Source organism: Aythya fuligula, chromosome 22, assembly GCF_009819795.1.
Source record: "Aythya fuligula isolate bAytFul2 chromosome 22, bAytFul2.pri, whole genome shotgun sequence".
Taxonomy (NCBI): Eukaryota; Metazoa; Chordata; class Aves; order Anseriformes; family Anatidae; genus Aythya; species Aythya fuligula.
In genome coordinates this window covers 3,896,410-4,036,900 of record NC_045580.1, presented here as the reverse complement: position 1 = coordinate 4,036,900, position 140,491 = coordinate 3,896,410, and the positions used below count along the sequence as shown (strand labels likewise).

At 53.8% G+C, this 140,491-nt stretch overlaps 1 protein-coding gene across 4 annotated transcripts; it reads left to right on the top strand.

Moving 5' to 3' along the window:
• The first annotated feature begins 50,731 nt into the window (after positions 1 to 50,731).
• Positions 50,732 to 134,052, top strand: NECTIN1 (nectin cell adhesion molecule 1). 4 transcript variants are annotated; one of them, XR_004254140.1, is made up of 11 exons: positions 50,732 to 51,039; positions 88,109 to 88,459; positions 89,106 to 89,408; positions 89,761 to 89,878; positions 92,892 to 93,043; positions 117,426 to 117,573; positions 118,824 to 118,911; positions 119,279 to 119,389; positions 123,709 to 123,893; positions 125,657 to 125,701; positions 130,288 to 130,338. XR_004254140.1 is itself a non-coding variant. In XM_032201846.1 (10 exons), exons 1-9 carry the CDS (start codon positions 50,958 to 50,960, stop codon positions 123,847 to 123,849), a joined length of 1,494 nt encoding a protein of 497 aa, XP_032057737.1. In that variant the 5' UTR covers positions 50,732 to 50,957; the 3' UTR covers positions 123,850 to 123,893; positions 130,288 to 130,344. The 4 variants fall into 4 exon arrangements, 3 of the variants coding, with proteins under 3 accessions (XP_032057737.1, XP_032057734.1, XP_032057736.1); XM_032201846.1 differs by lacking the exon at positions 125,657 to 125,701 and having other exon boundaries at positions 130,288 to 130,344; XM_032201843.1 differs by lacking the exons at positions 123,709 to 123,893; positions 125,657 to 125,701 and having other exon boundaries at positions 130,288 to 134,052.
• Positions 134,053 to 140,491: the final 6,439 nt, after the last annotated feature.

Below are 140,491 nucleotides of genomic sequence, written 5' to 3'. Positions count from 1 at the left end.
CGCTCGGGGCAGGGATCCCTTTGGGAGCCACGCATGGGGACCCTGGGGAAGATGCTCCTGGTTTGTGTGAACTCAGAGAGAAGGAAACTGCAGCTGGAAAAACCTCACCTACATTTCCCCTACAACAGGGCAAGGAGCAGAGGATTTTGGTGAAAGCTGATCGTCATCCCAAGAGGATCACTGGCACTGCCAGGCTGAGCCAAGCAGCTCAGGGACATGCCCTGCTGCCACCAGACCTGGTGGTTGGCTTGGGCAAGGACCTGAGCATAGCTGGAGGTGCTCAGACCTCCTCAGCTAATCACCTGAGCATTTATTAAACAGCTCTCTGAAATTAGTGAAGAGCAAGATGCTTCAAACTCCTGCCTGGTTTTAAATATCAAGATGCCATTAGCTGGGCTCATCTCCTTCCAGGAAGCAAACAGGGAACGGTGGCGGCTCCTGGGCTCTCAGCATCCACTCTCAGCTCCCTTTGCTCCACATTACACAAGGATTCAGCCACCTAGGCCTTGCTAGAGAAGGACGCCTTCCAGCTGCTCTATTTCTTGTGCTTTTCACCCCAAAGCAAGCTGCACACTACCAATAGCCAAGACACAACTAGCTTCTGGCTGCTCTAGGTGTCCCGGTGCAAGTCAGAGCACAGCAGCAGGCACGGACTGAACCACAAAGCTGAGCATCTCGAGCCCAGGGCGATTTCCCCCTGAAGGCTGACTCCTTCCCTGGCACTGACAGCATCTTCCAGGAAGGATGCAGAGGAGAAGGACACGGCCCTGGTGGTACAACCCCGCAGCCCTTCCTGAGGGAAGCCCACTCGAACAAGCTGCTCCCGCTGCAGCTCAGCCTTTCCTGCCGCCTCGTTATCTGCTATCTCCTTGTTGTGTTTCACTGCTCTCTGATGGAAACAACAACAATAAAACAGAACCTGAGGATGGAAGCGAGCAAAAGAAGGGGAGGGGGAAGGGAGGGATGGAAACGTGACATTCATCTCTTCCCCCCCCACTTCAGAAGATGCCTGACAATTCTGTTGCTGAGTAAATGGCAGTTGTATTCAGGGAGATAATTGAATCCCTGTCAATTAAGCAGAAAAATCAGATCAAACCTACAATAAGATCCCTGTAAAAAAAAAAAAAATAGAAAAGGATAAGAGGAAGAGACAATGAAAGCAAACAACTTGTACAGTGTGGTCCAAAGCACTGCGGGCCCGAATTATCCCAAGACTGATGTATCCTGCTGTGGGAGAGGGCAGACGTGAACCTTCTGGAGCAGGAACGCTGCCATCCATCTCCCACAGCTTGGGATCAGTGCTGTGGTCCCACGGACTGCATGCACCTCCCATCCCCCAGCTGGCTCGGGACATGAGCAAACCCCGACCTGTCCCCATCCCTCACCTCTCAGAGCCCAAAATGCCCGTAGTGCTGAACTGGAAAATTCCACCCTATAATCCTGCTGAGAAACTCACAAGCAAAATTCCCACTGTCTTTGCCAAGCAGGATGTTTGTTCCCATCCCAAACATTGACCGCACTGGATAACCCTGAGTCAGCACCAACACTTCCACATCTCTGTCTTTTCTCACTTTTTTCCTTCTTTCGCTCCTCTACAGAGAAATCCACCTCTTTCACTCTCTGCCTTTACTTTACCTGTGCTTTTTTTTCCTTCCTCAATTTCCATCCCATTTCCCTGAGTTCAATTTAAGCCGAATTGCTTTCCTGGTGCCACTGAAACACAAGGATTGCAAAAGCCATTTAGAAACGGGTGCAAGACATTACATAAAAAAATATTTAAGGAAGGAATTCACCAGTAAATGGAATCGATATATTCCACATGAAACATTACCGGGAACAGGAAAACAACAAAGGAGCGAAGTCAAACCCTTGTTAAGTGCACCACAACTACTCAAAATGCAGAGCTGGTAACGTGGTAGCACACAACCAGCAGCATCCCCGTTCCTGCTGCTGTGCTCGCCCCAGCTGCTGAGCCCTGGCTGCAGCACAGCCCTGCACAAAGCGATGATCTCTTGCTGTTTCGGGGATGCTGGGCTGAGGGAGCCCGAGCTGTTTCCTCTGGATCCCTTCTCTCCGCACTGCTGCCAGCGCAGCCGTAGATCACCGGCTCTGGCACTTCCCAGCCGCATTTCGGATGCGGCAGGCAGGCGCTGAGGATGGGGAGAAGGAATTTACATAGTGATTCTACACCCAGAGGGGGAATAAATCCACAGCCGGTTTTGGAAGGCGATCCTGCAGCAGAGCTGGCTCCACACTTGCCTATCTTTGTCTGAGCCCTCTCTGTGATTAATTCAGATGCCCACAGACACTGGTGGCACGGAGGACTCACTCACAAGAGCAAGCAAATCCCTGCTGGACCCTGGGAACTGTGCTGTGCTACTCCCCTGACACATTCATGAGCATTTCCCTCCTCAAACCCAGCTTAACAGCAGCCTTTCCACCTTATCACACTGTCAGCAGGCAAACCTTCACCTGGGGCAGTTTGGAGTCCCCCTGAAGGGAGCAGAGCTCTGTGGGAAACACGGGGACACTCAGACCTGCTCCCCACAGACCAAGGTGTGGTTTCAAACCCTAAAAAGCTCCTAAAGCCAGGCTCAAAGGTAAGTGTGCAGACATTTTCAGAATATACAAGCAATCCGGAGCTCAGACTAGTTGGCAGTGATCACAGTGGCTTCTCTGGGATGGAATTAAGAGGGCCAGAGCCCTACCAGCACAGCTGGGCACATCACATCTTCCTAGTCCCCTTCTGCTCCCCCACAGCTCTGCACCCCAAGCAGCACAGCACCCAGCACCACTCATGGGCCCTCCTGGATCCATTTTCTTCCCAGCCCAGGGGCAGCCTTGCTCTGAGAGGTGAGACAAAATTCCTGGGTTTTGCTTCTCCCAGCTGCTGCCGAATTACCAGCTCGTGTTCCTGCCAGCTCCCAGCTGCCCCAGGAATCCCAGCACAGACAAAACACTCTCACCTCTCCGGGAAGAAATTAAGTTTTCTCTGAGGAAGTAATCAGGCAGTGTGTTCCACTTACTGCGGAGATTAAGAGGCCTCTGCTAATAGCCTGCTTCCTATAGCAGAGTGTGTCGGTGCTGCCTCCCTGTCTCAAGCAGCTCCCAACACCTCTGGGGCTGCTGCACCCTGCACACCTCTTAGTTTCCTTCATTTTCAGATCCCTTGAAACACCTGCACCTGGATTTCCTTCCTCTCCTCCTCTTGTGCACCCTAAAACACTCCCAGGGACAAGTGATAACCCCATTGAGGGGATAAAGCTGGGAGATTGTTCTTTGCACATCCCCTTTTAGCCATTTTCTCACCATATTCAAGCCAATTTGTTTCAACATAATGGGGTTGTAAACTCCCCAGTGACCGTGTTACTACCAAGCATGGGTTGTATCAAGCATTTCTATCAAGCCGTGGACACGGCTCTACCCTCTGTAGGTGCATTTTGAGAGTTTCAGGGTAACATTAGCAGAAACTAACAGCAGACTGTCAGCCTTAAAACATCCCAAGCATCTCCACAGACTCCATGACCTGGAAATTAAATTAATTTTTAAGTGGGAACCGAACTCTTCAGGGGTGCCTTTTGAGCCTGTGACCCCTTGAGTGCCCTGGGTCCAGTAAAGGCACAACCTCCAGTCCAGGAAAAGCCCCATCCATGAGGAAGCCCAACCTGAAGTGGCACTGATGCATCACAAGAGTGGGAAGAGCATCGAGCATAAGAGCTTGCAGAGATTTGCCAAAACACCACCCCAGGCACCCCCTCAATTTGTTTCCAGCCAGACCTCCAAGCTTTATTGTAAATTACCTCTTGCCAAAGGCAGCCCGGTGCTTACAGACAGGGATTTCAGGACAGCATTCCCTCCCATGGGGAAACGAGAGCACCGCAAACCATAATCACTTCTGGATATATAATGGACTAATCAATATTATAGGGATAGTTATCTCCTCCAGCTCGTGTGTCCTTAACAGCAGATAAAATGCTTATAAAAATAGCTTCCCGTTCGGTGTATGCTGACTGCTTACTTCCAAAGCACAATTCCTCAGGGCTCTCGTTCTGTGGGACTCGTTACCCGCAAAGCTTTGGGCATTAACAGATCTGGTGGACCTCACACGGCCTCTGATGATGGAATGTGGCTTTTGTCTGCACTTTTCTACGGCTTTGTTTCTTATTGTTAGCCCCCTGGAAGCCTCCTAATCAAAATGGATTTTGTAGCATAACGCGAAAAAAAGCGTGCCCTGGAAAGGCCTCAAATGAAATTATGGGCGATGCTCTCTGTTTAAACAGCATTTTCACGGCTGCTTTTACCAGACTGATTTCTCTGGCTAGGCACCACAACACACTGCTCTGAGAGGGAAAGATCACAGACCCAATTCCCCAGCACCAGGTAAAGCCTCTCCAGCAGTCCAAGCTTTCTCAAGGCTGACTGTCCTCCCTTCTTCTCCCCAAAACCCTCATCCCTGGCTCCCAATTTTCTCCTGCACCAGTTCACATCCACCCACTGTTTTGGTTAAGGGACTGTAGAAGCAGAGCATGTGGCAATGGAAGTGCTGAATGGTCTCTGTACCCTGCACGGAGCGTATTCAGATCAACATGTAAATTATAGCCCTGCCTGCCTCTCTTGCTTTGTCCTCAAATGGGCTAAAGAGCACCCAGCAGATGTTCTGGTGCCCATCCAACACCGCAGTAAAAGGTTGCTGAAGGAGGGATAATTGAAGAGAAGTGTCAGTGAGGAGGAAAACAGAGATGGATAGCAGCTAAGGAAGAAAAGCCCTCCTTGAGCGTGAAGGACCGTGCTTTCCTTTGAAGCAGCTCAGTGAGAAGCACTCCGTGCCTGCAGGGCAGCAATTTGGGAGAAGGCTGGAACAATCCGACTGTTTTATTACCACTACCACACAGCTCTGAGAACCCTCCCAATACTCACAGAAGGGAATACTGGAGGGAAAAGACTCTAACCCTGAAGGATAGGCAGCAGGACTGGACAGACACTTGCACTGCCCCTTCCTCCACTTACAATTAGGGACTGCAGCCCAGAAACAGCATCTCCACGAGGCAGGGCCACTTTCTGCATGGGAAGGGACAAAGCCATTTTGGGTTTATGTGACGAGGTTTTGGTGACACTGGAGCTGCAGGGGCCCAGACAGGGTTAAGCCATGGTCCCACAGAGGCAGGATGCTCGCAGAGAGCAGGGCACACCAGCACCTTAGGTGCCCCTGCTACCACGCACAGAGCCAGCAAGGAGCCTGCTGCCCACTTTTTCCAAAAGCCTTTCCTTTCTGCTCATCACAGAGCCTGAAATAATTCCCCCATGCTATAATGCAAACGTTTACAAGGGCCTGCACGCATTATTTTCTGGTTTGTGGCCCCAGAGGAGTAAGATCTTGCATTTTCTGTATAAACGAGGGCCAAGGTCTCCCTTCCCTCCCACCAGCCTCCAAGACAGATCGCTCCTAGCCAGCCGTGCCGCAGGAGGTACCCACAATTTTTCAAGCACTGTCTGTCAAGAGCACTTAGATGAAAGGCCAAAGCAGCGAGTTGCCTTAACTCCAGTGGAGAGACAGCTGCATATCAGCCCATTACTGCCATGATCTGAGATTTGTTTACTGTCTGGGCCATAGACAAGCAGAACAACTTGTAGCAATGAAAGCGCCTTGGTGCTCCAGCACAGAGCTCTGTAATTTACCAGCTATGTTCATCTCTTCCTCCAGCAGGGAAGCCAGAGACAAAGGTAATCGCTCCAGACAGCATGCTGTGAGCTAGTCTGAATGCCTAAGAAAACAGAACGAGCTGGAAGATGGTTTCCTCTTCTCCCATCACCAAACCACGAACATCCTAGCAAGGCCTGCCACTCAGGAAAGGAGGCAGAGGCAATCTGAGTCCCAGGAGGCAGGGCAGGGTTAGGTGGTCGTCCCGTGAAGCCGGAGGATTTCTCAGGCCCCACGCATGGTCGATAACTTCTGCAGAGCCACCAATTCTAAGAACCAAACCAGAAGAAAACAAGACTCACAGGTGATTTAAAATATCTTGAAATCCACCAAAAAAAATTTCCTTCTAAAATGGAAGTGTACCCAGTGCACTCCCCTGCAACCCCCAAGTGAAAAGCAGCCTCTCCAGAGATTAAGTTAATACTCAGGAACTAAAACAGAGGATGAATGCTACCACCGAGGCATTCATCAGGAGAAATCCCTGCTGAGAGCACCTCCATCAAGCCCATCTGGTCTCAGACCACTCGCTGGAGATGGGAGCTCCTGCTCTGAGCCAAAGCTCTGATCTCAGCAAACGGCAGAGCTCTGCCCTCTGATGTTATCACCTGCCTTTCATTTCCACATCAGCTTTCATTTAGCTGCTTTAGAACACCTGGTACCCCACTAACTAATTGAAGATCATTTTGAATCCTGAACATTATCAACTGAATTATGTTTATCACCTATTTTTTTCTCTCCAGTCCTTGAAATCCCTGGCCTGTTTAATTAGCAGACCTTCAGCAAGAGCCTTTTAAAGGCACTTGAGCTTACAATTCCTGTTGAAATCAGATAACCACATCTCTGCAATGTGGCCTCAAACCTTACATTTCAGAGACAAAACAGAGAAGTTCTCCAGCAAGGAAATTGCTGCAGTACCAAAGAACCCCAAACAGAGACGAGGTCCTTGTTACCCGAGCAAGTAATCTAAGTCTAGGCAACAAAATGAGGCAATTAGAGATAACGACCCAGCATTTATCCTTCTCACTGAGGCTCATGGAAATGAGCAGCATTTTGTTGTAGGTATATTCAGCTTTTGGGGGTGGGGAGGGACAGGAAAGGGATTGGATTATTTCCCAGTTAGTTTTCCCCTTAAGTACCGAAAGGAGTTCTTCAGTGCAGACAAGTGATAAAGCAAGCAGATACTGAAGGAAAAGCAGTGAACAAAAGCATCTTTTACCCATCCTGCCTCAAAAGTTTGGATGCTGGCCTTCAAGATGCTTCTGTTGCCCCTGCAGGTTCAGCTGAGCCCAGATCCTGCACCCCAAGCATGGTACGGGGCAATCTGTCCCTAACCAGGATTGTCACACAAGGAAAAGGAGACCAGAAAGGATGACAAATATTGAATTTTCCCCATGAACTCCATAAACTAAATGGCATTACACAGAGGTGTTTTTAGCTCATGGATCCATAAGGTTTTGCTTTTCTTTCCGTTGCAAATTTATATGTACCAGCATAACTTGTAGCAATCTGGAGGGAATAAGACTTCTCGGGGATATTTTGCAACTTCCACTTACGCTCAGTCTGTCTTTATATTCACTGTCATCTAAACTGTGAATATATTATTTTTTCCCCAACTTTCCAATTTTATCATCTACCATCAGTGTCATTTATGTGCAATACTGCCTAGATGGGAGCCGAGGATTTTTATTTATTTATTTCTCATTCAGTAACTTCACCTTAATGTGTTATAATACAAAACATAACAGCCCTTACTGGCTCGGATAGGAAAGTTAATATTTCATTTTCTGTGTTTTATGTCCTGATGGCTTCCTACTAACATCAGAGGTAATTCTCACATATTTCACCAGGAAATGTAATGGGGTGGAAAGACATTCCCTAGCTCTGCAATCGCTGCTCTAGCTGAGACAGATGGAATAGGGACTTGCAGAAATGCATTGGTGGTGTCTATTCTGGACAGACTCTGGGCAATTTATATAAGTTACTAATACGTTTGTCAGGGAGACATCAGACATTTTCTTTCTTTTGTTTGTTCTCCCCACAAATTGGAGAAAAAGAATGGACGCATTTGCCGAGATGCAATCTTTAAGTTAGTGGTGTGGAAAATTGCATTGATACTTCCTGAGCAAAATGATCAACTTTATTGAACAGCAGCAAGAGCTGAACATTTGCATGAGGCTTTTAAAAAGAAATCTTCATCTCCTCTCTATGACAAGTGAAACAGGAAGTAGAGCAATTTTATCTGGATGTACTCCAAGGCACAAGGGCTTAATTGGAGACCAATTTATTTTTGGGACAGAAGAAAACCTATTGATCAAGGGCTACATCGAAATAAGAGATGTAAAATTGGAGACAAATTGAGCTGAATGTGCTTTGAAGAAGGAAATTTGACGGCTTACAGCGCTGGAGCATGTAGCATGGTCCTTTCAGCCTGAAGATGCCAGGTCGAATAACTCACTTTCAAGACCTGACAAGGTGTGAGCAATTCAAACAGCTTGGGCCATCTCTTATTTTCATGTCAGGCTGCAGGTTGTCCCCCTACAGCCACCAATATCTCTGGTACGTGCAATTCCAACTTCATCAAGAAAAATAAATGGAATCCGGAAAGTGAATCAAATAACGCGGTCCCACAAAGCCCAGGGAAACCAGGCTAGGAGAAATGGAACTATTTTTATTGCCAATATCATTTCTTCACTACTAACAGAAAAAGACCTCATCCCCATCATAATCTTCGCTTCCCAGGTCAAGTCCAAACAGGGTCCTTCTAAATAACAGCAGTGAAACCCATCACTTGGTCTTCTGCACATGGAGAACAGGTGTATATTTATTTCATGTTAGGACCTAAAAGGGTTTCCAGAGAGATTTCTGCCCTGTCCACTCTCCATCGAGGCATATTGCTGTTCAAGTTATTTACAAACAGCCCTGCCTTCCACATCTACAAGCTTTTAACCCTGTTGCCTGGATGGTTTAGGATCTCATCAATGCTGGCAGACCTCCTTTGCCCTTAATTTTTGGATTTCATAACAAAACTCCTGAATCACTCCAGACCACCTTTTTCTGGGTTACAGGTAGATTATCCCCCCCAAGTCCCACGTTCTCACTCACAATCCTAAAAAATCACATGGACTCACTCACATCCATACCCAAAAGCTTACTTTCCTGCCTTGAACATCAGAAATCTTTTGTGGATGCACACACGAGTCTGTCCACACTTCAAATAGTTTCGCCGTCAGGTATCTGAAGATTGTCGCCCTGATTTCCAGAAGCCCTGGGACTCTGCGAGCCTCACATTCCCCATTAGATCTCATGTCTGGAACATTGTGGTAAGCGATAAGTTTATTTAAAGGAAAAAAAGTAAAAGCACATAGAAAGCCACAGCAGTCCCAGGACTTTCATTACGATTCAAAGGAAGAACTCCCTGCAACTGCTGTCAGCAGCGTGGCTGGCATTCTGAGCGAGCCTCCAGCACCAGTTAAAAAGAAGCTCTACCAAAGAGGAGGGGGGGGGGGGACATAAATAATCCAGCGGTCACAGCTCACACCAATCGGCTGAGCTTTGTGCTTCCCAGCTCCCTGCCTCAGATCAGAAGCAGCCACATCACACGCTGACATGAAAGCTGCTGCTAGGGTCCTTCCGAGCTTGAAAGACCTGGTCTTGCATTTCCTACTCCATCCCCTTCTTTACCCCTGCTCCTCACTTGCGCTCCAAGCCCCTCCCTTGCTCACGGATTTAATTGTTCATAAAGTGAGGCTCTATGGACTCCCGTTAATCTCTTCCACTCTTCCCAGTTGAGGTGAGTGACAAAGCCACAGCAAAGCATGCAGTGCTGATCAAAGTATCGATCGGCAAAAGATCAGAAGTATTAGGATCACAAGTGCCCCTAGCATTTGCCATCCTAAACTGGAAGTCGGTGCCAGTCGGTCCCACTGCACCCCTAGGACCCAAGCTGCAGGGATGCTTTGCTCTGCCTGCAGGGATGCAGGCACGATGCTCAGCACCAGGGCATGTGCAGCACAAGGGGTTTAATGCTGGCAGCCTGGCCCTCTGGTAAAGGGGCTGCCAAGGAGATTAGTGAAGCAAAGAAATCCTCAGGGCTCATAATTCTGCTCTGGGGATTGGGATAATGGCATTTGCCAAAAGAAGAGGATAAGCCAAGAAACCTTGCTCTGTAACACGCCCTTTGTGCAAGTCTCAAGCAATAGACTCATGCACAGCACCAAAGCAAGCTGCTCTGCTTTCCATCACCCAAATTTCTTGACAAATTCAGCTTATTCTTCACACTCTGATCAGGTTATGTCCCCTTTTTACACATTTGGGCTTGAGGATTTAGAGGTGTGAAAGAGGGAAGGCTGCATTCAGCCCCAGCTAACAGACAACCCCAGCTGTGCTTTAGGGCAGTGACCAGCAAGACCCATCTGCAGGAGCTGTGGAGGGAAGGAGACTGCCTTGTAAAGTCAGGAACACAAACTTATAGTCATGTTTTAGCCTGAAGCAGCAGGATGAGGAATTTTCAGGCAGCTATTTTTGACACTAAGGATGCTATAATCTCTTGCCCTCTGTGCTGGCTTTGTGCCTGTTCTGTTCCCTAAGGAGATTTTTAAAGGTAAAGTTATAAAACAGGGAGAAAAGGGAAAAAGAAACATGGTTTCGGGTCCCAAGTTAGCATCCAGAAGTATGTGGTGGCCTAAAAACCTCCTATTAGTATCAGCGATGAGCAGAGGCCGAGAGCCCACATCCCACCTGGGAACAACCTGCATGTTTTGGGTGCTGAGGCACCAGCAAGGACTTTCAGGCCAGTATCTCAGGAGGCACACGTGCATCTTCAGTCTGCACACAGAGGGCAACAACCCAAGGATGCAATGTCTCCAGCTTCAGGGGAACAACTCCAGCACTACGCTGCTCTGAGGAGCACCAGTCCCAGCCCCCTGGTCCCCAGTGGGCCACAAATACAGAGCTGGGTGTCCACATCTAATCTGCTCAGCACAAGCATATTCCCATAGAATGGGGTCCTTCCAGTGCAGCACCCATGGGATCCTTGGGAGGTGGAGGTTTGTGGCACCCTTCTTGCAGAGGAGCTCCCCTCACCCCCAGGCAGCATCCCCTGCTTGCTTCTGCCCACAAAACACTCAGAATCCACACACGAAGGCCAGCAGGGCTGAACACGAAGCATGTCAACATTTAGCTTTTAAATCTGGGGCTGCAGGGCTCTTTCAAGAGAGATATTCCCTTGCAAGGCACCAGCTTTGAGATGAAACCCACCAGAGACAAGAACACGTGAACCTGCAGAGCCTTTGCATGGCAAATCCCCCTTTTGCCAGACACTGCCTGTGTTCTTGTCTTCAAAGCAACTTCAATTCCCTGTATTGTCATCAAGTAGAGGAAAACCCTCAAACCCAGGGGCATGTGAATTCACATCAGTGACTTCATTTCTGCAGTCTCTCAGCTCAGATTGTTGCCTACGGGGCTGAGCCCAGGTCTCTGTGCATGTGTGCAGTTTCACCTCATCACTGCTGAAAAACAGCAAGGTTTTCACATGTTTTAATGAAAATTCATTGTGTTGGCCAGCTACACATTCCATTTCTCCTTGCTTCAGAGGTCAGGAGAGTCCACAGATGACACCTTCATCCCAAGGGCACTGCAAATCCTTACCACCAAGCCTCTTTGGGAAAAAGCCAGCTGTGGGGGCACAGCTAGAGAGTTTGAAAGGGATGCCCATGCTCCCAGGACATAGATGGATAGAGAAGCATACACCTGGAATGAAGCATATCCACAAAGCCACCCTGCCAAGGGACACTGCAAAAGGAGTGCTCTCATTTTGTAGACACTACCCTGGTCTGTTTGTTCTTCCCCTCTCAGGACAGCACGATTTCTGCACTTCCCAGGATGTCTCAGTAGTTTTCTGCAGCCTGATGAATTTTGCATTGGAGTTTGAAGATGGGAGACATGAGCTGAATATGCTACCAAATCGGAGCTGATTCCCATTTCAATTCTCCAGGAACACATAAGTGAATGTTTCATTTAATCATCCCATATCCTCCAAGGACTCTGCCTCTCACTGCCGTCTGAGGGCTCCTGTGCATACAAACACACCTTGAGCAGGAAAGCCACCTTCGGTGAAAGCACACAGGTAAACACATGCCCGAGTACCTCTCCTACCACAAAGACACCACTGCATGCGTACAGCACACAGAGCCAGGTTCAAAGCAGCCCAAAGAGCAGCAAGAGCCCCTGGGGGCTGCTGTCACATCTGCACGGGCAGAGCTGCAGCCCCCAGGGCCCTACCCCAGGAAAACAGCTCCGGCAGCACACAGCTTGATGAAGAAGAGCCCAGCCCTGCAGGGAGCTGTCTGGGTACAAAAACTCTCAGTGCTCAGGCTCTGCTGTTCCTCGTTCAGAAAGGAGAGAGGAAAAAAACACAAACCCATGCCAGAGAAGAAGCCAAGTGAATTGCCTGTTAGCATTCGGAGCACAGGACCTACACTGCTCACCTGGAACCCAGACCAGGCTGTGCAGGGTGGAGGAAACATCCTGCTGAAGTGTTTTGTAAACTTAGCCAAGCAAGGATTTGCTTTGTATACAGAAGGAAATGAGACAGATGTCCTACAGGAAGGTTTGTGGCAAGGACAGGATTTTATCTTAATGTAGCTCTCACCAACAGCATCAAGCGAGGGGCCTCTCAGCCCCTCTGCTCCGATAGATTTGTGGCATCTGGCAAGACAAGGCAGAGGCACAGCTTTTATCAATATTTGACACAAAATCCTGTTTTCTAAAAGTCACCAGCTCCTCTCTGGGAATGCAGGGAAGCAACACTTAGCCAGCCAACTCCATCTCACCGCATTAGATGATTCTTCAAGGGTGCAGAGAAGTTCCCTCAAGCAGGCAGGCTCCAAGCCACTGTTCAAAACCAATTCTTCAGGCTTCAACTGCCTGAAAACAAGCCTGGAAAAGCTGCGATGCAGCAAGAACATAAACATTCACATCACTGAATCCCAGGCACTGCAGCCCGGTGTTTCCAGCCCTCCTCAGTGGCCAGGGAAGAAAAACTCTCCCTGGGTGATTTACAAAACCTGTCAATATGGCCAAAGATGGACCAGAAATGAGAGCTATAAAGGAAATAGGGGAGATTGGGAGCTGAAATTGGAGAGCTTGAAGAGGGAAGTGAAGGACCTCAAGCCTGATGAGGCTAAATCCATAAATCCAGGCTCCCAACATAGGGTTCTTAACACTGGCAGCCCATGGTCTCAGGACACGGCATGAACCAGTGCCCATGGCTGTGCTATTGGGGTCAGAGCTGCTCCCAACCCTACAGATCTGTGGGGCCTTTGCTGCTGGACACCCTGACATCAGGACACTCATACTGGTGCCAGTGCCACCACCGAGCTGGTTGGAGGAGCATGGTGGTGGGGAAGCACCAGAACGTGGCACAGCTTGGCGAAGTAACCTCAGTTCTTCCCCTCCTAGCAGTTTCAGTTCAAGTCTGTCTCCTTGAGAGAGCAGGCTGTGAAGCAAAGGTTTTTCCTTCCTTCTTTCATCCATTCCAAATGTCAAGCAAATTGAGGCCAGCTCTGAAGGGCTAAAAAAACAGGCCTCTTGCAGCTCTGGAGTGCTGACTTGCATCACTTCGGGGATCTTAGCTCCTTGTTTTGTAAATAAGTCGAGGGCAGCTGGAATAATATACCTGTCAAACAGCAGCGAGCCTCCAATTTCCCCTGACAGCACCAGCTCACATGTGCTGCCTTTTCCAAGAGCCTGCCAGAAGGAATCAATTCTTTAAACATGTCGACGTACAAACACGCCCTGTTGCTTCAGTAGCTTCTGGCCATTGACCACAGACTTGAGAGAAGCCTCACCTCCAGTTTTGGCTCCTCATTTCGGTGTCGTGCCAGATTTGGATCCAGCCCTCTGCTGTGAGGTTCACTCAGGCAGTGCAGGTGAGACGTGCAGGTGGGCTGCCCAGCACTTTGCTTTATGACCCCATTTTCAGCTCAGGACTCACCACAAGCTCAGTTCATCTAAAGCTTTCCATGCCAGGGGCCTGTATCTTCCATTAATTCTTTTGGGGAAGTTGCTTTTGGAATAAGTTTGCTGTTTTTAGAAAAATGGGTTATTTTAGAGGGGGAAAAACACGTTTTACCTAAAGAAAAAAAAAAAAGCAACGCTTTGGCTCAATCTTTACACTGGTCTCTGTACTAATAGAAAAATCATTAGAAAACTGGAAATCACTGAAGAAAAATAATTAAAGAATAAATAGATATAGTGGCTGTGCAAATAGAAACTCATTAAAGTTCACAAAGCACTCTGATATTTTGAGAACTGCGCTATGGCGAAGCTCTCGTGGAAATTCAGTGTTGTGTAGTCAGAGCAAGGATTAGAGACTGCATCATAAATAATGCATACAGACAGACAGCTTGTGATGAGACCAAAAAAAATAAGAGTAGCCCTGCAGTTACCACCAACAGCTTTCGTGCATGGGAAGAGCCACGGGTCGTGCAGAGCAAGTCAGAGGTGCTTGAAGATAGAGGGATAAGCAGGGAGAGCTGAAGTTATTTAAAGCAACCTCTATTTGATGTTTTCAGCCTTGATGTTCTTCTCAGAGAAAAATCAAGTACAATGTTATACAGCTTGTGTTTATGTGCTCCAACTGCTGTCCAGGGCCCCCAAAGGACACTACAAACCTTCATCAGCAAGGCTGAACCCCATGCACCTGCAGGTGGAGAGGAATCAAGAGATCCCATTCAAGGATGGAGAAACTCAATCTCGGGAGAAAAAACACTTGCTTAAGGTCAAAAGATGCCTGTGATAAAAGCAGAAACAGAAGAGGTGGCATGGCTCGATATTTGGGACACTTCTTTGGTGCTATAAACTGGAACAAGTCTCTGCACGCCTGCAAAGCAAAGGCAGCAGGCTCCTGATCTCGCTCCCAGGGCCGGCAGTTCCCTGCACGAAGCCGTCTCTCACTGCAGACACCACACCGATGCCAAGAAGTGACACAGCAGCAGCAGAGCATTTGACACAGAATTAAGCTAGCAAAGCACCTGGGCATCGAGATCACACACCACCTGTGCTCCTGGTTACTGTGGGGCTCTGCACCAAGCAGCTCTGCCCCTTACACCGCAGAGTAAGGCAGTGGAGGAAGCACAGCAGCAACAGTGCAAAGGCACAGAGATCTCGAATTGAGTCCTCTATTCAAAGAGGAAACAAGGCACTTCTGATTGTCAGGCCAGTAAGTGATAGCAAGGGTGAATTCAATGTCTTAATTGCAGGCTTACCATGCTGTGCTGGGTCAGACCCACGCTCCCTCACATCAGCACCCAGAAAGCAGGGGAGAAGAGAGCAGAGCAAACACACCCAAGTCTTCCTTTATCACTGCTCTGAGCACTGATTCATCAGTCCATAATCCTAAGGGTAATTGCATTAAAATTATTAAGACTCACACTAAGACCTGGACCATTGAGCATAAGCTTCGGCAAATTATTTTTACTTCTCCACAAGTCAGTGCACGATCATCTCATTTGCCACGCCGAAGGAGCAGAATTTCACAGCTCTGCGGGGAGCTTTCACCACGTTCCCCCCACCCAAGGGCAACCCCTTTGCTGCTTGAGCTAGCAGAACGGCTGCTGGCAGCAGAAGGCTGTTCCCCCCACCCGGAGCAGGGGCTGCACCAGGCATTTACAGCTTCATTAGGTGTCAGGGCCTGCAGACAAACAGCTCCAAAAGGCAGAAATATCATCGCCAGGGACACGGCAGCCGGAGCCTGGGAACATCAGCCAAAGCACTGACCAAATGTTTCCCGCTCCGTGTCAGGAAACAAACGCAAATGTTGACAAATAAAACACAAGAGCTGGGCTGGGCAGGAGATCCTTCAATATTTCCCTGTGTCTGGCTGGTGCTTTCAAACACGGACACACGCAGAAGCTTCCTGCTGTGCCCAGAGCTGGGAACAGGCCCAGAGCCCACGGAAGGTGCCAGCCCCTCCAGCAGGCACTTGCCTGTCACCATTCCCAAGCAGGATCTCTGCAGTCACACACAGATCATCCCAGACCCTAAAACCTCCCTTTCCACAGGCAGCACTTGCACTGCTCTTCTTGCAATCCCTACCATGTGGATGAACTGACCAGAAGCAGCAGGTCCTGTGTGCAGAACGCCCCCACACGCTGTGGGGAACTTTGAGGGCTCCATCCAGACATCTCCCCTCAGCAGGTGCAGTTAGGATCTACCTACAGGGACAAGCTGAGCTGTCTTTTTTTTTTTTTTTTTTAATGCTCCAAAGCTTATCTTTCCAGCCCTGGGGCTTCTCATTTTTCAGATGATCACCACTCATCTACCCCAGACACCTTCCATTTTGATGGAAAACTCATTGATGAGTTTTTCTTTTTTTTAGGATTTTATCACTCCAGGGACCTCTTGTTGCTGATCATTGGCAGGGAGGAAGAAGGATCTGAAAGTTAAAGGACAAGACCAGGACCAGATCTGCATTTGAGCAAGTTATCCAGGAGCCTTAGACACTGAACCAAGAGGAGCAGGTGCTTGTAGGGAGCATTGCATCCACCTACATCCCAAAACAGACACCTGGACTTTGAGAACCTGCCTTATCTGCTCCTCTTTCCCTTCACCACAACAATGCAGCAGATAAACAGCTGTAGCCATAGGTTTGCCTTCCTCAGTGCAGCATAAGCAAGATTAATCTCAGAAGCATCTGTTTCTGGCAATGGGGCCCTGCAAACAAGGGCTCCTCCACTCCTCTCCTTCCATGCTACAGCTGTGCAGACCTGAGGGGGAAGGATTTAGATGGCACTGTCTAGCAAGGCCTTCTAATGAGCCTGGTTTTGGCTGCGAGCACAGCAACACATTTGCAGAACCGCTACACCACCCTGAGATGCCATCTGACTCCGTTTAGGGACGTCTGCTGCCGAGCTCCCCTTTTGTAGAGCTCCGTGAAAACAATCACAAGTGGGAGGACCGCAAGGAAAACGTTCTTGTGAGCGAGCCTGGGTTGTGAGTCAGGCTGGGACAGCACACGAAGGGAGAAAATGGGCAACAGCTCGTCCTCCCCAGAGCTGGCTACATTTCAGCATTAGAGAACAGCTTGTGAAGCACGGGGAGCAGCTGAAGATTTCGAGCACGTACCATTCGCCATAGCCAAAGAGAAGCAGCACCATGAATAGGCCTTTGTGAACATGAGGACCAGACCTGGGAGAAGGTGTTGGCAAGGTGTTTGCCTCCAGTGGTCAGCTTTCCTTTTGATGGGGAAGGAACTCAGCCCTTCTGGTACGCAGATGCTTTGGTGTTTTATCAGGAGCCACCCAATCTGTCCCCAGCTGAGCCCCAGACTTGCAGCAATCCAACACCTGAAGCCTGTCCTCTGCTAAATGTGGCTGAAACAGGCTAATGGTGCAGAAGTTATGAGAAGCATGTACACAGACACCACTTATGCAAGCCTCATTTCTTTAAGAAACCAGGCTAAAAAAAGGCAATGAAATCTGCACCACCTTCCACATGCTCCAAGGTTAAAGGACCCTTTATTTTAAGCACCGCAAAAGCTTGCTCAGGTTCTTTCCTGAAAGCTTGAGTAGGTTCAGCACCAGAACTGCTGCTGTCCTCTCACAGCCGACCCCATCTCCAGGAGGAAGCTGTCTGAGCAGTGACTGATGGAGAAACCACTTCATCACGCCTCCCAGAGGACATCACGACAGCAGGTTTTCATTCCAGAATAAAAAAAACACTCCAAAGTAATTAGCATCCTTCCAAAGTGAAGTAATTATGCTACAGCAAAGTCACTTCTGTTCCAGAAGAGTGTCCATGCAGGCAGCTCTTCTGGAAGGCTTCCGGCTGAACAGCTTATTCGGCAGCAGCAATTCCCATCAGTTCCCCAAACGACAATGATCTCTCACTTCCCCTCCTACAGGGAGGAAACCAGATTAGGAAAGCTGGTGCTCTTCAGGAGACATTTCAACTAATTTGACAGATCTACCAGTTTACGGGAAACAATTTTGGTGTGTGTGTGAGTTTTATAATCACTGGCAGATAATTAGAGAAGTATCAAGTTCTTTCCCTGCCCTCAAGGAGATGGCAACAGGAGCTCAGCTATGTGTTGGCCATCCAAGCATCCACGGGGCAGAGCTTTTATGGACTCCAACCATGCACGGAGCATTGGGAGCGTGCATTTTATTACACACCAGAGAGTCCAACGTAAATCACAAGCCTGGAGGAAAGCTGGCTGCATTACTCACAGCTCCTGGAACCACTTGTCCAACAATAAAAGGGACATGAAAGACAATATTTGAATCCATAAGTGCAGTAGCCACAGGCAAAGCATCGTGTCCAGCCCCAGGATCAGAGCACTGAGCATCTCCACTGCCAGCAGCGATGCTGGGCTGCTTGCAGCCCTGCAAGATTTGGGAGAACATTTCCAGCCCTGCCTGCTCGCCAGACTCCAAGTTGTGAAGGCAGAAGGGTTAACTGAGCCCAAAACGGCCTGGGCTGATTTTGCTGTGGGCTGGCGTGTGCTTTAAGTGCACCCATCTATCTTTGGCGCTCCTTAGCATATTTGCTCAGCTTATTTGCATACACAAATATAAACTGTGCTCTCCAAAAATTGCTCAGAGTCTGGAGCAAATTAAACACTCAAGCTGAGGAGAGTGGGAGGAAGGCAGTGAAAGAAAACTGTAGCTACACCATGCTCGGGGCCTGTGGCTGACATGGCTTAAAGCAAAGAGGCCTTGCAAACATCGAGTACAAGGGGAAAACATTGAGAACATGACAGGGAAGTCATGCTGCTGTAAGAGAAGAGATGCATGAGTGGTTTATTCCTGCATATTTTCGCGGCTAATATGGAAACTGAATCTGTCTGCGGTGATAGCAATTCTATTTAACCAGAGGAAAACAGTAGTAGAGGAAGATCAAGGCAGAGAACTGATCCAGAGCTTCTTGGGATGAGGGATGCAACTGATCTCCATGCCTTTAGCTGAGCACGGAGTGGCCAGGGGAATTAATTGCTCTGCAGACACCAACTCCAGCCCACATGGGCAGATACCAACACCCAGTTTTGTCTAAACAGAAACTTTTTACATCGAAAAAAAAAAAAAAAAAAAACAGATGGGGAAAAGGCAACCCATGCTGGCTGCCCACCCCCTGGCAGAGCAAGGTGCTCTGGTGCAGCTGAGCAGCTGGTTTGGGGCTCAGCAACACACGAAAAAAAAAAAAAAAAAAAAAAAAAACAGGCTCTCAGACCTTTTAGCACAGGGCTGTAAATATCTGTGATTTTTCCCAGCCCGGAGAGCCACGGGAAGCAAGTTGCTTAGTCAAATTCTGGCGGGCAAAAGCTCACATCGAGCTCCATATCAACAGCTCGCACATTGAGCTCACCCAGGAGACAGGATGGGAGGCTTAAACGCAACCTCAAAGAAAGGTCAAACGAAATAGGTTTGCTCAGCCCAGATAAGAGTTTTCTGAACTGGGGATATAATAACAGACCTCTGATATGTAAAAGGTTGGTCTGAAAAGGGAGGTGAGCAATTATCCTTTAGGCCACTAGAGGCAGAACAGAAGAGAATAAGGTGAATTTGCAAGGGAGGAAATAGGAAAAAAAAAGGCAAATTTAGGTTTGTTGGTTGGATAAACTTCCTAGTGCTGAGGGTAAATAAGTACAGAAACAGACTGTTCAGGCAGGGGGCTGAGAGATGTCAGAGGATGATTTTAAGAACATCTGCCAGGGTTGGTGCCATCTAGTCGGTTGTGCAGGGGGTAGGGGATGGATTGGAAGTCCCACCAACCCCGTATTTCTAAGATTATTCTCTGTATGAAAAACAGAAGAAACAAAGAAATGAGTGTTCTGCAAAGAATGAACCAAGAAGGACAAATTGAGGGTTTTGTCCACATATGAAGGAACACACGATGTGAAATCCAGCACATGGTCCCCAAAAGCAGGGGCTGTGCCTGGTGTCACAAAGCAAAGTCCCTCCAGCAGTTCCCATTTAGAGTGAAAAAGAGAAACACCTCCCTTCCTGCCCTCACTGCCCATGTCCAGACAATCCTTGGGCACATGAGCAAGAGCCACCAGAGTCCAGAGGAGTTTCAGTGTCCCACCTACTGTCCAATCTGTAGCTGGGACCAACTCCCGATGCCCCAAAGCAGAAGCACAGAAGTTAGAGACTTCTAAGAGAAGCTTCTTTAGAGTAAAAAAGCATTTCAGGTCTATTCTAGACTGACTGATTTATCCTATGGGGACAGGGCAATGCTGGAATACATCTATACTAGCACTGTATGCTCAAGGGAAAAGGGTAGAAAACATTATGGAGGCTCTTTGCCAACCTTTTTGCCCCTCACTCCCTCAGCACTTGAGCTCCCAGGTAGAAATCATGCAGGGTAAGAGAGGCAGGAAGGGATGCAAAGGGACCTACCATGCTGGAATCAGCCCAAACTCAAACTACCTCTTTTTTTTCCCCCCCTCCAACCATTGCAGATAAATTAGGTCTGCCTCAAAATATCTTTCAGGAAGATGTTGTGTGGAAAAAGTCCCTGTCTGCCCTTTACAAAGGTCAAAGCTCTTCTAACCAAGCCCTCCCAGACACTTGATCAAATCAAGTGGACCCAAAACCAACTCTGGAACAGACCCAGGCCCAGCCTCCACCTCCAATCAATGAGTTTTTCATTTGGGAGATCTCAGCCCACATTCCTAAGCAGGACAAGCTTCATCAATGACAGCAGAGCTGGCACCACAGCAGGAAGACAACCCAGGATTTCCATGGCTCTATTAATTCTTGGCCTTATTTTATATCTCCCCCTTAGCCATGTAGCCCAGGCCTGAAGTAACATCCCCACCAGTTTCTGATGCTCCCTGCAACCTCAGCACCAGGAAATCTGTCTCCATCTGCCAAAGTGTGAACCACAAACCAAGATTTTGTTCCTGGATTTACAACTTCTGACTCTACGTGTCTGACTGCAGATGGCTGTGACCTCCAAACGCACTTGCGAGCACTTCTGAACTTGGGAACATTTTGAACTCAATTAAAACCTGGTTCCTGCAGTCAGATGCTTGGTGTAAGTTAATCAATGGTAATTCTAACAGGAGTTTCTCACCAACATGGATTTTTCCCTCAAATTTTGAATTTTCACCATGCCCAAAGTTGCCTGTAAAAGAACCAAGGCAAAAACATTGACTTGCCTGGGGGAACTTGGGTATACTCAGTGACAAAGACGGGAAAGGATCCAAACAGTTCATCGCTGCTTGCCTTTGATCTGCCACGCTTCTTGCAATGCCAAGGAGCATCTTGGGCACATTTCTGAAGGAATTAGTGAGGAATCCTGCAGCTGAAGTTCCCAGTGAATAGCAGAGCTGCACACAAAGGATTCTCAAACATTTACAGAAGAGCAGAGTGAGGAATCCTCTTTGTTCTGGGCATGTAACATTAGAGAACCTGTCAGCTCTCATTTCACTTGATGACTTGGATAAATCTCTGTCTTTGTCTTTCTGCTTCTCTTTCTTTTATTGTTTTTCCAAGAAACAGTTGACATGAAAAATGAGAAACAAGAATTGCACTGTCAGTTAGAAACACATACATGTAATGAATTGTAAACTGGTTGACCCTTCCTGGGTATTGATTCTGCTTTTTAACCAGGAGGGGGACCATGGACTGGTTTGCAGACGCTAATGAAAAACTACCAAATAAAAACCAAACCCACAATTTTCATATTTTAATCTTAGGCTTGTCACAGGGCTGGCTGGAGCACTATAACACAACATAATTCTCACCAAAAAAAGGCTTCTCTAAAGTACCCCTTTCTGTCTGAACGAGAAACTTGCCAGTTTTCATTTATCAGTTTTAATCATGAAGAAAATGTAAATAATTGAGACCATAGGCAAAAGCAGGGCTCTAAAAAGAAAGCTCAAAATATTTTGCTTTCTGGGATTTCTATCTCCCATCAAAACCTTAAAAGATGCTCATGAAATATTTTCACCAACTGAAAAAGCATTTTTATGAAAAAGCATATTTCCTGAAAAAATTTGCATTTCTCAAACAGCTGCAATAAATCCTCATCTCACAGGGATGCTGTGAGAGGGATGCTAAGCTTTAAACAGTTTTAGAAATGGATCTTCAGCTGGCATAAATCAGCCTAGTTCCATTGAAACAACAGACTCGAGGCTCAGATGAGCAGGATGCAACTCCAGAGCAGCTCTCCCAATTTACACCAGGTGAGTATTTGTCCCCTTAACATCCCCCCCAAGCAGAAACAAGAGCAGCCATTACAACACATTCCTAACTTAAAGCAATGAACATTTTTAATCACCCCAGCCAAACGCCTGGGTAAAGCTGCGGCTGCTCCCACTTAAAGCCTTAAGCGCATTCATCAGCATCACAGCTACTATTGTGCATTGCAAATGACCGGGACCAGGTAACAAAGCATTCCTCTAACTTCCCCTGTCATATGATGTATGTTGTTTGCATTACAGAGAGCAGCACCGGGTTGATTGACTGCATGCAGTAACACAGACTAAAGGACAGGTGCTTAAAACAGACTTGCAAATGAGAGCAGAAACACCAAGTGCACTCCCAATACACATATACATTCAGCAGATATTTCCCTCCACCCCACCCAGGCCGGCAAAAATATATTATTATTTTTTTTTAGCGAATCCTGGAAACAATGAGCCTTCAATCTTGGCTACCAGCACCCATGGAAAGGGTAGGTAACTCAGGAAAGTATTCAGCCTGCTGCTTTTAATCACACCACTGCCTGCATTAGCTACATGTGCTGCTTTTTTCCCCCTCTCGTTCTTTGCAAAGATGGCTTGTAAATAACTTTTTCCAATCTCTCTTCAATCAACATCACCCGGGGTGTCTGGAGCTATCAGACACCACAGCATTGCTCTGCAGCCCAGCAAGCAGGCTGAACTACCGGACCCAGGGGAACATCTACTCAGACAAATGCAGGTGCCTGGAGATGCAGAGGGCTACCTGCCAACCCACTTTTGGCCACCAAATCCAGGGGTGCCTTTCCTAAGCCTTGCAGAAAGCGATTGCAAATGGCCTCACACTGAGACAAAGTTCCAGTTTTTAGCAAAACCATCCTGGCTTCAGAGCTAGATGGGGGTTTTCACAGGGGACCAGAACCCCTGCCCAATTTCTGCCCTACACTCAGACCCAGGGGAGCTGCAGGAGCACGAAGTGCTAATGGAGATCTCTGGTACAGGCACCCTTAGAGGCCAGCAGGTGCAAAGGAGCAAGACACTGGGATGTGGGAAAAAAAATTAGCAAAGCCACAAGGTTAAATGCCCTCAGCACATACTGAAACACCCCTGCCATGTTTTACATCTCATAAAAGCCATTTATTTGTTCCCTGCCCCATGCAGCCCTGCAGCATCCCTAAACAGGACCCTGAGCTGTGCTGGGGTGCACAGGCAGTGCCTGGCCTTATGGAGGGGCAGAGGGACAGACTGCAAGCTCAAAGCCAACAGATGGGCATTTCTGGATGAATTTTTAGCTGTTCCCCTTGATACTATTTATAGCAAATCAAGACCTCCTGAGGCACAACCTTGGTAAACTTCCACTCATCTGCCACTACGGAGTGAGGAAAAAAAAAAAAGCAAAGGGAGGGATTTGGGGCTAGGCTGCACAGTCATCAGAGCTTCTTCCAGCATTTTGTCCTTCCCTTGTTATAGCCCCTGGATACACAGAGCAAGAAAAAAAAAAAAAAAAGAAAAAGAAAAAAAACACTCAAGAAACAACCACAGAGAGAAAAGTGCTGCATCGACATTTCTGGGCCAGATCAGGAGGCAGAGATGGAAATGAATTCCTGTGCAGCTGCTGTCTCATTGACAGATATCACTGCTCTTTAAAACACACTTATCTCACTGACAGATCTGCTGCACTTCTCCACTGCCTGCCCTAGCACTCCAGGCTGCAGGGAGGCGCATGAGACAGAAAAATAGAAGCAACAGAAACTTTTCCTACCTTATCCACGCAGCTGGGAGGTGGAGGGAGGCAGAGCTGAGCAGATCCAGGAGCCAGGCTGCCCCTACAGCCACTGGGAGATGTAACCACAAAATAAAAACAACCAAAAGCCTGAGCCCAAGTGGGACAGGAGGCAGCAGACAGCCCTGTAGCTGCCATACAAAAAGTTAAGGAAGGGCTGAGCTGCTCCATAAATACCCTCCCTGCACAGTGCCCCCAGGTGCTGCCTGTGAAGCCCCAGGGCCTTGCTGGAAACACCTGGGCAAAAAGCTCTGCAGCACATAGATCTCAGGTGGAAGGGAGCAAATTGGGGTGATTTTTAGTAGATTGAAGAAACGAGGCGTGAATAGGGGAGAAGTAATTTTCCCCAGAAGTCTAAGGAGAAAAGTTCATTGTCCCCATTAACTGAGCCAGCTGCGTGCCTAAGCCAGGCTGACACCACCCTCACCTGCTTCGTGGTGAAATGATTTTGTTGTCTGTGTTTCTGGTGCTTTGTTGTTTCTCCCACAGGAGAGGGGACAGCATACAATAGTAAAATTCTGACAGATTTCTCCGTTTTAGGGCTGGGGAGAAACAGTTCCTAGGAGTCTCCACTGAAGGAAAAGCTACAGCTTGAGTCCTTTAGGCATTGAAGAAGCTCTCCAAAAGCTCATTTCTAGAATTAGAAGTCCACAGGTTCCCCTGCTGCAAGGACTTACTTTGTAATGCATTTAGGTTTGCAACATGGATAAGGTTTCTTTGCTCTCATTCCTTGCTTGGATGGGTGGAAAAGAACCCCCCATGTCAAGCTGGTTCTCAAATGTCCCCAGGGAATAGCTGCAAGTATTATCAAAATTGCACTGTGATGTAAACGATGATTGAGCATTTGAAATTTTCCACCTATTAATACTCATTGAAAAGACTTGAAATTATTTAATTCCAACAAAACTACCTGGGAAAATATTGTCTTACAGCGTAAGGGTTTTCCTTACACTGTCTTGTACTGGCTGAATTCCTGAACCACAGCTGAAAGACTGGCACCTGGAGCTAAGCCTCAAATGAGTTTGAGTTATTGCCCACCTCTTGATCAAGTTTTGGAAGAGAAGAAAAGAAGAGCCGCAAGGTCTAAATAATATTCATAGTGATGGGGGTAGCAAGGGAAATGCTTTATGCTGATCACATGGAAATAAAACAAAACAACAACACAAAAATAAAATAAAATAAAATAAAATAAAATAAAATAAAATAAAATAAAATAAAATAAAATAAAATAAAGAAACACAACAAAGCCTGAACAAAAAAGTGAATTTATTAAAATGGTCAAAAAGAGTTTATTTTAAAATCAATTTGTATTGAACCTCCATAACAAAGAAATCATAAACTCCTTCCAGTGTAATGAACTCGAATTGACCTCAGCCACTCATCCCGAAAGCTGTGGAGCCAGCAGTCAGTGCAGCCAGCCCCTCACCTGCTTCATCCGCGCACCGCTCGATTCATAAAAGCTGTAGCTGTGTAATTTAGAACACAGGCTCTCCAATCCAGAAATAAAACGGCCTCTAAGCAATCAAATTCAGCAACCACTAAGCTAGTCCATTCCCCATTCTAAGTACATCAGCGGTTTCAAACATAGCGACTGTTTTATCTGAAAAGCAGTAAATGGCATAAATCTAATGCTCAGTAAAATACTTTCGGAGTGAGGATGCTGCACTATCAATTTGCAGAGTCTACCAACTAGTATCTAAGAAATCTCTCACCAGCCTTGTTGTCTGTGGACATTACAATCAGCTGATCTATGCTGGATCCAAACTAAAATCAAAACCCGCTCTAAAACCTAATGTCTGGCTTAGATAACAAAATGCATCAGCCTGGGTGAGCACTTTTCCATTTTTTTTCCCTTTCTTTCATTCCTTCCCCTCCCTCTGTTGCTGAATCCTTAGAATTTTCTCCTGGAATTGCAGATCCTGATATAGCAAACACAAGTCTCCTGCCAACTGGTTTGTTTTCACCAAACAATTGGGGATAGTCAGTGGGTTGCCTGGAGCCCGTGGACTGCAGCTTGAAAGCCAGCACTGATGTGCTGCTACACAACATAGGACGAGGCAAAACATCTCCTGGTGCATCTGCTGACCTGCCAGTCCCATGCAAGTGCTCAGAGGAGAACAAAGCTCCTTGCTCAGCAATAAACAGCGCTGCTGGATTAGGAATAAAAGATCAAAAGAGAAATTTCTTCTTGTGGCCAGTGAGTCAGGAGCCTTTTCAAAATGGTGCCGGGACCTGCAGCACTTTAAAAACATGACACCAGATTTAAGACATCCAGCTGGCATAAAAAAAAGAAGTATCGTTGTGAACCATGAGCTAACAAAGCATTAGCTGGCTGGGGAGGCTCAGTGCAACACAGCTCTCCCGTAACAAATGCGTCGCAAGCTGTGATGGAGCCTTTTCTCTGGGCTGAGCAATCAGCCTGCCCCTGGCCTCTATGGGCTCTCTGGTGGCTATTGCCACTGCTGTGCTCACTCTTCAGCTCTCCTTTTAGCTGTGGAAGTAATGTTGGGCTCATTCTTCCAGCTGGCAAACCCCATCAGAACTTGGACCTGCTGAAATCAGGCAGCGGGGTCAGGCTGATGAAGGGCAGGGCTGGCAGGCAGGCAGGGACACGGAGCTGGGCTAAAAACGCTGCTGAGTTTGACTGCAGTAAGGAACAAATAAAACACTTAATAGTTATCTGTATGCATTCCTATAAAAAAGGATTATCCCCCCTTACATCCAAGAAAGCCTTTACAAAGCAAGCTGGCCGGACTGAAAGCCTGAAGCCTGTTCGGCTGCGGAGCACCCCAGGGCTGGGGGAGGACCACGTCGATACCAATTACGAGTGAAGGGATAGAGCTCTGTCCTGTCAGCACTTTTAGGTGTGCAATTAGTCTCCCTAACTGTCTCGTGGACAGGTGAGGCTGCCTGCTGCCGGCAGCGATGGGAGAGGGATGCTGTGTGCATCACGAAATGGCTTGGGGTGCCAGCGGGCATCAGCTCCTTGGGAAAGTGCTGCAGCAGGGGAAAAGTGGAGAAAAGAAATTGGAGTTGCTCTTCCCCTTGCCCTGTGGCTTCCCACACCGACTGCAGTCACTCCAAGCTCTTTGGAGGCTTGGCTCAAGGGAGGGCCATCGGAAAGGGAATCACAAGAAGGAGCAGCACGCCGTGAGCTGTCGTCATGTGTGTAGGGGAGCATCATGCATCGGGCTGGTTTGCAGGTGAAAATGCACAGCCAGCCCCTCAGGGTGTGCATGTGTGTGCAGAGACCGCAGCTGGATTCTGAAAATAAATTAAATAAATAAACGGAAAAGCAAAATCAGTCGAACGCGGAGAGGAAGGGCATCTTTATCCACCTGCTGCCAGGATGATGTTTCTTTCTTTGGGCAATGATGGGAGGCTTTGGATCTGATGCCAGCACAGGGCACGTGGCTCATGTGTGCCCCTTGCTCCCGGGTGGGGGTCCCATGGGTACCGCCGAGCCTTGCCTTGCCCTGCAGGGGTGCATGGCAGCATGTTGATGCTCAAGCGAGGGCTTTGCAGAGGTCTCCAGAAAAACAGGGGTTTATTGTCACTGGGAGGTTTCACCAAATCATCAACAAAACACTGAGTGCAGAAAAATACTGGAAACAATCCACCCACGTGGCCAGAACAAGAGTTTAGGTCATGATAAATCTGTATTTCTCCCAGACATCTGCCAGACTTGGCCAGCGTTGCTTTGCAGGAAGTTCCTAAGGGTGTCAGTGAAAGCAGAAATGAAGGAAACAGCTTGAAACTAAATACCAGGCTTTTCTTCTCCTCCTTCCACCTAGCCCAACCATCACAGGTCCACCAGCTTTGACCAGACCCTGGCCAAAGCCTTGAGGAGTGGTTCTCAAAGGCCTGCAGCCAGCTGGATGAGAGCTGGGCATCTCCAGGGCCAGGCTCAGGAAGAACTTGTTGGAGATGCTGGTTTTGTTTTCCCATGTCTCAGGTACTGGAACGCAACCGGCATGCTTGGACAGATGGGATTTTCCGAAGCTTGTGGGAATTTCCTTCCTCGGAGACATTTCTCTCGCTGTGAGAGTCAGGGGAACGAGGCCAGTGGGACCAGAAGTTATTACCGGAGCGAAGCAGCCAGACAGCAGGTTGCACACACCTTGCCTCCCCAGGGAGGCGGGCTGACATCGAAAAAGAAGCAACCGACAGCACAACGCTCTCCCTACAAGCCCGTCTTTATTTTTAGAGCCGCGAACCAAAGAACATTTTGTCTCCCAACCAGATCAGAACGTCTGGAAGTGTCCGGGGGGCAGCTCCGCTCCTTTTTTTCTATCTTTTCTTGTACAAGCAAAGAGCAGGGGCAGGGAAGGGAGCCGTGGTGACACAGCCCGGTGCTGCTATCGCTGTTATCAGCCCCGGCGAGCTTCCTGGGAGCGTGCCTGGAAGGATGGAGAGGCGTGCGAGGCAGAAAAAAAGGCTTCATTTAGAAATGCATTTCATTTACATTTTTATAACAAAACTTCAAAGTTCTGATTGATCATAAGGGCTTCACTTAGTACAAAGAGCAGAATGATTAAAGCTCACATAAGCAATGATTGTGAGCCAGAAGTGAAGTCATTCTCCCTTCCTGATGGAGGTATGTTTATCCTGCAAGGGTTTACACCTTCTCCCCGAGTCAGAAAAAAGCTTCCCGGCAGGCTGTATTTATATTGAAACCACATGTGTGCAGGCAGGGTCTCCAAGACTAAGGAGAGGAGATGCAGCCTCACTCCCAACTGTGTGTTTAATAAACCACGCCGCGAGCAGAAAGCGCAGGAGAAGCTGTGAAGGCAAAGCTCCCAGCCCTGTGCGTGCTACGAGAGAGGCCAAAGGGTGCCGAGCCAAAGGGTGCCGAGCCAAAGGGTGCTGAGCCAAAGGGTGCCGAGCCAAAGGGCGCAGGGGCAGTGGGTGCAGGGGCAGTGGGTGCAGGCAGGCGCTGCCCATGGGTGCTGTGTGGTTCTGTGCCTCCTGGGGACCTCAGCCCTGGTCTGATGGAGCCAAGGAAACCCCACGGTCCCTGCAGGGCTTTCCTCGTGGAAAAGGAGCAAAGCAGCAGCCCGCAGGGCTGTGGGCAGAGCCCTGGGTCCTGCTGTGGCTCAGAGCCCCCAGCTGTACGACAGCAGCAATAACAGCCCTGCCCGCTCGGCTCTGCCTCTCTGCTGGCTGCCTGGGCACCCTGAGCTTCGGAATGGGATTTAGGCTAAAAACGCCAACGGGGTAAGGTTCAGCCACGTCCTGGGGTAGGTCCACCACAATATTGGGGTCATAAAAATACCAGTTTTCACTGCTCTCGGCATGGAGCAGCAGGCAGACACCGTTTGAGGTGGTCCCCATCCAAATTTGCACGCTCTTGCTCAGAAATCTTGGAAGCAAAAAAAAAAAAAAAAAAAAATCCCACTAAAACCCATCCCATTATAAGGAAAAAGGATCAAATGCTGGATAACGGCTCTGCTCAGATGGTTTAGAGAACTGCTTCAGAAACACCCCAAATGGCACAGCGAAGGGCTGCAGACCAAGTCCAGCTCGCCTTGGGAAGCTCTGGAGCGGCACCGGGTACAGGCAGGCAGCAGCTCTGCACTGCGGCACCGTTTGGAGAGCCCAAAAGCTGCCCAGACTTGCAGAGCAGAGTTTTAAACCAGTGGGTTGAAAAAAATGAGGAGCATTGTATGTATGAGAAAGGAGATGGTGTTGTTAAATAAGTTTGGAGTTTTCGGATAAACCTTCTTTTCCTTGGGAAATGGTCATTTTAGCAAGAAACCTCTTCTCTGCCCCAGCTTGGAAACTGTAACCCAACCTGACCTGAAATAATAAGGGGTGAAAGGACTGACAGCCTACAAGTCGGGACCCCAGAGAGGAAAATGTGGGCTTACAAGCATCCTTGAGATTTTCAGCCTGCATCAGGCAGAGCAGGAGTTAAACCATCCCATACAGATACCATTTTAATATGCGGGGAACAGCTTAAATCTGTTCAGAAGCAGGCAGCAATATCGACTGCCTTCATTGTTGTGATAGCGGAGTGGAAGCAGCCTCAGAATTGGAGGCAATCCTGAATTACTGATCCCACTTAAAAATCTTTGCTTGCTCCCAATGCCTCTCCCTTAAACAGCAGCTGAAGGACGAGCAGTCGGAGACCTGAATGATTTTGAAATTGCCCAGATTTTTATTTTATTTTTTTTATCTTTGTGCTTCCTGAACATAAGCCACATCTTGATTTAGAGTGTATCAGATCTTGAATTATATATATTTCTTTTTTGATTGAGAATACTCTTGTGGTGAAAGGAGCCCGGCGCGTTTTATTTGTGATGCCATGGCTGGGTTTAAGATTGGCCAAACACGGTGATATATGCCTGGTTTGTTCTCCTCAGAGCATTTTTCCGGCTCTTTAGCGGGAGGTTTATGGCTTTTTTGTGCAATATGCATTCGGCAGCCTGCGTGTTGTGTTTTTTTTTTAAATAATAAATACAATGTTTTCAAGAATAAAACCTCAGCCCCAGCTAGCAGCACGCACCCGCGTACCCGTGTCGGTGCCAGAGGCCGTGAGCCCTTCCCGGTGGTGGCACCAGGAGCGAGGCCACAGCTGCACGGGGTCCTCAGCTGGCTCCAGCAGCTGCTCCTGGCTCGCAGGGAGCTTGGCAGCTCCATTCCCTTTACAGCTCACCCCAGCACCGTGGCATCGTGCATGGGAATGGGGGAGCCCTGCTTTCCCCCGAGCCCTGGTGCCGTGCTCTGACAGCAGCATCCCTCTGGACCCATCCCCACGGCTCCGTGGGTCACCAGCCCGGCCGTGGCAATCAGCTGGGCACATCTCAGGGCCGATTTGGATCCATCAGAGCTTTCCCCGAGCTCTGAGCTAACACATTCCTCGCCCATTTCTGGTGTCAGCTAGAATTCCCGTTGCCAAAGCAGGAAAGGGCTTAACCCCCTGTAATACCCCAGGCAGGACACAGCCCCGTGATGAGAGCAGCGTGTTCAGCTCACCTGGGTCTCTGCTGCCCAGGAGCTGGTGATGGATCCAGGAGGGCACAGGTATTAAAGCCCTTCTTGCTGCCTAGCACAGCGATAACCCTGCCATCAGGAGTGGGGTTGCCAACACCAAACCTGCAGGTTTGCCTTTACTGCAGTGTCTCCTTACTAATTTTTTATTATTTTTTTTTTTCGTGGAATAGCAAAGACAAATACAGGACGCTGTAGAAAGTGAGAGCCGAGAGCTACGGAGAGGCCATGGCCAACGAACAGAACTAATGGATCACTTTTTAATAATAATGCTTACACTCCGATAGGTTTGCAGCTTCAAAGCGCTGTGCAAATGGTAGCTAATTAATCCGCGCCGAATCCCAGCCAGGTATTACTGGAGCCTTCCTTCCTCGCACATCGCGCAGACGACTGCAGCCGCTAATTGTCCCCACAGTCACAGTGGGGGAATGCGGAGATTGCTGAGATAGGAGGAAGCAGGTTCGTGCTGCTGTGAACCCCACCACACACAAAATGAGAGGTTTAGGCCCTGGGGAGCAGCACTGGAGCTAACGATTCATCATCTTCCAGCCATCCCGAGGGCTACTGTTGTTATTACCCTAATTTGCACGGGGAGGAGAGAAAGGAGCATCGGGAGATGAAGTGCCCAGGTGGGGACTGGGCGGAGGAGGAAGGTTAGCAGCAGCCACGGGGCTCGTCCCTATATCAGGGAGCAGCAGCAGGGCTGGGAGAGGGGCTGCATCTCCCTGTCACCCCTCAGGGGCTCATCCCTCGCTGAGCATCCCGAGCAGACACAGCCACGGCATCTCCATCACACCTAGAAGCTCCCAGCTCATCCCCGGCTGCTCTTCAGGACCATCCCATCCCTGTTCCATCTTCAGCCAGGAACCACCACGGGCTCTCCTGCATCGTCAGGGATTTCTGCACACCTTTCCCATTTTCCATGCCCTTTGTGCCCGTTCAGCCGGGGTGACAGCACAAGCAGCTGATCTCCTGGCCCGCCGGGCACCTCGCCATCAGCAGCTCAGCACAGGGGAAGGGAACAGAATAATTTCTGTTCTTTGTCACCAGCCCTCACGCCCAGATCACAGCGCTGAATGGGATCAATGAGAATGTGCTGCTGCACTTCCTTAATGCTTTATTACAGGCACCAGGGTCCTGCTAAACAGCATAATAAAATATCGATAAATAGACTGGTTGCTGTAAGGGCTCCTTCTGCTTCTGCAATTTCTCCACCTCACGCATGACTTCTGCAGCTCGGTGTGTTGCAGCTTGGCCAGAGGGGTTTCTGGCACGCGGGGAGGGATGGGGATGGATGCACGGACTGGCAGCAGCACAGGGCTGCCGGCTTTCGGAGACCAGCACAGCACCAGAGGAGCTCTGAAGCCCGCTGAAATTGTTCTGCTCTCAGCTTCCCACAAAACACCAAACCCCAAAATCGTCCATGAAGAGGCAAGAGTGATTCTCCTCGCTTAATAATGATTCTGGTGGAAAAAGAATGTAGTGATTTTTTTCTTCCAGTTTTTAAAGCGTGACTTCAGGGACTGCTGCTATGAAGAGATGTTTCATTGCACAGGTAGCTAATGCACGTACAGGAGTAGTGGAAAAAAAATATAAAAAGGCTACACAAAGCTGAATTGTTGTGATAAAGCTCAGACAGAAATGGGTTTTGATGATTGATGAAAACCACCAGGATTTTCATTCTGGAAAAATAAAAAATAAAAAATAAAAAAGCTTTGACCTTCCCCCCGAGCTGGAAATCCTCTACCCAGCCTGTTCTTCTGACCTGCCTCATTTTTGATATAATCTCATCTTCAGTGCCCCTGCCTACAATATCTCAGCAAAGTTCCTCTGCGGAGAGGCAGCTGGGGCTGTGCAGCAGGGCGGTGTGACACACGCTGCCTTTTTATTACCAGCCAGCAGCCTGCCCGAGCCCCTGCTTATCCCGGGCTCCGTGCAGCCTGGCTCTGAATCTGCGGCAGCCTGTGCCTGGAAATCTCTGCTGACCGAGGTCTGTCCCGCAGCTTCCCCCAGGGGCTTTGGCGAAGCACCTGATAAAGATGTCTTCGGCATGTCTGACATGGAGCTATCACGCTGTTTACAAGAGATCTGTCACAGACAAGTGCCTTCTGCACAGAAGCCGTTTTCTCCCTAGGCAGAGAGCAGAGGACGTCCTAAATTAGCTCCCGAGGATGGAGATGTTCCAACACACCCAGGCACAAACGAAGCCGTGCTTCGAGCTGCATGGAGCTGTGCCCTGTCGTGAGCCTGGCTTACGACTTGTGCGCTCGCTCCCGTTTCTGATTTTCCTTCTTTCCTCGGCTTCCTGATCTCGCAGCTTATCCAAGAAGTTCAGCTGGAGAGAAGGTGAAGTCGGGAGAGGAGGGGCAGGTGATGGAGAAGCTGAGGAATGCCTGCTGGGAACGCTTTGGAAATCGCCCAGAAGAAGTAGGAATACATCACTTAATGGGAAACGAAGCCAGGAGCCCTGCTCCCCTGCTGCTGCAGCCTGCTCCTCCTCTCAGACATGTGGCAAAACCCAGGAGTGCACATTACAGGAGATGCTGTTGTGCCAACAGGTCTGCGGGCAGCATCCAGGGACCCTGGGCATCCAAGCGCTTGTCTAACCACCAACCAGACCTTCACTTCTGCCTGCAGCCACACAGGAGCAGAAATCAGCAGAAATCCTCCCCAGTCCTCCATCCACCAGCTGGGGTCTCCGTGGCTCCTCTTCCCTCTCCGTCACGGTGCAGGGGAGCAGAGCGAGGTGCCTGGGTGCGTGCAGCGGGGTGGCAAGGGGTTCGTTTCCCTCCTCATCATTTCAGCCTCCCGTAAATTCAATGCCTGTGACGTCGGGAAATCACAGAGTAAGGAGGGGAAGGCAAACAGCAGCACGCGAGGGGAATGGGAACGCAGCCGGGAAGCCGGGGCCATCGCTCACGCCAGGGGGCTGCCCAGCTCAGCCAGGAGGGCCAGGTCGGGGTGCTGCAGGGGTGGAGGTGCCCGTGATGGTTTCCCCACTTCAAAAGGGGCAGCATCGGCCTCTGGGCTCACCTCGCAGGGGCAGCATCGTGCAGACAGAGCTGGGAAGCATCCCCATGGAGGCTGACTCAGCTGCGCGGACACTGGGGCTCAGTGGCGGATACCTTGCAGCTCCAGCAGGCTCTTAGCAGCCAGGCTTCATCAGCTCTGCCTTTCTGCACAGAAGCTGACATTCCCCTCGTTTTCCCAGCCCTGTTTTCCCCAGGGGAATAGGATTTCCTGCACGTTTGACACCCGTGGTACAGAGCTGGTGCACAGCTGTGCAGATGACAGTGGATGGTTCACAGCAGCGGGTTTTGGACACCCCAAAACTGCCCTGCGGATTGCACCACCTGAAATCCCCTCCATGGCAAGGGGCTGCAGATATTCACAGGGATGAAGAACGAGGCATTTGTGGCCTGACACTTACGGGAGGTCCCCAAAGAGTCTGGGAGATGCTGAGAGCTCTGTCCCTGTGCACTGAAATCACAGCTGGGCCCACCCCGCAGACCCAAACCACCAGCTTTTGTGCAGCCCTTCCCTCTGCGTGGCAAAAGCTGTTCCCCCTCCATCAATAAAGTGCCAGCGAGGTAGCTGGCGACAGGTTTCTCCCCTCTCCTCCTGCTCCTGTAAAAAATCTTCACCCCATCCACAGAGCCTTGGTGCAGGAGTCGCGGGCAGGCACAGACATTTCTATTTGCAGCCACCCCAGCGCCTGCGCTTCACCCGCTTGCTGATAAAATGCTCCTCGCCACACAAACAAGGAGAAGCCTCTGAAATAATCCGCCCGCCTTCTACCTCCGAACCACGCTTGACTTCTGACAGGCAGCTCGGGAAAGTTCCTAATGATGTCCCCTGGACACTTCAGAGGCGACCCGCCCCGGAGCGGGATTTGATGGCTCAGCGAGCGGATGGCCTCGTTTGTACCGCCGAGCCAGCTCGAGCCTCATCAGCTGGGCTTGACCTAGTTTCTCCCTCGCATAGGTCAATAACAACACAGCAAACAGAGCTAATCAGACACTGACGATGCACAGTTAATCTGGGCTGTTCCAGGCTCCCAGGAACACGGCAAACCCTGCTGTCATGGAGAAGAGGAAAATAAATCTTTCCCTAAAAAGTCAAAGGGAGCTGTACAAAGAACATGCTGCAGATAATGCACGAGCTTTGCTATTCTTTCTTTTTCTTTTTTTTTTTTTTTTTTTTTTTCTGCTTGCTTCCTTTTTGGTCTGCCAGCATCTGGAGGATGCTGCATGGCTCTCCCTCCCCAGACAGCAGCGAGGGTTGGTCCCGTACAGCCAGGGCTAGAAGCGATCACCAAAAGGGCATGAAATCAGACCAAAATAAATAAATAAATAAATAAATAAATTGCGCAGCTGGCTCTGGAGTGTCCAAATAAATCCTGGGTAAATGCCAGGCTGCCTGAGTCACCGGCTCTGCGGGACAAGGACGGCTTCTTCCAAGCTGCCTGCGCGGTGCGGGAGCAGCGGCCGCACTCCGGGCACAGCCGTGGGGACAGGGTGGGTGGGAGCCTGGGGGGCACACAGGGAGCAGACACAGGGGACATGCACGCCACAGAAGGCACCCTGAGAAGCAGGCACCTTCAGCTGGGGACCCATATGGGCATCCAGGGCCATCCTGACCCGCTGCTCGGCTCACACGGGGCGTGTTGGGGACCCGCAGACAAACACGTCTGCAGATGGGGCTGCGGGGAGCTGCGATGCCTTCCAGCTACGCACATGCCATCCCTCCCCAGCCCATCATCCCTCCCCAGCCCATCATGCCACATAGATGTGATGTCTGCGTTCAGGTGCTGGCATAAACATCTCCAGGGCAGGATGCGTGGATGTAGCACCCACGTACGGAGGCGGTGCGCAGGGACCCGGCTGTTTTCTGTGCTCATATGGCTGTTGTGTCCCCCTGTTGTCCAGCAGCCCTTTGCCTCCCAAAAGCAGCCCCTAAAGGTACTCCATCCCATTGCCCTGCCCGGATTCATGCCCAGCCTTGCCCATGCCTTCTTCCTCATGCCAAGGATGTCCTGCCTCAAATTAAGGCACTCAGGGCTGGGAAAAGCTTAATGAAGGCCTCCCACATCCCCTGCACACCCCGCTCAGCAGCTGGAGAGAGTTTGGGGCTGCTTGGGTCGGGGCTGAGGTTGGGAGCATCCACTCCCCTAGGACAGCTAAGAGCCACTTTCTCCCCTGATGGATGTGTGCACGGCCACTGTGCTTTGCCCCCCAGCCCCTGCTGCAGAGGTGTCAAGGTCACCCACTCCTGCACTCAAGAGTGGATAAAAAATGAGGATAAAAGCTGGCTCTGGCTTGCCAGCAGGGCTGAGCTCCCCACTTCTAGATGGGGCCACGGTGCTCTGGCTGGCCTTGAGCCACCCTGGGAAGAGCATCAGTCCCTGCGGGTGCTGAGCTCCCACTGCTCTCCTTCTGACCTGGTGTGGGTATTTTGGCACTAGGAGGCAGGTTTCCCCCTGCAGCACAGGGAAAATGCAGCTCCAGGGCCTCGGCTTCGGCTTTCTGCTTCTGGGCGCACTGACAGCAGGAACTCAGAAGGGCCTGACACTTTGAGAGCCTCGCTCCTCAGGGAGGGAGTTGTGCAACCCCAGCTGCTTGCAGTGACAATTTTGGAGGAAGCCAGGCTGTTATTGAAAAGTTATTCCAAAGATTACAGCACCTAATGTTAGCTTGGAAGGGAAGCTCCACCAGCAAGGTCGAGCTCCCAGGCTGGCCTCCTTGCTCTGATGCAAAAGCAAGTGGGAAATGCGGACACACAAAATAAAAAATAGAGCAGTGTTTAAGGACTAAGGTTTCTGGATTTATTTCTTTTTTTTTTTTTTTTTTTTCTACCATTCCAGAGAAGAACCAGCACTCGCAGAGCGAAGCCATCTTCCTCCCTGCCGGCCCTCACCACGTCCCACTCCGCCGCGCTGTCCCCGCGTCTCTGGTGCCGGAGCATCAGCATAATGCGATGTGACACCTTCCCCCACACTTTGTTATAAATATCATGTGTCGCTGTAACTGTGTCTGACACCCCCTCGGGGGCATTTTCTCCTGCTCCCAGCCAAGATGTGGGCACGTGCAGATCCCCCAGCCTGCGCTGTCCCTGCTGGCACGGGGCTGCCCTCCGTCCCCGCGCCTTCCCCACCGACAGCGGTGTGGAAACCAGTGGCACTGGGACGGGTTGTGCGGGGTGAGCCAGTCCTCTGTGCTCAGCCTGGCTCTCCAAGAAATAACGCTGCAACACCACGGGGCTCTCCCTTTCTCCTCCCACCAGATGGATGCCAACGCAAGGGACTTTTATTCCCCAAAGCCTGCGATTTATCTGAATATCTCACCACCAAGCCTCACCGCTGCCCTGCCACGGGGACATGGACAGCAGAGGTGCTGTTCCCATACAAGCCAAGGGCAAAAACAAGTGTGAAACCTTGTAGGAGCTTGCTACGAGGACAAAAAATATTCCTGTAAATAGTGGGGATGCCCTGCAAGTGCCACATCATGGCCTTGTTGTCCTGCTCCCACATGAGCGTGTCCTTTCCTAAGCTCACCAGCTCCCAGCTGTAGACATCCAGGAGCACGTCCCTGTCTCACCACTCCACTCTCTTTTTGGCTCTGCTCTCCTCATCTTCCAGGCTCAGCCTGCCCAGCCTCGGGGACCTGCTGTGGTCCTGCTGGGAGCTGTGTCCGTCCATCCCAAAGGGAGCCATGAATCTGGCCTCGCGCCGCAACTGCTGCCCCACAAGATAAATCACGGGGACGGGAGCCCTTAGCGGCTCCTTCTCCATTTATCACAACCCTGACCCCTGTTCCTCCGAGCTCTGCACATGCCAGGAGGGCTGGCAGGCTCCGGAGGGTGGCAGCTTGTCTGGGAGGAGGAGGCAGCCACCGCCACCCAAACACACATGTGGTCCCCGTCGGGTCCCCGCTCCTGCCCGCAGGAGGAGGCCAGCAGATGCCCTGCATGTGGCAGGGAGCTGAGGAGCTGCTGAGGCTGTGCCAGCTTCCAGATCCACAATATGCAGCCGGGACGGGGCACTGGAGGCAGCTGCCTCCCCTGGAGGGGTGCCGGGAGCCGAGGTCACGTCCAGCAGCCGCTGCCCAAGACGCAGCGCAAGGCTTTTCCCCGTGCCAGGACAGCTGCTGCCTCGCCATTCCACCTCTTGGGCAACTCTTTGCAGCAGATGCAGTGCAATTACCAGCACTGATGTAAGTGCAATTACTGCTCGAGCTGCTTGAGAAATGATGGTTATTTTTCAGAGGAAGGTTGGGAAGGAAACCGTCTCTTCTTGCGTCTCAGGAAATTTTGACTTTCCACTGGCTTCTTTTTCTCTCGAAGGAGAAGCAGGAGAAGGACGCTTTTCTTATAACTGTTGGTGCAAAAACATACTACAGAAACACAAGATTTAAAAAAAAAAATAGAAAGTGGGAAGATATTTATCAACGGAAAAGGGATTGTTTTATGTATTTTGCTTTATTTGACTAAATCTGTAACAACAAATTTTTACTTTTTAGTTCCCAGGGTACTTATATTTTTGTGCAAGGAGTTTGGCTTGATAAAAAATCAGCCAGCTCTATGTCCAGTTACACCCAGCATTCAGAGATGTCCCTGCCCACAGCAGCAAGGCTGAGGAGGCTGTGCTGGTCCTGGAGCAGGAAAAGCAAATTTCCTCCCCTCCGTTTGACAGGCTGAGCACCAGGTGCTGGGAGGGAAAGGCAAGAGGCGGTTCCGAAACAGCAGAGAGGACAGATGAAAGAGCTGCAGGTAGGTGCTTGGCTCCCAGGTGTGGGGCTGGGGCGAGCACAAAGCGTTTGGAAGTGCTCTGAAGTTGTGTCTGAGCGGCTCCCCGGGCTGATGTGCCAAGGAGCTTCCGATCGCCGTTCAAAAGCTTCCCTTCTCCCCGCTGCCGCTCGCTCCCTTTGTAATGGGTGGCTGTTTCTAATTATCTGTAAATGTTAAATGTTCCCTAATTCAATCAGAACAACTTGTTCACAGATGGCAAACCCTTCATCTGCTCGGCTTTCAACTCAGGCTCTGACTCGAGAGCCATTGATCCCCTCCTTCCCGGAGAGCAGAGGAGAGGCTGCCTTCAGACGTGCCAGGGGTGCGAGAGAGGAGGGCTGCAGCTCCTGGGGGCTGGCCAGGGGGCTGCCCGATCCCCCCACACCTCCTGTGCCCCCCTCTGCTCCTCAGATCCTGCATTTTGTGTTGTGTTGCCTGCTGGTGCACGGCACGTGTTGACATGGTGTGTCCGTGTTTCCCCTTGCTCCTCTCCAGACGTGGTTAGGGCACAAAGCTGCTGCTTACCACCCAGAAATACCTCTAGCAGTGACCCAAAATCAGGAATCTCCAGCCATGCCACTAAAATCTGCAATTGATACTATTCAAGCCATGTGGAAAAACGCAAGGGGAAGGTGAGGTTTTCTCGTTAAATCTGCTGGAAACTCCCTTTCGTGCCCACTCCCAGAGATTTCTTGCAGCACCACGTCTTCCCCTCAGACCCAGGAGAGGGCCCTGCCTCTGATCAACCGGTGACTCACCGAGGTGCTTCACGAGCGAGGCGAGCTATTTCTGCACATGGAAGGGGAGAAAAATAGTCCTGCTCGTCACCGGGAGGGTGGGCAGGATGAGACCCAGGCCACCCCCGGGCTGATGCCGCGTGGGCTGCGCCCCCGGCTCCGCAGCGCCGCACGAGCTCCCCGCGGCAGGGAGCTGTGGGGGAGACTCTTACGTCTCAGAGGAAGGGCTCCACGCCAGGATGGGAATAGAAGAGCTGGAATTATCCTCCTCGCCTCGCCTCGCAAGGCTAGGTGTGGGTCTCCGTCAGCCCGTGCCGATGGATCAGGGCGGTGAGCATCTGCCGAGGGTTTGCTCACGTATCCCCATCGCACCTGCAGGTCCCAACCTGCTCTTTGCAATCCCCACCTCTCCTTCCTTTACATCGTAGCCAAAATCTAATCGCTTCCAGATCAGGCAAGCGTGTTTCCTGGAAGATCTCTTTATTCAGAAATCTCTCTCCAAATCCTGGCACAAAACCCCAATCCTTCGAGACCCCAAAACCCTTTCCAGGACATTCCTAAAACCTGAAGCATCACCTCCACTTCCTCCTGCTCTTCGCTGCCTGACTCTGCAAAAACACCTTCGGCTGAAAGACTCTGCTCAGGGAGGGGAAATGTGCTGTTGTTCAGGACACGAGCAGATGCACAGCTAAGAGCCAGCCACCCATGAGAGACTCCCGGCACAGCGAGAGCTGCAGAATCACGGCTCCGTGTCCTCCGACAGCTCACCGAGGAGCAGCAAAGCCATTAACGCGCACGTCGCACTCGCTGGAGCAATCCTTGGGCAGAGGCTTCGTGCAGAGCCCCACTGGGCAGAGTGCTCCGCTGCTCAGGAGCAGTGATTAGGGAGGGCTTGCTAATGAAGCAGATTTTAGTGACTAAAGGCGAGTGGAGAGAGAAGAGAGAGGGAGCGGGCTCTTCATCAGGCGGCACGACGTGGGCTCGCTGCAGCTCCTCTTCGGTGGATGTAAAACAATTCAGCTCGCCCAGCTTTTATCAGCCCAGGATCTGACCCACGGGACGTGCGTGTTTTTGGAGGGCAGAGCACCAAGCACGCCGTAATCACACTGCTCAGCGCCGGCCGCAGATCTCAAAGCATTTTGCAGCCGCCCGGAGCTGTAAAAGCTTCGCTCCCGTCTCCAAGCTCGCCTTTTTCCACATGCTCCCTGAGGGCTCAGCTGCTCCAAATCAGGGTGATCCCCTCGGGGCATGGAGAGGGGGTGAAGGGTCCCTGCGTGGCGGCCCTGCTGCTCTGATCTTGCCGGGCCATCGCCCCTGTGCTGACAGCCAGCAGGATGGGACCAATTTGCGCAGCCTGGGGCCCCGCTCCCAGCTCAGGGTGCGTGGTTTGCCCTGCGTGGGAGATGAGAGGGCAAAGCAGCGTGCTAAAGGGACCCTGAGTGGCTTTACCCATGCACGGATGGTGTGCACGGGGGGGTTGCACGCCAGCTCCTCACACAACATCCCCAAATGCAGAAAAACATATTTTTTGTTCCTTTCCTCCCTCCTTCAATTCATCGCCCCTCGCCCCCCACCTCCATACCTTTCCTCCCAAGTGCCCAAGGCCACAGGATGATTCCCATCCCGCAGCAGGCTGCCAAATACCCAGGGATGAGCTTTTTTCCCCCGTGATGTGACTCCCCCAGGCCAGGCACCCCTGGAGCTGTGACCCCAACCCTTGCACAGGTTCGGCAGCAGGTCGGGGCTCCTGTGTCCGTGCAGAGAGCCCACAGGGGAAAGGGGGAGCTGGAGGTGACCACACTTTCCAGAGGACCCAGGAACCTTCTCCATGGTTTTCTGGTGGATTTCTGTTAGAGCCGACCTTTATTCTTGGTTATTACCCATAGTGTGAGCGCTCCTAGCTCTGCTCTCCCTCCCCACGCCGACCCCTTTGTGACAGGGGGAGCTCAGGTTGGATGGAGACGGGTTTGGGGAGACAGCCCCTTCCCAGAGGGGAACTGGGGAGGGAGGGAAGGAAGGCCCCCCATGCTGCTGGGTGCTGTGCAAGCATGAAAGCGAGAGGTAGAGAGATTGTAATCGGATCTTCCACAGGCTTCCCACATGTCCTTCAGGCACAAGTCGCTCCGTTTGGCAAAACCTTCCAAATCTCTGCAGTTAGCAGTGAAAATGAGGCATTTTTCCAGCCTGCTCCTCTTCACCAGGCAGTGCTCCGCACCCACCCAGCCCTGCTCATCCCGAGGATAGCACCCACTTGGCCGAGCCCCTTCCCACTCAGCCCTCCCCCACCAGGCATTGATTTCCCATATTGACGGGACGGCCCCAGCCATTAACGAGTTCATTTTCCATCACTTAGCTGCAGATGGATTCCCTCAGGAGCCCCAGGGTCACCAAAGTTTCATTAACAGCCACTGCAAAAGTATTTAAATACGCTTAAAGAATGACTCAACAAACGGAGTGAGTCCATAGAGCCGCTCCTCTCGGGTTACCTCAAAAGATAACAGCAACCTTTGGTGCCCACAGGACAAAGAGCCCTTAGCAGCTTGTCCCTGCTGTTGTCCACCTCCCAACACATCACCTTTGAAGAGGTCCAGCTTCCCAAAATCCTCCAGATGGAAACCATCTATTGAGACCATCTATTTATTCTCTTATCCAGGCTCTGGCTGAGCACCTTCCAGCCACCGATGGCTTTTGGCCTCCAAATTTTCCTGTTAGTCACTTTGGCTGGTGGTAAACTGAGGCAGGGACTGGTGAAGGCTCAGCCCCAGCTCAGGATTTAGGTGCTCGGAGGCAGAAGAAATGTCACAGACAGGTGCTGGTGGCTCTGCTGCAAAGTGATTTCTCGTCCCAACCATCCATATCAGGGCAAAAAAATGACACCCAAGCCCTAACTGGCCTTGAACACCACCCAGAAGATTACACAGGAAAATATGTGTCAGAAATGCAGGCTGAGCTGAGGAGTTATTTCTGCTGCTGAAACATCTCTGCCTCCTTCCCACAGACCCGTAGGAGACACGTTGGATTTTACTACCACGAAGCTCCACGTAGGTGCTGGCTTAGCTGTCACTCCGCGAGGGGGGTTGGAAGGCAGCAGCATTGCCAAACCCCCTCCAAAAAAACCCGGCCGGGGAAAATTCAGCCCCGCAGACAGCTTCCACTGCGAGCTCATTTGTGTCGAGAGCTCCAACTACACACTCGAAAATTTGCAAACAAAAATGTAATGTGACATTTTTCTCCCTGCTCGGGAAGGGATGACTCACGGAGCTGGGCTGCAGCTCTCGCTGGGCGCCCAGGGTGTCGCAGCGCTGGGAAGGATGCTCGCTATGGTCCCCAGTTATCCCTGAGCACTGGGAGGAATGGGTCTGCAAATAAACCTCTGGGGAGCTCAGCACGAGGATGGTGACCCCCTGCCTCCAGCATCTGCAGCAGGAAGGAGCTAAAGGTGGAGGAGGAAGGGTGCTCCTTCCAGAGCCAGAGACTGAAGGAAACTGGCCCACGAGGAGTGGTTTGTCCTGGGAGGGGGAGCAGGAATGTCACCTCACTGTCCCCACCTCTGTGACTCTGGGATGATGGAAACGTTTCCCTGGAACCTCTCCAAATTCCCACCACAAACTGCAGCAAAATTCCCCCAAATAGACATCAGCCAACCCCGCTTTGGCATTTCCAAAACTGGCTGCCAGGGGGATTTGTCCAGGTTCTCAGAAGCCCTCTTTGCCTTCCCTGGATGGTGGCAGGGCACGCACAAGGGACCTCCCCGGCACGCACAGCCCGGCAGCAGCCTCCCCCTGCTCACCGAGGGGAGAATCATTAATGCCGACAAGGTAAACTCAGGCTGTATTATTCATATCTCTATTTATCAAGTATTTATGCTGACAACCTAGAGGGCGATAAATCAGCATCACCGGGATGTGTTGATTCCTGCGGCCGATGGCGATGCTGACAAGGCTGATGCCTGCCTCGCTGGGCGGAGGGGGGCAGAGGCTGGGTTGTGACAGCTGGGGACGAACGGAGGCAGAGGGTGCTCTTTGCTGGCTGTGCCTCAGAAGCAAATGGCAGGGGCTGAATGGGGAAGAAGAACTGTTTCCCACTCGGATGGTGATTTTAATAAAGCTGGCACCCTGCTCACCACCCAGGAATGGGCCTTGGGCTGTCCCCGGGGTCCCACCACAGCAGCAGGACACGGGGGGCTCCGTGACACAGCTCCGTGACCAGCTGGGGCTGCTCCGTGTTCATAGCAGCGACTGTGCTAAACTCAGCTCACACCACAGATTCCCATTCCCAGGCTGGATTCACCCCAAAATTTGCTGAAATTGATGCATTGGAGCTGCTCCAGTGGCACATCTGGATGGGAGGACATGGTCTGCTCTGACCCCAGCAGTTCCCGTGGGGACAGGGGAGTCACCCTGCTGATGGCAACGTGCCCTCCAGGCTCCCTGCGCTGGCTGTAGGGGCATTACTCCATGTCCTAGCATCAAATTTATGCTCTCATGCTATTGACCTAAGGGTCTGCAAATGAGACAGGCCCACACACCTCTTGCCTGCTTGCCCTGTGATCCGGAGACCAGGTCCCAGCAGAGCTTACTCACGGAGAGAAGCCAATTTGTCCGGCTACTGGAAGCAAAGGGCTTGCTTCCACTTGGAAGTCTACAGCAAAACCCGATCCTGGTTCAGATCCGAAGTCAGTGAATGTCCAGCGCAGAAGAAATCTCTGTGGCTTTTCCCTCCTGGCTGAGCAGTGCAGCTTCTAAACCCTCTGCCAGACGCTGTTCTGGGTACCGGGTTGGGACTCTGTGTCCTGCCTTCCCCGCCACGCACGGGCATGGCCAAGGCTCTCAGGAAGGCAGAGCTGTGGTGCTGTTCAATAATGCATGCTATTTTCTAATACTGCAGCTGCTGGGGCTCGTGCATGCTGTGAGCAAGCTGCACCAGGGCTGGAGTGTGCATCGGTTCAGATTTTGGAGCTGAGAGATGAGCCTGGAGGAGAGGAGAGGCAAATTCCCTTGCTGGACCTCGTTAACAATGCCTGCAACACACGTCCTTTGAAATATTCCTGCTGGTTCTGTTGTATATTTCCCCTTTGTGTTTTCTTTCCCTGTGCCATGGCATCTCCGTGAATGTCACCTTCCACCTTCTGCCCAGCACCTCTGTGCAGGGCCATGTGCGTGCACGATCCCAAGGGGACACAGTCCCAAGGACAACCCTGAGCGCACGCAGGATCCCAAGCACATGCACAGTTCAGAGTGCACATGATGCCAAGCACATGCATGATGCCAAACACATGCACAAACCCCAGCACAAGCACAATCCCAAGCTCATGCACAATCCCAAACTCATGTGTGATCCCAAGCACATGCATGATGCCGACTGCATGCGCCATCCAAGCCCACGCACAATCCCAAACCCACGCACAATCCCAAACCCACACACGACCCCACACACACGCACGATGCCCAGCACACACCAGGTGCCCATGGGGGATCCCGGCGCCCCTTTCCGTGCCCTCCTTGCTGCCGGCTCCTCTACCAGCACCCCCGGTCCCCGGCCCCGCCGCCCTTCCCATGGCCCCAGGGGCGCACGGGGGCGCACGGGGGCGCAGGGCCGGATCCTGCCCGGGCTGCGGCCGCCTCGGTGGGGCAGCGGCGGCGGCCCCGCTGACACTAGGTGGTGCTCGGCGGTTGTGCTTGGTGCTCTGCCCGCCCTATTTCCTCGTAAGGTGCCGGCCCGGCTGCAGCTGCGCCCCTGGTCCTGCAGCTGGAAGCCGGGAGGCACCGCCAGGGCGCTCGGGGGAGGGCTGCTCGCCCTTTTCCTGACCTGTCCACGGATGGAGGCTCCGTCCCTTCCTCTGCCTAGCTCAGAGGGGAGCCAAAGCTAAAGGCGCCTCCCAGCAGGATGCTCGCTGGCGATGGGACAGGATGCCCAGAAGAAAAGAGCTGACCAAATTGCCGCATGGTGCAGTTGTTTTGCACAAGGCGTGGATGCTGCCTGCAGCAGCGTCTCGCCCTCCAGCCCAAACCCAGCTCCAGTTTGGGGCTGTAGGGTTGGGAGAAACCCAGAAGCTGTGGCTGGGCATTTCCAGGGGCATTTGCACTGAAACCCACAGCAGAACCCCCACTGCTTTCTGCAGAGTTGGGGTTCCTAACCTCCATGGGCTTCTTTTCTCCATGTATAATGAGGATTATGGTGTAATTCCTGCCTCACAAGGGGGTGCTGTGGGGATCGAGAGGGTTAAGGCACTCAGATTCACTGCAGCAAGGCCATTATAAACCCTTCAATGGCAGGGGACAGAAAAAGAAAAAGGAAAAAAAAAAGAAAAGAAAAGAAACAAACACTGCTGTTTGCAAACTGCTTAGAACTTGCATCGGCTTCCATTAACTGGAAGGCAATTTTCTTGCCAGTTCGGATTTAATTTCATCTCCAACTGCTGGCACTACCCAGAGAACGGCAGGACGGGAGAAACCATCGGCCCTGAATTGCCTTCCAAAAGGATGGGGCTTTCAGACCTGCAGGGGTGCCTGTGCTCTGTGCGGTGTGTATGTGAGCGCATGTTGGTGTGTTCGTGTAAGCATGTGGGAGGCTGTATCAGGAGAGCTCAGAAGTGAAGCCAAGCAGAGAATCAGCTCTGGAAGCCCTTTGCACCTCTGATCCCTCATTGTTGACTGCGCCGCAGACACATTATGTGTGTTTACAGATGAAAAAGCAAAAATAAAACTGACGCTGGCTTTAAAATTCTGTTCAGCACAGCCTTCTGCACTGATTCAAAATGTTTATAAACACAGGAGTTAATGTAATCAGCACTGCAGCAAATACACACCAGGTACACGGTGGAGACAGGAGTGTCAAATGCGCTCCCAGCGCAGAATGACAGGCCTCTGCTGGGGGCTCTTCATCAGACAAAAGCAGCTGAAAAAAAAATAAAAAAAAAAAACAACACTGAGGAATGTTTTAAAGAGCAATTTCTCCCTCCCCTTCTTCCCTCCTTCCAATCCCCTCTGGTAATCGTAATTGTAAAAAAAAATAATATAAGGTACCCGTTCCCACTGAGCCTTTCAAGTCGCAGCGCGTGTGCGCGCAGGGAGCCCCTGGAAAGCGGCCACTGCTCGGGGTGGGTGCGGGGACACAGCCCCACGTCAGTGGGGAACTGGTGTGGAAGGGGTCTAGGGGGACATTTCATACTGGGGGGGCATTTCATACTGGGGGGACTTTTTATTCCAGGGTGACATTTCATTCCTGGGTGACATTTCACTCTGGGGTGACATTTCTCCTCCATGGCAGGGCGGCGGAGAGGCAGCGCTCCCCTGGGGGCTATCCATCAGCCCAGCCCCATTGTTCCCAGCTGCTGCTGGTCCCGGAGCAGATAGGAGCTGCTTCTACAAAGCTTTGGCCAAGCTGTTGTGCCCTGACTCCAACCCAGCACTCTGCTCAGCCCCGGGGAGCGATGTCTATCTCCTGGCAAGGGAAGACCCCATCCGAAGGGGTTGTGTCGCTGCTGACCCCACACCGAGCCCAGCCTGCGCCCTGCACATTTTCAGGAAGCCTGTGCTCGACCATGTCAGCCAGTGGGCAGGATTTGGGGAGGTGCACACAGAATGTCCTATTACAGCAGGTTGCTGCAGAGACGTTACCTCACATGTCAGCATCAGCAGAAAACTCTCGCGCTGGCTGAACAGCCAAAATGCTGGGTGAACAAAACAGTGCTCGCTACAAGCAAGCCTTTTTTTTTTTTTTTTTAATTCAGCCAAATGTTGTTTCATGCTGTAATTGCAATTTTCAAGAACTATATTAGCATGACAATTTATATAAGTGCCGGCCAAGTTACTATACCACTTCTAGTATCTGTGCCTAAAGCAGATTTCACAGGGGGGTATAGGAAGGGGCTTGTACAACTTTGGGGGCTCTGTTTGGATGGCCAGCTGCCATCTAAAATGAGATTTTTGCCATCCCCGGATACCAGAAAGGGGTAAATAGCACTTTTGTACAGCACTGGGAATGATTTTCCTTGGAAAAGAGGGGGATTCAGCCCAGCCCAGCCCTTCGGACTACCTGAAGCACAGTCAGTGTGCTGGGTTGTATTTTTCTCTTTGTCTGTAGTAGAATATATTTATAGATTCATGAAAGGGATTTCTGAGCCTCAGAGCCATGCCTGTGCTGATGCATTAGGAGCGGAAAGGACGGGCAACCCTTGCGGCTCCTGCCCTATTATTATTGCAGGCATAAAAAGTATTCAGGGCTCCTGCTCCCACCTCTCTGGCTTGGGACGAGCTTCAGAAACCCACTGCTGGGAGGGTTACAAGCAAGGGAGAAAGAAAAACCGGCTGATACAGCAAAGCAGAAGGCAGCCCCATTAGCCCCTCGCAGGCCATGCACACAGAGACCTCCCCAAATCAAAAAAATAAGTATGATGCAATTAAATATGTTACACATTATGATCTTCCTCCCTTAGAAATAACAAAAAACTGCCAAACCAAAGCATTCTGCTCCTGCCTTTCCTGCTCATGCAGAAGTCCCCTTGGGCTTCACGGAAATTTTGGACTCACAAAAAGCTGCAGAACAGGGGCCCCATGGCACTGTGTAATAAATCTTAGAAGTTAACAGCCAGAACTGTGCCAAATGTGATGGGTTTTGCTTTGTGCAGGGTCCTGAAAATAATACATTCTGGCTCAGTAAGTTAGGCCTGATGCACCAAGGCTAATGGCCCGCTGCTGCTGCTGCTGCTGGCGGATTTACATTTTTGTCTCCTCTGTTCGAAGGCTGTGATTTGGGAGGCCAAGGCCCAAGGCTCTATCAAATCTCCCCGTGTCCCTGAAGGGAAATCCTAATTGTGCCCTAAATCCAGCACTCAAGAGTCACCTTCCTTCGATCGCCTTCCTTCCTTCGAACTTGGTGCATCCGCCACGGCTCTCCTGAGCCACTGCAAGCCCCCAGGAGCAGTGCTCCCCTTCCCAGCCCAGATTTGGGTGGTTTCGGTGTCAGGAACCAACTCAGGATGTCTTTTTGGGGGTGTGCAGGAGGCTTAAAGCAATGTGCTGAGCTCCGGCCTGCCCCCAGCATCTCAGGTGCTGGTGGCAATGCCAGAAAGGAGATGGGAGAGCATCGTGCTGGGAACAACGGGAGGTGGACGTGGGGGACCTGGGGACAGTGGGAGACCTGCCCAGGGTGATTTCTGAGTGAAGCCATATTTAAAATGAAGTTGGGAAAAGAAATGATGAGAACCCATGGATCAAGGGTGAAACTGAGCCAGATAAAACACGAGGGCTGGAAAACCAAGGGCTGAAACTACTGCTGAAGGGAGCCGGGGGCTCTCCAGAGCTTCCCTGCCCACGAGGGCAGGGGTTGTGCTCCTGCAGCTGTGTGCAGGAGGCAGCAGGCACGGGGGCAGCAGCCTCTGCTCGGCACGCAGGACCTCCAGAGGAATCCCACTGGCCCTAAAGAACCGTGTATCTTATTGACTAAACCTCATTACTACGTAATAACTTTTGTTATTTTAGACCAAACCTCGCATCCGGCTAATCCGCTTTGTTCCAGAGCTGCCCATCCTTCCCCTGAACGGGAATTAACTTCGGAGGGAATTAAAAGGAGGAGGAGACTGCTGGAGGGGTCCTTCGAGGTGTCTTTTTATAGCTGCTGGCTGCCCCCCCCCCACCTCTGCTTCCCTTCTCCTTGATGTGTGGTATCCCTCCCCACTGCTTCTGTCCTTTTTTTGCTCGCCAGGCATTGATTTGTTCCCGCGTTGTTCTAATGGAGCTTGCAATCAACAGGACTTCTGTTGGCGGTTGTTGTCCTTGCCGTTCACATCTTTGTTTGGGGCTCAGCATCCTCGGCGAGGCCCGGGTGGCTCCGTTTGCAGGCTGAACACCTCCTGAGCAAGGGAGCCACGAAGGCTGCAGCCGTGCCCACGAAACAAGGGCTGCTACGAGGCGGAGGAGCAGAGCCTCCCTCCTCCTGCGTTTCAGCCCTTGTGCTGCTTGGGAAGCCCTTCCCTTCTCGAGGCATGCAGAGCGTGGCCAGAACAGGCTCCTTCCTCCATGAAAACGCTGTAGGTTGGGATTCACACACACAAAAAAAAAATAAAAAATAGATATATTGGTGAGTGTGGCTGCAGATCCCACACGCCGGCCGCACGCAGCTCCCGCAGGGTTTGTGTAAGGTGCGTTTACCCGCTGCGTGCCAGCACCGCCGGGGAAATTCGGGGGGGCGAGCCTCCAGACCCCCCAAAACCGGGGGAGAGCCCCCAAAAACCTGGCTGACGAAGCAGCGGAGATGAGCAGGGGACACCTTGGAGAGGCGCCCAGCCTCCATCCTTCCCCCGGCTTTGGGGAACAAAAGGCGGCGGCGAGGAGGCTGCAGAGGAGCCGGGGAGGCACGGAGCGAGGCCGGGGCTCGCCCACAACCTCGGCTCTCCCCGAGCGAGCCCCGGGGCTCCCGAAAGGGATGCTGCGGAGCAGGCAAAGAGTTAACGCGGCTCCCTCCTCCCCGCCGCTCCGCACTGACATCACGGAGGAGAGGGCGAGCGCCGCCGCCTCCGCCCCGCCCGGGAGCGCGCGTGTGAGTGTGAGCGCGGCGCAGCCAGCGGCCGGCCGTGCCCTGCCCGCCCGGGCACAGCCCCTGCCCGGCCATGGAGCTCCGACACCGGCTCGCCCCGGCCCCGGCCCCGGCTCCGACCCCGGTCCCGGCCCCCTGAGCGCCGCCGCCGGGCTCCCGGCGCCCCCCCCCCCCCCGCCGCCCCGTACCCCGAGCGGAGGCAGCGGCCGGGGGCTGCTCCCAGCCCAGCCCCGCCGCCGGAGCCACGGCACGGCCCAGGGCTGCTCCCTGCTTCTCTTCGGCTGCTTTACAACACCGATTTTTTTTTTTTTTTGAAAGCTTTTCGGTCTTTTTATTTTTTTTTTTTTTGGAAGGTTTTTGCCTTTTTTTGAAAAGGTTTTTGCTCTTTTTTGAACCTTTTCCCTCTTATTTTTTACCTTCTCCCTCTTATTTTTAACCTTTCCCCTCTTATTTTTAACCTTCCCCCTCTTATTTTTAACCTTTCCCCTCTTATCTTTAACCCTTTCCCTCTAATTTTTTACCTTTTCCCTTTTATTTTTAACCTTTTCCCTCTTATTTTTTACCTTTTTCCTCTTTCCTTAAACCTTTCCCTCTTCTTTTAACCTTTTTCTTCTTTTTTTTTTCTAACCTTCTCCCTCTTTTTTCTAACCTTTTCCCTCTTTTTTAACCCTTTTTGCTTCTTTTAACCTCTTTCAACCCTTTTCCTTTTTTAACCTTTTCCTTTAACCCTTTTCCTTTTCTAACCCTTTTATTTTTTCCCCTTTCTCTTTTAACCTTTCTCCTTTTTCCTTTAACCTTTTCCCCTCATTTCAACCCTTTTTTTTTTTTTTTTTACCTTTCAACCTTTCTCCTTTTTCCTTTCCCCTTTTCCTTTTTTTTTTTTTCTCCTTCCTCTTTTCACCCTTTTTTTTTCCCCATCCTTTTTTTCTCTTTTTTTTTTTTTTTTTTTTTTTGGGTGGATTTCCCCTCCCCTCCCAACCAGCCTCCCCGGCGGACATCCCCGCTCCCCTCCGAGCCCCGGGGGACCCCGCGGATGTGCCAAGCTCCCCGGTCCCCCCCCTGCCTCCTGCCTGCTCTCCAGCCGCCCCTATTACCTCTTCACCCTCCCGCACCTCCATTTTTCCCTTTTTTTTAATTTTTTTTTTTTTTTAAGCAGCACCGCGGGCGGGGAGGGCTAAAGGGGGGGGGGCCAGCGACGCTGCCAGACCGCCCCTTGCCCATTTCTCGGAAGGAACTCTCATGGCTTCACAGCTGCACACAAGTTGCCCTGCATCTTGGTGGACTATCGGAGTTTGCATCCTGGCGGCCGCGCTCTCCCCAGGTGAGCCGCTGCCGGCCGGACCCCCCCCCGGATCCGGGTCGGGGTTTTTCGGGATGGGGGCAACCCCCCCGTGGGGCTTTTGGGGTGTTTGGGGGGGGTGGAGGGTGCTGGGGAGGACGGGAGAGGCTTTTTGGGGTGCGCCTTTGGAGAGGGTGTGGGTGCATCTGGCCGGGGGTGGGAGGGGGGTCGTGGCCGGATCCCCCCCAACCCCCCCGGTGTGGGGAGGAACAAGGCGATGGTTTGTTTGGGAACCGAGGCGGTTTTGTTTGCTTTTTGGGGCTGGAGCAAACGGCTGGCGAGGCGCAGCAGCCGGGCTGCCCCGGGGAAGGGAGCCACGAGGCTGGGTGCTGAGCCCAGATGCTTCGGGAGGAGGCAGCGAGGTTTCAGCCACCCCCCCCCAAAAAAAAAAAAAAAAAAAATGCCCCCTCCCTCCTCATGCACGCTTCCCACGGGCCCTTTTGGCAGCTCCCAGGTCTCCGAGCTTCTTCCCCTGCTTGCTTTGTGCTCGGCGAGCCTGCTTGGGGTTGTTGGGAAGGAGATGGGCAAGGATTTGGGTTGTGTCCCCCCACCCAGGGCTCGGTGCTGCCCTGGGCTCCAGCCCGGCTCTCGGCAGTGGGTGGGTGACCCCCCTGCATAACGTGCCCGTGGAGGGGGGGGGGGTTTGTTCTGCTGGTTCACGCCACCCTGGAGGGCTGTGGAAACGTTCCCATGGCAGGGCGAGCAGCACTTTGGGTTTGCAGGGCTTGTGAATGAGCTGGGAGGTGAAAGCAGGACGCTGGTTTGCTTTTTGGAGGCAATCTGGGGGTGGCTGGGTCTGGAGAGGGGGCAGCGGGCGCGTGTGCCACCCCCGGGCAGGGCGAGGGGCAGCCTGCGTCTGCAGAAGTTGTGGCATTGCCTCTGTTCCTCCTCTTTTGGGGCTAGAGGAGCGGCCAGGCTGGCTGGGCTGGGAGCTGGAAGCAGGGTGGGAGCCAAAGCTCTGGCCACGGGGGCAAACGCCAGGGCCTGGGGGCTGTGGGTGCTGGCAGAGCTGGAGGTGGCATCACCCCGGGCACGGGAGGTGGGCAGAGCGCAGCGCCCAGGGGGGGTCCGGCTAAAATGGGTAAAGGCAGGGGTGAAACAGGGGCTGGCTGGGCGAGAAACCAGGAGGATGGGGGAGAGGGGAGAGGGGAGCGAAGAGAAATCCGGGCTGGGTAATGCCTCTGTGCTGCCAGGACAAAGGGATCTGCTGTGCATTGCAAAAAGGGGTGATGGAAGGGACAGCCTGGGGCTCCCTGCCTGCTCTGTGCTGCAGGCAGGTGCCTGGCTGAGCTCCGGAGGAGGCTCAAAACTTTCCGTGCAGTTCCTCCCGGGGGCTTGCCTCCCTCCTGCCCCTCCACCAGGCAGCCCCACGCACAAAACCCTCCCCACGGCCCTGGGAAAGGCGCTGGGGCTGCAGTGACGCGGCGGTGACGGTGCCAGGTTAGCCAGAGGGGGGTTTATCCTCCCCCAAATCCCTGCAGGAATTGCTTCCACCAAGGAGAGACACCGGCAGCGCTCGGGGGCAAGCCTGGCATTTCACCTTGCCCTGCCACAGGAGATTTCTTCTCCCCATTTCTTCTATTTCTGGCTGGCGTTGGGGCTGCGCTGCCAGCACTCGGCCAACCTCGTCTCCTGCCACTCCGTGGTAGCCTGGCAGTTTGTCCTGCCCTGTCCTGCTGACAGCTCCGCCGGAGCGAGCCAGCACTGGGTGCACCCAGCAAAGCGAAGGGCACGGGCAGGAAAAATCCCCCCCCGACCCCATCCGTCGGGATCACGGGGTGCCCTGCAGCCTGCGTGGGCGCCGCTCTCGGCCGGACCAGTTTGGGGGTGGCTGCAGCACATTTGTGAATCTGCCTGGTGCTCGCTGTGCCTTCCTTCACTCAGCCCTCCCCTTCATTCGGGGGCTTCTGCGGGCGCATCCCGGAGCTGCAGGGGGGGGAGCAGCACGTTGGGGTGCTGGGTGCTGCACAAAGCCACCCCGTACTCGTGGCCCTTGCTGGAATTAGGGTCTGAAAGGCACGCCGAGGCAGGTTTGGCAGCGTGTTGTGCCGCAAGAAGCTGGGGGGATGTGTATATATATATATATATATAACAAGCCATATGTGAGCGCCGAACGCAGACGGGCTTGCTCATCGAGGAGAAGGGGAGAGGGTAACTTAGGATTCTCTGCTACAAGTCAATTAGTGGCTGTGGACTTTTTTTTGGGAAATGCTGCTTGGTGCCTAGCACCGGAAGGATGGGAGGAAGGCAGGAGGCACCACGGGCTTTCTGGAAAGCCTTTTGTGCCCGTCTGATCAATGCCATTTGATTTTGTTCCCATCCATGCACACTGCTTCCCCTTTCTGCCAGCGTTGCCCTTCTTGCTGACAAGGAAATAGGATTTGCCCGCTGTAGCAGCTGTAAGGAGCCCCTGTAAAAACCTGCTTTACAAATCATCCTTAATGCAGTCGTCTCAGTCATCCAAAAAGGGTTCAGAGCGGGGTTCCTGCAGCCTTCCATGCCCGTCTGCCTGCCTGCCTGCTTGGGACCCCTCACCAGGTCCCACCTGGCTGTGGGATCGGGGTGGCAAGGTGTTAGAGCAAACAGGGGCCGTGGTAAAGCCGTAGGGTGCTGGGGAGGGAAGATCCCCGCCAGCTGATTGTCAGAGGCTGCCAACACTTGTGGTTGGATTTCTGCTTTGCAAGCTGCAACAATCTGCCCGTGTATCCCCGCGTGATGCTCGGTGCAGCTCGGGGTGCAGCCACGAGGAGCACAGGCCCTGTTTTTGTCCCCTCTGGCTGGGGACAAATTCCTGCCTGCCACCACCAGCCACCTCTCGGGCTCAGGCAGGGCCCTGCGAGTCTTTCTCTGCGAAGTGCTTTGAGATCCCCAGCGGGGGAGAGCCAACCCATCCCCTTTAATGTCCCAAAACAGCTTCCAGAAGGCCAAAAGTCGCCGAAGTTTTGCTCAGCCTTTGCTTGGTTCGTTTTTATATTTTCCTGTCCTCCTGAAACTCTGAAAAAACACCACCAGGCCGTGTCAGGCAGCGAGGCAGTGCCCTTGGCTGATGTTTCCTCATTAAACCCAGCTCGCTGCAGTGGAACCGACCCAGCGAGTCCTCACCCGGCGTGAATCGGCGAGCGAGGCGCCGGGAGCCAGCCGAGCCCCCGAGCAGCCAGGGCATGGCTGGGATTTGTGCTCCTCGCTCCCTCTTCCAGCAGTATTAATCACTTTTTGACGAATTTTTAGACCCGTTTGCAAAGGGTTGTGCAAAGCAGGGGCATCGCCACGTCGTGGCTAGCGCCGGGCAGGTGCTTGCAGCCAGCTGGTGGCCGACGAGGTGCCGGTGGTGGCGATGCCGGGCGCATCCCTCCTCGCATCGCATCGCATCGCATCGCATCGCCCCTCCTCTGGGCTGCAGCTGGGGCTGGCCACGACGCTGAGTTGCAGGGAGGCACCCAAAGGATCCTCTGGGCACCTCGCACGCCTCAGCTGAATCACGGAGATGGAACCAGAAGAGCCTGTTGGTGTGACCTGCTTCCCACGGCCGTGCGTCCACGGCCACCCCGCGCCCTCTGCTCGGGCCGCTAAGGCTGGGGACAGCGGGGACAGCCCATCCCAAATTGGCCACGGCAGCCACAAAGCCAGGGGAAGGCTCTTTCCCAGCGGCAGCACCCCGGGGTGCTGCACAGCACTGCCATCCCCGGGGGGAGATGGGGGCAGCACCCGGGAAAAGGACTTTGGGGAAGAGCAGAAGGCTGCAGGGAGGAGCTGCTCGGTCCTCGGGGCCTGTGAGAAGAGGTTTGCGTCTCACAACAGCATTGCTGAAGGTTGTGGTGGCTCTTGGTGTCGTTTTCAGAAGCCAGCAAGGTGCAGCGGTGCGAAAAGCGAGACAGGGACACAGGGGCTGCCACCCCCGGAGATGTTGCCTTCAAAACCACGCCATAAACTGAGGGCAGCGCCGATGCAGGGCGAGCTGGTGCCGCCAGCTGCTGGAGCTGGGACCCAGTTTGCACGTGAGACACCTCCGGTGTTAATTACCACAGCCTCCCCAGCCCAGCACAGAGAATTCAGAGCTCTGCGCCGAACCCAGAGCGATGTTGCAGGTGAACGTTTGTTGAAGTAAAGCACGAAGCCTCGTGTGAAATGTTCCTCTGCTTTCCCTCCGCCTGCTGTCGAGCTGCAGGCACCCTCCTGGCCTTTCGGTTTCCTCGGCTCCCAGGGGAGGTTCAGCCCAGGTGAAGGTGACGCACGGAGCATCCAAAGCAGCCTGGCTCCACGGGGAATCCGTGACAGAGGAGGAACTCCTGCCCGAGCTGCCCAAATGCAGAAGTGCTGGCCACGAGAGGAAGGACAATTCTGCCTGATCTGCAAGTTAAACCCCCGGGCAGGCAGACAGGCACCTCTCTGGCCTTTCAGCGTGCCCCTGTGCCGGGTTTCAAGTCCTCCATTCCCACCCTGTGTCACGCACTAACAGGAGGGAAGTGAAAGCTGCAGGTTCAGGGGTTGTCGTTGCCAGCACCGAGTCACGTTAATGCCCTCTGCTGCCATTTCTGCCTCCACGGGCACCCGAGGGGTTTAAGGCACTGCTGTCCATTTGCTGTTTCTCCCCGTCCCCGGGGCTGGTAACAGCATTTGCTCAGGCTGGCGTGGTAAAATCTGCAGCAGCTCTCGGCTCTGCAGCAGTCCCGAGGCAGATGAGCAGCAGCTGCTGGTGTGAGAGGGGGAGCACGAGCTGCAGTCCCTGCTCTGTGCCCATCCCAGGCTGCTCGTGCCCCACATGGCACGAGTTTTGGGGAGCCTGGCCAGCGTCTCTGGTCCCTTTGGCTTCTCCGTGGCGTGCTGGGGCTGGACCCAACCTGCTGCTGAACCTTCTCATCTCCATTCCCCTGCTCTGGAAGGGAAGGGGCTGAAGGAGGTGACCGAAAACCACTGCCCAGGGCTGGCCGGGTGCCTTCCCGACTGCAGGAGGTGGCAAAGTGGCTCCGTCTGCTCCCAACCGTGCAGGAATGTGAGGGACAGGCCCTCAAATCACATCACTGCCTTGCAGCAGCAGCAGGTACCAGATGGGCCACCTGGCTCGGAGACAGAAGGTGCTCCCAAGCTTGGTTAGCCACGAGATCTCTGCCTCCATCTCTCTTCTCAGCACTTCTCTCCCTACCTGGGAAACCCCCGTGATCGGACCGAGCTCCAGCCTGGTTTTCCTTTCCCATGGAAGATTCCTTCCTCTTCCCGTGCTGGAGGGAGGCAGGAGCAGGACAGAGGGGCCATGCAGCAAAGGCACAACTATGTGCGAGGCACAGGGCTGGCACGGCCACCTGAGAGCAAAGCCAGCCTTGTCGGGGGGTCTGTGGCCACGTCACGCAGACACGGCTGTCATTTCTTATGGAATAAGATACCCCTGGACCAAGGGGTGTGCTGGTTGGGAAGGGTTTTTGGGAAGAGAGACAGCCCGAGGAGGAGGTCTGGGGGCTGAGCTGTGGCTAAGGACTCGATGCTAGCACGTAGAAGAGGCTGACAGGACTCGAGAGGCCAAGCAGAGCCCTTTGATGAGGGGATGTTGTGCCGAGTGTCCTAGCAAAGCCGGGGTTACACCCCGTCCCTGATGGGCAGAAGTCATAGAGCAGGGGAGAGTTTAATACGATGAGCGGGGATTACTGGAGGCAAACACGGAGCTGGCTAGGTGAGGAGAAAGGTCGGCATCTCCGTCACCGTATTCTCACGGTTTCTGTGCCGAGCAGCTCAATATTTCACCGTGGTGCTGCCTGCATGAGGCACGGCGGCACTCGGGGCAGGGGCGAACAGCGAGGGCGGAATGAACCCTGCCCGTCCTTGACCAGCCCACACAAACTGCCCGAGCTCAGAGTCCGGGGCTGGCTGAGCTATCAGCGCCCCGTGGCGTCACAGCTTGCCCCTAGCCCAAACCAAACTGAGACCCCTTGTAGCCCAGCCCTGAGTCACCTCCCCACCAGAGCCCTTGTGCTGATGCTCTGCGTAGAAGTCTGTTCAGGGGCTGGAAGTGCACCCCAGGAAAAAATTCTCCCCTGCTCCAGGGAGCTCCCAGCACGCAGGCTCCTGCCCGTGTCGCCTACTCGAAGCCTGTGCCACTTGGGGCTGTCGTGGTTTGGCGGAGCGCAGCGGGGACGGCGGCACCAGCTGCTCGTGCTGGGGCTGCCCGTGCTCTTCCCATCATCGGCACGGGGTTTCGGCACCGACCGGCTTCTCGGGGACGCGGGGGGGAAGCGAGGCTGTGCCCATGTATAGGCATTTTGGAAAGGGCCGTGTCGCACGGCAGCCTCCCTGCCATCTCCTAATTCGGATCAGCTGCCGCCGTTTCCACGGGATACGGGACCCCTCTGGGCTCTGCTGGCAGTGCTGCTGGGTGCTGCAGTCTGTGGTGTCCCCCCCGCTGGACACGCTCAGCATCTCACTCGGGAGGGCTGAGCTCACGTTCTTGGATTTTGGGGCTGAGAGCTGGGGGTTAGGGGCTGAACGGGGTGGTCGCAGCACAGCCCGGGGGGGCAAAACCTGCAGGACACCGACCGGCACGGCTTCAAAGCCAAGCGCGCCGCTCCTTGTGTCAGAGTGCACATGGTTTCTTACGAAAGCCTGGAGAAAAAGCTCCTGGCTTTTCCCTTCGAGGCCAGGCTTATGAAAAGCACTCGTGCACCAACACGTGAACCGACACGCAAGCGCCGCGCCACTTCTGCTCCGGTGCTCGCCCCAGCGCGGGCACGTCCAGCCCGCGGGCAGCACTCCGGGCACCCCGTGCTGCTTTTCCCCTGGGTCCCGGGGGTATTCAGCAGAGGGGACGTGCTGCCACGGCTCAGGACACCTTCAGCATGGCCCAGCTCAGCTCCTGCTGCAGGGGGACGTGAGGCCCAGGCAGCAGCATCGCCCTGCTGCAGGCAGGGACAGCCTCTGGATATCCACTGCGTGCTGAAAGGGGACCTGCACGAGGCCTGGAGCTCTCTGGTGCAAGTTTGGTGCAGATTTTTTCTGGTGATGGGTCTGAGCTTGCCAAACCTACCTCAGCGGGAACCCAGGGACGGGGCAAGGCTTAGTGGGATCTCCTTGCAGAGGGATGATTGCAGCGCGCTGTGATCTCGAGAGGCGGCTTGTTTGGGGATTTGCTTGGTGCTCTGATGTCTGATGGGTGTGTTCGTGTATCCCTTTGATACAGGCGGAATGGGATCCTCCTGGGAGGATGGCAGCAGTCCTGGAAGGAGGTGGGAGGGATGGGAAGGAGAGAGGCTTGCGCAGAGCACAGCTCGTAAAAAGGGGAATGCTGTCAGAGCCTGAGGACCCGGGGGCAATTAGGGGCAGAGTTACGCAGAAGGAGTGCTGCAGCGGTTGCAGAGGATGGGGATGCTCCAGCAGGGTCTGGTTTATCCTCAGGAACCCAGAGAGCAAGGCTGAGGACTTTGCATCTCCCCCTGTGGCCGTGCAGGGCTGCTTCACCTGCGCTCTGTCAGTGGGGTTTCCTAGACGGCTGCCCGAAAGGGACCTGGCCTCGCTCCCCGCTCTGTGCAGGGACAGAAGCATTAACCAGCAGGGACATTAAATTATCAGAAATTAAAACGGGCATGGTGATTCAGAGCAGGGTGCCTCCTGCATTCCCCTGCCCCAGAGCCCAGGTGGCCTTGCCATGCAGCAGGGCTGGGACATGCTGCTAGAGGGGGGGAAAAACCACGCGGGGCTGTGCCGGCTCCAGGGCCATGTCCTTCACTCGACATCCAGCAGCAGGTCCCTGATCTCATCCCCGCTGCGTCTGGTTACAGGCTCGGGCTCCCAGCCCAGTAATCCTGGCTGCAGATCCCGGCGGGGTGCCGTGTCACCTCCTCTCCCCGGGACCTTGTCCCAGGCGCAAGCAGGGGCAGCGCCGGAGTCACCCCCAGGATTCAGGGGAGCTGCTCTGCCTTTGGGACTGGTCCAGCTGGGAGATGCACCAGCAAGCTGCCAGTGGGAGAGCCTTTATCCCCCGACCCCGCAGCCCTGCTGGGAATTCGACTTTGCAGCTTACAAGGGCAGGATGGGGATAGGAACGCATTCTCTGGGGCTGATTTTTCCACTTATCACTCTCTAGAAAGTCTAATCTTTCTTTTTTCCTTGGCATGGCAGGAACAGACTTTCAAAAATGTATCCTGATTTTTAAATACTCTTTTCGCCTGTGGTGTAAATACTAAGATGTGTTTTTTGTTGTTTTTTTTTTTTTCTCTCCCCTCTCTCCTGGAGTTTAAAAATATCGCTAGCCTGGGGAGGTGCATCTTCCAGCGAGATTTATAGCGGCTGCTCTCAAGTGATGTGGAAAATGAGCCTCCCTCTGCCCCATCCAGCCTGGCACCTTCCAAGAATTTATTTCCTTTATTTGCGTGAGCCTAGGAATACTTAGAGCCTGCATCTCCACCCAAGCACTCTAATTATTGAAGTTTTGTTTATGGCCAGGCTCTGGGGAGGCGAGTAGGTCCGGGCTGCCAATACCTGCCTCGTCTGGATAACCAGATGTTATGCTGTTGGGCCTGTGTGTAGCAGAGCATCATGCCAGAGCCATAGATAAACTCTCTCTAGGGCTGCTTTTGCCTCAAAATCTGCTCCCAAACGGCCTTGAGCCCCGTGGGACTGGCTGTGCACGGGGCAGGGTGGCAGCTGGGCGGGCGCGGGGTTTGTCCGCACGCGGCCTCTCCTCCAGACAGAGCGCAGCCGGGTGAAGTCTCCTCGTGGTGCCGGGGAACAAAAGCTGCTCGGAAGGGGGAGGAAGGAAGGAGGGGGAGTTTCCCTCTTGCTCTTCAAGGCGACCCGGCAAGGTCGGAGCGAGGCCCGCTGTGAAGATGCTGCCTCAGCCGTGCCCTGGCTGCGGCTAAGGGGAGGACTCCAGCTCGCAGCTCTGCTGCTATCGATCCCAGGCCTTTCACAGGCTCTAAATTCACCTCAGAACTACGAGGCTAAAGTCATTCTCTTTGGATACGTGGCTATTTTGCATCCTTGCAGGCCCATGGTGCTTGCTGGCAGCGGGTGGACCCGCTGCCTCACGCCGGCTTACACCAGGCGTGAATCAGCTTTTACTTCAAGGGAAAGCTTGGCCTGGAGGTGATGGCAAAGGCAGGCTGAGCTCAGGAGGGCTGGCAGCGTTTCTTGGCTTTGCCACAAGCTCCCTGGAATATCCTTGGCCAGCTCCTTTCTCCTCCGTGTGCCTTGCCTTGTCCGGAGCTGCTGCTGGCTGTCCTCGTCTCCTACCCCACATCAGGGCGCCTCGCCATGCCCACATGCCTCCCTTCAAGCTGGAGATCATCTAAAAGGCACGGGGGAAGGCGACTCCCCTTTCTTCTGCCATTTTCCTCAGCCTGCCGAGATCGCACAGCTCCCTGCCCGGGGATTTTAGAAGACAATTAGACTTGAGAGTGGTTTTGCACAATTTGCACCAACGCTCTGCCAGGGTTTCTGAGTGCGCGCTGCGTGGGTTGGAGCCGTGGAGGTGGGAGGACGCGGTCCATTGCCTTCCCTGCCTGCTTTCATTCAAAGGCCTTCTGATTTCCACCCCACTAACGTTGCATTTGGGTCACTTCTGGCTTGCAGTCATTACCTGGGGGGGTGTTTTGGTGGTAGGTGAGGGGTGCAGAGATGCTCGGTGCAAAAGCAAGGGAGCAGCGGGCTGAGCCCCAGCCTCCTGCTGCAGCCCCCCCTGCCCCAGCTGGCAGTGCTCCATACCTGGTGAGTTATTACAAAAGCCTTGTCGGGACAGAATGGAAAGTTTAAAGTTCAATAATTGTTAATTATTACCCGTGCTTCCCGTGAGACCTGCTGGAAGAAGAAGCAAACCCTCACATGCCTCTGTGCTGCAGAGGTGTTTTGTGGGCCATTTGTCTCTGTCCTGGCCACGCCGAGGCCTTCCTCGCTGCCTTCTTCTGCCTCCAGTGGGATTAATAAAGAGCTGCTGGAGAGCTTCTTATCTCCGAGCCGAATAATGTTTGTAATACGGGGAGGGGAGGCAGCTTTGATCCAGGAAGAGAGCAGGGAGGGAAAAAAAAAAAAAAAAAAAAAAAAAAAAGGGCTATTGGGGCAGGGGGTGCGGGGCAGGCTGGGCTGTGCTGCTGCGTGGGAAGCTGGCACGGCTCTGCTGCTGTGCTGAACCTGTTCTGCAGAGACGAGCTGTGGGTTTTAGGGCTTGCCGGGCTGGGGAAGAAAGGGCTGGAGCAGCTCCAGGGCCGGCACGCCAGCCCTGTGCTCCGCTCCGCTGGGGGCTGTGGCTGTGCGATTCCCTCTTGCAGCCCAGCCCGGTGAGAGGGCCGGGAGCCCGCTGGCCGTGGGAGGCTGGGTTTGGCTCTTTGTTGGTAAAGGCGTGGGTTCTGGTGGCGGAGGAACCCAAACACCTGGGGTTTGTACCCATTTCTGTCGCTGCCCCCCCCCCCCCCCCCAAGCTGGCTGGGGCGAAGCGCTGTGCCTGCTTGGAGACCTGCTCTCATCACCGAGCACGTTCGGGGTGCCACAACCCACAGCCTCCCGAGGGGTCTGACCCCGAGCAGAAACCCAAAATCCCAGGGCGGGGGGATGGAGCTGGGGGTGCTGCGGACGCCCCCATCCGAGCCTGGAGGCTGCCGAGCGCCTCCCGCTCCCTCCTCCCGGCCGCATCCAGGCTGGCAGCAGCAGGAGCCCGGAGGCGAAGGGCCACACCTGAGAGGCAGGACGGGCTCCGGCTCTTCTCACGGGTGTGGGTTGGGAGCCGGTTGGGCCAGGCCGGGCCCCCCCTCGAGGCCAGGAGCCCCGTTCCCGTGCCAGGGCTGCGGGAAAGGCAGCGGCGTGGCACAGGGAGGAGCGTTTGGCCCCCGTGCATCCTCCCCGTGCGCCAGGGGGACGTGCTGCACATCTTCCCACACGTAGTCTGTGATTTTGGGGTATTTCCAGGAAGGTCTGGGTGTTTAGTGGCTCCAAAGTCCCGTGCCACAGCCCCATGTAATCCCCAGGGGGATTAGCAGCCCGGTTTTATCGTCACCCATCCCAGTCTGAACCCCTCTGGGAGACCCAGCAGCAGCTGAGCCCTGCGCCCTCCCGCTCTGTGATCCCCCCAACCGAGGTTTGGGGAGGGCAGGGGGATGCTCCACGGGCCTGGCAGCACCCAGCTCGCCCCATAGGATGGGGAGTCCATGGGTGATGGGTCCCAGAGGGTTCCTGCCCCTCGGGAGGGGAGCACACAGGTCCCCCCGTGGGCACGTCCCTGTCCCCGAGGCGTGCGGCCGCGGCCCCGCATCGCTCCCCCTGGGGTGGGCTCCGGCCGCCCAGGACCATCTGTTCATTTTCGGCCCGTTGCCGTGGCGACGGGGAGGCTTTGAGCTGGGGTTTCACCAGCAGCAGCGGTTGGGGGAACGCCGGGAAAATAACGCAGGCGGGGAGAAGTCTTCCTTTTCCTGGGCGGAAATGGAGGGGAGAGGGAGGGATCCAGCCACGGAGCCTGCGTCCCGGCCCCTGCCTCCCCCCGATGCTCCCATCCTGCTCCCAACCCCAAGACGCACGATATCAGCGTGCACCCAGCCAGGGAGCACCCGTTTTGTCCCCATTGTCCCCTCCAAGCCGTGGCAATGTCCCTGTCCCACCACTTTCTACCCACGGTGGCTCCCCAGGCTGCAGCCACCACTGCGGTTCCAAGCCAGGGGACGTCCCCAGCGTCTGCTCGCGCTCAGCTCTGGCAATGGGAGCAAAATTTAGGGTTCCTGCGTGCCAGGCTGCGTTGGGGCCCCTCCTCTCGCCATGCAAAGCCTGCGGTCGCAGGGGAACACGTCTGCAGGTGGGCAAGTGCTGGCAAGCGGGCTGCGAGCTGCGCCCCGTGCTGCCTGCTCTGCCCCAGCACCGGAGGCAAAAGCAAGCTGGAGGAGGCTGGGGAGAGTTTGGCCGTAGGGTTTTACACACAGGGTCGCTGCTCAGAGCGAGCTGCCCCTGGTTTTTTGCATTAAATAAGTTCAGGGCAGAGAGTGAGGCTGGTCTGCCCCTGTCTGTACATGGGTGCATGTATCCGCGCATGGCTGCGTCTAATTCGAGTGGAAATGGCTTTTAAAAAGCAAAAGAAAGAGGAAGCAACAAATAACTATCTGCTTGTAGATGGCAAGATCCGGGCTAACGTGTGACAGACAAAAATGAAGCGAACGCAAAGTGACAGATTGACAGAGAGACAGACATGTTTGCGCGCCGCTTCAGCATCCTTGTGGAAACAGGAGATAATTCGGGTTGCGGAGGACCTCGTCAGGTCGCCTGCCTACCTGCCGAAGCAGACGGCTGTGCTAAATGCCTTTTTTTGAACCAAATTCCCGTGGGAGAGGCCAGCGCAGGGCCGTGCATGGGATCGGCAGGCAGGAGCCTGTTTTTTGGTGCCCACGAGCCAGGCGGGGGGCAGCAGGCATCGAGGAAGCTCGCCCTCCCCGCCTGGGTGCGATGCTGGCTGGAAAGGCAGCCGGGGCTGCTCGATGATGAGGCTTTTTGTTTGTTTTTACTAAATCTAGGGAAACGGGATCGATTAAGTGAGTTATCGCTGTGTACCTTGCGCTGGAGGCCCGCCGTGCTGGCAGCGGTCCCTGCTGGGGGATTTTCTCTGGCTTTAAGGTTTCCACTGGACGTGTCCCTGGACCTGTCTGCACCCGGGGCAGGAGGGGGCACTTGGGGCCAGAGCCGAGCCTGCGGCCCTAAATACAACCCCAGTGGCCCAGCGATTGCTGTGGGAAGCAGAGAACCAGCCCCGTGGCCCTTAGGAACACGGAGCTGGCATAAAGTCACCTTCCTCCCTCCTCTCGTGTCCCAGATCCGAGTGCAGCAGGGCTGAATGTCACCTGCTCCCCTGGGACTCGCGATTTACAAGCGCTCATCCTGCGCCTTGTTTGCAGAGCAAATGCCCTTTTCCTGCTGGCTCTGCCCTCCCCGCGGCGGGGAATCAGCATCTTCTGGGCTCGAAGCTTCTCCCAGATTTATGAGCTTGCTCTTCACCTTGAGAGTACGGCTTCCTCGCCCCGAGACGGGTCTGAAACCCAAAACACCGCTTGCTGACTTAAGCAAACACCATTGATCCCCCAGGAAGTCAAATTTCTTCCTTTTTGTCTATTTTAGGACGCGAGTTGTTGAGGTTCTGTTGTTGGCCTTTCCGGGTTTCTCTTTTCCTCTGCTGTCAGAGAGTCCCAAAATATTCTGAGCAAAATCAATACGATGTGAAGAGAACTCTTTGGTAACACTGAGAGGTGGGACGTCGCCTCCTTGCCAGAGACCAAAAGGAAAAGAAAAAACATGAAAAAAAAACCTCCTCCCGGCTCCCTCTCCCCTTGAAAAGCAGCATTCGTTAATTGGCTTTTAATCTGGGGGAGAGGAGAGCCGTTTGCATTGAATTGGTAATAGGGGATAATATCCTACCCCGAGTGATGGGTTATTTGATCTCTGGGCATCAGAAACCCGAGCGTATGGCTGGGAAACCGGGGGCAGGGACGCCAGGAGCACGGCTGCTTTTTGATTTCTGATCACAATTAGAAATAAAACGGGGAACAATCACCTGTCCTCTTGCTCCAGGGCATCGGGTGACACTAGGAAGCCCGGGGAAAAGCCTTCAAAGCATGGCACGGGGCGCACGGGTGGTGTTAGCATCCCCCAGCCACGGGTGGCACGGGGCGAGCTGGGGCTGCGGGCACAGCCTGGCTGTGAGCCCGGGGAGGCTGCAGGAGGAGCACAAAATGGGCAGTGCTGGCCTGGGGGCTCTGCCTTTGCCTCCCACCCACGTCCCACACTTGTGTCCCTGCTGTCCCTGCTCAAAGCTGAGCGATGCAGGAAGGTGTCTGCGTGGCTTCCTGCGGCTGCAGGCTCTGGGTGCTGGCTGAGCACCGCTCAGCGTGGTCCCACCACCCCACTCTCACCTCATTTTACATCCCCAAACATCATTTCCAAGCCACGGCCACCACCCTCCTTCGCCGAGGGAACAAAAGGGCTGAACCAAGCGGCAGCACCTCACCCTCCCGGAGCCGTGCGAGCTCTCCAGGCTCTGCAGCGGGGTCTGGAGGGGAGAGCATTGACGTGAGCAGCCCTGGATGGGGCTGTCGGTGGCTCGGCCCCGTGTTCCCAGCAGAGATCCCCCCCAGCAGCAGCGCTGCGCCCAGTGACACGTGCTCTGAAATGCCTCCTGGCTGCGCGCTGACTCAGGAGCGCATGGGAGGCTCGCTGGGGACGACACCATTCCTTCCCGGCTGGCTCCGTTTGGTTTTGCTTCTCGCTGCAGCTGCCTTCGGAGCAATAAATAGCTGTGGATCCTGCTTATGGTCTGCGCGGAGCGGTTAATATTTAATCGGAGGGCTGGAGCTGGATTCGGTTGGTCGGCGAAACACGAAAATCACTTTTTCTGGTTTTAGAGCTAGGCAGCTAGGGCCAGCCGTTCCGAAAAGCTCAGGGTCAGCTTTTAATTGATCGGTGGTTCTCAGCTTGCAGCGTGCTGCTCGGTGACAGGTTTCCCAAACACCTCGGGTCCCAGCGAACCACCTTACCAAACGCCAGAGCAGCTGAAATGCCTGGCACCCAGCGAGGAGTATTATTTATAGAAGTGCTGTGTCCCTTCTCCTGCTCCTCCTCGGGGTTTTCCTGCAGGTCTGCTCGCATGGTTGGATGCAGGTGGGAGGGAGAGGACCTGGCTTTCCCAGCGAGCCTTCCCTCTGGCTCTGGTGGCGTTAGGCAGCCAGGCTTTGCGCAGCCATTAGTGCAGAAACCCTGCCGCAGGCTCCTGGGGGAGAAAAGCTGAGCTTTGATTCCCCCATTTGCAATTCTGGCCACCGACAGAAACGCTTTGCAGCGGGCACCTCTGGTTGGAAGCATCCTGGGCCCCGCAGCCAGACCATCTGGGTCGTTGCTTTACCATTCCCCACAAAAAGCCACCTTCGGGCCAAGGTCAGCCCACAGAAGAGGCACGCAGGTTTTTGGGGGGCCCGTTGCCAAGCTGGAAGGTGGCAGCTGAAGCATTCAGAGGCGAGCATCCAGCAGCTCTCCTTGTCCCCAGCCCGGAGCCTGAGGCGGTGCCGCGGGCAGGATACCACCCAGCAGCCCGGCTGCAGCATCCTGCCCCTCCCGGGCCCCGGGGAGCTTCTCTTCTCCTCTTCTCCCTTCTTTTGGAGAGGCGCTGGCACGCTAACCTTCAAACCTTGCTGCTCACCTCCAGCTACAGCCTCTTTCCAGGGAGACGGGGGCGAACCCTGCCCGTGCTGGGAGCCGCCAGACCCCACAGCTCGCGCCCAGCTGCTGGCTCCTTGCGCCCCTGCGCAGCGCCCACGCGGGCTCCCGCTCGCTCCCCTTGGCAGCATTTCCACCCTGACTCGGGCTCGCTTTAGGAATTTGGCAATCCGTGGAGATCTCCAGGACGTTTTGCAACGCGAGGCCTCTGGATTACCATCCCCTGGGAATAAGCAGCGGGACGGCCGGGGCTTTACCCAGCTGCTGTTTGCCTCGTGTAGGAGGGCACGGTTTGTTTGCGAGAGGCACCGAGCGCCGGCACGTCAGCTCTGCTTCCTGCTGATGGGAACATCGGTGCCTGCGAAAAAACAGTGCCTGGATTAGGTCAGGGAGGCCAGCAGCCCACCCGCAGGGGTCAGAGCCTTGTCAGGTCTTGTTTCTGCAGGAGCAGGGCGCTGGGTGCCGGCCGTGCCGGTGGGTGCAGAGCTGGAGCTGGGGCTGCAGCACGGCGCTGGACCAAGGGCAGCAGCTGCTGGGGGTGGCTGGAAGAAGAGGGAATGCCGGGGATGGGAATGCAGTGCTGGGTTTGGGGTTTTTTCACCACTGGTAGAGGCAGCGGGTGCCTGCTTCCTACCATCGTTAGGCTGGGACGAGCCCACCGTGCCACGCTCTGGTATCATCGCCCTGGGGTCTCCTTGAGCTGTTGTTCAGGCCATAAAAGAAGCAGTGAATGCACCTGAAAAATGCATTTTCAGAACGCGCTTTCTGAAGCCAAGAGAAGACCCGCACCCTTTACAGCCCCACCAAATCGCTGCCTCGTCCCCTTGACTGGACAAAGCATGGAAATGCTGCAGCTTAGGGCAGATTTTATGGTTTTCCCTAAATATTGCTGGTGTCCTGGGTGCCAGATCCATTAGAGATGTCAGAGGAGGAGCAGGGAAAATCCTGTACGGGTTCTGGAGGCCGTGTGGGACAGGTCTGCTCCCGTCTGCCACCTCGCACAGCCCCATCCATCGGCGTGCAGGGCAGGATCCGTCCCCATCCCCTGCACAGGCACGAGGGGAGGCGAGGGTTGCAGGGAGGGCTCAGCTCTCCCTCATCCCCTCATCCTTTGTTCTGGGCAGAGCTGCTGAGGTTTGGGGATGGAGATCAGGGAGCAAACAGCACAAAATCTGTCCGTTAGCACCGTACGGCGCTGATTTTTGGTTGCAGCAACCATTCTGTTCAGAACTCCGGCTTCGTAGGACTCAATGAAAAATAAAACTGAGGGAGCAGGAGTGGTGCTGGAGCCCAGCGACGCTCCTCGGCCGTGAAAGTTGCCTCTCTCCAAGCCTGGATTTTCACTTCAATTTGCCACAGGCGGCGGGATCTGACTCGGAGCGCTCATTAGCATAGAAATGCTGTTGGTTGCTCTGCATTCCTGGCCCCATCGCTTTGTTCCTGCTCATGGCAGGAGCCCAGATGATAAAACCAACCCCCCGCCCGGCCCCCCCTTCCCCTGGCTCTGCTGAGCCCCCTCCCTGTGCTCAGGGATGCTCGGGGTGGGGAGAGGGGACAGATCCCTGGGGATGGGGATGGGAAATGGGGATGGGGTGAGAGAGGAGAATAGGGATGGGGATGGGGATGGGAAATGAGGAAGGGGCTGAGAAAGAGGATGGGGATGGGGATGGGGGGTGCAGATGGGGATGGGGATGAGGAAAGAGGATGGAGATGAGGACAGGGATGGGAATGGGGGTGGGAACAGGGCTTGGGGCCAACTGCCGTGACCTCCTGCAGTGTGACACCGCTGACCGAGGCGGGAGGGAGCTCGGTGCCTGGTTCCCCTGGCGGATTAGCCAGCAGACAGCAGACATCTGCGGGGAGTGGGGCAGGGGGCAGGGCTGCCGTCTTTTGTTGTTGCTTTTCCGCTGCATGTGGCCAGAATATAGGTCGCCGCCTGCACAATGGCTTCGTGCTGTATTTGGGGGGGGTTGCCTCTGCTTTCCCCAAGCAACGAGGGAGGAAAAGCTTGGCTTTGCCCTGGGTCTGAGCCAGGTGAACGTCCCGGTGCCCAGGATGTGCCCCCGCTCTTATTCCCGATCTGGGCGCGTATTTTGGGGCAAGAATCCTCACTTTGCCTCTTTTTGCCAGCAAGAAACGGCGAGCGAGGCTGGGAAGTGTGGGGCTGTGAGGTAGGGTGTGTGCCTCCGGGAAGGAAAGGAGCTGATGGACCACGGGGGGATGTTTGGGAGCCTCCCCTTCCTGCTCCTCCTGAGCCTTTGCCGAGGTGGGGAGCAGCATCAGGCTGGGGGTCACAAATTTCCTCCCCTAAAGCCAACACAGCTGGCTCAGCGCTGCCTCCACCTGCGGAGGGGCCGAGCATCGTTTTACAAAGGCTGGACTGAGCACGGGGCCGAAGGCTTCATCTTTTAGAGATGAGTCGGGAACGTGATCCGCACGCAGGGTCGGTTTTCAGAGAGGGGCAGCTTGCAAAGGGAGAAGGGAAAAGCCCAGAGCTTGGCTTAGAAATCGGGGTAGGAAGTCACCTCTGCAAAAAATGCAGAGTTTTACACAGAGAGGGCAGGGTTTCTTCTCCTCTCACCTTTCTGCCCCTGCGACCTCAGGAGCATTTCCCTGGGTTGGTGGCATCTCCTGGAGATGCTCAGGAGCTCTGCGTTGTGGAAGATGGGCCCTTTCGTGAAGCCTTTCGATCGCCCCTCGTGCCTTCCCCCATTTCTTGGTGGTGTTTGTGTGACAGGAAGGGAAAACACAGGGATGGGAAATTAAATCTGGAGGATAGATGAGAGATTTATTAATTTATGAATATGGCAGGACTAATTAATGTCTCTCCAAGATTCATCTCCTTGCCTGGGCTCCCGCATGCCAGTGACTCAGTCCCAGGAGTCACATTAAAGTGATGGAGAGGCTGAGAGGAGCTTCATGAGGGGAATGAAGAGCAAAGCACGCAGCCTGGGCAGGCCGGGCATGATGGCAGAGAAATCTGTGGCTAAGTTAGAGCAGGAGGAACCAGGCAGGAGCTGAGCCATCGCCTCCCTTTCGGCTTCTTGTGCCCACCGGGGGTGATGTGGGGCAGGGGAGAGCCCAAACCCAGTGGGCTGGTGTCCACAGCCCAGGAGGATGTGTGTCTGTTCATCTAAAGGAGCTGTTTTATCCAAAAGCTGAAGTCCCCGGGTGCTTCTGGCAGCGGCTGACGTGGATTTCTAGCTGCTGGAAGGCCTCGCTCTCCTTTCACTTCTGCTCCTGTTAATGTGCGATTTAATGTGAGGGTGGGCAGAGCCCTGCAGCCCCTCGGGATGCCAAAACATGCTGATGAATCCCTTGGCTCCAGCCCCTGGCGTTACCAATGAAAAAGCCATTTGTCCTCAGCGCACAGCCCCTTCAGAAACGCTCGGTTCATTTTCTTCTCCATCACCTTCAGCGCGGCGAGGCCCGGGACTCCATTTAAAACCTATTTGAACAGTGGCTCAAAGGCCCCACCGCGTCTTGGTGAGGTTCTGCAGGCCGTGCATCTCGCCGGCGACTTTACCGCATCCCCTGCAGACCTTTCGCTCCGTTTCCACTTCATGAAAAAGCGAAGGCAATGGGCTGGGATCAGTTTTCAAACCACCTCGCCGTGTACTGCGAGGGGCCTTGGGCCTGATCCTTCCTCAGCAGGCAGCAGCAAACAAAGGCAGCCGGGCTCTTTGAAGAGCCGTGGCTCGAAAAGCCTCTGGTGGTGCTTTTTGTTGCTGGGCATCTTCGCCTTCGTGTTTGTGATGTTTCGAGGCGCTGTCAGCAGGGGAGGGCTGCTGCAGCGGGATGGGGTCAAGGGAGCATCCTCAGCTCCCTGCTGCCACCATTTTGGTGTGTGACCGGCCGGTGGGCAGCAGGGCTCGCTCCCTGGGTCACCCTACAAGCATCCCTCATCCCAACGGGGTGTGTGGGCTTGGCAAAGCGTCCGTATGGGATGCAAAACAAGGCAGACTGTAGGACTGTAGCAGACTGTAGGACTGGAGACCGACTTCTGGCTTTGGCCCTAGCTCCTGCCCTGCAGCACGAGGGAGGGCTGCGATGCTGAACGTGCTTTTTTTTCCTCCAGAGCAGTGGCTAAAAGCCCTCTGGGCTGGCCACCGTCCGCACCAGGAAGCCCCGGCCCCGCTCTGCCCCGCGCCGCCGAGCTGCGTCTCCGGGAAGGTTTCTCATTTCTGGGCTGGGTTTTTCTTTTGGCTGCTTTGTTTACAGGGGAATAAATGACACAATCAGGCGGCCTGATCTTCCGCGCTGGGAGGGAGGAGAGGATTGATGCAGATCTTCACTGCTGCTGCAATCAGCTTAGCCGTTCCCAGGGTCAGGGGCTGCCGGGATCGGCCGTGGCAGGGAGACAGAGACCCTGCTCTGCCTGCAGGGAGGGCAGCAGGGCTGTAACCAGATCCCTTTCCCACTTCTCCAGCCCTTTTTTTTTCTCCCTGCAGCAGTGCCACGCTTTCTGAAGCCCAGCACGGTGGTCAGGCACCAGCCAGCCTGCACCTTCCTCCTATTTTCTATCCGCCGTGCGTCGCGCTGGCTTGCTCCTGGGTTGCACCCCTTCCCCTGCAGCTCCTGGCCCTCTGTCCCAGCCTGGATTTCACGTCTGATATCCCTGCTGGCTCGGATTTGCTGGGGTGAAGCAGGGAGAGCAGCCAGCACCTGAACGCACACCTGCCGAGCTGCTGCGGTAGCCACAGCCCAGTGCGGGATGGAGAGGGTGGAGAGGGAGCGAGCGTGGGAGAAAAGGGCCTGTGTACGAAATATTCCAAGTGGGGAAAATTGGCATGTTTGCTAATGCTGCAAAGAAGGAGGCTGCCTTTTCTCAGGCCCTGGGGTGGATACGTAGGCAATAAAGGAGAAAAAAACCACTAGGAGCGAGAGCCGCCAAGCTGACAGCCCCAGCAAGCTGAAACCTGCCTGGTGAGGAGGCTGCTCCGGAGCGGGAAGGGGCAGGTTCCCTGTCCCAACCAGCTCTGCACGGCCCTTTCTCATGGAAATGGGGCCCAGGGTTTCCAGGAAGAGCTGGCCTTTCGGTCCTTTTAAGCTCTACCCCCTGCCCTCAGCCTTCAGGCTGCTCCGAGCCCGTGACCCCAGCGTGTGCCCAGGGGGAAATGTGAGCCCAGCTCCACAGCTCCCCTCTGCAGGTCTCAGCTCCCCGAGCTCGCCCGGGGCCCAGCTGGAGCCACGCTGGGGCTAATTTGCAGTTGGTGCCGCACCGGGCTCCTTCCAGCACCGTGCCAGGGCTTTGCCCTCGTGCTCAGCTGCGGAGAGCCCGGCACTGAAGGAATCAGAGAGGAAAGCTTTTTGGGGCATCCTGCTTTGGCAGCTGGATGTCTCCCCTGCAGAGGACTGTCACAGCCCTGCACAGCACCGTGCCCCCAGGCGCCGCCAGTCCCTGCTCTGGTTCCCATGCCACGCTTGCAGCTCTCCTTGGTTCTTGCGCCAGAGCTGCTGAGCATAGCCTGGCCTCACTCCCTGAGGCTGGAGCAGGAAGGACAGCGGTTCCCTGCCCTAAACCATCCCTTGGCATTCAGCTAGGAGCTGGGACACGCTCTTTGTCCAGCCAGCACGGCCACCCACACCTCCACCTGCTTCGCGCTGCCCCATGTCTTTGCTGGCCCTTGGTCCCCACACCACGGGGGCTGGCTCCGTGGCCCTCCTCGCTGATATTTCTGACTGAAGCTGCATTTCTGGGGCAAGTCGGAGCAGGCAGCCCGGTTTCTGGTCGGACTGGCTCTGTTTGTGCTCTGGGAGAGACGGGGCCGTTGGCTGCCGGCCCCGCTGGGGAGCGGAGTCGCACGGTTGGGGCTGGGGAGAGGGGGACGTGCCGCAGCTTGCTGCCCGCTGCTCCCCCTCTCCCCGCTTCCCTCCCAGGGGTTTGAACTTTGGAGGTGTCTTCCTGCAGAAAAGGGCGTGAAACGGTGCCAGAGGGAAGCAGGGACGGAAAAAAAGGAGAACGGCTGAGGCAGGTGGTTCTGTCTTAGGGGCAGAAACATGCTGGAGGTTGAGCCTGTTGGAGATGGAGGGGTTGGGGTGGTCAGCCACCCCCAGGAGCTCCAGACTTCCCTTTTTCCTCTTCCCTTACCTCCATTCAGCCCTTTTCCACCTGATTTTCCAAGCCTTTTCCCGTGCCTCCCCTCTCTCCCATCCTTTTGTCTCGTTTCGCCCCCTCCCCGTGTGTCTGTAAGATGCCTCTGCCCAGACACAACAGACGCTGAAGGGCAAGACTGGAGCTCCTCTAGATGCAATCTCCATTTTGCTCAAGGATCATTAATTACCCTGATGATTAAATACAATTAAAGATCCGTAAGACCTTTCTGATATCAGAGCCATTAGCAAGGGCAGCTTTTAGGAACCTTCTCCTAAAACAAAAGGAGGAGATAGACCAGTAAATCAGGGAATCCCAATTAAAATCCAAGCTTAGCTCATTAACCTAATTACGCATTGTGTCGCGCTCCACCGAGGGGGCAGCGGGGGCAGGCTGCCCCTGGTGGGCTGTCTCTGCCCGGTGGCTGTTGCCTCTTTGCAAAAATGGCCTTGGAGGGGGGATTTCTGCACAAATCAGAGAAACGAGTGCCAGGCCCTAAAAGCTGGTGCAACGCTGCGTGCGCCCCCTCTCCCCCTAAATGTCCTTTTTGCTCCCACCCTCCTCTGCACCCCCTGTCTCTGGTGGTGTCCCCAGTGCTGGGGCTGGATCTCCACCACCTAATTCTCCCTCTGGGGACAGCAGATGGCACGGGGGCCTCCCCTTCCCCTGTCCCCAGGCCGTGCCGGCGATGCGACGTCTCCAGCAGCTGAGCTCTGGGGCTGAGATCCCGCTCCCAGCACCTGTCCCCCCTAGGAGCTCCTGCTGGTTATAGGATCGGGAAGGGGGTGCACGTGCTGCCCGGGGACCACGGCTGTCCCACGGGGCGAGGGAAGAAGGGAAGAGGGCCCCGCCGGATCCCGGTGACTCATGGATTTCGGCGTTTTCCACACCAAAGCGTGAGCGCTGGATCCCGCGGTGTGCAGCTGCATCCCGCGTGCCTCGCTGCCTACGTGTTTGTGCTCAGAGGGCCGGGAGGAGGAGGCAGGCCCCAGCACGTCCTGCCCAGAACCAGCCCAAGTTGGAAAAGCAAGTCGGAGCTCGAAGGGGTCAGGGTGCGGCTCCCCGCGTGGCAGGGAAGGAGGAAAGGGAGCGTGCTGGAGCCCCCGAGTCCCGTGGGACCAGGCTGGGGCTTTCCTGCAAGCGTGGAGAGAGAAAGGAAAAGAGGCAGGGAGCCCGCAGCAGCTCCTCGGGGAGCTCTGCGTGGGGTCCGAGCAGCTGGAGGAGGGGGGGAAGAGGTTTACCCCGTAACATCCCCATCAGCTGCTCCGCGGGGTGCTTGGGGAAGGGGCGCAGGGAGAGCAGAGAGGGGAGCCGGGCGTCTGCAACCCCTGGGATGGAAACACAGCCTGCCGAGCAGCCTGCCACGTGGGGGTTATTTGAGCTGCTGATGGGGAACGCTGCCACGGCCCCGTGTGGCTTCCTGTGGCCGGGGTGACTCAGCTGCAGGGAAATGCCCCTTGCCCAGCGCTGCCTCCCTTGGGAAAAATCCTTCCCTGCCCTCTGCCCGCAGAGAAACGCACCCAAACACGTTTGTCTTTCACTTGGGTGTGCTGCGGGCTTGTCAGGGAGATTTCAGGGATCCAGGGGGGGTGCAGGAGCCACGGGGAGCTGCTGGGGGTTGGGATGGGGACGGATGGGATCAGATAGGCACGGGGAGCCCCGAGGGGCGAGCAGCCTGAGGGTGGCTGAGATGGGATCTGAGCTGTGTGGGGCAGATCCGGAGCTCTGCGCAGTGGTTTGAGATCGCAGCCTTTCCTTTTTTATTTGGTCTGAGCAGGCACTGAAGGGGCATTTCCCTGGGGTGCCTTCTCCAGCTCGCAACCCCTTGTCTTGGCTCCGTCCCCTGGGCCGCCTGCAGCAGAAATCCGGGGCAGAAATTGGGATTTCAGCAGCGAGGGAAGCTTGACCGAGGGGTTCCCCTGGCACAGCTCAGTCCCGTGCTCTGTTTCAGCCCCGCTGAGCCGTGGTGAGGGTGTTTGTCCTGGCAGCAGGCTGCTCGGAGCGAGAGCAGCTGGGCAAAACCTTGCACACCCGGTGCCAGCCAGAGCGGGGACTGCAGAGGCGGCCAGGAGGCAGAAAGGTGACCAGAACCCTTTGAACCTCCAGCAAACAACAAACAGCAGACAGGTTGGGAAGTTCAGGATGCGTCTGGCTTTTTTTTTTTTCCTTATTAATTTGTCCTTGCTTTGTTTAGAAAAAAAAAAAAAAATCCCGCTCTTCATAAGCTGCGTGGCAGTTTTTGGGGTTTCTGTGCTAGCCATGGCATGTGCTGTGTCTGCCCTACCAGTGGCCCTTTCTGGGATGACACACTGCTGATCTGAAACTCTTAAGGCTTGGAGAAGTGGGGTCTGCCTCTCTGCAGTGCTACGAATGGAAAAAGACAGCTTCAGACCCTGCTGAAGGCACAGGGCTTGGGGCTTTGCATTTGTCCTGGGCCACAGGCATTGCCCCAAAGCAAACAGAGGACCCCAGGTGCAGGAAGGAGGTTATCCCCAGTGCCATAAAGCTGTGGTCCTGCTCTTGCAGAAGAATTTAATCTAGCCGGAGATCAGCAGGCAGCCTGCTTGAGCCATCCCAGCCCGCTGGGACAGCAGGGCTTGCTGTATGCACTGCCCAGGCTTTGGCTGGGGCTCTGCTTCCAGGTAATTAAAACGGCTTAACCCTGCAGCCCAAACAGCTGCTGGCACAGAGCGTGCCTCCGTGCCCAAGGGACCCTTAGCTCATCGTCTGGTGCACAGCACCCGTCAGCTGCAGGGCAAGTCTAGAGGATGCAGGGATTGCGTGGAACAGCGAGGGAGGGAGGGCAGAAACTCAAACACCTTTTTTTTCTTTTTTTTTCCTGGAATAAGGGCAATGGAAGGAAAGAGAATATGAAAAAAAAAAAAAAGGGGGGGAAAAAAGTCCTAGCTAGAAGGATGTGGAAGAGCCAAAGATTTTCAGGTCCTGCGATGGGAGCGTGGAGTCTATTTCTCAGTTACGCCGAGTGCATCTGGAGTATTCCCAGAGCAAACAGTGCAATTACTTCAGATTCACACCGCGCCAGTGAGCTGTCAGCCCGAGGTTCAGGCTCCCACAGGGCCCTGTGCAGGCTTGCATCTAAGCTCTTACACTTCCCTGTGGGACGTGGAAGCTCTTGGAGGCCAGGCCAGGCTCACCTTCCCGAGGCCAGCTGTAAACTTCCTCTCGGGCTTCCTGCTGCTGCCCCGTCGAGTCCTTGGCTGTCCAACATCCACAGCCCAAAGCCCAGCCCTTGCCTTGGTGCTTGCTGAGCTCCTGTAGCCCCCGGGGGTGAAGGCAGCCTCGGGGATGACACTGGTTTGGCCCTTTAGATTGCCTTCAGCCCCACAAGTGGCAATTATTTCTGCATGGCACCGTGAGGGCTGGCATCCCTTCCCTCCCAGCTCACCTCCTTCCGAGGCTGTGCAAACAAACCTCTGCTGCCAGGCACAGCCCCTGAGACTCCCACCCGTCACTGCAGTGACCCTTTGAACTCCCTGACACACACTAATAGGAGTTAATGACATTTATCTCTAGGCTTATCTTCCTCTCCCACTGCCTCTCCCACTGCAGTATCTGGGTACCGGACTGCCGGGAACTGGTGGTGGCACCCAGATGACATTAGCTCTCTGACCCTGATGGGAGAATTACAGTTCAGAGACATTAAGAAACCTTCTTTGATCTCTTTTCCCTGGTTTCTTTTCTATTATTTTTTTTAATGTTTCATTTGCATCCATTCAGTACCCATCTGGTTATTTCTGGAAGCCTTCCTGCGCTACTATTCTGGTCATTTTTTACAAGGTTGGAGATGGGACTTTTTGTCCTCTTTTTTTCTCTCGGCTATTTATATCCTTCCATCTGTCTTTTTAGGTATTCAGGCATCCAGCTGTGTTCTATCTATCACCTTGGAGATAGCAACAAGTGAGGATGTTTCTTAGCAGCTGTTAGCTCCAGCAGTGGCTGCTCTCAAGCAGGGGTGGCCAACGAGGGACACCCGAGCAGCTTGTGAGCATTTCAAGCCCAGCTGCCGTGCCCAGAGGTTGGGAAGCCCCAAGGGGAGCCCTGGGCAGGCTCATCCCCTTCTGGGGAGCACTGGGAGCCCAGGTTTAGGTTGTGTTATAGGGATTCATTCCCTCCTTGCCCCCCTCAGCTGTGTGGTGGCCATCTGGTGGTCCTCAGCTATCATGGGACCTGGCATGGGGGGTCAGGGAAATCCATCACAGCGGTGCTGCCCTCACTCAGACCAGGATTTTTTATTATTATTATTATTATTTCATTTACCTCCCACCAGGAGAGCTGGATGACACTTTTGGGGTAAAGTTTATCTTTAAGAAATGTAGGATTTTCTGCAGGAACTGTGTCCGTGTTGTCACGTCTGCTAAAAACATGTACTGGTCTGCTTTGTGTTTGAAGGGGACGAGATGCAGGAGGTGCCTTGTCCTTGGGTATAAGAGCTGTTGGGAAGGTGAGCTCTGGAGGTGACTGGATCAGGTTGGCATCTGGGGATGTTGGGCATTTCAGCCTGAGCTTTGTTTCTGCCTCGAAACAAATGGACGTACAAGAATTTCTGCAGAAATGAAATTTCTGAAGAAAACATGGGTCTGCTGTAATCCAAAGTGTCTCATGGCGTTACAACCAAAGCATTTCATTCTGGTTGCAGTTCTGGTCAGTGCTTTGCCATACACCATTTAAAAGGAATGAGAGTCCAGAAGAAGTTGCCCTAAAATAAATACAGGCCTTCAAAAAGAAAAAAAGAACAGAAAACTTGTTTTAGAGTGGGAAACTCTAACGCCACAAAAAAAGGAAACATTCTGTTCCAAGGTTAGCACAAACCAATCTCAACCTTATCAAAAGGCTTTTTAGTTTTTGACTTTAGTTCTGTCAAAATCAGCACGTTCCACTGGATAGTTTTGGCTTGGACCAAGTGGCACTTCCCATCAGAAAAACATGCTGCGCTGGAAAATTTTCCACTAGCTCTAGTTTCTCTTTTTCACATGCTTCCCATTTCTGTGGCCTCTTAGTCCCTGGTCCCTGCTGGGACCCAGCACCCGGCCATCCCCTGGGAGCAGCTGCCCTTGGGGTTTTGTAGGGTGGGCGATCCACCAGAGCTCTGCCACCCTCGCCTGTTTCTGCATGAGAAGGACACAGGGAGCCCAGTGCTGCTGTAGTCTGAACAGGAGTCAATGAAGGAACTCTGAACAGCGATGAAATACGCCAATTAGGGCCGACAGAGCTATTTAACCCCCGGTCCCTGGGCTTAGTTTCTCCAGAGTGAGGCTGGGAATGGGATGTGTACTCTCAGCTTGCCCTGTCTTGTCGACTGTTAATGTATCTTTATGGGGAAGTGATTGCTTTTTGGTTCTGGCTTGTCTCTATCATAAATTTAGACATTAGGAACACTTAGGTTTAGAGGAAATATGTGAATCACGCACGCCATCAAGATTCAAGCCTTGTAGCTACCCACAGCTCCTGTCGCTGTGATCCCCAGATTAGGGGGGAAAAAAAAGTGAGGCTGAGCCTCCTCTGTGCTGGGAGAGGCCCCAAAAATCAGCCAGAAAACCAGCATTGACTTGGTGTTGGTACCTGTTGAGGCATCACCCATCAGGGTCGGGGTGATGTGCAGCTGAGATGCTCCAGGATGTGCATGGAGGGACATCTCTGCTCCGGGGCCACGAGAGCCCTGGTGTCACTGGGTTTCATGCAGGGATATCTCTGCTTTGGGGCCACAGGAGCCCCAGTGTCACTGAGTTTCATGCAGGGACATCTCTGCTTTGGGGCCCCAGGAGCCCCGGTGAGTCACGGAGCACACAGCATGTGGAGCCACCTCCAAGTGACTCGATTTAGCAGCAAGTTCCCTGAATGCTCCGTCACAGCTCACTTCCTCCCCGGGGCTACCTGGAAGCACAAAGCCACCTTGTCTGAGGAGGGGGTGGATAATGAGGGCAGGAAAAGTCCCGTGTTTCACTTCGCGGGGGTTTTCTGGCTTCTCCCATTGCACTGCAATCACTGACCCCTGCTCCTCCGGCCTTGCCCTGTGCTCTGGGCTGAACACTGCCTCCCCAAGCCCTCGCTGGCTGGTATGAGTGGATGTAGCAGTGTTGGTCCCACTTATCTACCTCTCCCAAAAAGCAAATCCCAAAAAAGTGGCAGGAGGAGGCAGGGAGCGTGACCCCTCATGGGGGGCCTCCCGCCAGCTCTGACCCTCGCTGCTCTCACCAGGGCTGCCTCTGATGGGTGGTCCTGGCCCTTGTTTACAGCCCCACGTCTCTGAAACTCAGCAGGCTCCCCCAAAACCCACCTGTGAGACCCTTCTGAGGCTCAGCAGCCACTCCTGCATCCTCCTGGAGGGAGGCTGCGATGTAGGCCGCGACCTTAACAGCAGCCCTCATAGCCTCGGTGCCTCTCATCATTTCTGGCACGTTAACACAAAATGTCATGGATTTGTTCATTGCCAGGAAGAACTCGAGCCGTATTTCGGGAATTTTAGCGTAGCTGTTAAGATGAATAATGCTTAGGGTCTCTTCCAGGCTCTGGCAGCAGAGCTTTCCCACTTCATCTGTCCGTGCCTCAGTTTCCCCAGCCGTAAAAGTGAAGGTGACCTGAGGTCTGCACGAGCTGTAGGTGGGGCAGGGAGGTGAGAGTTGTCACCAGAATATTCAGAGGCCCACAGCAAGCCAAAGCCATTGAGGTGAGGCTGCCAATGATTACCTGGGTGGCCTTGGGCACATTTCTTTGTCATTCAGCACCTCTGATTTCCCCATCCCTGAAAGCAGGGGGTAATAATACTTACCTGCCTCTCAGGTGCTGGAGGATTAATTAGGTACTCTCTGAAAAGCCTTTTGAAGATGCAAGGCTGTCCATAAATATGCAAAATTATTCCTACAGGTGGGGCGGGGGGGTAGGACTGAAACGTGGTGTCACAGTGCTGTGGAGATCATAAATCTGGGAAAAGGAGGAATCTGTAAACTTGTTTCCTTGTGCAGGGACTTTGTGATAAGAAGTCCGAGCAGCAGCAGCCTGGCAGTCAGGCTGGGCACTGGGTTTTTGGTTTACATGTACACACTGTTCTTCACAGCCCGCTGTTCATGGGCAGGAGTCCTCAAACAACCCAAACAGTTGGGAGGTCTCTTCCACTTTCCTGCAGAAAGATCTCTAGGGCAAGAGAAAATGCATTATAAGAAAAAATACAGGCAGGCAGGCAGTGAAGGGTGCCTGTCCTGGGCATCTGGGCGTGCCATGCTTGTGTTCATGCTGCTTGCAAAGGTTTCTTGACAGCTCTGACGGGTTGTGAGCCACCAGAACTTATATCCCATTTGTCTGGTCACAAAAAAGAAATGAACTGCTTCTGTCTGTGGACAAATTATACTAGCAAAGAGCATGGCATTCCCACGTGCCATTGTAGAAAATATTTCTCTTTAACGTTAGGAGCTGGTGAAATATCCAGCAATACGTTATATCCCCAAAGGATAATGGGAGGAAAGACAAGAGGAAAGCGAGACCACAAGTCAGAAAGCTGTGCCTGGTTAGCAAGCCTTTAAACTACAGGAAAGCAAAGAGGAGTTTTGATCTCCTCCGCAGAAATTCCAGGCCCGGTCACCACCAGCATGGTTTGGCAGGGCTTTTTTTCACCATGCCTTGGCCAGGGGAGCGGAGGGTTTGTGCGTGCTGTAATTCCCTGCGACCCGGCACCTCCCCTGCCGATAGAAGAGGTTTGGTTCGAGTCAGGACACAGGGAACCGGGGCCGAGGCTGGTGGGGGCAGCCAAAATGGGGCTGCCAGCCACTAACCCCTGCGCTGGAGTCACACCTGAGTCAGCAGAGTTTCGGCTTTGTCGCGTTCCCATTGTGGAGGCGAGTGAGTCACCAGCGGGGCCGGGTTTCTTGCTCTGAGCTGGCAGCCCGGGGAGGGAAGGATTTCGTGCTCTCTCCTTCTGTGCCGTCAAGTTTATTTTTATTCTTTTCTTCTTTTTTTTTATTATTGAATCTCTTCAGACTCAAGTTCCTCCATTTCGGAAATGAGACTCTCTATGGGTTGCTATCTTGATCCCCTCTTCACAGCTCTTCATTAAATCCCTCCTCCTCGGCACCTGGAGAGCTCTAATAGGGAGAATATTTAGCCTCGGACCGGGGCTCTTTGAGCAACATCTGAGGTACTGCAGAAAACCAAGGAAGAGGCAAGGCAGAGAAAATACTCATGCACATTTTAGGGGCTCAGTCCATCGTGATAAGGTGTCATGACCTTCAGTCTCAGCTGAACTGGCTTTCCCCTACTCAAGGCTTCAGCTTCTTTCCCCTCCCCTGTACTCACTTTTCTGGCTGTGTCATTCTTTTCTGCCCTTGCTTCCCCCCCCAAGCTCCAAGTAGACATATTAGACATTGTCTCTGAGTCTGGTCCTCTTTCTCAGGCCATCAGACGTGCCCAGGATCAATTTTCCCTCTTGCTTAGAGGTCAGAGTTGGTAAGCAAGAGGAGCTCAGGTTATATCTTGCTGACAGACAAGGGATGACTCTTGGGATGAAGGTCTTTGAGGTGTTGTTTTTTGCCCACCCTTGCCTCTTCCTGCCCCCTGCCTGCTTTTCCTAGCACCGACTTGTGACCCTGGACGCATCCACTTGGTGCCTGTCCAGAGGAAGAGGAAAGTGAGGTGAAGATGGTGGAGAGACACAAGAGGGGTGCAAAAATTTGTAAGGCTCAAATAGAGAGAGGACAAATCAAGGAAAGGAGCCTTGTGGACCAAATGAGAGGCTCCTCAGTGATGGGGACAGGTGGGGGGCAGGAGGGTGATGCGCCTCAGCTGCGGGGTGTCCCATGAGGCCATGAGGGGAGGAGAAGGACCGGACAGGTATGAGCAAGAGCACACAGTGGGAAAAGAGCTGAGGGAAGGAGCTGGAGCGGAGTCCAGCCCCAAAAAGCCCGGAGGGACGGGCTGCTCGGCCGGGAGCTGGTGCACGCCAGGCAGCGGCGAGGGGCAGCGGCTGCTCAGGTGTGTGGGAACCGGCCGAGGGATTAGCTGACGTGCTGGCGAGGCGGGGCGGGCAGCAGGGGCTGGCTTCTCCGCCGTGACTGAGGAGCCTTTGTGCTTTGTTGCTGAGCACGGGATTTGGCGGCTTTATTGCAGGAAGGCCTTTCCCAGCGCTGCGTCAGCACTTGCAGCCAGAGCCCTTGCTCTGCCAGCCTCCCCGCTGCTGCCACGGGGCATGTTCCCCTCCCCTGGTCTCGGGGGCGAAGCAAAGCAGCTGTGTGAAAGTCGGGGAAGGTACGGCAAGGAGCGAAAGCCGGGAGCAAAGCAGGCATGGTTGTTGCCTTCCCACTCCTCCTGGGTGCAGCCCTGGTGGGGAAGTAGGAGGCCGGCTGCAGCTGGGGCTGTTTGCAAGGGGGAAGCACGGGCAGCAGGAACTGGGGTGCAGCCCCGCTCCTCGCCGCTGTTTGATCTGTTTGGTCTCACCCCGGCGTCTGCTTTTCTTTCATCTCTCTGTATGGAGAACACCCAGGACAAGCGTGGCTTTGGTCTTGGTTGGGGCCTTTGTGAAGGCTCGATTGAGGCTTCCCAAACCGTAACAGAGAATGCGGGGAGCATCGGGGGATCAGACCCCCTGGGAAAGACCTTTCATCCAAGGGGATCCCTAGGCTGCTTTGTGCTCTCATTATCCAAAGAGGAAAAACTGCATGGGCAGCAGAAGGCAACGCTGCTTTATCCCAAAGGCATCTCCGCTGTCCCGTCCCAGCAGACAGTCACTGAAGGGCTGGCAAGAGAGCTCACCCAGTGCGAGCCTCAAACACCGCTGCTGTCACTGCTGTGTGCTGGCTCTGGACGTGAACCCAGGGTACAAGGCCCCACAAGCCAGCAACAAGCCTGTTCCTTTTTTTTTTTTTTTCCTTCTTTTTTTTATTTTTCTTTTTTTTTTCACAAGGTACTTGGGTGAGAGCCAGGTGGGCCATTGTGCACGCTGCCATCTCCTGTCAGCTCCTATAAAGCTCCCAGCTCACGGCTGGGGGCAAGGGATGCTCAGGCTCACAGTTCCTCTCGGCGTGCCCCTACCCCATCTGTTATCTCAGGCCTTTCCCTTGCAGCTGGGTCACCTGGAGCTGCAATCTTCCCACTTCTCCTTTCTGAGGCCCCATCCTGCTGTGCTGGGCAGGCAGCCTTCCCCTCCTAACCCCTTTGGTGCACGTAAGAGGGGGCTGAGCTGGATGGAGACCTGCAGGGGAGGTGTGCTGCTGCAGGAAACTTGGGCAGAGAGACATCTCCAGCTTTGTAATGAGCTCCAAGCCATCTACAAAGCAGGCAAGGCGAGCTCTGTCCTCTTCTGGAAGAGCAGCAGGGTATACTGAATATGCCTGGCAACCCATACCAGGTCTCCCTGGCAAGAGGGAAGGTTTTTAACCCCAACATCATGGCCCAGCGCCAGCTCAAGCCTTTGCTTCCTGCCACCTGAAATTCCCCTGCTGGGCTTTAGGATCTTGCTTTCCCATTTCCCACCCTGCCTAACACACCTGTGGTGTTCCTTTGGGCTTTTGGATGCTGGGTGCATGCTGCCCTGTGTGCTGCATCTCAGCCCTTGATCTCCGCTTAAAAACAGGGGGGACTTGAAATAGGAATTCAGGAATATCAGGAGAAAAATAAACGACTACCAACAGCTGGAAAGTTTCAAGTTCAAGTTTCATCCCATTTGTACCATCATGAGGGGCTTGTGGACATCCTGAAGTGTCTCTGAGGTGTGCAAGCCCCTGTTTCGGGCAGCATCCCTCATACCGAGGTGCAGGGCAAGGGGCCAGCTCGAAGCCAGGTGCTTGCTGCAGGGTCTTTTGTAGGTGGCAGCACGAGGCATCGCCTTGTCCTTGTGGGAGGTCCAGCTGCTGTGACCTTCTCCACATCCCCTTCAGTTCTCAGTGATGCCAAGTCTATTAGGATGGATCCTCTGACATTTGCATCAGCCATGATATTGCCACACCAAAGGGCGGCTCATCACACCGCTGCCAAGGGCTGTTTCAATGCCCTCGGGGTGAGATGAGTATCAGGGAACAGGAGAGCGAGAAATCAGCGAGAGGCTCAGCGGAGGCAAGGTTGTGCAAAGCAGAGTGGAGTTCACATGGTGCTTAACAAAGAGGCATTGATTGGAGGCTGGCTGTTGTGACAGAGCTCGCTAATGCCTGGAGATCAGTTCCAGAGCTTTCTATACGAGGGAGCAGGAACCAGGTCTTGCAAGTGTGGGAGCATCCACGTAACAGCACCTCCTGGGCTCTTCGGAGAAAGGTTTCAAGGTTCAGGAGCCACCAGCTGCCTTGGCTGAGTCAGCCACCTCTGCTCATGGTGGCGTTACGTGCAGCTGGGTGGAGTGGAGGTGGAGAGAGATGATGCCCTGATGGCAGCTAGTGGCCTTGAAACCTTTGTGTCCTCACCAGGCTGAGCACTTATTGCTTATTGATCATGGCAGGACTCCACTGGCGCTTTTCACATGGCTTTTATCCTGCTTTTCTCCTCTCTCTGCCTCTTGGCCTTTGCATCTTAGCACCAGGCAGCAGCTGGGCGCTGGTCCCCTTTCGGCGCTGAAAGGATTCTGCAAAGCCCTCAAGAGTCAGCAGGTTCCTTGGTTCTTTCTCAGGATCCAGCCACCGAAGGGAGCACCACCACCTCACGCAGGGCGCCCAGACCTTCGCTCCCAGCCCCCTGCCTGTGCCGCAGGGCACCCGAGCTCTGCACGGAGCCCCCAAGGCCTTGCATGACCTAGTGAATATCTGGGCTCGGGATCGTGGGGAAAGGCAGCAACGCAAACCACTTCAGAAGCCAGGGTGGAGGAGTAGGATCCCAGAGGTCTCCACTAATGAGGTCTTGGCACCAACATGTCTTTGGCGCTCAGCTGGGCCTTTTTTACTGCTTTTGGCCCTTAAAAACAAAACAAAGCGAAACAAAAAAAAAAAAAAACACACACCACCAAAAAAACTAATGAGTAAATTGCAGCTCGGCAAGCTTCAACCTATACAGCTCATCCTTCCTGGTGTGCTGGCTGCCCCTGGGAGGTGTCGGAGTGGATCGGTGGGCACCGGGAGATCTGGCATAGGAATGGCAGGATGTATCCCAAGCCTTTTCTCTGCCACGTCGACCACACACATCATTCAGCAGAGAAAAAGCAAGACGAAGAGCCCCAGCACGGCACATGCACACACACATCCTGCTTAATATGCCCGAGCCTCTCCAGGGGCTGATTAGGGATTTTAGTTTCTCCTCCTCTCCCTGGCTTGCACACCCGGTGCCATCAATAATCTATGCGTTCACCCTGATGAATTATTGAGTGTGTAACGGGGCAAGGACCCGCCGTCCCGGCTCAGTCACCTTGCAGACGAACCCTCCCAGGAGCATGACAGCACCCGCTTTGCCCTCTGGCTTCTGATTTAGGATGGGGAGCATGGGAAGCAACTCCAGCTCCTTGCAAAACCCCTTTCCTCCGTCTGTTCCTGTTCCTCGCCGTCCTTGCTGGGGTGTGGGTGTTATTGCTGCGGTGTGGAGCAGCGCAATGGGTGCCTTATTGCCCCCGATGGGAGGTTTGGAGGAGCAGCACATGAGGACTTTACCCCGTCTTGCAAAAGAGCCGTGAGTTATTCAGTCACCTGGAAAGGAAACGCGATTTCCGCACGGTGTTTGTGTTCTTTTTTTTTTTTTTTTTTTTTTTTGCTGTTTGTTATTTCTTCACTGCTTTTTTTTTTTTTTTTTTTCCCTTTTCCCCTGAAGCCTCTAGAAAGTTTGGAATTTGTTTTTGTTACAGCTGCTGCGTGTAGGGGCCTGAATCGTGGCGTTGGCAGCGCTGCGCCCTTGGCAGGCAATCTGCAGCTGGCACCGGCTTTTTCCCCGGCCGAAAGTCTGACACTTTGCACCTGGGATGCTGAGGGCTCTGCAGCACCTTTGTGGTCGAGGATCATCAGCCTGAAAATTTGCCTTTTCCCCAGTTTGCGTCCCAGTACGGTCTGTGCTGATGCATGGATCCCATGGCAGGAGCAGAGCGAAAGGGGGAGGTCAGAACTGGGAGCTCCTCACCCAAGGTCAAGGAGAACCACTGGCTTTGTGAGAAGGCGTTTGGTTAATTTTCAGAGAAATAGCACAAACAGGAATGCCGTAATGATGAGCGAGGGGCTGGGTTGACCCCTCTCATGCTACACACCCACCCCTGCCAGCCTGGCTGGCTGTATATTAAGGGACACACCGCTGGTGGCCATCCCCTTGGCCTCAAGCCTGCCACAGCCTCCTTCATGCCGTGCCCCTTGCCCACTCCTTGGAGCCCACACAGCCCTGCAAGGCACCTCCAAGCAGGGCCCGGTGGCTTCCCGGCCTTCTGCGGGGTCCAGCCGGCCTCTGGCGTTTGTGACACCACTAGGCCACCACCGACGTGGCCTCTTGGAGTGGGATTTCGAAAACGTGGCTCCGAGCGAGCAGCTGGGGCCCGTGGGGGGCCAGGGAGCTCGTGTGGGAGCGGGGCCAGCAGCACCAGCGCCCCAGCCCCGGGCAGGTCCCGCTCGGGGGGCCCTAAAAGAGGTGGGGACCGGCGCTGATGAAGCCGCTCCGCTGCGGCGCTGGGAGGAGGAGGGCGTGCTGAGTACACCGCGGGTTGTTCCCAGGGCTTGTGCTACAGGATTGCTTTTGCTTTTGCTCCTCGGCAAGCTCCCACACGCCTCGCCAGGCGCAAAGGGCTTCAGAGCCGGGCCGCTTGGCAGAGCTGGGGCTCAGCCCCGCAGGTGCAGGCAGCTCGGAGAGAGGCTCCTCGGTGAGGAGCGCTTTTAGCTGTTCTTGCCCCAAATCCCAGCACAATGTACCCAAACCCAGCCCTGATCTGCACCCCCTGCCCCCGTTTCATCAGGAGGCCCCTCTGGGCCAAGTGTGCAGGCTGGGCTGGTGTCAGGAAGGTTTTGTGGTGTCTAAATGCTTGGACATCCTGGAGGCATGAGCCTTCTGGAGACCTGAACCTTCTGGAGGCCTGAGCCTGAGGTGGCATGGAAATAGCTGGTCCAGCCATGACTCCATCAGAGCAGAAACATCCCTTCCTTCTGCTTTCTGGTGGGACACCCATCCCAAAACGGCCCTGGCCGTGCTGGGAGGGGATGGTGCAGCCCCGGCAGCTCCCCTGCCATCTCCCAGGACTCGCTGGCTTCACGCATGCAGGCACATGAGGGCACCAGTGCTTTGCTGTGGCTGTGCTGAAAAAAAAACATTCCTCAGCACCCAGCCGGCGTGGTAGGGTGTGGGGCCAACTGGCGCTTGACTCAGGAAGGGGGCAAGTTCACACAAAGCTCCAGAGACTGAGTTTCGGGCTTAATTGCTGCTGACTGTGGTCAGCTGCTGGCGTCTCGTGGCCGGGCTGGGTTGTTGAGGCTTGTCCTCGGGGTCACGGGCTCGGCGTGAAGGAGAAGGGGATTGAGGAGAGGCCGAGGTGGGAAGGGGGCTGAGATCAGGCTGAGCAGGCATGGAGGGGGCAGCACAGCGGGGAGAGAGGTAGAAGTGGTGTTTGTGGGTGAAATGAGGTGCGTCTGGCTGCGTGGGAAGCTGCAGGAAGGAGCCACTCAAGGCCACGTTCGTGTGGGGAAGGCAGAAGGAGCAGTGCTGGGGGCTGGGAGCGGGGAGTTTACGCTGCCCTAGCACTCGGGGAGCCCTTTGGTCCCTGCAGGAACATGGTTGGGGGGACTCCAGAAATGCTCCATCCCCTCAGCTAGAAGATGCTGTCCCGTTTCTCCTGCCATCCATTTTTTTCCTCTTTCCCCAGTCTTTCTTTCACTACCCTTTCATGTTCCTCCCTCTTTGTGCATCTCTCTTTTCTTCTTACCCCTTTCTTCCCTTTCCCCTCCCAGAACACATCCCGGCCCAGGCTGTGCCAGGAGTGAGCAGAACGCGCTTTTCTTGTTCTCACCACCTCGCTCCTCCATTGTATTTCTCATATAAATACCGGCTGTGTAATTACCAGCGCATTATCTCTAAACATACAGATTAGGGAAAGACACGGTGGCAGCCAAAGATGAATTTCGGGGTCAGTCTGGTGGGAGACATTTTTCTCCATCTGGCAGGGGAGGAATCGAGTGAGACAGAATCGCAGTCGTGAGCACCAGCCACCACTTCTCCCAAGCACCTTTCGTCTTCCCTCTGCAGAATTAAGATGGAAGGCTCCTAAACGCAGTCACTTCTGTTTGTTTGTGCTTTTTTTTTTAAAAAAAAAAGGCCACAGAAGGTATCCGGATCATGCAGATAGATCATGCAAGGTGGATGGGCACCGCCATAAATCTGCTCTTCTCCAGGAGCTGTTGCTGCTCTGAAATCCAGGCCTCGGTCTTTGCAGCTCATTTAATTACTGGTGCACTTCCAATAGGATTAAATGGATGCCTGAGTGTGTGTTAGCATATGTTAGTACATGCTGTGCTGATAAATATCTGCGCCTTCGTATGCCTACAGACACACAAGTTGTGTGTAATTTGCAATAACTGATGCAGAGCCTTCCAAGGTTGAAGGCAAAAGGAAGGGAAGTTATTCCTGATCCAACCTCGTGCCTTTTGGTGATCCTGAGCCCCAGGGAGGCTGCAGAGCACTGGGGCTGGTTGTGGTGGGGGCAGAGCACCAGCGGTGGGGCAGGAGGTGCTTCCAAACGGGAACGGAGCTGCAGGTGGAGGCAGGTTGTTGCTGCCAGCCTGTAGCCATAGCCTGCTCTTGGATCGGCCGTGACGAGAAGAAGAGAGCGAATAAATAAAGGAGTTCACGGGCCCAGTATTCACCGGCTGTTCTTTTGTTCTCCTTCCCCAAGAAGCGTGTGTATATTCACGTCTTCCCGTGTCGTTGCAGGGGTGCAAGCTCAGACTGTCTTAGTCAATGACACAGTCTCGGGGTACATCGGGACGGACGTGGTCCTGCACTGCAGCTTCACCAACCCGCTCCCCAATGTGAAGATCACACAGGTCACTTGGCAGAAAGCCACCAACAACAGCAAGCAGAATGTGGCCATCTACAACCCGGCCATGGGGGTCTCCATCCTCTCGCCCTACAAAGAGCGGGTGACTTTCCGCAACCCGTCCTTCAAGGACGGCACCATTCAGCTCTCCCGGCTGGAGCTGGAGGATGAGGGGGTGTACATCTGCGAGTTTGCCACCTTCCCCACCGGCAACCGGGAAGGTCAGCTCAACCTCACCGTGCTGGGTAAGACACTGGGCAGGTTTTGGGGTGCAGACCTTTTCCTCTGGTTAAGCACACCTAGAGGGATCTGAGGCTCCCTTCCTTGGGACTCAGGGAGAAGGCGAATCCTGGGTGTAAATGTTACCTCTTTTAAGGTGACTGTGAAGAGGTGAAGGGCTGGGAACACAGGGTAGGTCCTGGGAAAGTCTCCTCCTCCTTCCAGGCCTCAGCTCCCCTGTCACTTACCGCAGGCACAGTACAAGTGACCTGTTCCCCAGGGGAGTGGTGAGTTAATGTACCTGTATCTGTCAAAGGAACAGGGAGAAAAGACAACAGAGAGGCCCTGAGAGCTTAGAGTTGTGAGTGAAGAGACCCCACCCAAGGTCTACATGATTCATTTGCTCTCCAGCTGGGGTTTCTCTTGTAGAAACAGGGCTGAAAACCTGTAGCAGGAAAGCACCAACTTCATCATGTATCTGTGCATCCAGGGCACCTCCACCAGTCTTTCCCTGCTAGCAATTTGCACCAGTTCTGGATTCCCAACAGGGTCTGTCACAGGCGCAGTGGTGCTAGATGTCTCTTGGGTTGTAGCAGAGAAGGTAGCGTTGGCTTTTCTAACCATCCCTTCACACCCTTTTCTCCTCCTCCTCCTCCTTCGCACTTCTTGCAGCCAAGCCCACGAATCGGATGGAGGGCACCACGCGGCCCCTCATCGCCAAGGCTGGCAGGACGGAGAAGATCCTGGTGGCCACGTGCACCTCCTCGAACGGGAAGCCCCCCAGCACCGTCACCTGGGACACCAAGCTCAAAGGGGAAGCGGAGTTCCAGGAGATCCGCAACAGCAACGGCACCATCACGGTCATCAGCCGCTACCGCCTGGTGCCGAGCCGCGAAGCCCACCGGCAGCAGCTCATGTGCGTGGTCAACTACCAGCTGGAGCGCTTCACCGACAGCATGACCCTCAACGTGCAGTGTAAGCGAGCTGGGGCAGAGCCAAGGAGCCGAGATCCAGCATCAGTGCATGGGTCGGGGGATAAAACTTGGCCAAAGAGGGGTTTGCTGAAGGGGTGGTGCTGGTCGGGTGGAGGGGTGGGAGTGGGGGCTGCTTTCTTGTTCTGGAGGGTGCAGATGGAAGTGATCCCTTGGAATAATGATGTTTTCCCTTTCTCCTACCTCCTTTCCCTCGCTGCCTCTACCATATCCCTTTGTTCCTACCTTTTTCTCTCTCCCTGCGCCCTCTTCTCTTCCTGCTTGCTCCCCTTCCCTCCCCGTAACCCTTCCCTCTGCTTTCCCGTCCTGCTTTCCCTTTTTTCTGCCCCCTGCAGATGAGCCAGAAGTCACTATCGAGGGGTTCGATGGCAACTGGTTTCTCAATCGGAAGGACGTGAAGCTGATCTGCAAGTCTGACGCCAACCCCCCCGCTCACACCTACGAGTGGAAGCTGTAAGTACCCGCAGTGCTCCTGCTGTCCCCAAATGTCACCTTCCAGCCACCTTCCTTGGGAGGAGGAAGGGCAGTGGGGAGGATCCTGACCCCCTGCCTCTGGGCTGGAGCTTGCTACCAGTACCAGTGCAGCCTCAGCACCCAGAATAACCTCCTAGTACCATCACCTCGCAGTGCCCCTGCGTATATCATTGCTCCACTGCCAAACAACAAGGGATTTCCCTTCCTTAAAGGGGCACAAATAGCACAAAATTCCTCTGCGTGTAAAAAAAAAAAAAACCAAAACTTTCCTTGGAAGCAGCCCTGGCTGTGAGCAGGAGCTCCCCTTTGGAGCGCTCATCCCCACGCATCTGACATTAAACAGAAGTAATTCCTCATCCTCCAGGGCTCCAGCTCTTGGCTGAACACACCGAAGGGACTGAGCAGCGAGCGGGGGATGCCTGGGGAGCCGGGTGGGAATTGATGGAACCTGAGGTGGTTCTCCCTCCCTCTCTGCCTTTTCTATAAGCACTTATGTAGCTTTAAAAAAAATAGAAAGATAAAATGGATCCTTTCTTCTTTTCATCTGGCATTTGTCATCGGGAAAGAGGCTCTCAAAATGGCTTTGCAAGGAGCTAGGCATATTGTCTCTCATTTTGCTTCCAGATCAAACTGCTCACAATGCAAGCCTGAAGAGGATTGTTTTTCTTGCCTTTTTTTTCTGTTCTCATCCCCAGCTCTCTCTGGTGGTTCTTCTAGCTTGATTTAAGCTCTGAGGGGTCTCTCTGGGTTCCTCTCAACATTGCCAGGAAGGTGTTGGAGGCAGAGGTGCCCCTTGTGGCACCCAAGGCAGAGGAGATGCCGGCTCTCCATGCAGCAGAGCTGAAGAATTGAGCTGAAGTGAGCCCTGTGGGATGGAGCCAAGGACAGGAGGCAGGTTTTCTCTCAGCTTTTGGGCAAGTCATCCCTTTGTTCTGCTCTTTCATGCAAGGCTGAGCTCTTGCTGGGCTCCTGGGCACCAGGCTGTCCGCGGCAGGAGCTCACAGCCAGCGGCACGAGCATCTCCAGCTCCTGCCCCGCAGCCATGCTGAAGGCAGGCTGAGAGCAGAAGCACGGGGCAACCCGCTGCCAGATTTCTCAGCCAGGTGATGTTCTCCTAGCCCAGGGCAGGAAAAAGGGTTAGCTACCGACTGGGCTCAAGCACAGCAGGGGATGCAGGTGTCAGGGCTGAGCACGGCACAGCATCACCAGCTCCGGCGCTTCGTTTCCACACCTGGTTGGCACGCTGGGGGGAATAAATTCAGCTCTGGCAGAAATAATTCTTGGCAACTTCGCGTTTTTGAGCCAGGCATTGAGTTGGTTCCTCTGTGCTTGTGGGGTTGATGATTTATTTTTTTTTAACACTGGAAAGAAAGCTTTTCCTGTGAATTCTCCGTGAGCTGTGAGTGTGTCCATTTGTCTGTCTTTAACCCGCTGTCCTGGTGAGGGTTGCTTGATGTACAGCTCAGAGGCAGAGGGAGCAGCAATACTTGGCTTTGAGGAGGGCCTGTGGGGAGAATAAGGGAGAGGGGGAGAGCACGGAATTAGAGAGTACGGGCTTCTAAGCCCAACAGCTCTTCGATCCAATTTCCCAGCCTCTCCCTTTGGCACACTTGTTGGGTCAGTTAGGACGGAAAATAGGATTATTGACCTGAAAGAGGACGGAAAGGAAAGCTGGACTGCAGCTGAAGGTGAGGAGAGGGCAGGCAGGAGACAAGGGAAGCAGAGGGTGAGAGCGAGCAAGGCTGGCCCTGCTTCCTCTCCTCTCCTTTCCCGGCGAGGAGCTGAGAGAAGCAGCCCCACAGCAGCTTCCAGGTGTGCCTTGTCTGTAAATTCACAGCCCTACTTCACCCCCAGGCAGAGGACCAACATTAGGCTGCTCTGCTCCTCCATCAGCATCCCTGGCTCGTGGTGGCTGGGGAGGAGTGCCCCTTTTTCTGACCCAGCTGTTTGCTCTCCGCGTGTGCCCGTGTGTATATATAGACAGGCAATATTTGCCCGTGTGCATTTAGGCACTTCTTTGCAAATATAATTATGCCCCATTATTGGCTTTTGTTTCTTACAAATTGCTGACAATATGTGCACATTTTTGTTGGGAGGAGGGGAAAGAACTACTTGAGTAATTTTTAATTGCCTAAGAGAAGTAATTACTTTACTTTGCTTCAGTAATTAAGAATAACCAGGCCATGTGTGTCGTTTCCTCACACACAGGCTTTTTTTTTATTTTTATCTGCCTTTGTTCATTTACTCTGTGTACCTCTAGACTTAGCTTTGCATGGTTCCAGCTTCACACTTCTCTGACTCTGCTGACACGGGCAGGCCAGCGATGGCAGGGCTGTAAATTAGCACCACTTTACTCGAGCTGGAGTCACAATTAACACCGGCTGATCGGCCAGCAGTTACACGGGCAGGAAAGTGGAGTAAAGCAGGGTTAGGTCGGTGTCCCATTCCCGTGTTTTCCATCAAATGGGAAGTTAAGGCTGGAGAAACACCCTGAAGGTGGGCCTGCTAGGGGTGAGCTGCCTGAAACAAACCCATCAGCTGGCTGTTGTACCCCACGTTTGCACCCACGTGGGGATTGTGCTGGGAAATGAAGCACTTTAAGCTCCCAGGCTGTGCTCTGGATAGGGAGAACATGGTCTAAAAGCACTCTGCATGCCATTAGCCAAACCCAAGGGGCTAGCTGTGACCCAAATATTGCCAGTCTCCCTTGAAATCACTGAGAACAAAAGATCCATACAAAGAGCTGATCCTCATCACGCAAAGGATTTACCCCGGAGACATCCCAGACTTTTCCCTGCAACGTTTCAGCCCCAGGGTTTGGTTTCAAGCCTGGCTACGTGGATGTGGCCGGGTGTTTTCCAGCCAGCACCACCAGCACCTGGACCTGCCCAAGGGCAGGAGCAGAAGCAGCATTTCAGCATCACCCCTGCAGGGCTCCTTGGTTGTCTTGAGCACCACCTCCGGGCTCTGCCATGGTCTTTCTCTCCCCTAGGCCAAACGGGACGCTGCCCGGCAGCGTGGAGATCCAGAACAACACCATCTACTTCAAGGGGCCCGTCTCCTACAGCGTGGCCGGCACCTACATCTGCGAGGCCTCCAACGCTATCGGGACCCGGTCGGGCTTGGTGGAAGTCAATGTCACAGGTAGGAAAGCTCTGAAAGAGGAGGAGGAGGTGGGGAGAGGAGGTGGGGGTGAGCTGCTGACCTCTGCCAGCCAGCGATGTCTTCTCAATGTCTGTCTGAACCCCCAGTGTCCCTTTTGGGGGAGAGTCTTGGTGCAAAGGGAGCAGGGGCTCTTTGCTTTCTCCTGGGTTTGCTTGGATTTTTTTTCTCCTTTTCTCTCGTCGTCTTTTCCTTTCTTACACCAAGAGGCCTTCGGTCTCGTTCCCCTCGTCTTCTTTTCTGCTTCGGGCTCGGGTGGCTCGTTGGACGTGTTACGAGCTGAGATGTGTCGGGGAGGTGTTTGCTGGAAGGTGGAAGGAGTGGGATGAGGACAGAGGGAAGGAAAAAAAGCACACAGATAGGTCAGGAGAAGACGGTGATGCCCAGAAACAGGCAGGGAAGCTCACCCCACTCCTTTGGGGTAAAGGAGCGATGGCTGCATGGGGTCAGGAGGTGATGGCTGGGCAGTGACCATAAGTTGTTGCACCAGGGAGGCTTGCTGTGGGTAAAAGAGCTCTCAGGGGGGCACAGGAGGGATCAAACACCTGCCACAGCCCCGCGGGACACCTGCTTGGTGGCTGGGGTGATGCACGGGGGGTCCGTGGTGGGCTCCTCCTAGTGTCCCTTGTCCCCAGGGGACAATATCCAGGCAGCACAAGCTAGCCGGGCTCACAGGGGTGCTGGGGGGCTGCAGCTGTGCCCCCCGGGGCTGGGGGTGCACAGAGGGGCTGGGGGGCTGCAGTGGTGAGCAATGAACTGGTGAAACTGGGAGAACTGGGCAGTCCCCTCGCTGTGACGTGGGGGAAGCGGGTGAATCTTCCTCTATCCAAGCGCTCGGAGGTCAATGGATGGGATGTGCTAATTAGATGCTAATTATGAAGCGTTTATTTATGATCATTATCACTGTGGCAGGCCTTTAATTCACACCTCCTGTCCTGGAGCCGTGCCTGCTGAGTTGTTCCCGGTACATGCTTTTCTCTGGGGGATTTTTTGTTTGCCAGGGGGAAGGAACCAGACAGACAGAGCTCCGTGCTGAGCCCTGCCCCATCCCTGCCCAAAACCCAAAAAAAAAGGGCAAGGTCATGGCCAAAACCCACCCAGCTGCTGGAGGTGCCCAGCAGAGCGCCGTGTTCCTGGGGCTCCGCAAACTGCCAGCCCACAAGGGCAGCACACAACGTTGGGCAGAGGTCTGCCTGCATTCCCAGTTTATTCCCCAAAATCCAAATCGTGGTGCTTTTGAGGTTGAACAAGAGGGACAGAGGGACGCACCAGCAGCCCCCGCTAGGAGCAGGGAGCAGCCAACACGCTAAGGCAGGGCATGTAAAAAAAAATAAAAATAAAAACCACCACACTTTTAATAACTCATGGGATCTGAATATGTTTATCCAGCTCTCCCTCAGGACCGATTAGGCCAGTGCCTGGGAGGGCTCAGCCACCCTCGCTCAGCTATTACAGGTACATTTGTTTGGGTCTTGCAGACAATTTCGGGATTGTCAGCGGACCACGAAACATCTTTCAAGAGATGCATGCCGTGAACGGAGCTCAATCTAGTGAGCAGCCAGCCTGGGGAGAAAATAAATAAATAAATAAATAAATAAATAAATAAAACCCACAGAAGGTTGATGCAGAGAAAAACCTGCAGCAGCCGCCCAGCATCCTCCATCCCAGCCCCCGGGAGGAGGAGCAGGGCTGGGTCAGCCCCGATTCGTTTCGGGGGGAGACGGCTGCACGCTTCTGCTGGAGTTTGAGCGTATTAAAGGGATGGATAAGTGGAAATTTAATATTTTATTCCCGCAATCTGTTCCTGTAATAGCTTCTCCCGCCTTGCAGGACCTTTGTCAGTGGCAGCCAAGCCATGTAGTGTGACAAGTAGCTCTTTATTCCGGCCGGGAGGGCGACATAATCAAAAGCTGGGGGTATGGACTGCCTGGGGCTGCCCTGAGTGCTTGCACATGCGTGTGGAGGGGAGCTCCCCTCCGTCTGCACGGCTCTGTGCGACCCCAAAAACCGCCCGCTGGCACGGGGCTGCCCTGCTGCGCAGCCGTGCGTGAGCATTGGCGCACGTGTGAGCACGCACGTGTTTTTGGGGACGTGCTGGGGTGCAGCAGCTTTTGTTGCCCCGTGACATGATTATTGCATGCCCTGGCCCTCGGGCACACGGGGGTGCGTACAAATTTCGGGGGGGGTTTGCAGCTCTGGAGCCCTGGGGCTACGGGCAGCTGGATGGGGGGGGCTCTGCCTGGTGCTGACCCTCCAGACGGCGTCTGCTGCACCCCGGCTGCTGGCATCCTGATTGACAAGCGGTAGGTGACCTGGCAGGAGATTAAAACCTAAGGCTGGCTTGGCATCTGGCCTGAAAGCCGTCACCCTCTGACACGCCAGCGGCAGCTGCTGCACTGCTGGATGGGTCGCCAGAGGTTTGTTCTCCCCCCTCTGCCTCCTCTCCGCCCTGCGCCGCCGCGGCACGAGGAGAGCAGGAGCGCCCTGCGTGGGGACGGGAAGGCAGCACCCCCGCTGCAGGAGGTGGGATGCTGAGAGGGAAAAGGGCAGCAAAGCTGCCAGGTTCTCCAACCAGCCCTGCCAGGGCTGAGGTGTCTCCCTGTCGTGACTCGGGAGCAGAACGGGTCAAAGTCCCGGGATAATTTGGCGTGGATGGGTTGCCGCCAGCAATCTGTCTCCGAAAAATAATAAAACGAAGCCACTCTGTTTGCTTGATGCCAGCTGGGAGCTGGGAACCCACTGGTTTTAGGGCTCCTGCTCCTCCCCAGAGCTGCTGCTCGCCCCTACCAGCTGCTGCTGCATCGGGGGCTGGTGCTGAGTTTCTCCTTGGCCCTTGATTGAAGGGAAGAGGACGGGGCTGTGACTCCACAAGGAGATGTTCCCACAGGAAGCAGCCCCTTATAAAACACCCAAGCAGCACGATGAGCACTGGGCTTTTGTAAAACCCTTTCCTGCATACCATAGAAGAATAATCTGGTGGCTAAAAATACCTTTTTCTTTTTTTTTTTTTTTCTGATCAGGGCCCTTCCTGCCCTTGGGAGCAGGCTCTTGTCCCTGTGGGTTCTCTGATGTCTAATGAGGTTTAGGTCCCACCTCTGCCAGGGATCCCACCTCCGAGAGCTGCGTGGTGGGGATAATTCTGCTCCTTCTCCATCAGATAGCACCGAAATTGGCCAGCGGGTTCAAAAAGCCGTAGCTGAGGGATGGATGGGCGGGCGGCGTGATCTGCATAGCTCCCCATTTTTTTGTGCTGGAAACCAGCCATGAACAGAAAGGAGCGATTTTAACACCTGTATTTTTTCCAAAGCCACCCTCGTGATGGGGACGGTCGGCGTCGTCACCCCTGGGTGCTGCCAGCTCCCAGCAGCGGGAGAAGCCCCCGAGCCCCCTCCTGGGGGAGGCAGGAGCAGGACGATGCTGGTGGGATCAAAGGGAAGGGGAGCGAAGCCCCGGGGCCATCCCCAGCCCCCTCGCTCCCAGCTGCCGTGCGGGAGCTGGCACGGGGACAGGGAGCTGGGCTGAAAGCAACAGCTGGCAGAGCCGGGCAGCGGGCAGATAGTGTTGCTGCTCTAATTCCTATTCACACAGCGCTCCCTGTTTTTATGAGGGCTGGGGAGGGGGGAGCAGGAGGAGGACAGGCTCTTTATGCTGGCATTAAAGCCCGGCTTGTTCCCCCTCCCCGCTCTCCGCCGTCTCCTGTTTCCCCACTCCGCTTTTCACAGCGGCTTTAATTCTCTCCAGACTCTCTTCCTAATGGATTTTTCACATGGAGGGCCCCCAGCGCGCTCAGGCACCGCACCGCTCTCCAAAAAAAAAAATTTCACGCACCCCTCGGACACAAAAAGGGGGGGGGGGGGGATCCTGTTCCCACACTTCCCCCTCCTTGACGCCCCGCGCACGAAAAGCGGGTGGGCAGCACCCTGCCTCCCCTCCCCTTTGTGGGGCTGCTGGCAGCGGCTGCGTGCCCAGAACCCGCTCCATCCCGAGCCACGAAGGAGCCTGGCGGTGTCCTCGGTGTCCTTGTGGCAGGGCAGGGGCACCCAAGGGTCCCTGTCCCAACCCTGCGGGGGGGGGTGCCCAGAGGCCATGGAGAGGGGCGCTGGGAGGCAGCGGTGGTCTGCACCGCCATCCAGCGGCGGTGGCACGCCTCGGCCCGCCCTGGATCCCTCTTTCCTCTTTTTTTTACCCATTTCTGACCGCCCCCCCCACGCCCCAGGCTTGGCCACGCTCCCCCACTGCGCCCCCTGAGCCCCTCGGTCCCGCAGGCTCGGAGCGCGGTTTGGGGAGGAAGGTGGGAGATTTGGGCTGCGGGCTTCCCACTTTCCCAATCCCTCTCTTCCCACGGTTCGGTTTTGGTTTCTCCGGCATGGGAAGTGGGCCACGGCGAGGAGGACGTGGACGGGAGCTGAGCAGAAAATAAATTCAGCAGAAAAAGGTGTGAAAAGCCCGGGAGCGGCGCGCTGGCTGCCGTGGCCGCGGCGCTGGCCCTGGCACGGGGGTGGCCCGTAGGCGAGCGTTATCTCAGGGGCGGGCAGCACAAAGGGCAGGAGAAAATAAATACACACGGGAGAGGGAGGAAAACCTTCGCCCTTGCCTTTCGTGCCTCCAACCTGGGCTGATAAAGAGGCTCGTCATGGGATAGTGGGCCAAGAGCCTTTGGAAGGAGTGCGCAGAGGTTCAGATCAGAGCTGTGGGTGGGGGAGAACATCACCGACATCCCCCCCCCAGGGTGTGGGGCAGCTCGCTGGGCTTTCCCTGCACCCCTCCAGCTCCAGGCTTTGGGGTCTGCAGGGCAGGGGTGGGAGCTGGCACGGGCAGGGCTGGATGCTGCGCGGATGCTCGTGTGGTTGAAGCGGAGCCCTCGGCAGCCAGGACTAGCAGGGGATGGACGTGACATTTCTTGCTGGCTCGGCAGAGGGGCTTTGCATTCAGCAGCTGGCTCTGACAAGCCTTCTGGTGAAGCAACATGTGGTTTTGGCTTCCCAGAGCCCAGCCTCAGCTCCCCGTGCTGAAATGCATGCCCTCGCTCCTGCTCCGAGGGCTGTCTTTGGAAGGAGATGCTGACTCCTGCCTGCGCAGCATCTTTCTCCTGGTTCTGGCTGCAGCAGGGAGCTTTCCATCTGCCTGCCCCCCAGCCCGTCCTGCCCACTGTGCTGCTCGGCGCCTGCTTTCAGGCTCGTGAGGCTTCGCTCGAGGCCAGGCAGCGCTGCAGAAACCACGGTGCCGTGGCTGGGGTGATGTCTCGGGAAAGGCAGGGGTGAAACAGCTCCCAGGCACGAGCAAAACGCTTGTGCCAAAAAGATCAGGCCGGCGATTGCTCGGATTCAGAGCCCGTGTCCAAAACGTGCAGCTGCTCCTGGAACTGCCTCTGCGGAGAGGAAGCAAACTCTTTTCTCCCCTCTCCCTTCGTGGCTGGGCTGCCTTGTGCTGCAGGGCAGCTCCCTGCACTGCTCTGCCTTGCTCAGGGTTTCCTGCCCTCCTGCAGAAACTTGGCTGCCAGCAGCAGACTCCCACAGACCCGTGACGAGGGGACAAAAAGCAGATCCAGCCCCGGATCCGCTTTCTTTCAACCCCTCCCAGCCCGTCGCCCATCCTGGCTGCTCTTGTGGAGGACGTGCTGAGGTCCTTCGGTGCCTGCCGGGTATAAAGTGAGGGTTGGGAGGGTCCTGAGCAGCAATAAAAGGGCTTGTGGCTCCGAGCAGGGCTGGGAGACAGGGCTGGGACGTGGAGGGAGCAGCGTGAGGGGGCTGAGCTCGGTGTGCGAGGGCAGGGCTGGTGGTCGGAGCAGCCCAGGTGCCGTGCTGCTGGTCCTGGGATGCTGCTGGGTGCTGGTCCCGTGGTCTGCTCGTGCTGTCGTGGCTTTCTGTCCCTCTCTTCTCCCCCTGCCCACATGGATGGGGGTCAGGGATGGAGGGTCCGGGCACAGCAGAGCCCAAAATGACCAGCATGACACAGGATGGGCCCTGGGGACCCCCCTTAACAACACCTAGGGGTGCCAGGGGGTGTTAACCTGGCATCTGCTGCTGAAATTAGGAGGCAGGTGAAGGACAGAGACAGCCACTTGGTGCTTGAAGCCTCCCAGACACCGCTGCTCGACGGGCAGTTGGAGAAAAAGAGCAGAATTTGGCCAGGGGCTGTCAAGTGTGCCGAGGGAGGGCTGGGGAGGGTGACTTACGTCCTGGGTCAGACTTTATCCGTGCCAAAAAGCATGGCTCAAAGTGCGTGAGAGATCAGGGAGCCGCTTTCCCATATCTCTTCTACTCTTTCTGGCATTGTTTGTTTATGAGGGGGTCGGGGTATCTGCTGGGACAAGATTAGCTTGAGCCGTGGCACCGCGCCGGCCGCAGGGGGGGAGGTCGGTGTCCCTGCGCCGCCGGGCAGCCAGCCCCGACCCCGAGCATCACCGCGTGCCCGTGGGGTGTGTGTGGGGACAACGAGGTGCTGCTGCCCTCGGGGATGGGTCAGGGTGGGCTGGGGTGCCGAGGAGGGGGACACGGAGCACCGCAGCCGCTCGGTGCCCACCACTGGGTGGGTTTGGGGTCCTGCTCCCGGTGCTGGAGCATCGTAGGGCTGTGGGGACGCGTGAAAGCTCCCCGTGAAATGGAAAACACCCGGACCGATGGCACTGGGGGTGTGGGATCCGAGCACGCCTGGAGGAACCGGGAGGGGTGGGGAGGGAAACGCCGCTTCCAGCCTGCTGGGCTCCTGCATGCAGCTTGGGCAGCTTGGCACGGCATGGCCGCATCCCCGCGCCGGGGCAGAGCTCCTGCCCCGACCCCTGCTCTGACGCACCCTTCTCCCCTTTCCCTGCTTTTTCCCTTCCCTGTTCCTTACCCTCATCTTCCCCCCCCCCCCACCCCCCCCACCCAAAAAAAAAAAAAAAAAAAAAAAAAAAACAGGCAATGAGAGCATGGAGGGAGGGCGCGTTTCCGCATGGTTTGACACTGTTCCCCCTTCCATCTGTCTTTTCCTACCCAGAATTTCCCTACACCCCGTCTCCAATCGATGATCGCAAATCCATGGTGCAGCCGAACATCCCCACCCCCGTGATCGGGGGCATAGTGGGAGGCGTCTCGCTGGTCCTGGTGGTGGCCGTGGTGCTCTTTGTGGTACTCCGGCGCCGGCGTCACACCTTCAAGGGTGACTACAGCACAAAGAAGCACGTCTACGGCAACGGCTACAGCAAGGCCGGCATCCCGCAGCATCACCCCCCCATGGCCCAAAACCTGCAGTACCCCGACGACTCGGACGACGAGAAGAAGCCCGGCCCGCTGGGCGGCAGCACCTACGAAGACGAGGACGAGGACGCGGGCGGCGAGCGCAAGCTGGGCAGCCCCAACAAGTACGAGGAGGACGCCAAGCGGCCTTACTTCACGGTGGACGAGGGCGAGGCGCACCCCGAGCCCTACGACGAGCGGACACTCGGCTTCCAGTACGACCCCGAGCAGCTCGACATCGCCGAGAACATGGTGTCGCAGAACGACGGCTCCTTCATTTCCAAAAAGGAGTGGTACGTGTAGCTCGCCTCCCGGCTCCAGCCACGCGCCCGCACGCAGCCACGCGCCCGCCAGCTCCCCCCGAGGCGCCGCCGAGCCCCCCCGGGGCCCCCCGAGCCCCCCGCACGCCCCCCAAGGACTTCGGAGGCTCCGGCGCTGGCGAGCGGGTTGGGGAGGGGGACACGGGGGGGGTGTGTGTGTGGGGGGGGGGGAAAGCTTTGCTTACGGATCGTTTTTTGTTTTTTTTTTGTTTTATTTTTTTTGGGGGGGGCGAGGGGGGGACGGGAGGTGGGAGGTCGGGTAATTATTTTCTCGGTTTTGGTTTTTGCCTTTTTAATTTCTCTGGAAAATTTTCGTCCCCTTCTGTGGTGTTTGTATTGGTCGGTGGCGTAGGTGTTACTCTTTGCTTTAACGACTGGTGCCCAGCCTGTATATTACACTCTGTTCGTGTCTTCATAGCTCAGGGGGCCCTTCGGCCCCGCGTCCCTCCCCGAGGTTCCTCCTCCCACTTCGGCACCCCTGAAACACTGGAATTTGTTTGTATGTTGTCGTTTTCTGCTTTGTTTTAACCCGGGGAGGGGGCCGGCCGGGCTGTCCGCAGGACAGAGGCCAGAGGAGCTGGTGGCGAAGGAAACGGAGGTGCCACGGCCGGCTGGAAGGACTTTTCTTCCTGAGCACGTTGCTCCCAGCAGGGCCTGGGCCTGTCCCCATCGCCCGCTGCACGCCTGGGGGATCCTCTCCCGGGCTGGAATGACTCGATAAAAGGAAAATGAGGAGAGAAGGGGGGAGGAAAGCCCCAAAACCAGCCCCGGGTGCGCGGGCTGATAGCAGGGCAGGGAAGCGGAGCTGCCATTTTCCTCCTCCCATCCATCACCTCCTGCCTGTTCATTTTCCGTCTTTGTCGGAGCGTTCTTTATAAAAGAAAGACGAGGAGTATTTATTGCTGACATTATTTTTTCCCCCCCTGCGATGGCTCGAAGCAGCCCTGGCCCCTTCTCGCAGCCCCCAGCCCCGGGCTGCACCCGGGGGGCAGCGCTCCCCCCCTGCCCACCGTACTGCAGGGGCTGGGGACAGGCCCCGTGCTTTCATTATACCACTAAGACTTAATTGTCATGTGTTTACACTTGATTTTGTTTATTTTTTTTTTTCCTCTTTCTTTCGGTCAGAGCATGCGGGCGGCGCTTAATCCCTCTAGCAGCAGCCCGAGCCCGTGGGTACGTTGCTTGGCCTGCTTTGGTTGCCACTTTTCCCATGTCCTCTCCCTCTGATCAGCAAAGCCTCGGGAGATGGGGCAGGAGGGAGTGAGCCCGGGCTTCTGATCTCGTCCTCCTTCCCCCGGGCCCCCGCGCTGGGATGGGGGCTCGGACTGCTGCTATCTCTGCTCCGTGGGTAAATGGGACTCCAGGCTCCCGGGCCCTCTGACACTGACCTTATCCAAATCAGATTCACTGGGTTGGGGATTATCGCTCTTCTTCTTCTTCTTCTTCTTCTTTTTTTTTTATTTTTATTTTATTTTTTTGTTTTGTTTTTTTAATTGGATGTATAAATAAATCTTTTGTTTGAAAAGAAACCCCCAGTTCTCCGCGCTGTGTTATCACGCCCCTCTAACACCAGCAGGGCTGCTTTCTCCTCCTGCCCTGCCTGCTGGGTTTTGTTCCCCAGCATCCAGCGGTTATCCTGCTGCAGAGCCAGACCCACGCAGATGAGTCCAGCTCAGCTCTGATCCAAGCAGCCTCTGGTGCTTTCCTCGGTGCTTTCCTGCTTCCTGGCTGCTGGCAGAACAGCCCCGCGCCGCAGGAAGCCCTGTGGCCACCTCAGCCCTAAAACTGACCCTTACCAAAACACGGCCAGACCTTCCCGTGTCCCTCCAACCCCAGCAGGAGCACCCCAGAACCAAGCAGCCCCCACAGGGGATGAAATCTCTGCCATCCCTCTGTAATAGGTTATATGGGGCTGTTGCACGCCGTGGGGTCCGGCAGCGATTCTTCCAGGAGACAAATTTGCCTCCCCAGCATTTCAGAGCCCCAAACTGCTCCCAGTTTGCTGACACCGTAGTTCTTACCCTCGCTTTGAGGTGTCGTTTTGGGGATATAACCCCCTTGGCTTGTCCATTGCCCATCTGGGGGCTCTGGAGGACAGTGGGCTCGGAGGAAGAAGAGGAGATAGCGGGTAGGGCATCGCCAAAATTCCCTGGTGTGATACCCTGGGCACCAGGGGTCCCACCACGAGCCCCCCCAGCTTCCCAGGAGGGTCTCGGCTGACCCAAACCCAAGCCCAAGCCTCCTGCTCCTCCACTCCCCTGCCACCAAAAAGTGCTGAGGAGGTGTAAAACCCCGCTGGGCCCAACCGAGGGCAGGCAGGAGGCTGGGACCCACTCCGAGCACATCCCTGTCCTCGCCCACCCATCACCTGCTGAGGGCACGGCGCTGCCCTGCCTTGCTGAGGTGCCAGGAGCTGCTGGAAATGTCCCAATTTATGCTTTAGCTCATTAGTTGAGTCGGCTTTGGGTTTGGAAGGGGTCCCCAGAGAGCACCTCTGCAGCCAGCCAGGCAGGAGAGGTGAGCAGGGAGCTGGGGGCTGCCCCGAGCCCCCCGGGCATCCTGGTGGAGCTCACCCAGATGAACAAGGGCCGAGCCCCAGCTCCTTCCCTCCACGTGCTCAGGAGCTGGCACATTGGTGTCACAACCCCAAACGATCCTATAGTTGACGTACAGACACCCCAGCAGTTTTCCCGCTGGGGCTTACGTCTAGGATTATTCATTGCAATTCGCACCAGTGATGTTATTTTCCCTTATTTAATTACTTTTTTTTTTTTTTTTCCCCCGGTTGTAAAATCGTTTTCATTCAGTCAAGGGGGAAAAAAAATAAAACCTGAAGATTTCTTTAGTAAAAAAAAAAAAAAATCAAACTGAAATGGTAGCACCAAATTGATTGCAAAGACACGAGGGACAAAGGGAGCCATTTTCCTGGTGTTGAGTCAAAAAAAAAATAAAAAAGAAACACAACTGTTCAGCACAAATCACCGAGGGGCTGAGGGAGAGAGAGAGACTCAAAAGATTGATCTTCAAGCAATTAGAGAAGGGAATGCAATTAGAAAGGGGGCTGCAGATCTCCTCCGCTGTTTGCCTTTCCCCTACACAAGCACGCACACGTGGATTTGGGCAGTTTGGGGCTCAAAGCTCAGAGGGAAAGCCCCCATGGCCGAGAGGCCAGGAGGTGGGTGAGGGCATCGTGCCGGCGGCTGCACGAAGCTCAAGGGGGTCCGAAATGGGTCGGGGGTCCCAGGACGGGGAGAAGCAGGGGGGTGAGGGGCTCGCGGTGGCACCCGGTGCCGCGGGGAGAGCACCAGAGCCACAAAATGTGCTTGGGGTGAAGGCAACAGGCAGGATCCTCGCTGGCACACCCCGGTGCTGGCTGAGGTGTTCTCGCTGAGGATCTGCTTTTTTCTTTTCTTTTTGCCTTTTTTATTTTATTATTTTTTTTAAACGTGATTCCTTAACTCCGGTGATTTTATCTCGTTTTCTTCTTCCCCTTGCTGTAATTGTCAGTGTGGAATAAAGGCTGCAGACAGACCAACAGCCCCAACCCCACTTCTTCTTTTTTTTTTTTTTTTTTTTTAATCTGTGTTGTAAGTGCTTTTGTAAAAAATAAAAAATAAAAATAATAATAATGTAATGGACTTTTATGATTTTTTTTGTTGGTTTTTTTTTTTTTGTTTTCCATCCTTTGTAATGATTTGTTTGTTTGGGGTCCAGGGGGACATTTTCATGGTTATAATTTGTGTGGGCGGGGTGTTGCATCACCCTTCCTTTTACTTGTACAAAAAAAAAAAACAATAGTGGCTCAGCTGTGGAAAAAAAAAAATGTACTTTTTTATAAATAAAGAATTTTAAAAAAAGAAACACTCTCCTCTTTTTGCGCACCTCTGGCTGCGTCCTTCTGCATCCCGTGGCTCGTGGCTGTCAGGGGTGGTGGGGGCAGGAATGGGATCTGCTTCCAGCACCCCGGGGCTGCTCCCGTGCTCTGCAGTGCTTTGCTGTGGGAATTCCTTGCGGATGAAGGAGGAGGCTTAGGAGATCTCCGAAACGAGTCTGGAGATCTTGGGAGCCTCCTAAAAACAGCACCCCAGAAAGGGGACGCGGAACGATGGCTTTTGCCAGTGGAGTGGGTGGTCTTATGAGAAATTCTTGGGCAATGGATTCAAAATAAATAAAATTAGAAGTTTTTTTTTTTTTTTTTCCCTGTTTATAGTGTAAAAAAAATAAAAGGAGTTGTTTTTTTCCTGCTGTTTACAGTGCAAACAGTGAAATTCCTCGTCAAAGGATGCTGCTGAGGCTGAAACTTAGCCAGGGCTATGTGGCTGGGCCAGGACACCGGGCAGGGCCAACCTTTGGGCTGAGGTTGTAGGATGCTCCTGCAGCACAGCGCTTGGCTACCGTGGTGATCGGGCACCAAAACCATGTAAAAGCCATAGGGATGCCCAGGGTGCTTCGGGAGGAGGGATCAGTCAGGTCGCTGCTTTGCCTTTCCCCTTTTCATCCAGCTTCGTGGCTGTGAGCACACGCTGCAAAGGCAGCCTTGTTCCCAAAGATCAAGGCGGGCAGCCCTGCGAGTCCCGGGGTTTTGCAAGGGAGTGAGAGACAAAGGAAGTGAGAGATCAGAGAAAATGTGCACGTTCTTCCCCGTGCTGATACCAACAGGAGCTTTGCCGTGCCTCTGGCCTGGAGAAGGCTCCCAGGGAAAGCATCTTTGTGCCTGACTGTGGCACGTGGCTGGCTGCTGGAGGCGTGAACCAAAATCCCTGACGCTGGGGGAGAGGACGGGGGATCCTGAGCCACATCTGAGCCTGGCCTGGTTTTCTCCATGAAGGGATGAGCTGGACAGAGAGGGAAAGGCTGGGGTTAGGCACCAAGGAGAGGTTTGGTGCAGCCCGTGGGCTCCCCGTCTGCAGGCACAGTGGATGGATGGATGGATGGATGGATGGATGGATGGATGCTCTGTGTGCACCTGGCAGGCAGCTCCCCAGAGCCCTGTCCTTGAGCATCGCCCCCAAATGTGAAGGATTAAAACCCAGGAAGACTTGTCATCAGCCTGCAGCATGGCCAAGGGAGCTGTGACCACTGTCCAGGCTGGATCTGTGCGCTCCTGTAATCACCGCCTTTGCTTTCCCCTTCTGCCAGCCCCTCCTAGGAAGGACAGAAGTTGGAGGTGTAGTTTTTTTGGGGGGTCGAGGATGGTAAAAAGGAGAAAAGGAGGCGCTGCCTGTGCCCGTGGTGCTGCTGGGATGAGCCCTAGGGAAATGCTGCGCTGATTTCCCAGGCCGTGCCTTACAGCGAAGCGATGATGGATAAAACCCATGGCAGGGGGCCTCTTCTGGGCAGCTCAGGTTGCAGAGCGCTGAGCGTGGTGGGAGCTGACTCCCCCGGAGCACCCCCACGTCTCGTGTTTCTCTGGAACAAACCAGAAGCACGCTGGGGCAGGAACGCCAGCAAATGCGTGCAGGAAAGGTGGCAGCGTGGCTGGGATCTCTTCCCAAAGCCACGGCTCTGCAGGCGAGCGCTGCTGGCCACAAAAGCAACATCAGAGGCTGGTAAATGAGCAGAGCAGCCAGCAGGGAGGCAGTGGAGGAGCGAGGTCGGGGTGGCTGGGGATGAACAAGGGGATCGTGTTTGCTCCAGCAGCGAGCTCCGAGCAAGCAGCAGGAGATGTACCTGCCTGGGGCTGGCTGTGCGCAGGGTGCAGGAGGGAAATATCCACGTTGAAGGTACAGAGCAAGGCTCCCGGTTGGTGTAAGCACACCTGACTTTCCTGACTAGGACAGAGTTATGCTCATTGCCACCCACGCAGATTAACGTAGCCTGAGCAGGATTTGCAGTGAGAGTGAGACACAGCCCCACGTAAGCAGGGAATTAGCAGGCAACCTGTCCGACACCCCTGGGCACCGGCACCTGGGAATGTCCCCTCCAGCTGGGACCGAAGCCTTGCACGCTGCTCACAACCAGGTGGATCTCCCAGGGATCCACTTCTGTGGCTGCAAGGTCCACAGATTCCCAATTCCCTGCGAGGTGAGGGGTAAAGGCAGAGCTCTCGAGGTCACGCATCCCTCCAAGCCCCCTACAGCTGGTGCCCGAAAAGTCGAACCGAGAGAGGCTCGCTGCTTCAGAGCTGGGCGAATTACTTGTAGTAACAAATACGCCTGATTAATTTTTTTTTCCCCCCATGTTTTCAGATTATTTGCGAACTTGAGTTTGGTTTGTGTGAACGTATTTGTTAGAGGAAATTGCTTTATGCAAATGTATTCCAGCTGGGGGACCTGTGACACCGAGAAGTGCTGTTGAGCCTCAGATGCCCTCCGTGGTGCCTGGCAGAAGGCGAAGGGGGGGCTGGCTCACTCCTCCTCCCAACAAGGCATTTCACAGCCTTCCCGGACGTGTTTGGATGCAGGCTCCCTCTTATATAGTGTTTGCAGAACAAGGATCAGCCTGTAAAATACCAACGGGTGTTGCACTCCTAAAATTTTACATACTAGCTCGCAGAAGGAAGAGAACCGAGCGTGGCTGCGCAAGCAAAGCAGGGGCACCGCGTTGTGCATGTGTACGTGATTTAAATGTGCATGGAAAAGGTTGCTTCAGCCCCAGGGGGACTGAAAGGTCTGAATTTGGGGAAGAAAATGGTCTGAGTGCAAAAGAGGCATCGAATGCTCTTTCTGCCCCTTTGCAGAAAACCCTATCCCGTGGCTTGTTGGGGGGCTCAGGGGGAGGAATTTTGTGCTTGCAAAATCCCTGAAAATGAACACGGACCAAATCCTGTGGGGCCGAGGGCATCACCCTCTGAGCATCTGGGAGGGGAAGGGCTTCCTCTCGATCATTCCTGCCTGTTCACCGAGCCTTGTTTCTAATCTAGCACCCGATCTACATCTGGGGCTATGCAAAGCAGACTTTTTTCCTCCATCCGTCGCGAGCCCCACGGAGAGAGGTGCCTGAACGTTTCTATTTCTCCCTTATCTCTCGGCTCCTCTCAAACTCCTGCCAGCCTGTTTATCTCACAGTTTTGAAAAGAAAATTGCCAACTTCACACCTGTCAGGTTTAACTGATTGCCTGTCGCTTGGAGGGAGGGAGTCCATCCGTATGGCCCTGGCCTCACAGGCTGGGCTCGCCAGGGGAAACATCTCCATCCCTCGAGGAACGAAATGCTTCATTTCCCATCTCCCGGCCTCATTTCACTGTCCTGCTGTAGCTCCCAGCCCTTTCAATTACCGCTTTACAACAGTAATGAACAGGAGCTTGCTGCTGGCACGCAGCTTTGTCCACCCGAGGAGCTGGAACACATCCTCCGAGGCCGGCGATCTCCCCACTGTGCAAAAAGTGCCCTGGCCCAGCAGCGATGTGGAGAAGTGATGTGATTTTGGCAAAAGTGTGGAGGGAACCAGGGACAAGGCTCGGGGAGGAGCTCGGAAGAGCTAAATCCTTACCTTCTGCCTGTCGGATCTATACCAACACACATCATTGCCATCCCCAGCAGGTGCCTTGCCATGGGTCTGGTGCATCTCCCTTCCCTTTTCCGCTCCAGGACGGAGGAGATTTAATCCCGGCTGTGCCTCCCCAGCAGCTTAATGAAGGAGGAGGTGGGAGAAGGAGCAGGGAATGGGGGCACCCAGCCCAGCTGCTGCCAGCTGTGCGAGGGCCCCGGCTGCGGGATGAATGCTGCAGCTGTCTGGGATTACGGATGGATAGCGGGGTGGGAATGCTGAGTCTCGAGTAAACACTGCCGAGCAGTCCAGAAATAATGGCATGGGGCCTTTATAATAGGAAGGAATCGTAATTAAATAGAAATTAGTTACTTAAATGGTCACTTCCCGGGGTTTCGTTGATGTCCGATTAACTTAACTTTTAATTTGCATAAGCAATAAATGTTTAATTATGTTATTAATATATTTGAGTTGAGGAGCTTATGGGGTTTTATAATTGGCATTTAACTAGATAGTTCCAGCATATTAACCGATGTTTTATAGCTCCACGCGAGGTTTCCCAATTATAACTGACCTAAAAATTTGCTTGGAGGACCTGCTTCGGAAGTGTTACCTGAGCAACAGGAGAGGAGCAGGCACGGAGCAGCTCCGCACCCTCCCCAACAGCCTCAGGACCCCTTTTTCCCTCCCCAGGATGGTTTTTCTTGAGTTTCACCACCTTCCCTGTGTCGGAGAGGAGGTCACGTCCCCGCTCTCAGCATTCAGCTGACTGCTGAGCCAAAAAGGCTGACACACGGCAAGGGATTAGGGTGGGGAGAAGGAGATTTGGGGATGGGGAAGGCTCGTCGGGTGGTTACGACGTGACCCTGGGGCTGTGCTCAGCCCTGGCAGCCCCTGGGGCAATGTGTGCAGCTCCCAGCCCTCACTTGCTGCCTGTTGCCACCAGTTTATTTCTTGCAGGGAGGTGTCAAGGAACACCCCTTAAGGCCTATTTGCAGTAGACATACTGGAAACCTAGATTTACTCAATTATTTTCTCATTTCTTCTTTTCCTTTCAAAACTAAGGGTAAGGATGCAGATGCAGGGTTCTGTAGCCGTACAATTATAACTCTGATTGTATTACAGAATCCTGCATCCATTGTGGCCTTTATGCAGCAACCTCTGCCTCTCCCAGCACCGCTGAGGCACCCAGGAGGCAATTATCTGCACAGACCTGATGAAAGCACCGAGCTGGATCAGGCCCTCCACTCCTTCCCCCATTACCCTGGGCAGAAACGTGTCCACCAGCGGCGATTCCCTCCTGACAGCTCCTCCTGAGACCTGTCAGTTAGTCACTCTTAATCTGTTTTCTGTTCCATCTCTGTGCTTACTTTGATGAGATGACTGGTTTAGTGGGCAAAAAATGACATTGTGTTTGACTGACAAGACCTATTTCCATGAACCGTGTAGACTGGCATTGATTATATTCCTGCCTCTTAATTCTTTATTAACTGCAGCCCGTGTTAGCTTTTTCTTTGATGCCAGCAAATCAGCCTACAGGTTTCAGGTCATTTTCTGTGCCCTCTTCCAGTCTGCCAGAATTAACCTTCTAGAATTTAACTGGCCCAATGTATTTAAAAACAGAACAAGCTAACAGAGGTGAGTTAGATGGCTCTTTGGCTAAGTTTCCAACATATTTTCTTATAATAAGTGGAGTATCCTAAGAGATGCCGTCCAGCAATTGCTTGGTTCTGCCATCTCCTAACATGCAGAAATTGTTTTGTCATCTCAAAAGCCACGAACAAATTTCAGTTTCTCTCCCGAGACAGATCATGAACAGTTATTCAAATCTGCTGCCTTTTCTGAATGATCACTGCCCTCTTGACCATCTCCATCTGGTAAAGTGCCTATGCAGCACTGCAAATTCTTTTTCCCCCTGTTGCATTCCCCAGGGTGACCTTAGCTTTTGTATCAACAGCTTCACAGCTTCTTGGTCGTACTCACGGGTCCTTCTTCTTGCAGCATTTCTGTTTGATCTGTACTGGAGGTGGGGGAAGCTAGCACACGCCCAGATGGAGAAGGTGACGTGGATAAATATTGGTGGTTGCATGCTAAGGCAGAGACTGCTTGCAAGACGTTTGGGAAGTTGGGAGACATCCTTTGTTAGGAGTCTTTCCTTCCGGTGAGAAGGAGACAGAAAAGCAGGAAAAAGGCCGAGAAAACAATGCCTGGGCTGCCTTTTGTGAGAGCTGTGGCCCTGTTCCTCTTCCCATTTGCACAACTCTTTGTTTTTGGCCGTGTGACAGGGATGCAGAGCAGTTCCCCCTCGTGTCACGCACTCCTTGTGCCCGCACCCAGCCCCGAGCAGCCTCGAGCTGATGCCAGCAGGGAGCTGAGCTCACCCCTTGGGGACATCCAGGGTACGCCAGTCCTGGGGTGCAAGCACCCTGCGGGCAAAACCAGGTAAAAGTGGCCCAGGACCCGTGACCGAGCAGAGTGAGATGTTCCCAGGAGTGATGCTGAGGATTGCTGAGCAAATTAACTCTATTAACACAGAGCCTGAGCTGCAGTCCCTGTGCCGTCGATCTGACACAATTCATCTGGTGGCTGCTTGTAATAGCACGACCTTAATGGGCTCATCAAGGAAGCGAGGCTGTATCTCTGGCTAAACACGGATTTGAGACCTGCTGCTCTCTGGGCAGCTGGAGCTGGCTGCCGAGGTCCAGGGAGACGCTGTGTGGTGTAAGGGGAGTTGGGATCCAGCCCCTTTCTTCCTCCAGGAGAGGCAATTTCGAGTGCCATCACCTCCTCGAGACTGTACAGCAGGAGAAATAAATTACAAAAGGGATTTGATTGTTCATTACTCTGCCGAGCTGCAAGGAAATGAAGCAGAGCTAAAATTAAGGGTTGGGAGGCAGAGGAAACATCAGATAACCCGGGGCTCATCAGCCCCCAGCCCAGGCTGGGCGCTCTCCACCCAACTGCACCGAGCTGCCCTGGGAAGCCGGGCAGTCCGTGGTGTTGGCTGCAGAGAGGGCAGAGCTGGAGACAGCAGAAATAAGGTCCCCCTCTTTGCTAGAGCCACCAAGTGCCACCGAGAGCCAGGGACATCACAAAGCCTGGAGGTAACGTGGACAGATCCTGGCGGGGGTGCAGTGTGTGCGTGCAGAAGGGCGCTGCCTCTGCTGCAAACACGCGGCTGCTGTCGCATCCTCTGGTCTCCTGGCTCTTCGTGCTGAGCTCTGTCCTCCCACAAAGCGAAGAGCTTCCTTCCTGAGCTGTCAGGGCGCGTTTCCAGGTGCTGTTTGACAGCTGCCACGCTTTGCTCCAGAAGCAGGAGAGAAGTCAGAGCGGTGAGAGGAACCTGCGGGGCATCTCCCAGCACAACTCGCCCTACCTCTGCTGGATCCCAGGGGGTTAACGGGCTGCTCCCCCTGCTCTAATCCAACATCCTCCCTGCTAGTGGCTAGGAGGAGGCTCGGGAGGCATGCGAGGGAAGGTCAGCAGGGGTTAAAGCCGCATTCCAGACATGCTTTTGCAGCCAGCAGCTACTTAACCAGGGCTGGCTCTGCGCTTCCCATGCAGGAGGGGAAAGGGAGGGAGCCGGTGGTTATGGGACAGGGCTGAGCTGCCCCCACCCGCGGTGCGTGGCAAAGAGATTGCCTGTGCAGGAATGTGTGTGAAATCCCTGATAAAACCCAGCTCGTCCCTGTGTCTGCTTGCAGCTGGGCACGCTGCTCCAAGCGGCTCCCCGCGGAGGGCTGGCTCGGCCGCCGCTCTGCCAGGGTCTCCCCAGACCACATGTGAGACGAACGAGTGGTTTGCAGAGGTTTTAATTACTGGTCAGGCTTGTAAAAATTACAGAGGGGAGCAAAACGGGCAGGGATCTTAAAGGGATGTCACGATTAGTGCCCAGACAGCGGGGTACCCGTGTCCCTGCATGCTCTCAGGATACCCAGCCCCTCGGTTCCCAGCAGAGCAATTTGGGGGGGGATGCACCAGGTCACTCGCAGAGGGGTCTGGGTGCACCTCCAGCTCCTCGGGGGATATAAAACCAGAAAAATCTTCTCCTGCAGCCGGAGAGGTCCTGAGCTCCTTCTGTGGCTGGTTGAGTCTCTGGGCAGGGTTGGGGAGGGCTGCTGGATCCGCTCTGCTCTTGCAATGCCTTTGCCACCAGGTGAAGCCATGAGGCTCCTCCTGCTCCAAAATCCCTGCTAGCAACCTCAGCTAGCCAAAATGCTCCTCTTTTCCCCAGGCTGAGGCCTGCCTCCCCCAGTTTCTCCCAGCTTAGGTCACCAGATGAGCACCCGGTAATGGAGCTGCTTTTGGATCCTGCAGGAGCTGAGGTGCTGCAATCCCCAAGCTGCCTGCCGAGCACTGATGTGTGCTCGCCTTCCCAACCCCTTTCATCCTCTGGACACTTAGCTGTCCCTGCGAGGGCTTCACTTAAGACACTCAGTGAATGGGGCTGCCCCTGAGAAACCCACCTCCCTCGGACTTAAGATCCCTTTAAAACCTCCAGGGACTGCTGCTTATCCCACCATCAGCCCTGTGCCCACATCCCCTGGGAGCAGCCTTTATTTAACTGTATTTAACTGTATTTATTTAACCCTTTGCAGACATGAGGTGCCACGAGGCTCCCAAGCAGCTTGTGCCCGGGGGTGTGCGCGCTACTGCAGCGCGTCTCAAATTAGACAATCCTGCTCGTCTTTAAAACCTAACCAGGGACGTATTTGCTCTGCCAAGCTTTTCAGCTCGGTTTAATTTAGCTCGGCAAACTCGCTGCGTCTCAGGCTCCCTGGAATGTGTCAGGTGGGGTGCATTATAAATATGCATCGTCTGATCTCATCGTGTTACTCGGAGGTTCAGCGGGCAGGAGGAGTCCAGCAAAAGGGCTCAGCCCTTCCACTGGATCAGGACGGCGATCCAGGGCACAGACAGGCTTACTGGGAGCTGGCGCTGTACTGGGACAGCCTGCTTTAGCCACACGGGCTCTGTGTGCCCAAACAGGGGTGCAATTTAGCGCTGAGGCTGTGTTAACTCTACCAAGGCTGGCAGCTTTGAGGCTCTGCTAGCTGCCAGCCTAATGAAAGGAGAAGAATCACGACTCCCTCCCATTGATTTGCAATGTGTCTGCGAGCAAAGCTGCACGTTGCTGAGTGCCTTGGCTAGCCAGCCATGAAATAGACGGGGATTTGTTTTGTGTGGGGAGGGGATAAGCAGAAACGGAACCCTTCTTCGCAGCTGGTTACAGATGCGGGCAGACCTTTCAGCAAATGGTTTATTAGAAGTGCTGCGAGTTGCTGTGCTGCTTCTCTGTGAAGCACTGAAGGATCAGGCTGAAGTTAGGAGGAGGCAGAGGCAGCAGAGTGTGAGCTGCAGTGAGCTGGGGCTGGGGAATGACCCAGCCTCATATTTCCTGGGGGATGAAGGCTGAGCACCAGCAGCTCGATGGGGCTCGGGCTCACTCTCAGCTGGCCCCATGGGAGATGGCCAGGACAGAAAAGATGGGACAGAATTCTCATAAATGAAGCCTTTCTGCCCAGCAGCTCCTCCATCCCACCCTGTTCATGCCAGCAGGGCATGCAGGACCCATTCTGTGCCCTGGGACATCCCTGTGCACAGGGACATTACAAGATGACATTACGAGCCAGCCCAGGGCAGCACAGACCCTCGGTGGGGATGTGACGGGTCCTGCTCCCAAGGACCCCAAGACCATCCAGGTGCTTCATGATGCAAACAACCCAGCCACTGAAGCATCTTTAAGAGGAGACTACCCCCAAAAGCGTGGCAGACACCATTTCTCCTTTCTGCTCCTCCCGTGGAGTCCTCCACATCGCTCCCCCCGTGCCGAGGGCATGTGAGTCATTTCCTCTGCTCCGGCGTGCCCTCCTCTGGAAGCTTTCCAGTTCACCCGTCTTTGCCTCACTTCGAGTTCCCTTTGGGAACATCTCTCTCTCTCCTGTGAGCTGGTTCTCCAAAGCCTTCATTGTTTCCCTGTTTTTATTTACTGGTGCGCTCTGCAGCTGCACTATTTCACCCCGCGGGCACGGCGCGTGTGGACAGCTCCATCCCTTTGTCTCGCTGGTTTGAAACGCTACCACGGCTGTTTGCAGGGCCCGGGCAGTAAATCACAGCCACAGCTCCACGGAGCCATCAGCCCTGAGGCTGTTTGGACAAGGGAGGGTTCACAGCCAGAGCTAGGAAGCTCTGCGTGGGCTGCGTGCTGAGATTGCGCCCGGTGTGGCTCTCCTGTTAGTGGGCATCCTTAATTTTTTGGGGAGATGGGGACAGCCAGCACCTTTGGGCTGCTGGACGTGATTTAACTGAGGATCCGCGCTGGTGGATTACACTATCAGCATCTCAGGAAAATGGTTCAATCGATCTTCTTGCTAGAAAGATCCTCGCCTAGCGCTGGTTCCTCTTGGAAAGCCAGACACGCTACCAGGTGGCTGGAAGGAGGCTTTATGGACAGATAACCACATTTCTTCCTTTCCTGTGTCTGCTTCCATCTCCAGAAGAGCCGTGGGAGAACAAAGCAATGAACCAAACTGCTCCGAAGGAGGCTGGGGGTGGGGTGTCCTTGTTTTCTCCTTAATTGTAATACTTTGAATTAATTCAGTTTCCAGCAGGAACGAGGAGTTCCCAGCAGCCCTCAGACATCCAGATAAGGCTGAGCTGTTCATTCAGCCCCTTTGGGTTCCCTGGTACCTGCCTCCCTGCCAAGTGCCTCACACCAACTTTTTGGAGAGTTTTAAATTATTTGAGCGTGACACAGAGCGAGGGGTTTTGCATTCTTAATTGGCAAAGCCTTTTCCCACTCCACTCCGGAGGCCCTTGAGCTGTCCTGCCAATTTATTCTGATCCCTGATTCTCAAGCCTTGCAAACATCTTCCCGGGGCTGCCCAAAAGCCTTGTCAGTGTAACTGAGCCCTCAGCCACTGCTTTGTACAATCTGCTCCCGAGGTTTCTCCAGTGCCCTCCAGTTGGAGCCCAGCAACCTTCCCACAGCCCCCTGCCCTCCAGGACAGCGAGGTCTGGGAGGAGGCGGCCGGAGGCACCTGGGGAAGCAGCCCTCAAAATATACAATATACCAGCTGCAGCCCTGCCCCAGGAAGGGGAGAGCGAGGAAACAAACAGCTGGGGATGCAGATGAGAGGAGAATTAAAAATAAATATATAAAAAGAGGGAAGAGAAAGCAGAAGGGAAGGTCTTTTTGCCTCTTACTCTTTTTCTTCTAGCTGGAGTCCTGCAGAGACGAGCCCAGCACTTCTGCAGGCTGGCTCAGCCCTAGGGGAGCAGACCCACACGTGCAGGGGCAGGACTTGTGGCAGGATTTTGTCACAGCTCAGCCATCTCTCTGGAAGAGCTGCGTGCCTGTGCAGCCCTGTCTTAGGCAGCCGGAGTGGGTACCAACAGCAGGATGCTCACACCACAGCTGTGAGAGCTTGGTGAGAAGGAAGCGCTGTGATAGACCCCCCAAAACTCATTTCTCCTTGTGCTCCCCCATTTTTTCCTCCCCTCATCCCCTTACTCTCTTTACCCAGTGCTTTATGTTTACATCTGCAACCTGTTGGCTGCATTTCCATTTCTCCAAACCTCCGTGCCCCCTTTCTGCTGTGGCACAGCCCCGTTCCAGCTCCTGCAGACTCCTTTCAGCTTTATCCATCTGCCTCCCCACCCCTCCTTTTCTCCTCCCGCCCCCGTCCCCATCTCTCACACTCACACCTGCTGATTTACAGCAATAGCAGGAGGCTGATGTTCCCTGCTCGTTACCTGCCAGCCCGAGAGCCATTAGGGGCTGATCCATCATGGAAATGCCCCAGCCAAAGTGACTGGGAGATCCTTCACCGTCACCGTCCCTGCCACAATCTCAAATGCCGTCCGGGGGCTCGGATTGCGACGTGTCAGCTGTCTGCCCGAGCGCGGCTGTAAGCAAGCTGTCTCAGGGCAGAAATATTATTTACAAGATAATGTGGAGAAGGGAAGAGAGAGAAAAGTGACTGCCGGAGACGAGGACGGTGGGGAGAGGAACCTCGCGTCTCGATGACTCCGGCATCCTGCCACTTGAAGACATCCAGCTCGGAGCTCTTAATTGGGGAGCGGGGGTGTGGGGAGGTAGGGAGGGGGCTGCCGGCTGCTGCAGGCTCTGGGGTGTCCTCGTGAAGCACAGGAAAAGCAGGTTTGCATGGAAGTCATGGGAAAAGGGGTGCGGGATCAGTGTCAAGGCGGTTCTCGGGGCGAATTCCTCATCGGTTGCAGTGTCCTGGCGTGGTGCTGGGAATTCCCGTGGTTGGTGCTGGTGCACTAAATGCTCCGGGTCTCTGGGATGCAATTTGCTGGAGAGGGGATTTCCCTGGGAAATGTTTGTACATCTTGGTTCACTCCTGGATGACAGGAGGGAAGATGGATGGTGAAGGCTGGCAGTGAGGTGGGCGTTGGGAACGGGGCTGCTGCCAAAGGATCAGTGCAGCCAGCTCTGCACCAGGCTGCTCCAATATCTACTCTCTATATCTCTCTCTATATCTCTATCCAATATCTATAGTCCAATATCTACTCTCTGAGAGCAGCCAGTAGCCAGGGCAGCAAGAAAAGCACAAAAACTAGGTGTGACAGACAAGTTCTACAAAGCACTTTTTTCCTTCTTCCTTGTCTTGCTCCCTTCCCTTGGATTTCTCTTCCTTCTCCTCCTCCTCCTCCTTCTTCCTCCATTCCAATTATCTCCTTCTTTCATCACTGCCAGCGCTGTAAGTACAAAGTACCAATTAGCTACTTTTCAAGTTTAATTAGGTTGGAAGGTAGAGCAAATTAAATCCTTTTATCGTACGTTTCAAAGCGGTTTCCCGTCAGGCCCATGGGATTGGCTTCCTTTGGATGAGGTCCACGGTAGTCACCGAGGAGCCGTCCCATGCCACAGAGCAAAGGGCCAGACAGGAGATGGAGCACGAGATGTGATCCATCCCTCCCTCATCCCCAAATCCTACACTCAGGACACCCGTTTTGTAAGGTTTAGGGGTGCCAGGCTCTGATGCACGTCCCCTCTGCTCCACCTCAATGAATCGAGCGTTGGTCCTCAGCTTTTCTAAGCTCTACATTTAAAGCAAAGCTCTTCTTCATCTCAACAGGGACAGGATTTCAGTGAAGAGGCTGTAACCAAGCCCTGCAGAATGCTTTTGAGATAATTAAATAATATCGAGTGGCCGGTCTGCATGAGTCCCACAGGAGTGCCCAACATGGGAGGCTGCTTTGGGGCACCTTTATTCCCTGACCCTTCCTTCTTCCAGCACAGAACAAGGGTACATCCAGGAATAACCACCCAATTTAAGGGCAAATAGCAGAATTCGGAAGCTGTCAGCCCTTGGAGGCACGGTGGGCCGTGTGGCTCTAACCCTCTGCCCTGCGCTTCCCTGTGTGTTGCAGACAAGCCGCTACCTCAGGGCGCCCCGGGCGGCATCATTGGGATCATGGGAGGCGTCATCGCCGCGGTGCTCATCATCGGCGTGGCTGTCACCGTGTTTATCATCTACAGGAGGCAACAGAAGAACCGCACGGATGCCGACCACGACCTGTGAGTAGTGCTGTGCTGCCTGCGGGTGCCGTGGGGCACTGCCGGTCCTTTCCCTGCCTGCACGCAAGAAAAAACAGGAGGCAAATATTTTTCCTGGATTTTCCATGCATGGCGTGGAGCTCAGAGCCAAGTGCAGCACGGACAGAGCCCTCTGCAGAGATGTTCTCCCTGTCCTCTCCCCGCAGAGCTCTGCCTCGCCGCAGCATCCCCTCCCTTCCCACCTTGCACTGAGAGCCCCAAGGCCACAAGTTGCTTTCATCTTCCGCACTCCCCAGCGCGCCGCTGCTACATGCGGCCACATTTTGTGCTCCATTTAATCCCATTTGAGAGAGGGCAGCGGAGGATAGCGAGGGAGGGAGGGAGGGAAGGGAACCGCGGAAAGCGGGAGGGGAGAGAGAAAGGCACACGAACAAAAAAAAAAAATAGCACCACAAGGTGAAATTGCATCAACAGCATCAGCCCCATGACAGAGATGCATTCAGATGATCCACTTCCCACAATGGCCCTCCAGGAAGGAACAGGGAACAGCCACTTTAGCTGAGAATAGAAACACAACGGTGCCCTGGACTGCAGAGGTGCTGCCTCTATTGTGGGATTTGCTCCAAAGCCTCGGAAAGTTAATAGCTTTTCTTTTCTTTAGAGCCATAAAGTCCATGTTTTGCAGAGCCTCTGGGACCCATTTTACTCCTCCTCTCACCCATAAATTCGGGTCCCATGCTGCAAGCCGTTAGGCTGCCCAGGGAAGCCGCCCATCCCTATCAGAAGATCTGGTGAATTTTGGAGAGGGGAAGCCGGCTAATTAGCAGATCGGAGTTTTAATAAGTTTTGTAACAGGATTAGACACATCTGCGCGCACGAACAGAATGCAGAGAGACAGGCTCTGGGCTGGGATTACAACGGCTGCCAAGCCCTGTGCCCTGGGACAGAAGCTGATCCCCTGATGGGGGGCCAGGGACAAAACCCCTTTGGCATGGAGGAGGAAGATTCAATCCCCTAATGGAAAGCCTGGGGCACGGGCTAGGGCTCCAGAGCAGCTCCAAAGCTTGCCATGGGTGTGATATTACCTCCTGCTAATTACCCACTACCACTGCTGGGTGCTCTGTGGTGCCCCAGGAGAGGAGCCAGTGACTGCATTGGCAGTGTGGTGACAAACACAACCAGACCCTTTGTGCACGCAGGATCCAGCCTGTCCTGGTGTACGAGACCCCTTGCTCCTGCCCTCTAACCACCAGCCGCTTCTTTACCTGCAGAATTGACTTGCCTCCGTCCCACAAGCCTGCCCCTCCACCGAAGAGGAAACAGGAGCTGAAAAGCCACCTGACTGCAGAAGACATCCAGGTACGGCTCCCCAGCCTCGCGGTGAGCCCCTTCCCCTGGCAGGGAAAACTTGAGCCCAAAGTGCAAATGGAAAGGGGTACTTTGGATCCTGCTTGCTCCCTTCAGGGGGGACTGAATTCAGAACGAGCTGGTGTTCAGACGGGCTCTTAGGTGTGAGGGCTTTTGAGCATCCTCACTTTTTTTTGTATGGCATAAGTGGTTGTGATGAGAAGAGGAATGTGAGAATGAAATAAGAACAGGAGGCAAATAATATGGCCAGGGAGAAGGTAAGAGGCACTGCCCTTCACGGTGGCACCGTGTGGTGTCCCAGGCTGTGGCAGAAGGATTGTACTTGCTCCCCTCACCCCTCTTCTCCCTCCTGTTACAGGTTGTTCACCTGGACAACATGAAGCACGAGGAGGAAATCCAGAAGCTCCCTCTGCAGCCTCCGTACTACGACATGGCAGCCAGCGAGCCCTCTCCCTACACCGACAAGCTGGTAAGGAGACAGGAGGCATCCTCAGCCCCAGCCTCACTGCTTTCCCCCAGGATCCCTCACCCCATGAAACCAAAAACCCCAAAAGCCAACGGGTGCACCAGCAGCCTTCAGAGGCCAGGAGCATCCCATCCCAGAGCACAGACTGGTGGCCCTGCTTCAGCACCTGCCCCTTGGCTTCCATAGGTCCTCCAGCTGGGGTTTTAGGAGTCATTCCCCTCTGAAACACCCTGCTTCCTCCAAATCTCCATCAGAGGACCTCCTCTGTAGAGTTAAACCCCTTGTCCCACCCCGGTCACCTCCTGCAGCTGAGCCCCGCGAGTGCCTGCAGCCGAAAGAAGCAGCTCCTCACAGCAATTATCTGCCGGGCACAGCGTGCCAGAGTTTGACTCAATCGACAAGTTCTTTAAACCCCCTTGTTTTGTGTGGATTTGTTCAGCCTCGCAGAGAAAGGGATGCTAATGTGAGGCAGCAGCAGCAGGGAGATTAAGGGTCAGGGAGAGCTGCTAGCGGGAAGGGCTGCTCGTCAAGGAGGGAGGCTGCTGGAGAAAAGGTTGGGTACAGAAGGGCAAAGGCATAGGAGACAGAGCACAGGTAGCTCTGGAGTCCTTCCACGAAGGGAAAACCAAAAACTTTCCTCCCACCAGGCCTGGGACAACAAGGGAGGGCTCAGGGTCCTGTGCATGAGCCTCTGCACCCCTGCAGTGTGAGCCCGTTTGTTTGAGGAGGCAGCAGAAATACCAGCCAATACTGAGTAATATTTTATGAACGCAGCTAATTATTCCCTTCCCTCCGGCTCATCCCAAAATGACCCCTCGATGCGCATTCCTGTGCAGATAATGGAAGGATGGGGCCCAGTGACCTTTCGCTAGCAGAAGTCTGCAGCAAGGCAGGCGCCGAGGGCTCAGCGATAAAAGGGCTCAGACGCGGCTCTGTGCCGATGTGATCTTATTTACTTCACCCGAGCTGGAAGTGGCTGGTGTCCCCAAAGAAAAACTTCCCCTTGGAGCCCTCCCACAGTCCCGGGGCTTGTCTCCAGCCCTTTCCAACCCTCGCTGAGTGGCAGATGAGGTTTAAATGAAACAGGGCACTAGAGCCAGACGGGCTGCTCTGTGGAGAGCATCTGAGAGCTGAGTTTCAGGCAAGCAGGAGGATGGAGGAGCTCGTTTCGGGAAATAACGAGCAGTCGGTTAATTAAGTGGCAGAGTTAGTGATGTGAGATGGGGCCTGATGGGTAGCTGCTCAGTAACCATGGGAACAGAGTTTGCTGCTCTCAATCCTGGTCTGAGAAGATGCATCTCCACATCCCGTGCTTGGCACTCGCTGCTCCTTCGCTGTGCCTCGAGCCAAGTGGCGACGAGCTGTGCAGCCCTGGCTTCCTCTGGCCCGTGATAAAAGTCCCTCTGCACTGGGGATGGGGTCCGGGTGTCTCGGCCATTGCTGCTGCAGCTGTGACCGCTCTTGGCACTGATCTGTGGGTTGGACACGTCCCCTGTCCGCTGGTCGTGCTGGTGCCACTGGGCTCCCATCACACGTGCGCACCGCGCTGTGGCTTCGTGCTGCAGGAGCGAGATGAGGCTTGCTCCTGCTTCTTGCTAAATCGCCGTATCCGCTGGGCAGGCAGCAGGCTGTGCGGGTTCGTGGCTGGCAAGGGGAGGGAGGGTGTCCCTTTGCTGCCAGCACAGGCTGGATGTGCTGGATCCTGCTCGGATAACGCAGCCAGGGCCAGGTGCGCATCACGTTGCCCAGCCGTGCCTTGCAGAGGAGCCAGCTCCTGCCCCCTCCCTGCAGGACCGCTCACAGACACCCCATTTCCCTTTTTGAAGGGAAGCGATTCTGCAGGAAAACAGAGCAGGCACATTTGGCTTTAAATGAATTGGGCAAAACCTCCTCATTTGGGATAAGCTGGCTTCATTGCCAGGCTGTGTGAGAGCCACTGCCTGGGGTCGACAATTTCATGGCACGAGAATGGGAGTCAGGAACCGATGGGAGATGGCAAAGAGTGAGGGTGGGGGGAGTGGGAGAGGTGCCAGGAGGAGAAAACTTTGGAGAGGTCGGGGGGAGCAGCCCCACAAGCAGGGAAAGGCTGGGGCATGTCCACAGGGGCAGAGGACATGAAACTTTGGGGGCTACAAGTGAATATGGGTGCTACAAGCGGTGAGAAAGACCATGAACATAAAGCTGAGGGCACAGACACTCAAGGACAGTGCAGGGGCCAATTAAGGGTACAGACGTGTGCAAGAGGTTGCCTGCAGCGTTTGCCTCCAAGCCCTCGTGGGGCAAAAGCTTTGGTTGATGCGAGGGCATCCAAGCAGGAGTGAATGGGGTGGATGTGTGCGTGCTTCAGGTGACACCTACCAGCAGGACGTGTGTCTGTGAGCGGTGGCATCCATGCACATCAGTGGGTGTGTTAAATAAAGTGGGTGTGCAAAAGCAGAGGCGTGCCCAGCAGTGCCTGTGCCATGCAAAAGCTGCGTGCTTGGCAGCGAGGAGGAGCGTGAGGGGTGGAAGCACGAGCGCATGTGGGAGCTGTGGTGTGATTAGTGTAAGTGTCAGCGATACCCATTTGCGGAGCAGAAAGGAAAGTTTCATTGCTGCAGACAGCAAAATAATTCCTCTCGGTTTACAGGGCAATTACCAGGGTGCCGATGCTGATGATTTACACAGAGCGCTTGCATGTAGCAGTGCTAGACCTTGTATACAAGTCACATTATTGATATTGTAATAAATTTTGTTCCAAACAAGCAGCAGGGAGCAGGAGCAAGCCCAGGAGTGGCAGAGAGCAGGGGAACTCCACAGAGATATCAGCACCAGGGGAAGGCAGCACTAGTTTGGAGAAGGAGATAAAGGCTTGGTCTGCCCTTCCCTGAGGCTGGAGAGGGTGCTGAGACACAACGACCAAGGGGACAGTTCTGCAGGGCATAGATTTAGGTTTGAGAATGGAGTTGGCACTACTCATCCTCTTCAACATCCATGGACATTTAATCTGCAATGGCCAGAGCTGATCATCCCCAAATAGCCCCTTCCAGCAAGAGGCATTAAAGCACATCATTACAGGGCCATAAACTCCTGAGAATGGCTCTGCCACAGCTGCTGCGTGGCTGAGGACAGCTCCAAACCAAAGGAAGGGAAACGTTTTTGGATTAAACACCTTTTGCATAATTTCTGTGCGATGTGGCCTTTTTGGAAAAAGGCTGGGGAAATGTGAAAGCTATTTCATGTGGAAGAGCAAGGTCTCTCCTCTCAGAGAGGCTCAGCAGATGTTTGGTGAATGCTAGCATGGAAATTAAAGCAACTCCACAGGGGAAGGAGCCAGGGCACCCCTCATACCTTGGCTACTGACACCAGGGCTGTCCCAAAAATGCACCTTTCCTCATGCTGGTGGCTCTTTTCCCCACGGAGCAATGAGGGCTCCAGGCCCTGCTGCTTCCCGAGGTCCTCTGGCCATTGCTGTTTGCAAAGCATGAAGGATGTCTGGATAGGAGTGATCAGACAAATTGGGTAATATTCCATTCATGCAGTTCTTGCTGATAAGCCTGCTTAGAAAGGAAAAGCCCGTAAATATTTTCATGCCAAAAGAAGGATGCTTTTAGCATCTATTACATTACCACAATGACAAAATCACGCTGCAGAGTTAATCCGCAGCAGCATAATGTGCAGTAAAGCCTTGTGCAAAAACACAGCATGTAAAAAAGACCATTACAGCCCCCACACTCGGGCAAAAAAAAAACAGCAGCACTGGCTAAGCCGTAGCATTTTCCTACGGTAATGTGCCTGCAGCCTCCCCCTGCCCTTGGTGCCATGGCTCTGGACCCACTCCCTGCAGGCATCTCCCTCCTGACACCCCACACTCAATCCTTCCCCATCATCTTCACCCCAAATTCCTGGGTCAAGTGCCAGCTCAGGTAGCCTGTAAGGCTTGAAATCACTGAACCAGCCCCGGGTGAGGAAGGTGCTGGTCCCAGAGGGGGTGAGGGGGAGATTGGAGCAGTGAGGTGCTGCTGGGGGCAGGCGCAGGGCAGGGGGGCTCAGAGCTCAGCTCACCAGCGGCTTCGGGGAGCGATGCCAGGGGGGCCTGTGGTTTGATTTGGGATTTTACCTGACTGATTGTTCATTACATCCCTCCCTCCCTCTTTCTAACTCTTTTTTCTTCCTCCCCCCTTCGCCCTTCTCTTCTTTCTCCCCGTCCCATCACACACCCCCCTCTCCCACCTCATTCACTCGCTCCCTTTGGCTCGGCTCCCATGTCCTCACCCCCCCACCTCGACCCCCAAATCCTCTCCTCCTGTGTCCCCACCGCCTTGCTGCTCTCTTCTCTCCAGAACTCTGGCAACAAGGACTGTGATGTCCACTATGCAGAGCTGGACACGTCCGCTCTGGCCTCGTCACCCAGCCCTCGGAGCTCCATCCATGCTGGCGGAGACCTAGTCGAGTACGCAACCATCCAGCCCAACTTACGCTAGCGCATGTCACTCTAGGCCCTTTCCCCTCAGATTCTGGCCTCAAGGTACACGATCGCACTCTGCCTTCCTCCCCCTGCTCCTCTGCAGCCAGTGCTTGCCCTGCACCTCCTGCCCTCCCCGTTCAGCAGCCCCTCGGCCCCATCCTGCCCACCCCGTAGCCCTGCACGCGATGCTGCCCCTCTGCTCCCCTCGTGCCAGGGGGGGCTGGCAGGGATCTCCTCGCCTTCTGTGCATGCTCTCTGCAGCATTTTCCTTTGCTTTCTGCAGCGATGAGAGGCATGGGGTGGGGGAAGCGTTAATGGGGTGGTTTCTGATCCAAGCAGCCCCTCTGCAGCCAGCCGGGCTGGAGGCACAGGGAGGAACGAGGTGGGTTTGAAAGGCACAGCTTGTTTAGGGGCATTTTTTTTTCTTGCAAAGCAAAGCAGGACATGCAGAGGCTGAGGACAAAACTTTGGGAGAGATGTTAAACAGGCCCTCCCAAGCTACCCAGTACAAGAAGGGGAGGGAGAGAAAAGGGGACTGAAAGAAGGAGGGGGGAGAAAAATGGGTTTGTGTGCGTGAAAGAGACTATAGATAAGAGGGAGCATATGTGCATGTGTGAAAGAACAAGGTGGGAGAGTATGTGAGAGAATATGGGAACACGGAAAGGTTCCTGCATCTGAAAGTGAGCGCGAGGCAGCCAGGGAGGGACTGCGTATGCAAAATAGAGAGCTTGCGTTGCACGGGGCTGATGCAGATGGCATGTTTGAGTGCTTGAGAGAGGGAGGGAGATTTTTCCTTTGGTGCTCTCCTTCTCAAAACCAGAGATCAGACCAGCTCGTTTGTTCCCTGTTTGTTCCACTCGGAGTGTCACCCAGGCTCTTTGAGCTTGGGTCCCACAGCAGGGACTGCTTAGGACTCGGATCGCATTCAAACCCACCAGTGGTGGTCCTGGGGCCTCTCTATTTACCAGTGACACCGCAAATGTCATTCTGCTTTGAAGAGGAAACTGGTGTCCTCAAGGTCTTCTCCCACCCACTCACCCTATAATCTTACCCAGTTCTCAGGAATTAAAGCCACCAGTTCCCTATCCGAAGTAGAGGGAACTCAGAGATTTTCTGTGTGATGCCAGCCATTTTTGGTCAAGAAAAAGCCATGGGCAGCTCCCTCCTTGGCTATGACTCTCCCTTGATCCTTGTCCACACGTATTCCCCAAGTCGTGGTGATTGCAGCTTCTACCCTGCTCCTCCCCCTTTGTTTTACTGCCTTCCAAATGGGAGGAAGGGGCTGTGGGCTTAATGGGGCTGCAGCCCCACAGGGGTGTCAATGAAGAGGTGCAGAAGAGGGTGGGGAGACAAGGGAGGAAGCAAAGGGGGTGCTGGAGTGCTCTGCAGCACCCCAAATCCCTCCAGGGTCACCAGAGGATGCTCACAGAAACAGCAGCTTGGGGATGGAGAGGGCTGGGTTGGAGGAGAGAATAGGTGGCAAGGGAATTGAAGCCTTGGGAATCCCCTTAGAAGGGAATAGCTCTATGCAGGGGGATGAGCGGGAGGAAAATGACTTTTAAAGAAGTCCCCTTGCAGACCAGGAACATCAGTGCCACCAGGTGGGTGACAGTGGGGCAGAGCAGCCTGAGAGGAAGGCGCGTGGTGGGCTGGTTCAGTTTGCCTCTACCCCCGTGCCCCCTGGCTTTCCCGTGCTGGAAGGAGCCCTGTAGTTCCCCTGCTGTAGCAAAAACCTCCCTAGGTAAGTGCCTGCAGCGGGGCCGGCCCCGGAGCGCAGCGGTAACCTCTCTCTCTTGCGGTGTCTTGCCCACCCCTGCTCCCAGAATGAGGATCAAGGTCTTCGTAGACGTAACGAGCGAGAGCGGACAGTAAGTTCTGGGTCGCTTTGGGGTTGCTTTTTCTCTCCGTTCAATTTTGGGGTCTGTTTGTGCCGGTGCTCAGCCGCCAGGCACCAGCCTGCCCAGCTCCAACAGGCTGGAGGAGGCTGTGGTTGGGAGCAGCTTCTTTTCTTTACGCCTTCACCTCCGCGTCCCTGCAGCTCCTCAGGCTGCACCAGAGGACCACTCGCCTGGGTACGAACAAAGCAGGCGCTGCCTAATCCATCCTGGGAGGTCTCACCTCGTCCTCCCCAGGGTGGGGGATTTTACTGTCAGCAAAAGGACAGTAATCCTCTAAATCCAAATTTGGAAATCCTCCCAGCTTCTCTGAAGCAAAAATAAAGCCAGTCATATGGTGCTTTGAAGGTGTAATCTCACCGCCACGAAATCTCCCTGCTATGACACACCACAGATCAGGGTGATTTTTTATTTTTTTTATGCTTTTTTAATTATTTCCTCCCCCTTCACCTCCCCACACTCCTGTTCTCACTTTTGTTTGGGAATTTCTTGTCCCTGTTAGAGCAAGAATAGCTCAAACCTTGAGACTTGCATCAAGATCCCAGTAAATCAGAGAGCCGGGATCAGATTCCCAGCTCTGTTTTCCCTATAAAACCCACTATAAAACCACTAAATCTGCACCCATCACAGATTTGGCACAGCGTGAGCTGGGGATACTGAAGAACCACCAAACACTGGCTCAGCTCCCATTTACCACTTCTCCTTCCTATCAACACAGAAGTTGCCTGAGCACGCCCCTGTTCAATAACCCATTTCCAGTTTGTGGGAGGAATAAAGCAAAGTGCTGAGGTGGCTCCCCATTAGCTGCCCAGCTATAGGATGAGGGCACCAACCCTGCCCTGGCTGTGAAGTTTTAGAGGAGACAGCTCACAAGGGAAACAGCATGAGGGTAAAGGTTTAAGGTTACTGATGGCCTAAGATGCTGTAGGAAGAGAGAACAGGTAAGTAGCTATAGCTGAAGAGCTAAAAGCATGCTGTAAGGAGGAATGCAACCTTATGAGTGAGCTTACTGCATAAATAGTACTTGCATGTATCTGTGGGTGCATCCTTCATCATAGCTCCTTCCCTAATTTGGGGGAATTTCAGCTCTGGGGTTTTCCAGAGGCTGGAGCAGGTAAATCCTCAGATTTGACAAGGAACTTTTCTCTTTTAGATCAGTAAGAGCTGATTATTTAGTGATAAGAAGTATTGCACGTGGTCAGATTGGAGGGAAAGCTGTGGCACAGCTAGTCCTACCAAGGAGATGATCACAAGTGCATAGGAGATGGAGAAGGGATGAGAATAAGTCATAGCAGAAATGAAAGCTCTCTAATTCAATCAAATAAAGACCGTTTAAAGGTAATCTGCCAGGCTGTCTGAAACGGATAGATTGCTGACATCCCCTTTAATCAAGCTCTTGAAAATAAAACTGAGGGGGGAGGATGTAACCCAGATAACGAGGAATTGTATGCAGCCATACTGGAAACAAAGACAAGTAGGAGAAGTCAGGTGGGGGAAAGTGGCAGTTCAATTTAATTAGTTCATTATCCCTAATTTAATTTCAAACTTTGTTAAAGATAAATTAGATTTGGAAAAAGTCACAGTGGGACTGGGGAAGGAAGTCAAAGGGCACCGGCTGCTAGATGTTAATAAACATCAGGCTGATTCTCTCCTCTTCCCTTTTGGTATTTAGAAATGAGATAAGGGAACAAAGCAGGAGCAATTGACTCCTGGGCTAAAGGAAGGTGAAAAGAGACAGGGAACTCCCTTCCTCTGCCCCAGTGCCGGCATTCTCCAGCTGCCCAGCCCTGGCCCTGCTGACCCATGAAAAGTGAGCCCAAAATGGCAAGAAAGAAAAGGAAAGCATGCTTGTACTCACCTGCCCAGAAGAGCTGGCAGAACTGCGCTGATTCTCTCTAGCCTTGCTTCATGGATGCTTGTTTCGTGCCCACATTAATCATTAGACAGAAAAAGGGAAAGATGTATTTGCTGAGCCAGCACATTGCTAATGGGCATCCCACAAAGTAGCACCTCATGATGTGCTTCTTGCAGCTCCGGATGCTACCCACGAGCTCAGTTTACACAAGATGTCTATTTGTGTTAACTGAGAGCCTCTTTGCTACCAGACCTTTTGAGCACTCATTTTTGTACAAAGCCCTATATTTTTCCATTATATGCCCCAAACACACATAAACTCACCCTCCCATTAACTGAGGATTGATTGCTGGCTAAGAGCTCCTCTCTCCTGCTACGTCCTACTGGACTCCAGTCACTGAGACCACTTCCCTTTCAGGTTAGCTTTACCCAGGAGGTTCAGTTACCCATTAATGACTTACCACTTAAAGCAGGAGAGCAGGGTTAATACTTTTCCCCGCTCCCCACAGGTATGGAAAGAAGTTTTCAGGAGTTTTCTGCTGCATCTAACATTTCCTGAGAGCAGATTATGCAGGGAGAGCACCTCTGCACATTCTAGTTACCTCTCTCCTTGACTGCTAGCCCTTCTCCATCCATTTTTATCAGCTGTTACAATCAGAAGAATAACAATCAGCTGTTCTTTGTTCCCTTCTCCCATCACGGTACAGATCCCTGTGCCTGCTATGGGATTTGTAGGGGGATAGCTGCCCTTGTTCTTTAAGCGTGCCCAGTTTTCCAGCCACAGGGCTGTGCACAGTTCAGCCTTCAATCCTGTAGAGGCCTCAACTTGCTGCGTAAACATAACTCCCACCTGAGAAGGGGAGAGCTGTATGGCAGGGCTGCCCAAACCCTCTGGGAAGAGATTATAGGGGTTAAGGTTCAGTGCTGCTGTGCCTTAGCAGTAAGGGACCAAGAGCAGCTTCCTAATGTCCCCGGCTTGTATTGATCCTGTTAAACAGCTGTAATGCTGCTGCCCAGCTTCTTCCCTTTTACACTTTGCACTTAGAAACCAGAAGTGGATGAAAACCTTAGGAGATAGGTGTGGGAATGGCTCGCTTGAATTTCAGAGATACCAGCGCAGCAGCTCCAAATAGAAGGGATCTAGAGCTGAACATGTGGCCCCTTGCTGTCTGCCCAGGTCAGGATCACTGACTTTAAAAAGCCTGAGCAGTGGGTGCAGCGTTTTGCCAAGGAAAGAGAAATGAAAGTCAGATTGACCTTAGCACTGCAGCTCCTTTCCTGGAGCTCCAGCTTCCCATCCTCTGGTGGCCTCCACGGCTCTTTGTGAGGCTGCTGCTGCCCTAAGACTGTGCAGCCCTTCAGCTTTCTTGTTGCCTCTTGTAGCAGGCTGAACCATCAATAAATTATTGTCGACACTTTGTTTTCTATGTGATTTTTTAAGTGTCCTGGTGAAATATTTATCCAGGCACTGGCGGCAGAGGAGCTGAGTAGATTGTTCTGTTCCTTCAGGCTTTTTCTCCCGAGGGTCAAATCTTTGTCCTCTTCGCTAAACTGATTGTTTCTGGTACTTTGAAAGAGAACAAGGAAGGACTGCAGGGCAAGTTACTCGCTCCAGCCAGCCCCAAATCAATCCACAGGCATAAAAGGTGATTGCCAGTGGATTTGCTGCCTCTTAGAGATGAGAATAGCCCTTATTGAGACCAAGACCTTGGTGAGTGCTACACGTCCCTCCTGCTTGGGTCCTTTTGCAGGGATTCAACTGGGAGGAAAGGGAGTTTGAGCAGGAGGAGCCCTCCCCACCTGCTGCCACCCCCTGGGGAGCAGGGCTGGGGCTGGGGGGCTCTGCACTACTGGGAGCTCACGCTGCCATCCCAGCACCCGTGCTGTTTGCCCAGAGCTTTTTTTGGGAAAAGGTGTCTCTGTGATTTTTTGCACTCAAACAAGCAGCGTTTGTTCAGCATTGCTTGCTGCACCTCCGCAAAATTACCTCAATGGGAATCAAAGCGCTTTGGACTCCGGGAGCTTTTCATTTCATGTGGCACTTGGGGAGGAAGAATCACATTTTGCAAAGCGTCCCTAAAAACACTCTCCATGCACCCCAGGAAGGTGCTGGGACCACCTCTGTCTTGCAAGTCCTTTATGTTTCCCGCAGTCCCTTTGACTCACAAATGTGGCTGACAAAGGAGCTGCTCACCCAGGTAAAGCTGAGCAGAGGCACTGGGAGCTGCTGGGCAAACACCGGGCACAATAACCCATTGTGCCTCCAGAGCCTGTGGTCAGAGCAATGTGACCTTTGTATAAAAGAGCGCGAGGCTGTGTTAGATCAGCGATGCGTACAAGCAGTGCTTTTTTCCAAACTCAGGTGTGGAAGAGTTGGGAAGACTGAAAATAAACTGCCCTTTCTTGCCATGACACTTATTTTATTGAGGGAGGCAGAGCCCTTACAGGCAAGGGGCAGAGAATGCAAAATCCTTTATTCTGTAGCAAAATGGGCATTTGGGGAAGTGAGGCGCGACGTTAAAAACACAAGAATGTTAAAAATGCGAGGATTTATCAGCCGGGTGCCTATTTTGCTGAAGCAGTAAGCAGAACTATTTAATTCCCCACCCTGCTTGTTACACGGGGGTCTCAGCAAGGAGCTGAGCTGCGTTTTCTCTCCGATGGCCCCGGAGCCCTGACGCGCTGCCTTGTGTCTCTGCTTCCAGGACTTTGGAAAGTGTCACTCAGAGATACCGAATGCGAGTGATTACCTGACCCGCTGCTACCCACGCGAAGGGCGATATCTGGAGAAGATCCCCCACGCCTACGCCCCCCTGTCGGACCTCCCGCGAGACCTCTACCCTCAGCACCCCGACGTCTCCTTCTGCTGCCCACCCCCCGGCTCCCGGGCCCCTTACATCTGTCCTAAGGAACAGTACGTCTGAAGTGTCAGCACAGCAAAAAGACGAAGCTAATGTTTTTCACACCTCCCGACCCTGTCGCTCAACAGCCAAGGCCTTTTAACCCTCCCCCCCCCGACACACACTTTGCCGTTGCTTATTTTATTTATTGATTTCTAAATTTCGGTGCGGTTGTAAGCGACGTGATTAGGTTAAGTATCTGCCTGGCTTGCTAATGCTCGAGGGAGCACTGCCTTCGCCCACATCTCATCCAGCTCTTGAACCTTTCTTCTCTCGTGCTGGCCCCCCTGTACCAAGCTGGCTGTGTGCATGCATGCATAGGCGGGTGGCAGCTGCCCTGCGTGGGATGGGATGTGCCCGACCCCATTAAATGTCCGTAGGTCCCCTCGTGTCCCTCTCTGCACTGCTTGCACCAGAGTAGCCAGGTGAGGATCCTCCACAACCCTTCTTCCAGTTTGTGAAGTTTCAAAGCCCAGCCAGTGCCCAAATCTGAGGCTGGAGGTTGTTTTTTTCACTCCTTTGGAGAAAACTGTTTTCCCCCTTGGCAGTGGGGATGGGAAATCCCTGTTGCAAACAACTAAACAGCCAAGGTTGCTGAACCAAATAATAAGATGCTTACACTGAAAGATGCTGAGAACCAACCAAGAATAGAAAGAAGGGCTTGGTTTAGGGCTTTTGTTTCTTTATTCCCTCCTACTCCCACTCCAAATTTTTCTGATTGACTCTGTTTAATCCAGATGCCATGGGGACATAATTTGAAGCCAATGCTTTGGAGAAAGCGTCCTTTAAAAAACCTTCTTATAACCTGCAACCCAGAGAGGAAAAAAAAAATTAGAAAGAAAAATATTCTCTCTAATTTTCCTTTTCAAAGCCTAGTGTGACCCCCCACTAGCTTTTCCCCTTCTCCTTCTTGCATCTGTTGATTGGAATTTCAAAATGAACTCAGGCAGAATATGAAGAAAAAAATCATGATTTCAGGTAATCTTCGCACTCTTAATGAAGGATAAAAGCCAATAGAGGAATCTGGCCTTTTAACTTCTTTTTTTTTTTTTTTTTAAAGCATCTTAGTTTTGGGACTATATATTTTTTTTTTTTGATATTTGGAATGTGTGTGGGTATGTAAATCCAAATGTGTACATTACTGTGACCACAAAGTGTTTTAGAGAAGGGAATTTATCTCCACATCACATTTGTGTTCACATGTATTAGAGAAAAAATAAATATAGATATACACTTATATGTATATAAGAGCAAAGAAGAGGAAGTGGAGAAAAAGGAATGAAAACCCTGTAGAAGAGCTTGGCTTCGGGGATGAATTTCATCTGTTTCACCCAGGTATGGCATATGTAGGGTGGGGGCTGGGACAGTTGTGAACAAGGGGATGTGCCTGCCTGGTGATCGGGGGTTTGCTTTCCTCTCTCACTGCACGCTTAGCATCACGCTGAGACCACGAGGATGTCAGAGCAGAGTGCATGCAGGAGGGAGAGAAGGGGACCACAGCATCACCCTGCTGCCCAGACCCCAAACCACGTCCCAGTGCCACTTCTACAGGTGGGAAGTGAGCCTGGTGCTGAGCTAATTCCTCCCCAGGAGGAGGTGTGAGCACTGTGCTGGTCATTTCAGTCCAGCTCCTGCTGTGCCACACTGATGGAGGCACCCTTTTATTTTTCTATATTTGAATCTAAATAGCTCTCGATGTTCTATGCACTTTCGTTGTCCCCATCACCTTCAGCAGCCTCAAGTCTCACCCTGCTTGCCCCTCTCCCTCCACCGAGAAGCACACACGTGTTCGCACTACCTCGTGGGTTCCCTGCAGGCTGGCACATAGATCTGTACGTAAGGGAGAGGTTTATAACTCAGCAAGGCAATATAGCACCGAGGGAGGATGAAGCCACACTCACCAGTGCCAGGCCAATGCCTCCTGTATGCCCAGCAGCCTCCACATGTGCTGGTGCTCCCATCCCCAGGATGTCAGGGACTGTACAGACACAGCCTTATAGCATTAGGTGTGACTTTTCCCGTACCATCTGTGTGGTTTCGACTGACTGAAGCCTTTTTGGAGTCACCTGGACTCACGTTTCCCTGCCAGCCTCCATAGGATTCAGCCAGGCATGTCCCTACACCGACAAGCTCGAGTGCTACGTGTCTTGATCCAGATAATGTGTTTCTCTCTTGTTTTCTCCTCAACACACCTTGGGGCACTTTCTGGTTACCACAGAGCTACAAAATGGGTGTGCTCGGAGCTGAAACCGTGGCCAGGACATTCACCCCAGCAAGGGAGCCGTGCTTTGGACTCTGCCAAATCTGCCTTTGGTCACCCTGGTGGGAAAGGTGATACAGCACGGGAAAACCCAGGGCTCTCTGACATCCTGCAGCCAACCCAGCACCACTGACCATTGAGGAGAAGCTTACACATTTCCCTTTCTGCATGCCTGTAATAACAGGATGCCGCCTGCATAGCAGCAATTAAAGTAGATTTGATTGGGAAACCTTCATCTGATGCAGCTTCAGCTGGATCTAAAAATTCAAATAAAAAGTGGAATGTGGTCAGGTTTTCAGGTGCAACAGAAAACCAGGCAGGTAAAATGGCTGTTGGCAGAGGAGGAAGGGAACATCTTGTAGGTGGTTTCCTCTGCTGCCAGCGGCTGGGGCCGGTGCTTTGATGGGGAGGGGGAAAGCAGAGGCACAGACTGCAGCATTAGAGGGACTCTGCTCGCCTTGTGCAGCTTTGAGTTTGAGCTGCCCACGGATGACTGCCACAAAGGGTTTTACTGTGCCTTTCAGCAAAGTGAAAGGATTTCAATCCTCCTCAGAAAGGGAAAATGCAAGAAAAGCCTAAATTCAAAGAGGTCGTTTGACAGCACATACATTAAGCTGAGGGAATGTCTTGGTTCTTGTTGCCTCTTAACATTCTCTCTTCTCCTTAAGAAATGGGTTGGTCTCAAAAAAAGGGGGGAAAAGAGAGCCTCTGCATACCACTAAAGTCCTTTGTACCTCGGGGAAAGGGAAAAATCTGTACCTGAAGAAAGGGATGGGAAGCAATTCAGGCCGGTCGTCTCCATTTTACAAAGCTGCATTTAGAAATGTTCCAATTCAGGCTCTGATTCCTCCCTCCCTTCCACACAGTTGCACGACGTTTGCCCAGTGGCTGGTCCCAAACTTTGCTGGACCCAATGCCAAGGGCTGGACGTGAGCTTTGCTCCGTGCTGAGGCTGCCCACATCATGCTGACCTCAACGATCCTGCAGCAGCGTTAACGAGAGGTGTTCCCCTCCTGCCATGGTGTAAAGTGATCTGGAAAGACACCTTTTCTGGGAAAAGGGCCATCCAGTAAGGCTGCTGGGGGTGGATGGCTGGAGGAGTCGAGCAGGGAACTGGCTGAGCCCGGTGGTGGGTCCATGGGCTGGCAGGGTGCGGGAGGAGTTGGTGTTACACCCATAAAACCATTCTTCCTGCTACTGGGGTGAAATGCTGGGATTTCTGCTCCACATCTTGGTGGCATTGACACAATAGCTCTTGCAGATGGAAAAGACTGATCACAGACCTTAAATAAAGATGAACTGAAGAGTTATAACTCCTGTCGTGGCTGTGAAACCTGGGTGAGGGGCTCGACCTCTTCCTTTCTGCCAACGCAGACTTATTACTGAGACATTCAGTACATAAATCACCCCCTGTGCATTCATATCCCAAAATGTACATGCTTGCACACCCATTTCTGTCCTTGCACGAGCACAGGCTGCCTGCTCACCCCGGTGCCCTCCGGAGCACACCGAGCCGCCTCTCGCCTTGCATCCTACCCTGGAAGCAGCACCAGCGGTGACACGGCCTTGGAGGCACGGCTCACGGGACACGACGTGTAAATCCAGCTGAACACGAAGCCCGTGCCTCCTCAGGAGGTGCCCAATCAGCCAGGTTTGATCGATACGCAATTAGAGAATTTTTAGCCCAAACCACTAACTCCGAGAATGAGAAATCCGCAGGATATTTTTTAATAGAAACGCTCCACTGCCTAAGGATAGTGCCTCTGCCTCTGGGTGAAGATCTTCTGCAACACGTTTGGTGTAGAGCTGGGCAGGAAAATGGCAGGGAGCTGGTGGGGGAGCGTGAAGGAGGGGAGAAGGGGCTCTGCCCTGCAGTCCATGGCCTGAATACAGCCTGGGTTAGCAGCAGCCAGGGGCAATCTCCGTTGGGTGGGTGTCTGCCGGCTTGCCTGAGATAAGAAAAGATAAGATAAGCTGTCAGGCCCCCAGCACACGTTGCTCCCAACTCCAGAGCTTCTCTTGGTGGTTTCTTGGAGTGGCTCAAGGAGCCCCAACCCACCCTTGGGACAACACAGCCAGGACAGGGCGCAGATCCGAGCAATGGCACAGGGTGGTGAAAGCAGACTTCTGGCAAGGCTCTCCTTGCTTTGCACAGTCAGGCAGGTTTATCCTGTATTTCTGGAAGCTGGCATCTCCCCCCGGGACTGTTGTTGTTTTCAGAGCAGGAGAAAGGAACTCGGGATCACCTCTACCAGGTGCCTTTTGCACAGAGGCTCCCACCACTGCCCTGCAGAGCGCACCGACACCAGGCTGATAGCAGGGATGCTTCGCGTGGGTTCAGAGGGAACAGCACCTACTCAAATAAAGGTGCTCCCAAACACACCCATTCCTGCTTTCTCTTTTAATTTCCCCACCACTCCTGGATGTGCTGCAGGGCCAGCACTGCAGATGAGGTTTTCGGTGCCTTTCTCTGCTGTCAAATGTGCTACAATCAGTGCTTCCCCCAGAACAGAGCACCTCCTACTTGGCCACTTAATGTGTACACAGCCACTTAGGCATAAATATATAGGTTTAAAATTAAAATATTGTTGTTACTGCCTCTCGGACTGTGTAAAATACATAAAACCTACCAAAATACTTTGTAGCTAAAGAGCTGTTGTTTTATCCTTGGAGCTAGGCAGCTTTATAAAGAGCTTTTCATATAGGAGCAAAAAATAGGCACTGTGGAGGGCAGACAATGCTCCGAGAGCATGGAGTGGAATGGGGGAGCTGCAAATTAAAGGACAGTGTGGGGAAGAGCTGCATTAAAGATTCCACATCTCTGCTGCAGACGGGGATGGCTGATCTCTTTCCTGCTCTACTGTCGTGCTCTATTTTCTTTCTCTTTATGGCGGAGGGGAGGTGAGGTTTTAAAACCTGCCAGGAACGCATCCAGCCCCGTTCCTCTGGGTGAGCAGCACCACAGGCTGAACCAGCTTTCTCCAAGCTCCCTCCCACCCCCAGGCCCCCCTCCCCCTCGTAATCCGGGCTCGAGTACCATCATTTTCATATCAGTACTAATTACATTAATTATTCTCCTCAGTATAAAACTCATTAAGCTGGAATTTATGGTTCATTAACTCGGAGCCAGAGCGCTAGCTCCTTCCTCGGTGCGGTGGTGTGGGGCCAGGATTATTTCTGTCCTGGCTGGGGGCAGGCTCTGAGCCGGGTCCCTCGGCCACAAAGCAGGCAGGGAAGGGGTTTCTGAGGCACGGCAGGAATGGAAATGTCCCCACAACCCTTGGTGCTGTCCCAGAGAGATGTGGTTTGTGAGTGAGAGCAGCCAAGGGAACGCCTGCAGGTGGGCTATGCACCAGGGTGGGTCAGGACCGAAAAGGATGAGTGGGGTGGCATGGGGAGAGGGTTGTGCTAGTGCAGAACGTCCAAAAAATGTCCTGGCTTCTCCATCAGGGGTGAGGGGTGGTTCCCTGGTGGGCTCTCCTCCAGGGCAGTCCCACATCAGCCCTTCGTGGTGGTGGAGGAGATGCCGAGCCCAGCCTGGCTGCTGCTGGGACCTGTGCTGGGTGAGGAGAGCTCCCTGTCCCATGGGGTGGTGGTAGGAGAGGACACCTGGTTGCCACCAGCCCTCTCCAAACAGCTCTGTCCTTGTCTTCTAGAGGGTCCTGGTCCCGGTGTGTAAAAGCAGTCCCGGGGATGGGAGGGAAGGAAGAGGAGACATCGCACATCCCTGCCCAGGACTCAGGGTCTGGCCCAGCTTGTCCCCGACTGGCCTCCCCCGACTGAGCACAGGCAGCCCCAGGAGATGGAAATGACAGGCAGGCTGACCTCCTAATGGACCCGACTGATGGAGAATCCATTTCCTGAGAGCAGTACCTCCTTCGCGCTGCACAGGTTCCTATCACGCTTCCTAATTACTGTAATTAAGCAGTCATGCTGAGTGATGTTAGACAGAGGGTTCAGAGTCGTTGCAGGTCTGCAGAAGATTAAACCAGTCCTGGCTTCAGTGCCTGAGCTCTCCTCGGTGATGGCGATGATGAAGATGGGAGCTGGAGACAGAGCTTCATGGCACGGGGTCATGGCATTTGTCACGGCTCGGGGGTCTGCCCTTGTCACTTGTGGCCAGAGCAGGAGGGGACACAGCCCTGGTACCCTGCCCATTCTCTGCATCCCTGCATCTCCTGGAGACAGACAACTGCCCTGCGTGGTGGTTTTGAAGCTCTGGAAGGGGCAGGTCGTTGTGTCTAGCACAGAGATGCTCATAGCCTGCAAGTCTATTTTGTCGTTTGTCAAGCAGAAGAACAAAAATGCAGCTGGATTTGTGCAAGCGAAGGGTCCTGCGAAGCAGAGGGGAGTCCAGCTCCACATTATTCACTCGGTACCCACCATTTATCTTCTGGCTCCCTTGAGCTAGGGGGTCTGGGGTTAGTCTATAACCACCTACGTCAATACCATGGTGATCATGGAGCTGGAATCCATTTCTCTATGGTTTTATACTGCAGCCTGATCAGTTTAGCAGTGGCCTTCCCTGAGGCGCTTGCTGACAATAGCAGAGGACTGGAGACAGCCATTTAGTCCCACAGCTGCATCCCACCCTCCTCAGCCTCTTTTTCCCCTAAAGGGCACCCGGGGTTTTGCAGATGTCCTTCTATTCACACGGACAGTGAGACACGCTGAACAAGAGACCATGGCTCAGTTCGTATACAATTGGCATCTAATTCATTTCTCTGTGAATGTGAAAATCAATACTGTTTGCAGAATGCACAAAGACTCTCCTATCGGTCAGTGTCCCTGTTAGATTCATTCCTGGCTGCCAGGAGATCCTTGCAGGAGGTGGTTCTGTGAGCTGAAGAAGAACGATGGTCCTATTTCTCTAATGAACCCTGAGAAGACTCTAAACTTCTGTCACCAGTAAATGGAAAGCATTTCTTGGTAATCAGCTGTATGAGATGGACTGGATTTCCTTGGAATTTTGCCTGGCTAGTCAAATTCTGGGCCTTGGTTTTGCTCCAGTTAAGGTCAAAGTGCCTCCTTACACATCCAGGAACATGCATCCCTTCAGCAGATGTTAAATGACTTCAGCTCTGTTTGTGCTAGCGGATTTTGTGGGCGAAACCATAGAAGCCAAGTTTCATCTGTCCCAGAGCATCAGAGCTCCGCAGTTCCCTGCAGCTCCCCGTGCCTCTCGTTGGATCTCCAGCAAACATCTTCAAAAAACTGTTCAGCCTCCACATCCCACTCCCTCCGCCCGTGCCAGGAACAACTCCAGCCCTGCGGTCGGCGCATCCAGCGATATCTGTTTTTCCACCTGGAGACCTTCCAGGGCTTTGCACAGCTGCTGACAGCTTTCCCCTTCCTCCCTGCTCGTCTTCTCGGTGAGCCACGGGCTCAGCCCTCAGCTTCCAGAGCTCCTCTCGTGCTGCAGTTTCGTGGCACCACCTGCAGCCGCCGAGCCAGTGACTTTTCGCAGGGCAGGACCCCCAGGCTGAGGGCTCCAATTTGCAGCTGCTCCTTTTGCAGCCTCCGCTTCCCAAAGCCTGCAGCATGGTTACTCACAGCCCATCCCTGCCTATCGATGATCAACCAGCTGGAGTGTGATTGCTTGTTATGTCTCAGGGTGTGCTGATAAATGGCACTGGTAAGCTGGCCATTTTCCAGTCGTCGGGCCCTTAGCACCAGAAATCCTTTATTTTATTTTTCCCTAATAACAACAATAATAATAATGATAATAATAATAATAATAAAGCAGCCCTAGACTTTAACATTAATGTTAGTTTTACCTTTTCCTTTCTTTCCTCTGCAGTTGAAATAGATGGGTGTTGCTAGAGCAAATACCTGCCACGCTTTTTCCCACTGTTTCTCTTCTGTGTGGTTTTTACCCCATGGTTTGAGCTGATGCAGAACGCATTCCTCTGGACTGAAAATTCTTTTTTTTTTTTTTTTTTTTTTAATGCAGTCACAGAACTCCACAGAAATTTTTAGACTTTTTTTTTTTTTTTTTTCTGAGCACTGAACTCTTCTCTTCCTATTCAGTCTGCTAATTATCCTTTTTAGCTTGCTTTTGCTCTGTTTTCACAGATCTCTTGGTTTATTTATATCTACCTATCTATAATGATTTCAGAACCATTACTCACAGCAGCACCAGGAAACATTACATTTCCCAATTTACAATTGCAATTATGATATCCGTCAGAAACAAATGCAGCTGCCTTTAATTTTAAGCAATATTTTGATCATAATAATTAAAAAAGGAACTTATGGCATCGCGCACATTAGAGAAATTAATATAATTTCCTGGCTGTTTTAAAAGGTGTGCAAAGTAGTGGTCGCTGGGTGAGAGATTTAGGGGAAAAAAATTAACCTTTTTAGCTGCTTTTACCACTTTTCAGGGCACACTGCAAACCCTAATGATGTTGTTCTTGAGAGTTAACTTCTCTGCAGAATTTAATACGTGAGTTTCTCTGTCCTTCAACTTATTTTCCCCCTACTTTTCTCTTTGTGAAATTGCTAGTTATTAAACTGTTTGTGTGCAAACAAGAACATTTTCCTGTCACCGTTCATTTCAGCTTGCCTGTTTGAATGAGCAGGGACAGATGAGATCCAGTTGGTGATATAATCATTCCCACAATTGCATATTACAAACTCGGTAACAAACTGCAGCAGATCCTGAGTCTTGTGTGCTTCATTCTGCTTTACAAGACACAGCATGTGCTGAGCGAGTCTGGATTAATGACAAGTGTCTTTGAGGGAAGCAAGGATGCAGATGAACAGCCGTGGAAGAACATCCCTTTCATGAGTGCTGGGGCTCGTTAATTAATTTTAATGTGCTCTTTCAGTCAGGAAAGGTGAAAGTTGACTTCTTGTTGTCTTGGTGGCAGAGGATTCATCTGGGCGTGACTTTCCTTGCTGTATTCTCTACTGCTTTAATCTCCCAGCTCACGACTTCTCCTGGGTAAGTTCTCAGCCCCATGCAGGGACTTGCCAGAGAACTCTGAGCCTCTGCAAATCCTCAGTCAACATGATTCCTTCCATTTCAGTACTGACGTGCAGACCAACCCCAGAGGCTGCAGCTCTGTCAATACCAGGATGCGATGAGCAGAGGGCAGGGTGCCACGGCTGAGCCTGTCCAACTGCCTCCAGCACCTTCCATCTCAAAGCCATCAGCACTGAACACGCTGGGTCTCTCTCTGCTTGTTCCAGCTCCTTGGCTTCTAGGGAATGATTTACATTTACACCAAAGGAAGATGCAGCAAGCTTGGCTGTTTCCCTGCAAGACTCAGGCTGATGCACACGACATAGCACAGAGCATGCAGATTTGAGACAAGGATGAAATCCAAGCTTCCCCCTTTGCTGACTGCTCCTGCTCTGCAGGTCCCTGTAACGTGCTTGTGTCTCATCCTGCTGAGCTGTGCCCCCACGGTGCTCATTTAACTACTGGATGCCTTTCTCCTCACTGAGCATGTTCTTCAGTAGTGGGATGTTAACAATAGGCACATAGGAATTGCCAAATTCGATCCGCTCTGTGGTTCATCCAGCTCAGTACCCTTTCTGGGATGATGCCTATGCAATACCAGGCATCTATATATCCCCAAATACATGTCTTTAAGGTGCAAGGACCCATGCGGGTGAGCAGACCAGCCAGGACAAGCACTCCTTGCACATTTCTGGCCAGCAGACATGGCACCCCATGCCCTGCCTGCAAACACATCCCATGGCAAGCCCCTCCGCTCCCACATCACAGCGTCTTTTTTT

Excerpts from the sequence above, each read along its gene's own strand:
- NECTIN1 (XM_032201843.1), top strand. The coding sequence starts at position 50,958 with ATGGCTTCACAGCTGCACACAAGTTGCCCTGCATCTTGGTGGACTATC. Across the intron at positions 118,912-119,278 it reads TGACTGCAGAAGACATCCAG|GTTGTTCACCTGGACAACAT; the intron begins GTACGGCTCCCC and ends CTCCTGTTACAG. Across the intron at positions 119,390-130,287 it reads CTCCCTACACCGACAAGCTG|GACTTTGGAAAGTGTCACTC; the intron begins GTAAGGAGACAG and ends CTCTGCTTCCAG.